The sequence below is a fragment of the Trichomycterus rosablanca genome, chromosome 25 (assembly GCF_030014385.1).
Source record: "Trichomycterus rosablanca isolate fTriRos1 chromosome 25, fTriRos1.hap1, whole genome shotgun sequence".
Lineage (NCBI taxonomy): Eukaryota > Metazoa > Chordata > Actinopteri > Siluriformes > Trichomycteridae > Trichomycterus > Trichomycterus rosablanca.
Window position 1 is genome coordinate 14,630,227 of NC_086012.1, and position 143,578 is coordinate 14,773,804.

The following is a 143,578-nucleotide window of genomic DNA, read 5'->3' on the forward strand; positions in this document are numbered from 1 at the left end:
TCAAAAAAATAAAGGGAACACTAAAATAACACATTCTAGATCTCAATTAATGAAATATTCCAGTTGAAAATCTTTATTCATCACATAGTGGAATGCGTTGAGAACAAAACAACATAAAAATGATCAATGTAAATCAAAATTATTATCCCATGGAGGTCTGGATTTGGAATCATACTCAAAATCAAAGTGGAAAATCCAATTACAGGCTGATCCAACTTCAGTGGAAATTCCTTAAGACAAGTTAAAATGAGGCTCAGTAGTGTGTGTGGCCTCCACGTACTTTTATGACCTCCCTACAACGCCTGGGCATGCTCCTGATGAGGCAGCGGATGTTCTTCTGAGGGATCTCCTCCCAGACCTGGATTAAAGCATCAGTCAACTCCTGGACAGTCTGTGGTGCAACGTGGCATTGGTGGATGATGTCCCAGATGATGTGCTCAATTGGATTCAGGTCTGGGGAACGGGCAGGCCAGTACATAGCATCAATGCCTTCATCATGCAGGAACTGCTGACACACTTTAGCCACATGAGGCCTAGCATTGTCATGCATCAGAATAAACCCAGGGCCCACTGCACCAGCATATGGTCTCACAGTGGGTCTGAGGATCTTATCCTGGTACCTAATAGCAGTTAGGGTACCCCTGGTTAGTCCATGGTGGGCTGTGCGGCCCTCCAATGAAATGCCTCCCCACACCATTACTGACCCACTGCCAAACCGGTCATGCTGGAGGATGTTGCAGGCAGCAGAACGTTCTCCACGGCGTCTCCAGACTCTGTCAAGTCTGTCACATGCTCACTGTGAACCTGCTCTCATCCGTCAAAAGCACAGGGCGCCAATGGCGAATCTGCCAATCTTGGTGTTCTCTGCCAAATGCCAATCGCCCTGCACGGTGTTGGGCTGTAAGCACAAGCCCCACTTGTGGACGTCGGGCCCTCATACCACCCTCATGGAGTCTGTTTCTGACAGTCTGAGCAGAAACATGGATATTAGTGGCCTGCTGGAGGTCATTTTGCAGGGCTCTGACACTGCTCCTCCTGTTCCTCCTGGCACAAAGGAGGAGGTAGCGGTCCTGCTGCTGGTTTGTTGCCCTCCTACGGCCCCCTCCATGTCTCCTGGTGTATTGCCTGTCTCCTGGTATCTGCTTCATGCTCTGGACACTGTGCTGACAGACACAGCAAACCTTCTTTGCCACAGCTCGCATTGATGTGCCATCCTGGAGGAGCTGCACTACCTGAGCAACTTCTGTGGGATGTAGACACCGTCTCATGCTACCTCTAGCATGTGAAGGCCACACAAACTACTGAGCCTCATTTTAACTTGTCTTGAGGAATTTCCACTGAAGTTGGATCAGCCTGTAATTGGATTTTCCACTTTGATTTTGAGTATGATTCCAAATCCAGACCTCCATGGGATAATAATTTTGATTTACATTGATCAATTTTATGTTATTTTGTTCTTAATGCATTCCACTATGTGATGAATAAAGATTTTCAACTGGAATATTTCATTAATTGAGATCAAGGATGTGTTATTTTAGTGTTCCCTTTATTTTTTTGAGCAGTGTACATAGCTTATGTTTACTTTAAGTTATTATAAGGAAGTGGTACAAAGAGGTATTTACGCGAATGTTACTGTGGTGGTTAAGCTAAAGGAAGCAACATACCAGACTACAGCTTGCAGACCAAGCCCCATATTAGGCGAAGCCTCGTGATGGGTGGAAGTGTGTGGGAGGTAGGTAAGCAGGTGTGTGGGAAGATATTTTAAATAAGAAGAACTGTCAACTGCATCTAAATGTATACAGCAATGCAATTCAAATTGAACACACACATACAGCAAAAAATATCAATGCAAATATCAAAAAAATTTCAATGCAAGATTACAAATTATTTAAGTATTTTACCATCTACCATGTATAATATGGTGAAAAGATTTTAAAACCATAACCATAAAATCCCATCAATCTTAGTTCTAGAGGGTTGTGAGCCATAAAAAATGGTTGCAGAGAAAAAAAAATGTACATGAACCTTGAGGAGGCTTCATGTTACATCTTGTAAACCACAGTGGGACCAGATTGTACAGAGTGAGTAAGATGCATTGTTTGTGTTGCCTGGGTCATGTAAAAAAATCATGGCCAGAAACTACTGATTGAAAGCGTTGCACGAGAAACATAGTAGTCTTGGTCTCGGAATGAATTTTTGTCTTGGTAGGTATTAATCTTAGTCTAGTCCTGATCGCTCTCTCTCTCTGTTTCACTGGGTCATGGTCTTGTCTGGGTCTTGGTTATTAGGGTTCTTGGTCTTATCTTTGTTGGTGTGGATTCTTGTCTTGTCTTGATTTTGGTTTGTATTGACCTTGGTTGGTGTGGGTTTTTAGGGGTGTGATTCTTGGTCTCAGTTTGTGTGGATCTTTGTCTTGGTAGCTCAGTTGAGTTTGGCCTTGGTTTTTGTAGGTCTTACTCCTGAGGGGTGTGTGGATCTTGGTCGTTTCTTGGTCTCAGTAATGACTAAGACAATTCTAACAACAATGCAGTCAACAATGTAGTTAAAGTGTACGTTTGTGTGTAACACCTACACACACCTACAGAAAATGACATGTCACCTGTTTGCATGTCACCTCCTTGACTTATTTTTAGCTATCAACCCATCGGGACTCCCAGCTATAAACCTGTCTGTTCTGCTTCTTGAAGAAACCCTTTGTCCATAAAACACAAAGTCTTTATTGTCGGCACACCTGAAGGACGAGATGCAGTTGTGTTATGCGAGTTTTCATTGCCACAATTCACTGAGGATGCCAATCTGTAAATAATTACATGCTGCACGTTGATATGTTCTATTTAATATTGCTTATATGACTCATAATGCCATGGCAATGTTGAAATGTATAAATTATGTCCTTGAATGTGTGGCAAGAACAAAGTCACGACACGTGTTATAAGCATTGAAGGATGATATGCCAGAAATATCACAATACACAATGTAAACTAGTTCAAAAAAGAGAAAAAATTTTGCCCTCAGAGAACTGACACACGTTGCGTTGGTGTGTTCCTGCAGTTAATAAATGTATAAGTAAATTAAATTATTTACATCATAATCGAAAATGCATATAATATGTTTTAATACAATTATTTATAGCATTTATTAACAAAAAACATGTAGTAAATTGCATCAAGGTCTAATAGAGTAACTGAGTAGGTAAAAAGGTGAAGTTTTGTGATGGACTGTCACCCTGCTCAGGTTGTATTGTTTGCCCCCAGCGTTTCCATGACCAGTATACGTTGGGACATTAAAATGAATCAGTGGATTAATAGCTATATTGTCCAGCTGTATTTATTTTAATGCTAAGCTGTTACGAGGGTTCTTCAAAAAGTTTCCGCACTTTTTAAAAAGAATTTCAAACACAATTCCATCACTTTTCTACACAGTCACCTTCCGATTCATTTTTCCAGTGTTGTACCAACTCTTTAATGCCATCAGCAAAAAATGGTTTTGGTTGAGCGAGTCTGATGCAGCACTGCTTTCACATCATCATCACATGAAAATCTTCTTCCCCTTAAAGCTTCTTTGAGCGTCCAAAAAGGTTGAAATCAGATGGGGCTAAATCCGGACTATAAGCATCTCTCAGTCTCTTAGACACGACCAATTACTACTCCTCCCACCCTCACCGCTTCCAACCAAAATATAAAAGTGCGGAAACTTTTTTAAGATCCCACGTATTAAATACAGTAAATAAAATGAGAGCGAGAGAGAGAGAGAGAGAAAATGCAGGAGGTGGGAAGGAAGAACATTGACATATTAATTGTTTCAATCATGATTAGTTTGCATTTTTTTAGATTCACTACCCCTCTCACTTCCTTTTGGTTATTTCATGAATGAAAGGCTGAACAGGTGCAAATACTTGTGTTACTCAGAACACGCTTCCACTGAAATACAAACATCCAGAATTTGCATTTCACATTTGCATTTTTATTCAGAACAGTCAACATTTTAATGTTTTACACTCACAGGAAACTGCAAATTAGAAGGTTTATGGAAAACTGCTAATTAGAAAAAGCAAACAGTCTAATAAAGGCGTGGGTTTAAATTAATGGCTTTAAAAGTGTTACAGTCTGAATGGTGATTTTTCACTTTATTTGACCAGTAAAAAGAGATTTGTGGAACATCACGTTTCTTTAGTTGGAGTTCTGATGATGTTGGTGGTGGACACTGCTGTCTAACATATCAATAATTCATTTGCCATAGATGTTTGCATTATATACTTACGACAATAAAGTAAAACCAACGTTCAGTACTGGGTTGTGCATTTGTTTTAGGGACTTATGTTTATGTTTATTTGTGCACACACCTGCACCTGTTTCAAAACCTGTTCCATTGCCTTCACCTTTGTCAATACGTGCCGTTCTGATGACACATTTAACGCCTAAACAAATACCATATACTTAAGCACACATGCCTCTAAGCCTATAAGCACATATACTAGAAAAACAGAACAGAAGAACAAAACAGAAAACCACCAATCAGAATAACAAAAAAACTGAAACACTTTTACAGCAGTCATTAGGAATTTCTTGGCCTTTCGGTTCTGACCTTTAACTCGTGGTACAGTCCTTGAAGTTAAGGCGGCGCCTCGTTTTAGCAACCACCAGACTGTGCTAAAATCCAAACCATGTGAAGATAAAAGGTAAACGTTGAGATCATCATAAATCACGTCACAGGCTCAGAGAAAGACCTTGTTGTTTTCTCTCTATTCTGACCTTCGGCAGTAATTTTTTGGAAATGCTGAGTAGAAGCAGATGATAGTTTGTGTCTGCCACATTCCATTTACTCTAGCCGAGGACAAGCTGAGGATTTAGATGTTTTGTTTATTGTATTTTCTTTTCTAGAAGTAATGACCATGGTTATTTATATTAATACGGTTTACAACATTAACATTTTAATCATTTTACAATGACTAATACATATGTGTTATTTCCAATACTTGTCTTTTTCTGTAACTGACTTTAAATTATTAGCAGTCATGCATTGGAGAATTTTCTTGCTTGCAAAGACTAAGGGATCCTCTTTTATACCCAATCATGAAACCCTCTCTCATTACCATTTCATCTGCTTATTATAAAGTTTTCAGGTAAAATTTAAAGATCTATAAACTTTTCACTCCTATTTTGAGTGTGTTGCATGCATCAAATGTTCAAAAGTGTGTTAATATTTACAAACTGAAATCAAGTTGGTTAGCTAATTCATTTCTTTGCACTTTTGTCAGTTAGGTTACAGATAATTAATAAATTACAGATTCTTGTTTTTATCATTTTACAAACTTTCCCATTAAAAAATGTGCTACTTTAAGCGTGTGTGTGTGTGTGTGTGTGTGTGTGTGTGTGTGTCAAAGAGAGAGAGAGAGAGAGAGATAGAGAGAGAGAGAGAGAGATTAACTGAGCTGTGTGGGAGGTGTGATGCCCTTTGACTGATGGGTGGGGGACCTCTGCTGGTCAAAAACTGTCATTGCATGAGTCTACGCATGTCAAAATGTTCCAGCCCCCTAAACTATTGTATAAAAATTTTCTTATTCAAAAAAACATTAAGACCTTTTACTGTGGCATTTTAAATTATAGTCAGATGCATCCTGTTTGCTGTAATTATTCTTGAGATGTAAAGAACGTAACTGGCATCCACCCGTCACAATTTGTAGTTTAGATAGTTTGAAAAGACTCACTATGGGCCCACAGTTTATACTGCAATGTCAGAACAAAAATCAAGTCATCAAATCTAAGGAAGTATTGGTGGATCTCTGTGATCAAACTGAACTTCGGCAGAACATTAAATACTATGTCAATTTGTGACTGCTCATCACCTGGTTAATATCACCCCTACTGTGAAACCTGGTGAAGACAGCATCATTCTTGGTGGTGCTTCTGAGCGACAGGGACAGTGAGACTGGTAAGAACTGAAGGAAGGATAAATGCATGTCGAATACAAGAACATCCTTTAAAAAAACTTTCTTCCACCTACAAGTACATCTGTGAAGAGACCTAATGTTCAACCATTTGACAGAGCTTCAAGAATCTGCTATAAAGAAAAGGATAAACTGCCCCAATCCTGGTGTGCTAAGCTTTTAAGACATTTAAAAACTCCACCTTTAACTGCTGCCAAAAGAGGCTTTTACAAAGTATTGAAAAAAGGGTCTGAACACTTTTGAGAATATGAGATTTCAGGTTTTTTAATACATATTTGAAAAACTCCTGCAGTGTCCCATAGATATAATGCTTGCTTGACTGTAGACAGTGATCTCCTAATTCGTGGTTGACCTGTTTTTGTTGATTCCTGAAGGAAATATGTTGGATATTATCATCTAAATTCAAATAATTAATTATTTAATTAATTCATTAATTATTTAATCTCTTAATCCTGGTCCATAAACCTCCTTATTAAACAGTTCAGTGTGGAACATGGAATGTATGGCTTATTTTTGTAATGACATATTGTCAGATATAATAATTTATGAATAAATATTGATCTTATTGTTCCATTTACTAATACTATTGTAGACAGTGTCAGACATGTCTTTTGACAGTTCCAGAACAGGAAACGCACTATTCTACACTAACAGGTTGAGGATTAAGATTTGCTCGCTAATAATGCACTTTGCATGTTCCATGGGAAAAGCAGTTAATCCATCTGACCTCTGTTAAACAGTACTGTGGTGGGACTCGCATCAGCCACGTTAGGAGGAAGTGGTGGGTGGCCCAGCTGAATACATTTCCTCTTCCCGGCAGTTTTCTTTCCCCATTAGTGTCAAAATATAACTACAGTTGACGAAGCTCTCACGCAGCTAAAAATAAATGCAAGTACTATACTGTACATCCTCATCCTCTTTTATGCAACATGTGGATACATGCACACCAAAGCAAATGATTTACATGCATACAGAATTGACAGGGGTTATTCATAAGTTTGTTTGGTCCTCCAGATCCTTGGTTTTGTCGACAGGCTCTTAAATAAACGTTAATTCATTTTTACGTACCAATTAATTTTGGATTACGATGGATCAAGCTCTACCCAGAAACACTCGACACAAGAAAGAAACACACAATAAAGGGCAGTGTACCAAAATATCACAAGACAATACACACTAATACATTTACTCACCCACAAATATCTGGACCAGTTTAAAGCAGACAACCAACCAACCTTTACATGTTATTGGGAGGAAGGGAAAAACTGGAGAACACAAAGGCAGCCCATGTGAACTGGACTGGAATAGAGTATCAAACCAAAGACTCTTGTACTGTAGCTGTGTGGCATCTACTTTACTATCCATACCACATTTATATTTTTGGCATTTAGCAGACACTTTTATCCACAGCAACTTACAGTTGTGACAGTATACAATCTTAGCAGTTGGTTAGGGGCCTTGCTCAGGGGCCCAACAGTGGCAACCAGTGGCAACCTGGGGCTTGAACCGGCAACCTTCAGATTACTGGTCCAGTACCATAACCACTAGGCTATCGCTGCCACACTGATCGAGGTGTTTTAAACTATTAATACACTGAGGGCAGAGTGGCACAGCTAACAAAGTGGGTGACACAGCAGTGTTTGGTAAATCCTTGTCTCCATTCCAGACCCACTCAGTGGATTTTCTCTTAATACTCTGATTTCCTTTCATCTTCCAAAACCTGCGGGAGGTGCACTGGCTGCTCTAAATGAACTTTAAGTCTAAATAAGTGAATGAATGTGTGAGTACATACACCCAGTGTTTCCTGGTGGTGCCAGACCCACTTTGACCCTGAATGTATAAAGTGGTTAATTAAAGTATAAATTAAAGAATAATATTTACCTGACCTGAACACACTTCTTTTATTATAGTGAACATAACCAAAGCTGCACACTTACACACACAGATCAAAATGAAAGGTTCATTTCTCATGTAACTGTGGCCTGTCTGTGCCCACTCATCTGCGCTTGCGGTTTTTAATCACAGAAACTGTAAAGCACCCACCTCTCACCCTACTACTCTCACTACCCTTTCACATGGGACTCTCACACCCCGCCACACAACCAGGCCAGCAGAGAGCAAGGCACAGACTGGCATTAATTACAGTGAGTCACCAGCATGCCCATTGTAGCTAACACATTTAGCTAGGTGTGGAATGTAATCGCATTTAACCACACGGCTATTTTTTACAACCCTTAGTGGCCCTGGTGTCAATCAGCACTGCTTAATCATCCTCACATGTAGAGAAACTGGAGATTAACAAAATGTTCAGTTCAGTTAGGTTGACTATAAGTTGTTTTTGGTCTAAAATGTAAAATGAGTTAAAATCTAAGCGTTTATACACTCTGATTTGTTGGGAGATGCTAACTGCATTTCATTGCCTTGTACCTGTACTGCAATGCCAATAAAGTTGAATCTATCTAAAGTTACTTGTGCAGTGTAGTCATAAATGCACAGTGAATTATGCAAACAGTAGTGTGACAGCAGCAATAGGTGTCATGTAAATGTGTGTGTATAGTAATGTGTGTGTGTGTGTGTGTGTGTGTGTGTGTGTGTGTGTGTGTGTGTGTGTGTGTTTGTGTGTGTTTGTGTGTGTTTGTGTGTGTTTGTTTGTGTGTGTGTGTGTGTGTGTGTGTGTGTGTCGGTTAGAGTTCAACCAGTTAGAGGACGGGAAGGACCAGTGTGCTGTCTGTCTGATGGCAGAAGTGTGAAAAGGCTGTGTTGGGGGTGTGAATTGTCCCTGACGATGTTGAGTGTCCTCCTAATGGCCCTGGTGTGGTAGACGTCCTGTAGTGAGGGGAAGGCTACTCCTGAGATGGACTGTGCAGTTTTAATCACTCGCAGGACAGCCTGTCCTGAGCAGTGCAGTTTTCATTCAATATTTATTTTTGGCTTTGCTTTGCTTTATGTAAAAAATTCTCCTGGACTGTGAATGGTAAACCGTTTGTAATGGGGCAGATCTTGACTCATCCTTGCTCATAAATATTTGTGTTTTTTTACCCAATCATGAGAGCATAACCTGTAGAAAGGTGCAAAACATGATTTTATTAATTCAATTTTTTATTGTCATTTTTGGACTGTGTTGCAGGCATCCAATTTGCATCAACAATTTTAATCACCATTAAATATCTCTCATTTTCTCAGACACAAACCAGTGCTTCCTGTTTTTCATAATATTGTATTTATTGTTTATTTATTTTATTTCTACCAAGGTGCCATTAGTTTTGTAGCTGACTGTATTACTGGCTTTAAAATAATCTGCTTCAATACACTGCCATCAATACATAACGCTATGTTATATTTTAGTTATGATTTCTGCTGGCTGAGCTGTTTGCCAGCTCTGTTTGTATTGTTTTCTGACAAAAGCCAGCTCTAAAATGGGCAGTGAGTTGGCAGTGATATAAAAATAGTGTCACTGGGTGGGTGAGTGTGAGAGACGACTGTGTTTGTGTGTGTTGGTATTGATGTGTTGGTGTGCTAGAACAGTGTGCCGCCAAATATAAGTCATGCACCAGGACATCTGTGCTGTAGAAAATGTTCAGCATGAGTGAAATGCTGTGTAAGGAGAACATACAGTCAGAAGAGAAGAGTTGTTTTGGGTGGCTTGAGACAAAATGAACAACAACAGGGTGAAATGGGGATTTGGTTTTGTCTTTAGTCACCCAACCCTATACAGTCTTACTTTGTCTTACAGAAACGTTGGTCCTTCTGATGTTGAATCCAGATGTTATTTGTGCATGGATATGAAATAGTGGTGTGTGTTTTTTTTCTGGAATAAACATATGAGGTGCAGCAGTATTATTGGGATGTTTAAAAACCTTACTGTCAGTGCTGAGGAAAAAAGAGTGCTCTACATCTGGGCACAGTGGTCTGATGCTGAGACTCGAGAAAAGTGCTCAGAAAAGTGTCTGCTGCTAATCTAGATAAAGATTAACAAACAGACCTGATAAGAGAATAACTTTAAAATAACTTTAACTAATCTTCACTTAAAAAGGTCAGTGCATTTCAAAGTTTTGAAATAGTGTGTGGAACAACTCACACTACAATGCCATTACCATGTCAGTGCTATGCTGAAATAGGTCCACCATTTAAACATGCAATCCAGTCAGTGGGGGTCCTATGGGGGTCCCTTTCATTTGATAATTGGGTTACAGGGAGGTGACAAAGTGCAACACATGGGCTGCAAATATGGGAGGTGCATCTTCTAAAATAATTAATTCATGTTTATACCAGATTTGTGTTCCTAACAAAGTGCTCAACAGGAGTATATGCTGTGTGTATGTGTGCATGTCTCCGGTTAGGTTTCCTCCAGGTACTACCAGGTTCCGACCACCCCATAAATATGCAGAAGGTGGCTTGTCTGTTCTACTTTGCTAAATTGTGTGTGTTGCCCTGTAGTGTATTGGTGCCCTGTTCAATGTGCATTCCTGCTTTACAAATGCTCTTTTTTTTATTTCCCCCCTAATGCAATTTTAATATCTGCCTCATTCATGCCATTCATGCTGGTCGAGGAGAACCACAGACAGGCACACACTGCCTCCAACATATTTAAAGTCATTAGGCTCTTCTTTAGTCAGTGTTGGACTCCTACATAGAGCGGTAACAGGCTTGGAGAAACATGCTATACTCAAAGTACTTCTCCTGTGATCATTTTTGATCACCAAATGTTGGACTATGTTTTTCCTTACTTTTTTCTGCCTGATGCCTCCCTCCAAATCCCTTGATCTTATCTCTGATTCTTCATCTCTCTCTTTCCTCATCCATCGCCACTATTTATCTCCCTATGCCGGCTCTAGCGTCGAGAGTGTGTTGCCATGGTTACGCTGGGGTTATTTTTGCCTGGCAGTGGTACAGGAGTGGGTGCTGTCGGTGTTATTAGACTCTGAGACAGGCTGGTGGGCCGAATTGGACAGGCGGGGGTGGATCTGATCCTACTCTCTTTGTCTGGAACAAAATGTCTTCTACACTCACTGCACAGTCCTCTCAACATCTATTTCCATTATTTTTCTGCTCTATTTCTCTCGCTCCCTCACTTTCTCTTTAGTCTTTAGTGTTGGCGGTCATGCGACACCACTATAAGGTTTTGGGGATGATGGAGAATGGGAGATACAAATTTGACACAGAGGGGACAGTCACAGTTAAAATAAAATGAACGAATAGTGCAAGGAATTTAAAGACTTTACCGTCTACAGTCTATAACATTACAGAAATGTCTAGAAAATGTAAGAAGTTTCTGTTCATAATAGACAAAGCCAAAAACAATACTGATTGTCTGTGACTTTGGTCTTTCTCAAACATTAACAACACTACAGACACAAAGTTGAGGCCATGTATCAACAGCATTAAGAAACTTTAGAATCAAACTCATATCATATCTGAAAAATTCGCATTTCATTGTTTTTGGCAATAAATGATGTGCTATTCTCCAAGCTAAACAGGAAAAGTTCACTCCAATTATTACTCAAACTGAGTTTCAGAAGCCAGTGTCTGGCATGCACATGTACAGGCACCATTAATCCTTGGGGGTCTACATGTATTTTTGAGTAAATTATGTTTTTATTTAGATGTTATTTAAATGCCTCATTAAGAGCTACTGTGCCATTTATACACTGGTTTCAATCTCAGTCAAACTGTCAGTTATGCTGCTGAGCATTGTTCTTAAATATAAAATACTTGGATTAAATACTGCTACAACTGTAAATTGCTATAAAACCCCAAATTAATACATGTAATTTGCCGGTTTTATAGTGTTACATTTGAAGCAGTGTTTAAAGAAAAGAAAGAAATATTCAGTCCCTTAAATGTGCAAAAATATATTGTACCTTATTTGTAAATTTATTTTTAAAACCTTAATTAATATTACTTAGAAACTTACTTACTGCCACTTTGTCTACTGAGCCACTTGTAAACAAAATGGCATGCAGGTCGTCGCATTAAAAAGAAGAGAAACACTGACCTCTAGAGGCCAGGGAATAATACTGTTAAAAAAAAAAAAAAAAAAAATCTAATGTGAGTTTTTAGCTCGATTGGTGATAGAGCACTGGAGTACATAAGACAGAAAACCTTTTGGATGAACTGGAATGATGACTGCAAGTCAAATCTTCTTGTCAAACATCAATGCCTGGCAATGACAGTGCTACATAGCGGTGTGTATATAATCCAACACTGGAATACCACGGTTACTTGGATGACCAATTTTACTTACACACAGTCAGGCTTGATTTCAGTCAGCACTGTAAAATATATATTTCACTCATCTTATATCTTATCATAAAAGCCAAGTCAAATGCAAATTACCTTAGTTTGACCTGGTATTTGAGATTGGTGAAATATATCGCTCTAGACAGCCTCACAAGCCACTAAGCGAGAGCCCTTGTCTACAAATAGTGGCCACTTAAAATCATGACTGGCCTGGTCAGTAAAATGACTCAGCAACAATGTATGCAGCAAAACAAAAAGATAAAGCATTCATAAAACTGCAAATCTCTGATGTTCTTCCAGACATAATGCTTCTATTTATCCGGGCTTGGGACCCACACTAAGGGTGCACTGATATGGATGGATGGATGGATGGATGGATGGATGGATGGATAGATGGATGGATAGATAGATAGATAGATAGATAGATAGATAGATAGATAGATAGATAGATAGATAGATAGATAGATAGATAGATAGATAGATAGATAGATAGATAGATAGATAGATAGATAGATAACTTTATTAATTCCATAGGGAAAGTCAGTTATTACAGCAGCTCCAGGTACATTAAAGCAAAAATAATTAAAGTACACAAGTAATGTAGTACACACTATGTAATTGAATAAATAGAATAAAAAATTTAGTATGTCATATAAAAAACTTAAGAAGTATCCTAGCCTTAAATATTTTAGATGAGATATGTAATATGTGATATACTAAGCTGTTGTAGTGTTAAATAATAACAGATATGTAGTACAGAGTTTTAGAACATGCTCCATGAGTCTGTCCTGGGTTCACTTCCTGCCACACACTTCCTGTATTTGTGAACACAGGTCTGGATTGAAACCCCCGAAACTCAGGACCATTACACCACAAGGAAAATATGTATTATTGTATCTTACAATGGGTCTTTTGCTGCTGTACCACTTTCACTGGAAATTACTGAAAATCTCTTTCTTAAACAACCCACTAGATGGACCCAGAGAGATTTTGAAGTACAGTACTGTATTTGCAAAATGGAAGCTATATGAACAGTCCCACAACAGTGGTAAACCTAGTGAAAAACTTACAACATATTTCATGTGTAAGCAAAAGAGAAAAAAATCTGAATGTCCCAAAATGTTGGGAGGTAACACAATAAAATAGACAGAAAAACATACATACTTAGAAAAATACCCCAGCAAACAGATACCATACTCATTCTTTAATGACTCCTGGAATACTGGTGGGTTCGATTTGAATGAATGTGTCTGTAGCAATAGGATTAGAAAATCCCAGGGTGAGGAACTAAACAAATGTAAAACTTGAACTGTATTATAATGAACAGACCAGAAGAAAGCTCTTTGGTGTGTAAATCTAAGGTGTTTCTGGGGAGGAGCAAGATGGCTATCCACTTTGAATAAGTTTCATGAATGTTAATGTCACTGTCGTTCACACATTTGCTTCTGATTGCAACTTAGAAGCCACCAGACAGACATGAATACACAAATAAATCTGCACTTGACTGGTAGAACATTGGGAGGAGACTTTGTGGGATCAAGATAAACTGGGAATGATGGTATATGAAATGAGCTATTGAATTTTTTTTAACAAATACCTTTATAAAAACTATTTTAACTGCATTTCCAAAATTATTATGAAATACTTGGGAAAACTCCTACTAAAGCTAAAACTTACACTGTAAGTTCCATAAATGAGCAATAAAGCTAATAAAATAAATTGAAATTAAATATTTTAATTATTCTTTGTTTGTTTGTTTTTTAGTTCAAACTGTTATCATTTTAAATACAAAATATAACAATGCACCAATTATTTAAATAAGGAAAACTGTATGATAAGGTTGTAAAATTAGTGTAAATACATAAGTGCCTCATGTTCTATCTCAATACACCATTGTTTAATTTAGTTTTAGTATTAAATTTACCCATGTAAGGGGTTCACAATGCACCACACACCTACTGATTGATTCACTTACTCAAACCCAGGGACACGTTTTATATAGATATTTATATACAGTAGATAAGCATTTCTGAAAGAGTCTATATGGACATCACCGAATGATTGGCCAGTGATAGCTTAGTGGTTAAGGTACTGGACTAGTAAACAGAAGGTTGCCGGTTCAAGCCCCACCACCACCAAGTTGCCACTGTTGGGTCCCTGAGCAAGGCCCTTAACCCTCAATTGCTCATCGTGTTCCGCTCATTGTGTAAGTCGCTTTGGATAAAAGCGTCTGATAAAATGCTGAAAATGTAAATGTAATGTAAATGATTGTTTGATATTCTTTTGTTAAAACTACAGCACACCTTCTTGGTTAAAAAGCAGTATATGTGGTACTCACTGTGGCTCTGTCAGTCACTCCTGACTCCTGGAAAACCTGAAATAATAACTTAGTCAGTCTATGCACTAATGGACTGATTACACAACTTATAGCACAAAAATACATAATACTACTTAAATTAGTCATAACTTGCCACTTGTAGCTATTAAATGAAATCTTGTGCAGAAATGTGAGAGTTCTATGCCTTACATACAACACTTAAAAATATGGAATGTCCAAATGATAATGCCCACAGATTAATTAACAATATAAGTTTATATCTGAACTCCTTTGTATGTTATAATGTTTCATACATTTGAATTACTTTTAAATTGTTGAAGAAAAACTGTTAAAAGAAAAAAAAACACTGGGTAATAACAAAGTATATGAGGGACAGTAAAACAAAAGTCTTGATAAAACCAATTCTTATGAAAAACATTTTATAGACTCTGGATTTAAATGGGTAAAACCACAATTTTACCACTTATCATAAAATTTTAATGAAAAACAACAAAAAAAGAATAGCTTAAATCCATTCTAGGAATTTGTTTTGATATTAAGAAAGTTAGGTTGAATTTTCAGGGGCTGAGTACATGAAATGTAAAGAACTGTATTTAAAAGTGTTTGTGCTTCTTACATTGTGGGTTTAAGTATGTAAGGCACTGGGTACAATATTTCATTTACAGCATAAACAGACTGCAATTTTAGTGTACAAATCTTAGACTTTAAGTAGAGTTTTATACATCATCATTTTTAAATCTTTTTTAATGAAATAATTACAGTGAAAGATAATAAATACATTCTAGGAATTTGTTGATAATCTGTTGAATTTTCAAGGGTTGACTAAATGAAATGTAAAGGACTGTATTTAAAAGTGTTTGTGCTTTTTACATTGTGGGATTAAGTATGTAAGGCACTGGCATTGTATGTCACTAATTTACAATATAAACAGACTTTACAAAAACTTAGACTTTAAGTAGAGTTTGATACATCATTTTTTTAATCTTTTTTTTTATAAAATGATTACAGTGAGAGAGATAATAATAAATACATTCTAGGAATTTGTTGAAAATCTGTTTTTATATTAAGAAAGTTAGGTTGAATTTTCAGGGGCTGAGTACATGAAATCTAAAGAACTGTATTTAAAAGTGTTTGTGCTTTTTTGCATTGTGTGTTTAAGTATGTAAGGCACTGGGTACAATATTTCATTTACAGCATAAACAGACTATAATTTTAATGTACAAAACTTAGACTTTAAGTAGAGTTTTATACATCATCATTTTTAATCTTTTTTTTAATAAAATAATCACAGTGAGAGATATAATAATTGTGTGTTTAAGTATGTGAGGCACTGGCATCTTATTTCAGTCATTTACAATATAAACAAACTATAATTTTAGTGTACAAACCCTTATTTTTTAAGTAGGGTTTGATATATCATACTTATTTAAGACCTTTTTATAAAATAATCAGTGAGAGAGTTAATAATAAATATAATGATTTTCGTGACATATTAAGGACCTAATACTGTTTCAGAGGCTGATGTTCGGTTTAATTGTAAAAGATTATTTGTTGATTATTTTAGTATATTGTTTTATTTGAGCTTTTAGTGGATATTTTAGAGTATATTTGTAATTTAAGTCGCGTCATTGTTCATGCTGACTGAATTATTCATGATGTGCTGCTGAGGTAACTTGTTCCCGCCTCTCGCTGCACTAAACCCGCCGCTCTTCCCATCCCGCCATATTCTTCTCCACCCAGAAGGTCCGTCTGCCACAGCACAGCTTTTTTACTTATTATCTACACTTTTAAACAGGTACGTTTGAACTTTATACTTCTTAATCCTGCCTTTCTTTATATGTAATGTTTATTAGGTAGAATATAGAGAGTTTTGTGTTTTTTGTGTCTTTCTTCTCGTCGTGAGAAGCTCGGCTTCATGCTGCGCAAAATGGTGCGGTTAGCAAGCCGTTAACCACACAGGCCTGGCGTTTTTAAATTCATGCTGCGTATTCATAAAACGTCTACAATTCGGATTTTCTTTTAAAAAATATAACATATTTTCGGATCTTTTGTTTCTTCCCGCTACATTATTCGAACTAAAATGGTGGTGGTTCGACAACCGAGCACGTTTCTAAGAAAATGGGGGATGGTGGAACTTCCTTTCCCACCTCTTTTCCGACAACACGCCTGATGTAGTTTGTATGGCGGATATTCTACTATCATGCCGTAAAAGCGGTGTAGAAAAAAAACTGTTGATGCATTGTCTGACCTACATTTGAGGCCTACACGTGTAATGGCGCAGACAACGAGGCCTACCATTTAATAATTATTACTCGTGTTTTAACTATAATCGCAGTATTTACTTAACATAAACATATTATACTATATTTTTACTTTTACTTTTTTTTATTAGCTATGTAAATATTCTCTTTATCTTATTTTAATCCTACTTACAATGAAATTTTTTCCTAAACTAAACGTACTAAATTTTAAAAGGAACTTTAGTGCATTATTGATAGTAATAGATAATATTAAATGTTTTGGATTAAATGGATTTTTTTTTTTTTTTTTTGTTCCCAAATCGATTAACAAAGTTTGTCTCCCCCTCACAGATTTCACCATGTCTGATGAAGGAAAGCTTTTTGTTGGCGGTCTCAGCTTTGACACAACCGAACAGTCCTTGGAAGATGCCTTTTCCAAATACGGAGTCATCAGCAACGGTGAGAGTTTAAGCCTTTATGATTGATTACAAATAACTATATAAATAATCATGCACAACTATAGGTGACATATTATCTTACACGACTCTTTATATTCCTCGCAGTCCATGTTGCTAGAAACAGGGAAACCAACAGATCCAGGGGTTTTGGCTTCGTCACCTTTGAGAATCCCGATGATGCAAAGGATGCCATGGAGGGAATGAATGGAAAGGTATGTAATATCCCTCAAATTTAGGTGAACTGACCTGAACCAGTGTTCAGAGAGAGAGATCATACATGCTTGTATGTGAATTTGAGAGTAATCATACATTACTTCTCTCCCCCCCCTCCCCCGACGTAGTCCGTGGATGGAAGGGCGATCCGTGTGGACGAGGCAGGAAAGGGAGGCAGCGGACGTTCTGGAGGTGGAGGCAGCGGTGGATTCAGAGGAAGTGGAAGAGGAGGTGGATATTTTAGAGGAGGGCGAGGTGGACCCAGAGGTAATGCTAATTGTCTCTGGGTTGCCCACGTTTGCTAGGTTTTTTTATAAATATTGTTGTTGTTTGTTCTGTTATTACAACAATCTTGTGTTTTTGTAGGTGGTGGTGGATATGGCGGTGGAGATAGAGGATACGGCGGTGGAGACCGAGGATACGGCGGTGGAGACAGAGGATACGGCGGTGGTGACCGTAGTTATGGTGGAGACAGGAGCTATAGTGGTGGTGGAGGCTACAAGAGTGGTGGCTACTCCTCAGGAGGTGGTGGAGGATACAACCGGGACAGGTAGGAGGTATTTATAGCTAAAAGTACTTATTATTTTTGTTCTAAGAGTCTCATAGCACCAACAAATGCTCAGTGTTCCTATTTTAATGGTTTTCTTTCTTTCAGAAGTTCTGGCTATGGAGGTCGTGGGGGCTCTTACAGAGACAACTATGATGGCTATGGTATGTATTGCATGTAATGCATTGTGGCAGGCCTTAAAAAAATTAATGCACCAACTTTTCTTATATTACTAGATCTGTGCCTCTGATAATGATTGTGGGAGAACAAACCCCAAGCCTTTAAGTTATGCTAGGTAATTGAACTTGTGCTTGTATGACTGGTTAAAATCAGTCACATGACTTCATATAATAAGTTAAAAGACCAAAGTGAGGGTCTCATGTTACCTTAATCACTTCAAGTGTGGTGAATGGTGCCTGCATATAAAGAAACCTTTTAGTCAAGTCACTTGGCCTCAGAATCAGACACAGCCGATAACATGTGCCTTTCCTCTGGCCCAGTCAGTCGAGTAGCCACAAGCATTTTGCTTCGTCTTTCCCGGACTGATCGCTGTGAGGGTTAACTTGTGTTAAACTGTGTTCAAATGCTTCAATATCTTACATGTGCCTGCTTCTTCCTCAGCTGCACATGAATAAGGCCCAAGACCAACTCATCACTGGCTGTGTTTTCTAAAGACGTGCTCCTCAAGGATCTGTTTATTCATGTAGTTTCTTTTTTTTTTATGTCAATGGGATTGAATGCGGGGGTAGGGAGCTTTTGTATTAGCTGTGAATTGTTTCACGGCTGCCCCAACAGTTGCTTTTTGTTGAATAATTAGTTTTGAACCTTCTTGGTCACATAGTCTGCCCTGACCAGCTGTCACAGAATGGCTATTTTTTACTGCTTCAGCTACCTTATTTCAGTTGTATGGTTCTGCATTCCCATACTTTGGGTTGCCCTATATTTTAGTTAGTGGACATCTACCTCTAAGGGGCATTTAAGCAGCTGTGATATCTTAGTGGAGAGAGAATAGATACAATGGCAACTGTAAGTCGATGTAAAATGGACCAACTGTTTAATAAATGATAGAAAAACGCCTCTGTCAAGTATACAAAAGGTAAATTCCTTTCAGACTGGTGAACGCTGCTTAAGTCAGGTGGCCAGCAATGGCGCTGTCGAAGTGCAGCTTGACATGTTCAACCTTGCTCTTCCAGAGGTATATCTGCTCTGCTCGACATTTTGCATTTTTAAACTTGTGCTGCAAAGATGGACCGACACTCAATATATTTAGTAATGTGGACAAATTACCTGCTCTAAAACCTGTTACTACTATTACTCCCCCCAAACTGGGAAGAATGTGCTGTTCTTTGTACTTATCCATGAACCAAGAATTTTTTTTTTTTTTTGTTGGCTTCACGGAGCCTATTAAATGAAACCATTTGAAAATCTGATCTTGTTTGTGCTTTTAAAATAATGTTGACTGATTCAGTAAAGGTTTGAATTAAAATGTACCTAAATAGAACATTAACAACTACAGTTCTGCAGTCTAGTACAGAGATTTGGTGATTGTTTTTTTAATACTAAATTTAAATTTAGTAATTGAAGTTATATCAGACATGTTTAAGCAAAATAAAGGAGAAAAAAAATCAAACGGTGCCAAGCATTTCTGAATTTCTAAAATGAATCCCTCACTAGTAGCAAACTAAATGTAGGTCATTTTTTTTATACTAAAATGCTGCATGTATGAAGTTATGCAACAACTAACTAGAACAATTGTATGGCTGTTGCTTACTGGTAACTTTTTAGTACACCCCTCATGCTATCTTGAAAAACAAAGCAAGAAATAATTGGCAACCAGGTCAACTTTGAAAAAAATGTGAAATGTAGATTTAAAATAAAAATGCCAAAGAGGCTACTGTTTTAATAACCTGCTTTTACACAATTACTTTCTCATTTTCTGTTTACTGTTCAAATGCACTGGAGGAATCGGAACGAGGACTGGAGGTCTGGACACCCGTGTGCTCCTGTTAAAAACCTTGCATGTCCAGATTGGCTCAAATTTATGGCTCTGCTTCTCAATGCATGGTGATGACCAGGCAAAACAATAAACCTAACTTTAACTAAACCCTCAAGGTTTAGGACCTCCAGTACAAGATTTGGATTGGCTAATTAGATTTGAGGACTAGTTGTGCTCTTGGGGTTTGGTAAACTAATGTGCCAAATACCCAACTCTGGAAGTCCAGTCCATAAAATGCTGTCTCAATATACATTAGGTACTAATGACAAGTTTATTGGCATTCCTACTTTGAGATTAACTTTATTTAAATGCAATTTGGTTTAAAATTAAGTTAAACAAAACCAAAATTATTTTTAAACATTATTATATTATTCTCAGAACATTATTATCCAGCTAACTGCACAAAACAATTCTCACATGCCTGGCACAATGTCATTGATAGAAAGCTGTACTGGTCGATATCTGTCCTTTGAGCTCTAATTAAAAAAAACTAAATGCATTGCAAAATGTGATTGCATCCACAAGCTGTACCTTTGTAAAGAAATTCCTGTCTTGCCTTTGGAGAACGAAGTGTTGCATCTACCGAAGCGATTGCCTCCTGTCATTGGAACAAGAGAAAGCTGCTACTCATGAGCTATTTGATCTATGGAGAAAGAGTAGGCCTGTGTACCTGAGGTAACCTTCCTTTGCTCTGTTCACAAACTTCAAAACATAGTTCATATTATTGTGCCTTAAAGAATGCAAGAGTGTTTTTATCATGTCTACCTGTCACACCATTGAGGTCAAACGTTCCTAAAGTCTCTCTTTAAGATGCATCTGCATGGTGTCCTGAGGCTTTGCTACCTGTTGCTTTTATCAAAATGTAACAGTTTGGCTTCAGATTAACAAGATGCTTTAGAATGTGACTTGAAGCCAGTCCACTTTACTCCCATACCTGTCAGTATGTCCCGAGTGATGAGGTATCATGTGGATTTTGCTTGCTATGTACCACCTGCGAGTTAAAAACCAATTTGTGACCTATAGAATCAGAACGAACACTTTGTGAATTTCCCTTGCACATAATACTTATTTACTTTGAGTTTTAAACAAGACTGTGTTCATGGTTAACGTTTGCCCGTTTGTTTATTGTTTAGATTGAAGATATCTTCTGAAACCGGTTGCACAGACCATCATCAGTACACCCCCGTGTAGCAGTGTTGATTCAAATCCAAGTGTGGAGATTATAATCCAGGTTAGTGTTGATTTCTCTTGTCGGTGCTATACCTTTTATTTTGTAATTCTTTACTAAAACAGTTAACTGTACTTAATCATTACAGGAGTTGTTTTAATTGTGAATATGGTGCAGCAGATGCACAGCCTGGTATAACTAAACGTTTTATTTCTTCTGTTAGCAGGGGCGGTGTTTAGAGGACTGCTGGGAAAGCAGAAGTGTAAGCTACCAGCATAGCAGTTTTCATCCTATGAGTTGGCCAAGATGACATACTGGACTTTCATGCCCCTTCAAAGTACGATTTGTTTCACAGTGCCACTTAGCAACTACCCATTAAGCGGATACTTCAATAAAACGTTTCCTTTTTAGTAATGCGAAAGTTTTTAAGACTTTATGTGATATGGCACATTGTTTGTAGCTTTTCTCCAGTGAACAAGTTATGAATAAAAATCACTGAACACACAGAACTGTTTTCTTTTATTTATCAGGATCTTCTAAAGCTTACAAGCTAGCCGCAGTACCTAAAACTGCAATTTCTAAAATTGACAATTCATTCCTAATAATGAACAGGTTCAGAAGTGGAGCTCTGTAATGCAGTCTGTACTGGGAAACTTTGGCAGGTTAAGATCATATTTTTTCTGAATATCATAGGGCAGAAAACGTCCAGCAAGGAAATGTGTTCCAGAGAAACTAAGTGCACATGTTTTTGGTGCCATGAGAGAGATAAGAACAACAGGACTGATTCCATCTGTGTTTGATTCATCAGGATCCCAACCTGCAATGATAAAAGGTGTCCTTTACACAGTCGGATTTAGAATGTTGAGTTAATAGCTGATATAAAGGGTTTGTGTGGCTGGAAAATCTTTCATGTGTATGTTCCTCTCTATATGTAAACATGTTTTCATCTTGGCTAATTTGTCAAACTAAAAACAACTGATTCTTTGCTCCCAATAATGAACAATTATGTAACCTGGTGCTATTAAACACATTTTTCTTTCATTTTAATGTTTCACTGCTTTATCCTGGTCATTTTATCCAAATTTACACTTTAGACTTTTATTTAACTGAAATATCTACTTCTGTAGTTGTGGTTTATCATATCTGTAATATAGAGCTGTGATAGGAACTGTTATTACTAATGGCCTAGTAAACTGAGGCAAATTACTTTATAATTTATAAATAATAAATTATCTCCCTATAAGAAAAAAAAACTTATACTTTGAAATATATGCTGGACTTTCTTACCTGAGGGGATGTCCAGGCTGGTGATTGGGATTTTGACCCCCTGGAGAGTGAGCAGGATGCTGGGAAAGAGCTCTTTTGCTGCTTCCAGCCCTGTCTCTGGACCCAACAATGCATCCACCACCAAGTTATATGCATCATTAATAAGCTGCACCTGGACATGAGAATAATAGTAGGTCAATAAACAGAAAATGAAAGTCGAATCGCAAATATTTGCACAGTAAGTCAAAATTTCACTTGCCTCTGTGGGCAGGTAGGACAGGAAAGGGATGTCCATTTTCTCACACTGTACAGCAAAGTCCAGGTAAGGGCTGTTAGGGGTGCGTTTTGGGTAGAACACGGTGGGTATGTACTCCTGCCATCATACAGAGGAACGGGAGAGGAGATTTATGTACCGCCAGTGTATTTTGTAAATATTTAACGAAACAGATAAAGTTGGAGGACCAGAAAAATGGGGAAAGTGCGTAAAAAGTTCTCACAATACAAACACCACATTTAAACAGTTACTTATGTAAAAATGGTTGGGGCTGTAAATGTTTGTCATTTACTGTTGTATCTACAGGGAGTTGTGAATGTTGGAACAGTGAGATTATGGTTTGCATCATACTTACAAACACTCTCAAATATCGTGCACACACCAGGCCGACACAACCGTTCCAGTCTGGCCCACAAACCACCAGTATAGTGGGCTGCTTCTTACTCAGGGTGCTGAGTGGAAATGCCTGTGGGAACAGGAAGGATAAACTGAGCTGAGATCAATCAGGACTCAAATTTACAAAAGCCCTTAATGTAGCCGTTTTATCTCTATCAACAAGCAATCAAATTTACCTCTCTGTACTTCTCAAAATGTTCCCAACACAACATCAAACAGCTTACACAATATCATCTTGTGCTAATTATTATTTTAATATGTCTGCCATTTGATTATTTTTACTTTTAAAGGATATATTTCTGAATATACTATGATTATACATATCCAAAAAATGACTGGACAATATTTAAAAAGTTATATTTTATTATATTCTCTGTAATCTATGGAGTATTATAGATGAACTGGAAAATCTGACCTTAGTAATAGCAACAGCACAAGCTTGCCCCAAAATTTCCATTAGTTGTTGCTGCCCAAATCGATAGTCCCCCAGCAACTCAGTTTCCATGGATACAGCCTCCTCTTTACTGCAGAATTGTACAGTAAAAGAGATGATTAATTACATTAAAAAAACATGTTAGTCTGTCAAGCAGACCCAGATCACTGCCTTTTAGCCATGTTTACCCAGTTTTCTCTGAGTCTGAGTAGTCTGGATTCATCCCAACTTCCAAAAACATGCAGAAGGTGGACTGACTCTGCTAGACTGTCCCTAGGAGTGGGTAACTCAATGGGTTACTTAGTCCTATGAGTAATGTGATGGATTGGTGCTCTATCCGGTCGTATATTTCTGTTTAGCACTCAGTGTTCAATTTTGAAACTATACATTGCTGGTTTCCACAAATTATTAAGATCATATAAGTGTATTGCAGAGAACATTCCAAACTCACGGTGCATTTAAGGAGCAACATCTCTGTTCCATCCGCATCAGGATGTAATAACCAGATTTGTTGACTTTGCCTTTCATGTTCCACTGTGAATGAGCATTTTAACCAGTTATCGTGAGATGTCTAACCATAAACAAATCAGCCCATCTAAATAGCATCTTAGTGTTGACCTTATGTGATCTGTTGGTCGATGTGAGCTGAGCTCTTAGGTTCCTGACCTCAAACTGGGTATTGATCAGGGTGCAGATGGCCCCACATGACGACACATCTGCACCCCAGCTTAAACTTTAGAAACAGATGTCAGCACCTCAACATCATTCAGCTGCCACGTCAAAAGCCACAGGTTTAACACTATACAGAATTCATCTCATTTTAGTTTTTATTATTATTATTATCAAAATCTGACCATTTTCCAAACATTAAAGAAACAAGTAAATCATTATTTTAACAGGGCAAAAAAAAATCCCTACTTTTTTCAGCAGCTCCCATATAACTGGCAATATGCAACACATGCAGTGATAGAGATCAGGTATGTATTTGTTTAATACAGTGTTGTACTGTAGGACACTAATAATTCACAACTTTAGTATTTTCAAAGATCCTAGAAGATTAGCTGGTGCCTGCTGAAGTTGGGACACCCCCGCTGAAGAACTACTGGTGCTTAACCTTTAGCACACACTGCTTAGGCTTACTGTGGCCCTTTTTGCTCTTCCTAACCCACTGGGAAGGTGAAGAAGACGTGGGGTTAAGTAAGAAGACAGTACAGCAGGCAGTCACATCCAAGGAAAGTTCAATTTGATGTAGGTTTCTGGGATATAGAACCACTTGAAGTCAACAGTCATGGGGCCAGCTTCATGCAAAAATCTAAGTTAAAAGGGTAAAAATAGCTTGACGTATCTGAATGACAAACTGACACAAATTTAAGCTATAAATAATGCTAGAAACATGTTCTTTACTGAATAAAAACAGATTGATTCATTACCCTATCCTGTCACACTACTAACAGCAGTAATAATGGTTTTCAGGCAGCAGTCACAACTGATTATTAATTTCTTTGGGTGTTAAATGATATAAAAAGTTATAATATTGCTTTAAAACAATAATAATGTATTACTATTTAAGTATTTATAATACTCCATACTGTGTGAGCATTAACATGTTCACAAAATAGAAACAAATCCACCAAGAAATGCCAAATCCTAATTTTGATAATAACCTTTATTAAGACAATAAACAAACCTGAGTGGATTTTAATCTTCATGTATTTATCATCTCACAAACATTACTAACAATGTCTCGTAGTTGTAGAGAATAGAGTTTACCTGAGGTAGCGCAGCATCTGTGTGGACTCACAGTCCAAACCTGCATCGCTGTGGTTCATCTTCACTGCAGCCTGGCAGCCAGCACACACTCGTCTGGGTCAGCTTGTCTCTCTGATTAGCTTAAATGTTTATCTTTAGAGAACATGGATGACTAATTGTTCTGTGATAAAATCAGGCAGAGTTTTGTGTTCATGTTGACCCCCACTAACAACTATGAACCAATTAGAGAGGAGGAAAACAGAAAGCATGTTGATTGGATGAGCAGAAACAGGGGACTGAACCTAAACCAAGTGACACCAGGAGACATGTATTCTGGATGGATTGTTCGAGGAACAGCCTATATTAAATACATGATGAGTCTGATTACACACGTTTATGTATATGATGAGTCTGATTACATGTATATTTAAATGCTAAACACCAACAAGCATGGCTACAGATTGGCATACACACAAGCTTTACAGTATTTGGTATCTTATCGTCCATACCAAACAATGCACTGCATATTTACGCACAAACAATTTAGATCATTTATTTTTTGCTATTTTATTAATGCATTTTTTCCCAATTTAGTGTAGCTAATATGTCTTTCAAAATATTGGCAATAATTTTTCTACCCTGTCCAGAGTATTCCCGCCTTAAGTCTGGTGTTTCTAACATAATGACACTGAAATAAAAAAAATAACCTATTAACAATGGGCTTTTATGAAAAACTATTGTCTTTAAGTAATTACATGTTCATGTATAGTAATGTTTAGCAACTGGCCAGATAATTTAGAGACGACACACAACATGTATAAAGATTTTTGCTTTTTTTACTGTGCAAATTTCTCCAGATAAAACACAACTAGGAAATTAGTTCACCTTTATGTCTATTACTCTTCTCTGAACAGGGTGAGAGGTGTTGCCTGGGCAGTTTTAAACACATGTATGTTTCTAAGGTGAAAAACATCTATACCCAACACAAACGTAGACGTAGACGTGTAGACGCCTGGCTGGCCGACAAGCAGTTACGATCAGTTGATTTTACAGGGCTGTGCACATGTTGCTCTTAATTCACTCATCTTTACTGAACACAGAAATAACTGCACATATGTAAAATGACTCAACAGCACAAAAATTGCACGTTTAGAGAATCAAAGAAAGTATTTAATATTTTAAACATTTACAGTCTGAACATAAACAGAGTGCCTGGTATTGCCGAGCAGTGTCGATAGGGGCTGATGGAACGATAATCCGAAGGCGAGATGGATCCTACACATACCACAGAAACCCAAACTTTTTGTGCAGCAGCTCCTCGCGTGGTCGAAGGTTGAAGAGCTCCTCTGTTAGTGGAGTCACCCAGCGGTCTGTGTGGAACACATTCTTACCCACCTACACACACAGACAGAATGTGAAAATATTAGAATTGTTTGTGTTAAGCAGCCTTAACAGCTAAGAAATAAACATACTTAAGATGTCTGCAGGCTATTACAAGATATTAGTTTGACTAAAAGTTTAGCTTGATGCATTGTCTTGTTGATGTTATTCAATTTTTGAAATATTTCTGATGGATTTTGAAAACATTTAAAGTCATGTTAGATGCGAGTGTATTAAATGGGCCGACATAAATCTCGAGCTTCTTTGGAAAAAGCCGAGTCAATATGGGTGAACGTAATATAAATATAGCTGCATGTGGTGTCATGCCAACTCATAAAAGGGCTCAGCTTATATTATCTAAGAATATTAGTAAAAATGTCAAACAAAAATGTACTTTATTATTTAAAATAAAATACCTTCCAGCCAGGGACATCCTTCATGATGGTGGCTTCCTCCTCCAGATTCTCACGCAGCATTCGCAGCGTCCTACAAAAGTAAAAGTGATTTAACATAGTGTCTTTCTTCTGTTATCTGGTCCTATCACAAAATGACAAAATAAAAATAAGCACCACACCTGCGGTCATGTTCAGCCTGCAGCAAAGGCAACAGAGCTATCCGGGCCTCCAGTTCCTCAATGTGTAACCGCCTGAAAAAGAGATTTATTAAATTATGCACCATTGTGTGATTATTATTGTGCTGCTGTAAAGATACAGAACAATTCTGAATAGGAAGTTAGCATGTTACCTCCTCTCTCTGTTCCATTTAAAAAGCCTCCAGTAGCCAAACACCATTACTCCAATACCGATGCCAAACAAACTGTATCCTATAAATAACAGGAGAACAGAGACCTAATGATGTAGAAATTGTGAACTCCAAAAATAACTGGAACAAAAAAAAAGACAAACACAAAAACAGGCAATTTTTCCAATCCAATCTTCAGAATCCTTCTAATAATTAATCCTGATAAGAAATTTGATTATCTCAAAAAGTGCAGCAAAGCAATATCTAAAACAAATATTTTAAATATTTCAAGCTGTCCTTCTTCGTATTTTAAAACATGTTTACTATTACAGTGATGTGTTTTTGTGACTGGTGACATTCACAGGTCTGTCATTAGAGAATCTGATAAAGACAGTATTACATTAAATCAGACAGGGAGGGCGTAGATGAAGAGTATGTTTGCATGTATATGACTGAACCCCCTGTGTTACTGCTTTGCACCAAGTGATTCCAGAGAATCTGAGTCCGCCACGGTGGTAGCTTAGTGGGTAGAGCTTTGGACTATCAATTGAAAAATTGCAAGTGCAAATCCCAGCTCTACCATGCAGCCTCTGTTGGACCCCTGAGCAAGGCCCTTGACACTCTTGGCACCAGGGGTGGTGTACAATGGCTGACCCTGCGCTCTGTCCCCAGCTTGTATGCAAAGAAAGAATTCCATTGTACTGTATCAGAATCAGAATACTTTATTGATCCCCGAGGGGAAATTTCAGATGTTACAGTTGCTCAGATTGTATATATGTATTAAGAATATATTAAAAGGTAAGAATATATTAAAAAGTAAAGTAAAGTAAAAACGCTCTTAAAATAAAGTGGCAAAACGCTCTTAAAATACACTTAAAACGCTCTTAAAATAAAGTGGCAGATGCAGTGGTGACATATATTGCACTATTTATGATACAACTATCATATTGCACGTATTGTAAGGTCTATTACTTAAGTGAGGAGTTGTAAAGTTTGATGGCCACAGGTAGGAATGACCTCCTGTGGCGCTCCGTGGTGCTTTTGGGTGGAATGAGTCTTTGACTGAACGTGCTTCTGTGTCTTTCCAGTGTGTTGTACAGCGGGTGAGAGGTATTGTCCATAATGGACTTCAGCTTAGACAGCATCCTCCTCTCTGACACTGTCGTCAGCGAGTCCAGCTCCACACCCACCACATCACTGGCCTTACGGATCAGTTTGTTCAGTCTGTTGGCATCTGCCACCTTCAGCCTGCTGCCCCAGCATGCAACTGCATAAAGGATAGCACTCGCCACCACAGACTCATAAAAGATCTTTAGCATAGTCCTGCAGATGTTGAAAGACCTTAGCCGTCTCAAAAAGTAGAGACGACTTTATATGTATATGTATATATGACAATTCTATTCTTCACAAGGAAAATTAAAACCACTGTGTAATTTTATGTTGTATTCACAGGTCTGACATTAGACAATCTAATAGTGTAATGTAATTAAAACAGAGTGTCACATAAAATCAGACATGGAGGGTGTGTACGAAGTGTATGTCTTTATCCAGGTCAGGGTCGTGGCGGGCACTATAATCACACAGTGTAAACCTGGCTTAAGGAAGGTGTAACATCTACAGAAAACTAATGTACATAATGTATTTTGTAAAACATGTTGCACCACTGATCCCAGCAATCACTATAACTAAACAAAAAGGATTAAGTTATGGTGATTACTGGTATCAGTGGTGTAACATGTTTCACATAATACATTGTGCTTAATGTACAAAATAGATAGAGTAAAAACTAGAAAATGGCATTTTAAAAGCATCATTTATTAGCCTTTCTAAGGTGTTCTATTTCTGGTTTTTGCTAATATGTAATGGAGTGTAATGTATCAGAGACGAACAGCTTGCTATTGCAATGAAAGGTCCGTTACATCCAAAATTGACAAGCCTTTAATAAAATGATTATCTAAACTCATAAATGTCAAATGTTTAGTCATTTTGAATGTAAATAAAAAGCAGACGGACTCTGTGTAGACTGCATGTACTGTCAATAACAAAAGTATCAGGCGAATAAGTGCAGACCAAGCTAAGCTAACAGGCTAACACATCTCACTCAGGATAAATAAATAATAAATAGGTACACATTGTCCTCGACATTGTGTATAACGTGTATACTAACCAGAAAGTCCTCTTTTAGGCAGATTGCGTTTATAATCTATGGGACCATAACCTCCCGGAGGAGGCATGTCCTGCTTCACCTTGGACGCCGCCATCTTTCTCCCACCAGCGACGTCGCTGTGTTGTTTTTCCACCCGTATTCCGACTACCAACACCACCAGGTCTCGGATTGGCTGGAAGGTTAAAGATGTGATCCAATCAGCGAGCTGGGTTCAAACGCGAGCAGGCAGTGGTCCACTCATGAGGCAGGAGGCGGGACCAACAGCTTTAGTTTTATCGCTCTCTGGCGGCGCAATCCATTCATTCATTTACCGTCAGTTTTAACACCATAATTTAATACTGGTCAGGGCCGCGGTGGGTCAAATTCAAAGGTTTTCATTTCCCCCATTTCCACTTTTCCTTCCAATCTAATTGTTTTCAATTCCCGATGGCAATTCCTCTGCTGCTTGTGAACGAGGAGAGCCTCAGACTAGCATGTGCCCTCTTTTAACTTGTCAGTGGCAGCTTCTTTCTAAGAGACATATTACATACAGAGTGTCACGCTGTGCCCTCTGTGAATCATCCACCACTAATACAGGCACCTTAACCAAACCGCAGATGTTGCATTGAGCCCAGTGGAGCTGTTGAGAGAGGTTGTGCCTGTTGGATGCATAGCCAGGTCGATAGCACAGCTGAGAGTCAATGGTGAGAGCAGTGGTGAGCTATGCATGCTTTTCTAATCAAGTGTTAGGTGTTGGAAGTGAATTTAGATGTCATTTTTACGAACAGCATTAATCACTTAATGACTTCTTTGTTAATTATCATTAAATCCTTAACATTCTACTCTATTTTATTTACTCTGTGCTGGAACTGCTGTAACCCTCGAATTTCCTCAATAGGGATCAGTAAAATAATCTTTATCTTTATACATGTGTGAAAACACTCACCTATCTAAACAACTGACTTAATAATGTAATATTTCCTTTTGTCACCTCACTATTTATCTCACGCTGTACCATATTCATTATTGTTCACACCTTTGTAAATACCAGGGAATGGTAATAGGCCTTAACCTGGGGAATTGTTCTACCAGTTTACTTAGCACTCTACCCAGTTCATACCCTTTTGTTGCTGAACTGGGTCCAACAAAGATTGGTCAACAGTTTTATTTAACTGCAATTTGCTCTGCAGCCAGCAGGGGGTCCTGATAATTACAAACTCATTTAAAAAGCATTCAGACACAAGACACTTCATCAAGGGTAAAATTATTATTATTTATTATTATTTTTAAACTGGAAAACAAAATTAAACCTGACCAATAGCAACTGACTGTACAGTGTGGTAGAACCAGAGGCAGAAAGCTATCAAGCCAACGAAATGGAACAGCACGACATGGGCTGATGAGGAGACAATAGCACCGTCCTCTCCTCTTTGTTACAGGTAGTAAAGGTGCTGTGAAATTAATCGAATCTGGTGTCAGACATGGTGGGACAATTCTCTTAACCATATAAAGAGAAACTGGATTGGTGGTGCACAGTTACGTAAAATAAGGGGCATATAAAAACAAATAATAAATTAACCTAGTCTCAACAAATGGAAATGGAACAAAGGGAATTACTTTCAACAGATAAGATGGTTTAAACTTTTGTCTTTGAGTCATCTTTGTTTGAATCACACATTTAAGAGGATATAATTATTAGTTGTTTTGAATGAATTTAAACTTTTTGCTTAGGTGAACATATCCTAAACATATCCTAAACTGTTTTTAACTGGAATCAAATTTCAATGCACAAACAAGTAGCCGATCTATCAGGCAAATAATTTTTTACTGGTCAAATTTTCTCTTTGGGTCTTTTAACATACCACTGTTGGGGTAACTGTTGTAACTAAAATTGTGACAGTCGTACTGTATCACATAAATAAATGTACTAAAATAATAAGAAATAAAAACAGCCTTAGCCCTGTTTGGGGGCAAGGGTTCCCTGCATAACCTTGCAATGACCCAGTCAATATAAAGCATTGCATTAGGGTCAGTTGTGTTCTGTCTATACAAATTAGGGCTATTGTACACCACGGTATGATCAAACTCAAAACTAAAGCGAAGGCAAAAAAAATAGTGCTGGTACAAGGGATGAACAATTTCTAACATACAATATCAAACATAATTCAACATCAGTCCAGTTCAACTATGACTCAAAATAGCAGAAAAAAGTAGCCAAAATGGCTCTTCATTTAGCACTGCTGGCTTTCATTATGCATTTAAAGGTGTATTTATTTATTTATTTTTTTGTACTTTTGTTATTTTTTTGAAAGGAAAACGTTTTGTCCAGAAGAACTGAACCTATACAGTCTCAAGTAACCTATTATTTCTTTCATACATAGATACACAGTCTTTTTCTATGTGTCGGTGCTCAAACTGCAGCACATGGAAGCCCTTTAACCTTTGTTTAATTTTTAACGTCACACTCGCAGCACAATAATTAAACTTGTTTTTTTGAAGGAACTAAAGAAAGGTAAAAATCGTAAGCAAAGCAATTAAGAAAAATAACTGTAATCAGAAAAATGTGAGCTTATTTAGATTTCTTGAAAAAAAGCAAGACTCCCAGACTAGGCCTCAAAATCCGGCATTAATGTTCTCTAGATCTGTTCCTGAATGTGTTGTGTTTGCCAGAACTGTTTGTCACCAGGGGTCCAGGTGAGGTTCTAGAGGAGGACTGAAGTTTGTGATGGTGATGAAAGCTCAGATGCAGGTTGTGTGATTTATTTCCATGTGTTTGCAGTCTGGGAGATGGATCTGGAGGGGATCATGTCTAAGAGATACTCTCTCTGACGCTCTACTGCTGAGGTGGAACTCTTATGAACAGGCAGACTGGGGTTCACGTAAGCCATCGTCACACCTGCAAACGCAAACAAGAAAAAAAACACTCTGTGACTAAAGCACACTCACATACACTTACTCACTTTATTAATACATGTAGTAGTAAGACGCTTTCGATTTTTCCATGCACAGCTTGTGTGAATCCACATCTGATCCGTTATCGGTGTCAGTTTGGGGTGCTTAATTTAGGGTACTTAATCCATGACCCACCTCCATGCTTGTCCGGGGCTGAATAATTGTGACTTGGCAGTATTAACAAAACATCCTTGTTTATTTTTAAATTAATAAACATTATATTTATGTATTTATTAGGATTTTAACGCTTCGGTTACATTCATGACTGGACAGGTAGTTACTGGTTACACAAGATTCATCAGTTCAAGTTTAATGTCAAACACAGTCACGGACAATTTTGTATCTCCAATTCACCTCATTTGCATGTCTTTGTACTGTGGGAGGAAACCGGAGCTCCCGGAGGAAACCCACACAGACACGGGGAGAACATGCAAACTCCACACAGAAAGCACCTGGGAATATGGATATAAGAAAAATCCCAACATTTAACCACCAGACCCATCACCAAAAGAATGAGAAAATATAATAAGAATTTTAACTGCATTATTATAGCAGCAATTAGTCCTTTTTCCTCCCTCAGGCACAGCACCGCCTCTCAGAGGACCAGTGCATTAGACAGTTGCGCCACCCAACAATCATATAAAAGTGATTTTGTGGTATTTGAAAGTTCTGTTTGTTTTATGGCAATGCTCATGCCCAAAAAGAGAAAAAGAAGCAAAAAGAGAAAAGCTGCTGCAAATGCAAGTGTTTCAGTGTCAACAGTCCCAAATAGGCTTTAATATGCTGGTGGAATTTACTTAATAAAGCATCTTTTACTTTTAAAAATGATTTTGATGCCCAAATACATAAAACTGCCTCAAACCTTTAACTCACAGTGGGTGAAAAAACACAAGAATTGAACATAGACCAAGAGAGGAGGTCGAAGAAGGGGCACTTGTCTCAGTCAGACCCGTGCGAGGGCTCAGAATCTACCTGGTGTTGCGCTGTTCTGCTTCCTCCAGGTGGAGGAGGTCACTTTCTTAGAGTTCCTGTTGCCGGCACTGCTGCTGCCTCTGCTGTTGTTGCTGACCTTTGACCCGTGTAGCACAGCATGCTTACCTGGCCTGCTGACCAGCGCTGCAGCGGCTACGGCGTTCTGGAGCTGAGAGGATGAAGAGAAGGAGTGAGAGACACCACGCAGGGCCACCGCTGACTGCTGAATGCTACGCGACAACTGAGCAGAACTCTGCAGGAAACAAAACACACAAACAGACCAGATCTGTATCATATACATTTCTAGATTCTTTCTTTAAATTCTATTTTCTTTTTGTAGTATCTCGATGGTTTAGTAGTAATTGGTTGTGTCTGAGAGACGCTTATAGTCCGGATTTAGCTCCATCTAATTTCCACCTTTTTGGACCGTGCAAAAAGCTTTAGAGGGAAGATGATTTTCATGTGATGATGATGTGAAAGCAGTGCTGCATCAGTGGCTGCAACCAAAAACTGATGGCTGAGGGCATTAAATAGTTACGGTACGATGCTGGGAAAAATGCATCAGAAGGTGATTATGTACAAAAGTGATGTCATTTGTTTTTAAAATTCTTAATAAATAGAGTTTTAAAAAGTGCGGAAACTTTTTGAAGAACCCTCGTACATTAACATTGGTGTTGTTACTATTTTACACAGTATTTAGTCTGAAGTACGGGGTCAAGAACGGGCTCGTAAACGCAGCCTTAGCGCTCTTCTCTAGGGATGGAAGGCTCACCTGTGCAATGGTAGAATGATGACGACTGATTGGCTGGCTGGATCGACTGTGCTGGAGCGAAGAGGACAAGCGCTGCTTGATCTGCTGAGACACGATCATCTGCTGCTCAGCTTTCACACCGTGGGCTGATGAAGACGATGAGTGGGAGACAGGAGACGAGGCCTGCTGAAGGATCCTCTGCTCGATCTCCTGTTCCTGCTGCAGGGCCTTAACGAACGCCGCTTTCAGCCGAGTGGTGTGTTCGGCCTTCAGCACCTTCTTCTGATTGGTGGACATGCACTGCTCACACATGATGCTGCCGCTCTTCTCCTTACGCCAGCGGCAGGTGAAATCGGTCTTGCACTGAGAGCAGGTGAACGGTTCAGTGGGAGGTGAGGACGCAGAGCTGCCCTGTTTACCTGAGGAATTGGTTTGGGAAGAGGGACAACAGGACATGAAAGAGAAGAACGTTTAGGAAAACAATTAAGTGTGTCAACCTGTCATCTACCCAGCTATCCCATAATACACACGTATGACATGTAACATATTTAACAGACCAGACAGCACAAAGACAGTTAACTGTATTTAACCAAGGGAACAACTGTGGTTAAGAAGTGCTACAGCTCTGGGGAAAAAAGCTGTTAGCATGTCTGTTTGTGTTTGTTTTGATTGCCCTGAATCTTCTGCCAGAGTAAAGTGTTTCAAAAATGAGATGTCCAGGATGAGAGGGATCTGCTGTCATTTTGCCGGACTATTAAATGTATTTACGGAGCCCAAGTTCTGGCCTAGATCAGACCTGGGCACATAATTGGAATGATGGAATGAAATTTCCTACAAATCAGTTGACATACCTCGTCCCAGGGCATCCAGCAGACACTGTACAACCTCCTCCAGCCCCACCAGGTAGATGAACTCATTATTTGCAGCCGAGGGCAGGAAGTTGAATTCGGGAGCAGGTGGTTTGGGAGGTGGGATTTCCAGCAGTGTTTTCTCCAGCTGCTTTCGCAGTGCCAGCTTAGCCGCCGCCTGCCGACTGGCAGGAGACTCGTTGGCACTGCTTTGAGAGCTCCCTGATAACATCTTCAGATTGGTATTAGACTAATAAAGTAAAGAAAAGACAAAAGTCAGTACAAGGGAAAACGGTTTGAATAGATTTGCAAAAGTTCAAAAGGTCAGATTATGTACTGATACAATTCAAAGCTCTAAGGACGCTCGGGTGGCTCAGCGCTCTAATACGCTGGCCCAAAATGATGAGATCTGATTTTGAATCTCAGCAGCGCTATCGACCAGCCAGGCGCCTACACAGACACGATTGGCTGTGTGTCTGTAACAGATTGAAAAAATTAATTGCTGCAGTAAAATTGCTGTCTCTGCCAACTGGTTAAGGCGTCTGCACTAGGAATGGATGGTCTGAAGAGCTTAGCATATTTCTCTGATCACAACACAGCTCTCTCTGAGCAAGCAAGGATGAGCATTTAATGGGTCAGAGGGAACATGTGATAGTCTCAGCCCTCCTCGACCTGCATGGCATGAGTCCAACAGGAGGGAGTTAGAGACGACTAGATCGGGGCAAAGAAGCAAAGCACTAATGGTCCATTTGTTTTGGAAAATGACCAGAAGTTCAATCTCTAATAGTTACTACTACATTTTTACATTTTAAAGAAAAATGACAGAATGCATCAGAGGTTCACACACACACATGTTCAGCATTCATACAAAACACAAGCACATAAAAACACACCGGGATAACGTTGACAAGCATGTTGGCATTGGACATGTTGGCGACACGAATGAGGCCTGGTTGGATGATTTTCTGGCCATGCACAGTGGAAACAGAGTTTCTAGGGGCCAGCAGCAGTGGTGGGGGGCCGGAGACGGAGTACTGCTGCTGCTGTCGCAGGTTCACTATTTGCTGCGGGGTCACCGAGATTGACTGCACAGGAAATAGAAAGAAAGGAAATAAGAATTTACCACTTAATAAACTTTCACTGCTAATAATGATGGGAATAGGTTGGGGGAGGGCGGGGCTACATTTTATGACAGATGTGCAGCTCACCTGAGCTCCTCTGACCAGAGGTGGCATGATGATGTGAGAGTTCTGAGAGCCGTGTTTAGACACCTGGCCCCCGCGCACCAATGGAGGAGGGATGACCACAGACGAGCTTCGGCTGGACAGAACCTGCTGAGGATCAAAACAAACACATGTAACAGTTTGCATGCCGGTCACTTAAAACTAGGGTCCTACTAAATTCACGAGAATGCGTCTACAGAATTGGTTGGGAGTTTTCCAAACTCAGTTACCCGAGTCGTGTTTTTAGCCATAGGATCACTAGTACCCCCTCATAGTGCAAATTAGCCAGTAAATGTGATGTCTATTTCATTCATTCATTCAGTCATGGTTTACCACCCCTTTATTCTGGTCAGTGTGGTGGCATGTCCAGCTTCCCTGGATTCACTGGGCGCAATGCATTAACGCACCCCGGACAGGATGCCAAACCATCACAGGACCTCAGCCAAGCCACAGCCAATCATATCTGTATGTAGTAGTGGTGACTCAAACCCTGGATCCTAGCTGTAGTGGGCAAGCGCAGTTTACAGCTGTGCCACCTGAGCGCCCTAGTATCTGTTTATTTAATCTTATTGTAATTTATCCAAATATCCTCTAGGCCACCCAAAGAGGATGGATGTCCCTGTTAAGTCTGTTTCCTCTCAGGGTTTCTTTCTTATAATATTTAGGGACTTTTTCCTGGCCCTCGAATGTCTCATTAGGGTTTTTTGGTCCTGGAATCTGTCAAGTTGCTTTAAGACACTGCCCGTTGTAAAAAAGTGCTACACAAATAAACGTGACTTGACTCGCCGTGGAAATTCTTACGATGAGCGTAAAGCAAGACGTTATGATGAAGGTGAAAAAGCTCTCAGTTTAAATGTGTGAGGTGACGAGCACCAGTTCTGACACTTACAGGTTGAGTTCCTTTGGTTGCTGAGCCTCTCACCAGAGGAGGAGGTGTAGCCGTGGCACTCGAACCCAGCGGCTGAGGAGAAACACAGAAGGAAAAAAAACTGTTTAAAAAGTTACAAGAAAACATTTTTCTTCTAATTTATTTTAATTTCATTAGATGCTTTGTCCTATTCTGGATTGCAGAGGGTCTGGTTTCACTGGGCACAAGGCAGGCCCCCCCCCCCCCCATACAGCCAGTCTTCTGTTTAATGACGCTCTTCTGTTCAGCAGCCATCCCTAAATGCGATCCCTAAATAGCACTGTAACATGCAGATGGACATGTTAGACTAAAGTACTCTTCCATCACCTGGGAAAGTGCCTTGACCAGACAGAGAGTGTCGCTGTTGCAGCAGCAATACCGCAATACCCCATTCAGCCTTCCCTCCCTCAGACATAGCTAATTTTGTCTTTAGAGCTTTGAATGCTGTTCTCAGCAGTGATGTACTAACATAATAGACTGCTGTGCCACACGGGCACCTGATACATGCCTCATCCAACAAATGCCACTCAGTAAAAAACAAAAGCTTGAATTTGTAGAGGATATAATGAGAGTTTCATTAGAAGAACATGTAGCTGGGTGCTCAGGTGGCACATCGGTAAAACATGCCAGCACACCAGAGCTGACATCTTGAACTCGTCTGACCGAATCTCAGCTCTGCTACCGGAAGTGGGCACCTACACGAACAATGATTTGTTGTTCAGGATGGGTGCTGGAGGAGATTCCTCAAAACTGATGCAATTACGACCTCTGTTGGCTGATTGATGGCGCCTGCACAGAGTCGAGGGATAATGTGGACAGGGTGTGGCTCTCAGTACACAAAGCTGATCCACATATGAACTCGCCTCGTACAGGTAAAAAGATGCAGTCGGTTACTGCACACGTGTCGAAGGGGGTGTGTTTTGGTCACGGCTCTCCTTGGTCAGGAGTGGAGTTCAACATCAGTAGAGAGGAAGTATAATACAATCGGGTACTTGGATATGACTAGATTGAAAGGAAAATCAGGGAGAAAATGCAATAAAAAGAAGAACATGTTGAAGATAAGATGGCGTGTGCCTTACCTTTTGTATGTTGGTTTCTTTCTGGATTTGGCTTTGTCTGAGTTTCTTTAACAGGACCAGTTTGGCCTCCTCTAACCTCAGCTCCTCTTTCAGTTGCTTTATAATGCGTTCCCTCTCTTCAGGACTGCTCTTCTACACACACACACACACACACACATTTATTCTAAATCATTGTAAGGATTTGTCTTATTAGGACATACAGTGATTAAACTCAGTATTTACTTAATAAGCCAAAGAAAAAGCAATATAAGTATTTTTTAAAAATGAATATCGGCTGTGTCCTAAACCTCAACCTAATATTCTGAATAATATGCCTACTTAGTGCACTACGACCTGTACATGTTGGCCCGGCAGGACAAGCAGTAAAATAAAGTGTAAAAGTAATAAGTAAATTGGTTCTGACCATGAGCAGATCAGTGTCGAGCTCTTTGTAGTGGCTCCCACCGTTCATCTGTGGACTGGACGGCTCATTATCGGACAAAACAATGACATCATCCGGTGATGAGAGCTGCTTCTCTTTCTTAATGTCACTGCAACAAAACAGAAAGTGTAAGAAGCAGAAAAAGCACAATATAGCATCGTCTAAACATGTACTCAAACCACTGTTAGTCTGTATCAACTGTACTAAAGTACGTCATGCTGAACCCCTAAAACTGCAGAGTACAGAGCACAATTATTATAGATGATACTTGATATGCTCCATGTGTCATGCTTCACAAATAACCCAAAGGCTGCAGGTTAAGAAACCGTTCTCTAACTATTATTTTTATAATGACTTTGGACTATGGAAGCAAATCAGAACTCTTTGAGGAAATCCACACAGACAAAGGGAGAACATACAAACTCAACACAGACAAGATCTGGACCGCTCCACCTAGGAATCGAACCCAGGAACCACCCTGCAACCCAGATAGGTCAATACATCGCTAAGTATTTAGTTATGAAGTGGGGTTAAGTGGAGTACTCCTCTTATTCACATGTTGGTGTGTGTGTCATTCTGAATGAATGTTACTTAGACTAGCATTGATGCTACTTGTCTCGTGTTAGAACAGGTAAGCGTCATGTAGTGCCTCTTGGGTAATGCAGTTTAAATACATTTAGATTTATATAAAGCAGAAAAGAGGACCGGCAGCTTGCATGAAGTGCAGTTATGCAAGAAAGTGTAGCCCCCCACCCCAGAGGAGGCGTGGCAGCCCTTTTCTGGAGTGGGCTCCATGTTTGGACCCAAGCTGAGTGTTGAATGAGCCACTACCCGAAAAAACCAATGAAGTCTTATGTCTTTACTTATATTTGAAGTTGTATGTGTTTGTTGTTTTTCTTTAATGGAGGCTATAATAAAGTACCTGGTGCTAATCACTTTGATATTATTCCTATCAATCCCATGCAGAAAGCAAATCCCCTTTATACTATTGATCAATAGGTGCTAATGCCACCCATGCCATGAAGTACAGTTACATTTTTAGCATTTAGCAGATGCTTTTATCCAAAGTCTCAGCTATTGAGGGTCCTTGCTCAAGGGCCCAACAGTGGCATCCTGGCAGTGGTGGGGTTTGAAACAGCGGCCTTCTGCTTACTAGTCCAGTACTTCACTGCTAGGCTACCACTGTCCTAGAGACAGGGACGGAAGCCAAAAAAACCTAAAGTTTATAAACTTCATGAAAAAAAATATAAAGGTACTGAACGTCATATTAGAGTGGGACGATTAAGGCCACCATTTCTGGTCCTAAAATGCTACCCGTGATATGGTATAAACATGCTGTAGAACAAGGCTACACTGGTATTGGCTCATTTCAGTAAACCACCCACATGAAGAATGTAGGCAGTGCCAACACACAACCATGTTCACTCCACACTGGATTCCAGTTCAGGACTGTTGAGACGACTAACAAAAAGGGCCAGTGTTCATGTTGTGGTCACGTTTCCTGTGCAGACCATACTGCCGAGGTGGAATGAGCCATTTATGACCTGTTTGATTCCACGCACCCGGCCAAACTTGATCAAAACACGATCAAACGACCGGACAAAGTTATTAATGAACACTAAGAGTCCGGTCACGTTTGGAAAGGTACGGCGCCGACGCCACAGCGTCACAGAGCATCGTTCTTGCTCCTTGCCTTCGAGATGCTTCTCTTCCTACAGACACCACTTCCTGTACATTAATCACTCTACTAAACAAGTCATGTGACCCACGGCAGTTTGCCTTTGCGTCATGTGACCCCCCCCTCCCTTCCTGCTCCTTCCAAAGTGGAAACCATGGCAACCAGCCGGCTGGAACTGGTTTGTGACACATGGCCTTCATTTTGTGAAGTGCAGTAGGGTTCAGGTGCTGGAGAAAATGGAGCTACCACCACCGCCACGCTAACTTCTGCAAGAGGGAGCACGACAGGGCGGACGCGCGCACACACACACACGCACACACACACTTCCTGTGTCAGACTACCAATCTGCTCACTCTTTGTAGGTATTAATAGACCAAAACAAACACTGATTATAGATAACAAGATACGTGTTATGGCTACAGTGACTATTCAGTCTCACCTCTTCATTAATCACAAAACTAAAAGTACCTGGCTAATACACTCAGCTTCCCATCAATATCCAAACTGTCTATGTTTTAAGGCATAACAAATTAAAGTTAAGATTATTTAGAAATAAACATCTACATTTTAATTTTATGGAATAACACTAAGAGACCCACCAACATCACCATAGTTTAGTATGTAAAAAATTTACCCCTAACAACCTGTTGTCCCTCAGCACCCCATTGTTAAAGACTAAATTAGTCTCAATCCTTTGATTGGTTGCAGTACTTGGAGTTACAAACTGTAAGTGTGAATGCACCAACAGAAAAAAAAAGCATTTCTTTGTGACCAGATGAGCTTCCGACTTTAGGAAGGTCTCACGTTCGAGGGTGAGCTGGGAACTGGGAGAGGCCTTTAAAGGGAAATGCAAATTCAGGCAACATTTCATACACAACACAAAGACAATGAGACAAAGACACAAAGGCTTTACATTTCAGGCTCACTTCAGATCACAAGGTTCTACTCCACAATTGAACATGTCTGCTCCCTTCAGATGATACGACAAGACACAACATGAAAGAAAAAAATTAACATAAAAGTTCTAACTACTACAATATTGTACCCCTTTGTTTATTACTCTATTATTGTCTGCGTTATACAGCACCTTTACAAAGTTATCAGAATTATTAACAATTATCAAATCACAATTTCAGATCAAAATTACAAGAGCTTTCTGTAAGCAGAGTTTTAATTTGAACTATTTTACAAACTTTATATGAGTTTACAACTTGTTAGTAATCTTTACACTTGATTCTGACTAGTCAGTGAGCATTACACAACATTTACATTTTCAGCATTTAGCAGACGCTTTTATCCAAAGTGACTTACACAATGAGCTGAACACAATGAGCAATTGACGGTTAAGGGCCTTGCTCAGGGACCCAACAGTGGCAACTTGGTGGTGGCAGGGCTTGAACCGGCAACCTTCTGTTTACTAGTCCAGTACCTTAACCACTGAGCTATCACTGCCCAGTGACACAAGCGTTACAGTGTTACTAACCTTTCCACTTGTAAAAGACATGTTATGATTGTTTACTCTTGGATATGTAGGTGACAAGTTGTCAACAAGTGTAAAAATTTGTAACTAGTCAGTAACTCTTGTAAAATTGTAAAGGATAGTAACTAGTTGTTACGTAAGCGTTAGTAATATGTTGTTAACAAGAGTAAAGATTAGTAACAAGTCATTAACAACTGTAAAGGATAGTAACTAGTTGTTACGTAAGGGCTAGTAATTCGCCGTAAACAAGTGTGAAGGACAGTAACAAGTTGTTAACAAGCGTAAAGGTTAGTAATAAGCTGCTAATGTGTAAAGGTTAGTAATAAGCCTTTAATAAATGCAAAGGTTAGTAAAAAACTACTAACGTGTAATAGTTAGTTACAAGACATTAACAAGTCCAAAGTACAGTAACAAGTTGTTAACCTATGTACAGATTAGTAAGAAGCTATGGTAAGGTTTAGTAACAAGTCGTTAATAAGCGTAAAGGTTAGTAAAAAGTTGCTAATGTGAAGGTTAGTAACAAGTCGTTAATAAGTGTAAAGGTTAGTAAAAAGTTTCTAATGTCTAAGGGTTAGTAACAAGCTGTTAAGCAGTATAAACTGCAAGAGGTTAATAACAAGTTTCTAACATCTAAGGGTTAGTGACTAGACAGCAAGTGTTAAGGACAGTAAACAAGTTGTTAACATATGTAAGGATTAGTAACAAGTCATGAAAAGTGTAAAGGTTAGTAACGAGTCATTAACTGGTTACTGTGTTGGTAATAACCTTCACATGAACACTTTGTTACCTACGCTTACACTTGTTTATGATTGGTCACTGACCTTATTGCAACCTCTTTACAGTGTGGAGCATCTCTCACCTTTTGGTGGTGCTCATGTCTACAGGCTCGTCTTTGGTCTGCAGTTCCACTTTAATTGTGGCCTTCACCTCGCCGGTGCTCAAAATACTGGAGCCACGCACCGAGGGGTCTAGCCTGGGACGCAGCACTGGCCGCTCATCTTTTTCTCCTTCACCCTCTAGCTTTATCTTCTTCACATCCAAGTCTACAGGCAGCGTGTCCCGCTCCTGAGCTCGCTTCTGACTCCGGGTCTGCCGCACCGCCTCGTCACACATGGCCACACCTGGAGCTGGAAAAAAACAAGAGACAAAGAAAGAGGAAGCAAGAAAGAGAGAAGGAATCAATAATCCAGTCTATTAGAGAGAACCGTATAAACATAATGACATCACTGTAACCCCTGACCCACTGCAGATTTAAAAAGGGGGATAATGTGCACTAATGGTCTGAGTAAAGTGGACATCTACATCATAAGGTACGTTGAAGAGGCCAGGACTGTTGGCGTGTCTAAAAGGAAACATGGCATCAACACCTCTTCAGCTGGAGTTGAGAGATAACAGACATAAAGCCTACATGTTTACTTCATGTTCACTACTTGAAACTCACTACAATCACTGGATATTAATATTACAATACTGTACATCAGATAATAAAACCTAATAAACATAAATAGATACACAGGGATGATGGCAGCTCAGTGAGTAGAGCTCTGGCCAACTGAAACGCTGCAAGTTCAAATCCCAGCTCTGCCAATCAGCCATTGTTGGACCATGAGCAAGGCTTTTAACCCTCTCGGCTCCATGGGCACCACACAATGCCTATCAGTGATAAAAAATACAATGGATAACCTAACCCTATTACACTAAATTATATGTAAAAACAGTAATGATGCCACTGGTGTTACATTCATTTGACATGTAGCATTAAAAACCAGCGTGTCTTATAACCGCTTGGGCGGCACTGTCGCCTTACAGCAAGAGGGTCCTGGGTTCAATTCCCTGGGTGGAGCGGTCCGGCTCCTTTCTGTGTTGAGTTTGCATGTTCTCCCCGTGTCTGTGTAGGTTTCCTACGGGTGCTCCGGTTTCCTCCCACAGTCCAAAGACATTCAAGTGAGGTGAATTGGAGATACAAAAGTGTCCATGACTGTGTTTGACTGTAAAGACTTGAACTGATGGATCTTGTGTAACCAAATAAATGTACGTATTACTGTTTTGGTCGAATTGTTGCTTGTAAATGTAACATTTGTAGCTTATATTGCTAACAAGAGTGTGTGTGTTATTATTATTGTCATTCATTCAATTCCGAATCCTAATGACCATACGGCTAGTGTTTCTCCAGAAAATAATGTCTTCTGTTTTGCTTCAGGCTTTTTAATGGCTTGTTCATTGTGTCTATAATTGTCTCCATCCATCACGTCGCTGGCTGTCATTTCCCTCTTTTACCTTCAACTCTTTGAAGTATAATTGTCTTATCCAATGAACTGCTTCTTCTCATAATGTGTCCATAATAAGAGCTTCAGCTTGGTTCATCTGGGCTTCAAGTGAGAGGTGCGAGAATCCATTTGTTTGCTTCTTTGATGTCCAATGGAAGTCTTTGACAGCAACAAGATACAAAAGCATCAACATTCATATTGTCTAGCATTTACATTCATAAAGAACCACAGAGTAGGTCATAGTCCTGATCATAGCCTGGACCATTCTGATCTTTGTTTGAAGAGACAGATCTTTACATTTGAAGATCTTTTTCAGTTCCTTCATTCTTGTTCTCTTTAATGCCAGTCTGTGTCTGTGTCGTATTTCCTGACTGCTGAAGCCTTTTGTTAATAATGAATGTAGGCACAACATGTCCACCAGTCTGACATCTCCATCAATTATGAGTTTATCAGTCTTTCCTGTTGTCATGACTTTTGTCTTTTTTAATCTGAGCCAATTTCCCATCTTTTTACTGGTCTTTAGCTTTTCTCATAAGGGCCTTGAGGTGCCTTTCAGATCTACTGCAATGAGTGTTACGTCATCCACATATTGAAGGTCACTAATGTTTCTTTCACCAATCTTGAATCCCTGATCATTTTTCTCTAAAATGCAGGTGTGTGAAACTACTTTGCAGATTTCTGATTGTTATGGACAGTCAGAGGTTTCATACAGAGGGACATGGGGCTGTTTAGTTTGGGATGAAACGTCTGGCTTGAGAGAGGCTTAAAGATGTAATGTTGAACAGCGGTAGCGCGAAATTTCCTGTTACTACTGTGTTCACGCTGCGCCGTTTTAAAACAAAACAAATGTAGGAGGTAAAAATAAATGTTTTATCTTCTGAGTCGCAGCGCAGCTTTGAGATTGACCACATTATTGTTTTAACACACACATTGGTTACATATATCCAATTCATCATCAACCATCAGTTTGTTATGTGTATGTGTGTTGCATGTATTTCTTGTCTCTTTCAAGTGACCACAGGCTGAAAGAAAAAGCCTAACATGACTTAATGTGGTAAAACTGCATATAAATAACTGCACATTTTTCCATTCTAAACCTATTATAAAGAAAACAGAGTATTAAATTAGCGCCGTTTGACAATAGTTATATCAAAGTTTGAGTAAAACAGTAACCATGTATTGCGTTTTTTTGTTTGTTTTTCCAAAGAAAGTGTTTTAGAATGTCTTTAATAGGTGAACTTTAACCTATTACTTCTGCAAGGTGATGGGTGCACCTCTCTGTGTAAATGACGGGTGAAGTTTATCACTTTCGCTGCTGATCAGACAAACTAATGGATACACGGAAATATAAAATGTAAAAACTACAGCAGTTAATACAGCAAAACATAATCAATCAGTGATGCAAATCCCTTACATAGTACAAAAAATGACCCACTTTACCAAAAAAAACTACAATTCTAGGGTTCACTTCAGCAGAGAAGCATAAGTCATATTGTTTCTATAGGAGCTGGGGATGTATAGAACCTTCAGCGACCATTAGCAATGCAAATTAAGGCGACTTTGTGCAAATTAAAAGTGAAACCTCAACCAATCAGAATTCAGCACAACCCCCTTTTGTTCCTAGTAGTTATTTGCTTTAGTAGAGACAAACGATTCACTGAATCTTTGTAATATATTAGGGTGTTAATTCAAAATTGCTTGGACAACAATCAGTAAGAGATACAGTACTACCACACATATAAGATTAAAATAATTTGTGGCGCGAATGTATTGTAAGTATTAAACAGTAAGTGAATTTTTATGGTTCGTAAAGGCACCCACACCTGACAGGAATCACAATACAACACACAAAAAGAACTGGTGTCTCCTTTTAAGTGGGGGTTATAGGTGCTCGGTAATGAAGTCAGGAAAAAAGAACGTTCTAGAGCCTCATTTGCACGCTGAGCTTCAGCTTAGAAAAAATGGCTAAATATAATATTAACCCTTTCACAGTGCACACACACACACACACACACAATCAATCAATTGATAAAGAGCTGACTCAAGTTCTTTCTCTCTTTCACTCTGTGACATCACTGCCACACATGACCCCTTCCAGAATTCAGTGAGCCATACAAAGCACTTTCCTAAGAACTGGTTTGAACTGGTATGTGTGTGTGTGAAGGAGAGAGGTTTTAACCCTTTATGCGCCGTGCCATAAAGCGTCATAGTAAGTGAGATGAGGACACACACACAAACGGACGGCTTTGTCCATGAGAGACGCCACACGGCATTCCTAAACACGAGTCCTCAGAAGAAATGAGTGTGTGTGCTGTATAAGGATGAGCAGAAGACTAAAGCAGCACTGTTAATGTTGGTTCAACAGTTGAGCCCCGTAAAGCACCAGCCTATATTACAGTTATCTTTATTTAAGGGTTCCGAGTTGAAAGAAATGAATTTAGCTCGGTGAAACCAGACACCGTGTCGTCTCATTACGACACAGGTTGAATGAGGTCAGGGAAGAAGTAGGTGAAGGTGATGTAGCTCTCTAGAGACATAGCACAAACACACTGATGGAGTAAATAGATGCTGTAAGCCTTGCGGTCCACATTACGAAGACACAACCTCATTGCTTGGGATTGTTTTTTGGGACTATAGGGGACTGCAGGGCACACAGTCAGTCCTTTATCAGAGATATATATACGATCTATTAATCAGTGACATTTACATGTACATTTTCAGCATTTAGCAGGCCTTTAAACAAAGCGATTTACAGTTCTATGACAGTATACAATCTGAGCAATTGAAATTTAAGGGCCTTGCTCAAGGGCCCAACAGCAGCAGCCTGGCAGTGGTGGGGCTTAAACCATCAACCTTTTGATTACAAGTCGAGTATTTTAACCACTGTGCTACCACCGCCAGCACAAAACCGGACAGTACTTACAAATTTAGGCTGTTCCTTAAAAATACTGTATATAAAAGAACTGCAGGGTAAACACACACACACACACACACACACACACACACACACACACACATTCACATACACTCAAACTAGAGACAATTTTGTATCTCCAATTAAACCGGAGGAAACCTGAGCATCTGGGGGAAACCCACACAGACACAGTAAAAACATGCAAGCTCCACCAGGGAGTCGAACTCAGGACCTTCTTGCTGTGAGCCGATAGTGCTACCCACCGAGCCCCTGGGTTGCCCTGGATAAAATATCAGACTGAGGAAATGATATTGGTTTTAACTGTTTTTTCCTCTATGATAGCTTCCTGTTCATTCTCAAAGTAAATAAAAACTATAAGTGGAGATCAGCTGAAATGAAAATGAAACTTGACTTGAGGTTTGGTTGAGTTAAAGCACCAGTACAGTCAGGCCAAACTATCATTGAGAAGAGAAAGTGTGGAACAGGTCTGAGATCAGTACAGGGTGGTCAGTGCTTTCACCACCGCATTCTATCAAGTGACTTACAATGGACGTGTTGTTTCTGGCCAGGATTTGCTTATATAGGGTGCAGCTTAGGTCAGCGCTCTGGGTTCCCAGCGGAAGCGAACAATCAGCTCATATGGAACATGTCAGGGTAAAACTGCACCAACTGCCCCTTTATTACAGAAACGTAATAAACGCTGGGCTGTGAAGGAAGGCCAACCAACTCAATTCCACCTATTCTAAATTTAAACTTATACAGTCTGGTCTACAGTACAACGGTGAATAAATAAAGCAGTGAACTCATATAACTTTTAGGCCAGATAGTTCCAGCATTCCACAAAAACTTTAAACACCACACCACAACAAAGGGTAAAAGAACCAAATAATCATTTAATTTTTTAATTTATTGTTTTAATGAATTTTTCCTCCTTTTTCTCCCAAGTAATCGTTGCCAATCCGCTACTAGGGACCCTAATGCCGTTCAAGAAGGGTGTATATTCGCCTGACACACTCTCCATCTTTTGTGTGTACAGTCCACCAATCCCTTCTTATTCAAGCATACATCAGTGAATTTGCACGTGAGGTTGGCTTTGTGTACAAAGAGCCATGCCCTGATCTCTGCGCTCCTCCACTTTTTGTACAGGCGCCCTGGCCGACTAGGGTCCTTACACAGTGTTGATAACCCCACCTCCACCCCTTAGTTTTCTTTACCACCCAGCAGACTGGAGGCCAATGTTGTCTGCTGCAGGCATTAGGCAATTTTACCCGCTAGAGGGCGCCCAGCCGACCGGTAGCAGAGCTGAGATTCGAACCCAAGAGCTCAAAATCGCGGCACTGATGTGCTAGCGGATTATCCCCCACAAAACCATTTATGACATCACAACACAGAAGTGTTTGTGCTTGTGCATAAAAGCTATGAACATGATTTCATTAGGGATTTTAACGAATAAGTGTTGGAAAAGCACAGTTTTTCGGATGCAGTCACAGGGCGCTTCTTATCCCCTGCCAGTGATGAGTTTCCACTCAGAGCCATATTACATACAGAGACACTCAATGCTCCATGTGACTTCCAGTGCCCAGACCAGAACCAGGGATCACATATGGCAGCTATAGCGAGGAGAAACCACATCCTCCCTTTCTTACTTAAACGGACGACTGCGTGATGGAAGCCCGGCCGAGTCAGTAGCACTGCTGACCTGAGTTTGTTTTGCATTTTTCCCCCAATTTTCCTCCCAATCTAGTCATCTACGCTCCCTCTCTACTGATGCTGACCTCCACTCTGACTGAGGAGAGCCGTGACTAACACACGCCCCCTCCAACAAGTGTTTAGTACCCGACTGAATCTTTTCACCTGCACAGGCGAGTTCATACCCGGAGAGCCACACCCTGATCACGTTATCTCTGTGCAGGCGCCATCAATTAGCCAGCAGAGGTCGTAATTGCATCAGTTATGAGGAATCCCCTCCGGCGCCCTCGCTTTGAACGAGCTTCGAACCAACGAGTTCGAGATGTCAGCTCTGGTGTGCTAGCATATTAGACCACTGTGCCACCAGAGCGGCCGGTAATACTAGTTTTTAACATGGTGAAAAATTCATAATTTTATGGGTCACTATGAGCTTGACGGTTATTGGTCAGTTATGATTCAAAATTGATTTTACAAAGCTTTTGTTTATGTAAACAACCACTGAAGTGTCTTTGTATCAGGATATAAACAGACTCTGTGATGGAAACACCTCTCGGCTTTTGGTTTATTATTCAGGACAATATGACCTTAAAAATTCTTGACATTGAACTTGAAATGTGACTTCGGTCCAGTCGTTATGAAAGAAACAGGAGGCAAGGTGCTTCACGTACGCACATATACACTTTGCTTATTAACAGCAGGCAATCGATGACTTAAATGTAGACCGATCGGATATGTGGAGCAGTCAATGATAACCGCGTTGAGTCTCTGCAGGCTTCAGTTCCTTCACAGAACTCGCCTTGACTTTCCATTCTGGGGACGAGAAAAAACGGTAAACAAGTGAGTCATCCCGAACAAAGCCATACCGGACAGCTGAACGAATCTGACTGATCTCTGATCTGATTGTTCGACCACAGCTCTGACCTGCACGATTCAGTTTAGATTAGATGGACTGACCCCCGCCCAGCGGTTATGGGCAGTTTTCTAAATTGCCCAGGGCGTCGATTCAGATGGTGGAGAGAGAGAGAGAGAGAGAACAAGTCCACATGTTGCAGTGTATGTGCGGAGTGTCAGTTAGGGCTAAAATGGCAGCGAGGGATCAGGTTTCACGTCCCCCCGGGGCAGAGTTCATATATGTGGATCCCAAACAAGGCGCAGTTTCTTACACACACAGCCAGGTTGGTGGATTGAGATAGAACTGGCAACATCAAGTATAACGTCTATACAAAAAAAATGCAAAGAAATAGGGTGGGTAATATAAGTCATATTTTTACAATGCTAATACTAATGGGACGTCACAATGATTGATAACGAAACGATTATCAAACATAAGACAGTATTGCATAAGATTTTCCAAATTTTTAAAAATACAGTATTTAGGTGACACCCTGATATTTTTAACACTAATTACATATTTATTATCTATTACATTTTAATATTATACACATTACAGTCTCACCTACAGTTATATAGAAGCTAATGACTGGACTTTCTGGTAATTATTTGATATATTCAGGTCACTGATTATATATTGAAAGCTAATGTGTTTCCAATAGTTTCCTTAGAATTGTATTTACATTCATTGCCATGTTTTAACACCGCTTTATCCTGGTCAGAATCCCTGGTATAACTGTCCACTATGTAGTACTACACCCTGAACAGGGCACCAAAACCTGTTAGAAACATCCAATCATCGCTGTATGTTTACGTCCTTCCTGTCGATAACACAGCTGGGGATTCCCACTGGTACTGGATCCCAGCCGTAGTGAATCCCAGCGGTAGTGGATCCCAGCAGTAGTGAATCCCAGTGGTAGTGGGCTAGCACAGTTTATCAAAGCTCAATGTACAATAAACACTGCAGTGATGTAAACCAATAAGACCAACATAAACTCTGTAGACCAGTTTAACATTCAGAATGTACATATAAACTGTATCCAGTAACAAACAGTTCTTTACATTTTGCTAGCTAAACATGGCATGCTAATCATAATATAAATATGAAGTCTGTGTATTAAAGCTCATCCTGACAACATCAAAGTGTCGTTATTATGAAACAATAAACAGAACAGTTTACCTTCATACTGAAACATGATGCAAAATATCCACATCATTTTTGTACAAAAAAAAAAAAAAAAAAAATGTTACATATACATAATAATTCTGCAAAGGTCACAGTATGAGCACAATGCGCTAATAACATACTCATTTATTCAAATAAAAAAAAGCACTGTTCTTCAAAACCAAAGCAAAATCCCACCTGTGAAGCTTGGTGGAGGACGCAACATGATTTATAAATTGTTGTCAACCAATAAAACACAGAACTTAAATGTCTGTGTGTTAAATAGCCACAATTCATGCTATAGAATTGCACTACAGTATTAAAAAACTGACAAACATTCCAGCAAGTTACATGATTTAAAAAAATAACTAGAACATCTTTGGCTGCCCGTCGTCCTCTAGCATAGCAGCTAACGAGAGTTCAGTGGATCTCATGAAGTCATCTACGACGGTCTCCATGCAGTGCTAATTTCATCATGAGGAACATGCAGGAGCAGATTTCAGTAGAGCTCTCTTCAGCCAATTATGTCAGCAGCACTTGATTATGCAGCGGCGTAAAACATTCATGATCATTAGCAAATCCAGGCTAATTGCATTGCAAAGACGCAGGCAGACGTAACCCTGATGCAAAGGAAGAGCTGATTTTACACCCACACGGCTGTTCGTCCATCTGTAAAGCTCAGAAGCTGCAGCCTCACATTAGTAAGGAATTAAGACATCATCATATTCAGGATACTCACTCTGTGCGCTAATGCTAATGCTGCTAGCCTGCTACCAAAGAGAAAAGCACTCCAGGATTGGAAATTTTATTTTACCACAACTTCATCCTTGTCAGGGTCAAAGAGGGTCTGATTTCCCCACAATCACGGGTGCAATGTAGTAACACACTCCAGACAGAACACCAATCCAATGCAGTGCCCTCAGCCATGTTCATGCCTGACCGGCCGATAGCACAGCTGGAATTTTTGAACCCTAGATCCCAGCAGTAATGGGCTAGTGTAATTCACTTATTATTCAACAGCATCAAGCATTGGGCAAACCAGGAGTGCACAGTTACTGACAAAACGATCAGGATTTAAACCAGAATTGCAGCAGCGCCAACAGCGCCAACCTGTCCGAGACACACATGAAGCACGGTACAGGCGGTGGAGGAGGAATACAGAGAGCAAAGTGTGACCGTTCGTAAGTGTTACTGCTCTGTTAGATTCCGATTTGGCCTGTGAAAAGAAGCACCATGTTTGGATGTATCCAAATTGGTACAATAAATACAGACTGTGGGAGGAAACCGGAGCTCCCGGAGGAAACCCACGCAGACACAGGGAGAACGTGCAAACTCCACACAGAATGAACAGGGACCGCTCCACCTGGGAATCGAACCCAGGACCTTGTGGCTGTGAGGTGACAGTGCTACCTACTGAGCAACCGTGCCACCCTCATGCTACATCACTGTGGAGTTCTTCTCTGTATCAAAACTGTCTCGCTCCGGAGACCACCGTCACTGCTGTAGGTGGCAACGAGGCGTGTTCACAATAGATATTATATTTAATGGCTATATTTTTATATATATTTATATGTTTTTGCCAGTGGGCCCCGTTAACCTCACCCAATGCCCGAAGATTTTCCACATATCCTGCCAGTGTCTTGCTACCTCACTGCCTATAAAAATCCAAACCTTCCTTTTTTTCTCTTCTGGAGTAGATGCCCCTACCAGGTCAGACGAAGGCTTTTCCACACGGGTTATTTTAAGCTTCTGATGTAACAGCTTCCCTCCTGCAGGGTTTTAACTAGGGTGTGTGTACATATATCGGTTTAGATGCTGGTGGAGCTTGAGGAAGAGAATAAAACTCCAACTCCCTTATCATTATCCATCTGAATATGCACATGTGTACACACACACACACACACACACACACACACACACACACACTTCTGCTTCCACTTTAGGAAGAGATTTTAAAAGAGATTATTTAGAAACTAAAGTTCTGTCACTGGTTGGATCAGATGCTAGACAAAGCCAGGAAAATCAAGGACAGGGCGCCAATCCATCCCAAAGCTTTGGCCACCCCGCCACACCTGGAGGGACGATAGCACAGCTGAGATTTGAACTCGAAACGCTGGGCTGGTGGGCTAGTGTAATAGACCGCTGTGTAACCTGAGCACTTGGGTATAAAAGTAAAATAATGACAGGCCTTCAAGGCCAAGAACATGCCTGACCACACAAATGTTCTTTTGACTCAAAAGGAACAAATTCTCAGAAGGACTCCAAAACCTTGTGAGAGGTGTTATAGAGGAGTGGAAGCTGTTATAGCCGTAAACTCCATATTAACACCCATGATTTTAGAACAGGATATCTACCATCTAACCTGTATCTTTCAGATGCCGTTTTATTATGTGTTCTTTGTTTAAGGAGCTGACCGATTGCAGAATTTGGACAGAAATCTGATCTATTGCCAGTCCAATGCCCTATCATGTCAGGATAAAATATGATATATTTATGTGCAATCTTTTAAAAATCTTTGTTGGCGTTGCCCATTTTGCTAAACCTCCCACTGAGTTTATTTGTGTTTTTATAGTAAGATATGAATCTGGTACTGGCCTTAAATTTAAAATCTGTTTGGCATTAAGGTCAAATCATAAATCGAAACCCTTGCCCACCAGACAGTTCAACAGCTTTGCATTGTTGAATTGTTGAAGAGCTGACAGATGCAATTCAGTGGTGTACAAGTCTATTATGCTAGATCTGGGATTGAATCTCAGTGCTGCTATTCGTGGTCTTGGCATCTACACAGACATGACTGGCTGTGTCTGAGGGGAGGGATGGCCGAAGCCCTGCGATGGATTGGCGCTCTGTCTAGAGTTTTCCTGCCTTGTGCCCAGTGTTTCCCTGTGGAACCGGACCCCGCTGTGACCCCGGCCAAAATAAGGGGAAATGAAAATGAAACAAGGTGTTTTGGGTTCTGAAACTGGGACCTCTGATACAAGACTGGTGACCGATACAGAAAGGACAGTTGTAATGTTTAGTTGTAAATAGCTTATTACTACATATTTGACCATAAAAGACCAAGAGACCTGAAGAATCACAGTGTATACTGTTGTGCAGAAATGTCCCTGAATGTCATGATAAGTGGAAGTGAATTACGCTTCAACATTTTATGATCTTTCTTTCTGCCCCAGCATTTTTTGGGAAACAGCCCTGTTAAAACAGATCCCATCAATATTAGCTGAAAGTTGCTCTGCCACAAAGGTTTTGATCCACCTTAACGACAGATGGAAGATGAAGACGCTGGAAGATCTGTGTCTGACACACTGTTATCCAGGGCTGCTTGGCAACATCCAAGCATCCTGACTCCTTAACTACAGATGACAAATAAGCTTCACTTTATTAAACCTGGTTCTCATTAGAACTCGTCTCAGATACCTGGAACCTCAGGTTCTCAAAAATGTGACATCTGCATTCTGGATCCATCAAGTTTCAACTGATTCTTGAGGAATATATGGATTACAAATGTAAATAAATGAACGAAAGACTGCTGAATTCAGGAGGGAATACTTTTCTAGGAACATACAGGCACAGTGGACCAGTACTCTTTGGAGAATTGTAAGACAGCACAGTGTTTATGCTGTTGTTTCCCAAATCCTCAACAGTAAATAGCTGTTTGTCTCTAATCCAATAAGTTTAGATAAATCTTACCAAGCTGGGTTAGGTTGGGGTTCTTTGTCGTGATGGCACAGCCGCTAATTGATGATGGGCTATAAACTTCAATCCGAGGGACAAAGCAGCAGCACTGTCTGAAAAGACCCGCTGCTGGGGTTTTTTTCCACAGGCATTTTTCAGACACCTATGAGGTCCCAACAGATGGACTCCCTGTGGTTGATATTTCATTGAAGCAACCATGTGACACAATGGCTCACACAAGGGGTCCAAATATGAAGATAATAAGCGTAATCTGGGATAATCTAGGGCAGACGAAATGCCCTTATTTGTCAAATATATTTTTTGGAAGCTGGGAACAGAGTGCAGTTATGACCCAATATTAATCAATATCATTGTTTAAGTGTGTGAAGATCAGTTCAGAAATACAATGTGTTTATTAGATTATAATATCTGTCTTCAACAGACTGTATAATTTAGATTCTATTCTATTCATAATATCACATCTGGCCACCAGCAGAACACACATTACAGCCGGTCTGTTTTACCTGAGGCCTATCAAACACATCAGGTTTATGACTAACTGAGCGTCTTATTAACGTATCACCCTGAGGTCAATCAGTCAAGTTATTTGTGCTGGGAAGGTCCAACACAGCTCATGTGTTGAATAAAACTTCTGATAACAAAATCATGTGACCCATGACAGGGCAACTTTCTGATTCTGCTCAGGTGACCAGCCGCGAGACTCTTGGACAAACGGGGTGTGTTTAAATGCACACTAATAATAAAACCGAGCTCAGGTTCTGGAAGTAGTCTGACAATTCTAAAAGTTGTCATGCAGAAAGCACATTTTGGTCACTGTCTGTAAGGACTTTGGCATGATCCCTCTGTGCTCACACGGGTTCTCCTTGCAGGTACTCCACTTTACTCCCATCTTCCTATGTAGAAGGTGGATTGTAAAAAATTAAGTATGTGTTGCCCTGGACTGGACGAATGTACATATTGTCCATGGTTACTATCTGCTTCAGGTTAGGGTTTGGTTTCCTAAAAATACAAGACGGACATATACAGTGGACAAGGAGCCAATCCATTGCATGGAAACACACATTCACCCACTCACAACTAGGAGTGGTTATGCAGAGCTCATCCTCCTTTTCCGTGTTTTTGACAAATAAAAGGAAATTACCCAAGGAAAGTACCCAAATAAAAGCCCTGTAGATTCTGGAAAACATGTAAACACATCAACGGTCCTGTGCAGCAACCAGGTTCCCAGCTGTGACCCTCGCAAAGCAGCTGTGACCCTGATACAACGCAATATAAATAAATAAAGAAAAACAATGACAAACTATGTATGTCTTAGCTAATCAACCTGGCACTCGGGTGGCACAGTGGCTCAGCGTCTTATGCATTGTCAGTACAGTTTGGGAAAGTCTCTTTGCTGTTTCAGCATGACTGTGGCTTTAACCCCATGTAACACCATTGGGACAAACTAGAGCAATAGTAGATTAGTGCTCAAGGTGGAAGATCACTGGTTCAGGTTCAACCTCCACCACCTCCAAGTTTCTGCTCTTGGACCCATAAGCGAGACCCTTTACCTTCAATTGCTTGCACTGCACAAGCATTGGTCACAACTGTAAGTCGCTTTTAATAAAAGCAGCTGCTAAATTCCCAAAATGTAAACTAGACTGACATTTGCGAGCCAGGCCTTCTTGTCCAACATCAGTGCCCGGGCTCATAAACACTTTTTCGATGTAATGGGTGTATTTCCCACAGACACACTCCAAAGACTCTTAAGACTTGTGGGCCGCCTTTCCAGACTAAGGGAGTCTGTTATAGTTGAATACGGTTGTAGTTGGGGGAAACCCAATAATAATTTATATGGTTTTGGAATAGGATGCACAACCAGCTCATGGTCGTTTGCAGGGGCGGCTCGTTCCTTAGGGCGATCGGGCGACGCGCCACCTAAGGACAAAAGGGAAGAAATTTTTCTATTACAGCTGTGACTGTTCTGGACAGTCTGTCTTGCCTCAGAATATCGTAGTCCAATCAGCGTCGAATTGTGTCCCGTACAGTACCGCCCCTTTTGGGGCGACTTGACTCTAACTGAAAATCGCCCCGGATCACTCTCATAGACTCTCATGTAAAGGTTCTTTTTTTCGAACTGCAGGCACTGCAATACATTCTGAATGGGTTCCGGGAGGGCTCGCACTTACGTGCTTGCGTCACACGTAACCTGGTGTCGCGATCTCGTCACCATGACTACCATCACCTCAGTTCGGAGCAACTCCATCGTGCAATCAGGATAAATTAGCAACTTAAGAATTAGGGCCACCCAGACCAAATTTAAACATGAAGTATCTACAAAGGGGGGGAAATTATATAAGTTACAAGTAAATCACAAGTAAGTAATATCATTTTTAAATTGTGAATTGTTTAATTGTACTTCTTTATTCATTGCACATCAGCCCCGATGTCCCCGATCTTTATTCTGGATCTGCTGCACCTAAAATAAAATGCTATCTGATGAAGACTGAATTAAATTGTTAGTGTGAGGGCTTTACTTAATTTTATGATTAATGGAAAAGCTGCTCTCTCTCCATGTTCAAGTTATTTGTGAGGGCAAACTGACATATGACTTAGGATGTTAATTATTTAAGCTTTAATTTACCCATTGAACGGGTCACCTTGGCCATCATTGCAACAATTGCCCCCCCTGAGAGATTTGGCAGGAGCCGCCACTGGTCGTTTGACCACATACTTTTGGCGATATATTGTATGTTGACAGTTTAGTTATCGTTTTACGGACCCATGCTCATACACACACACACACACACACACACACACACACACTATTGCAGTGCAGTAAGTGGAGTTTGGCGCGTTGGCCACTCTAATCTGCACGTGTAGCTTTAAGAGGATGAAGAGGAGGCCAGTGCGCTGAGGAGGAAGAGTACAGCCTGAGACTTTTATTGTGATAACGCCACTAAAACTGCCTGTCAGCCTGCCCGGGTCAAGCGCCAAGATTGGGGGCTTACAACGAGACAAAACAGTCACCTTTATCAATATTATCATCATTATCGCCATCAGGTCCTCACTGCCAATGAACTACGAGCGTAGTTCTGTTTTGAGAATACACAAACATGGAGCTGTCGAGCGATAAACGTTCAGCTCATAGCATAGCATAATTACTACGAGCTAAAACAAACATTTTTGAATACAGTACATAATTCGACTGTGAATTATGGTTAATACTTAAAAAGACACCATTTTATACCTAAAAGTTACAGGTATATAAACTTTTTAGAAAAAAAAAAGCGACTGAGGTGTTGTCACGGTATTCCGTACACTCACAGTACTCCGTGCAGGAAACCTTTATCGTTTAATTAGTCATACAGGCCATTAAAACAAAGAAAACTTTCTTTTCTGTCATAAATGTATGTACTTCTGGTCGTGTCCTGTGAATCAAATTTCGCTTAGGATTTTATAAAGAAATGTTGACATGAGAGATTAGCCGGTACTGTACGTAATACTGTTATCACTAACAGTATTCCGCACAGCGTGTTAAGTCATGGATATTTGTCTCAATTTGGGATTTGACTGGCCGTTATTTAAAAAAGTAATGGCTTGGAATGCAAGAAAGCCCCTTTGACAGGATTTTTGACCCTTGGTCGGGTTGACATCCAGTTGCGAAGAAGTGTAAAGGAATAAAAAAAAAAATGTACGGAATACCGTGAGCTGACATTTGCTCAGTTATTAACATAATTAGCAAAAACATAGCGTTGGACACACGTTAAGTACACGACTATGCAGAGCAATTGGGTAATAATGGAACATAAAACATATAAAACTTATAATATATGTAATACATTCGACTTTTCGTATAATAGTGCAGTGCCATGAGAGATTAACCGGTGTTTGTATTGTATGTAATACTGTTACCACTAACAGTATTCCGCACAGTGTATCAAGTCATGGATATTTGTTTACATGTGTGATCTGACTGCTCGTTATTAATAAAAAGTAATGGCTTGGAATGCAATAAACCCTCTTTTGGTCGGGTTGACATCCAGTTGCGAAGAAGTGTAAAGGAATAAAAAATAATAATGTACGGAATACCGTGAGCTGACATTTGCTCAGTTATGAACATAATTAGCAAAAACATAGCGTTGGACACACGTTCAGTACACGACCATGTAGAGAAAGTAAGCAATATGAAACATAAAACATATAAAACTTATAATATATGCAATATATTTGACTTTTCATATAATAAAAACAAAAGTAGACACCATGGCAGTTCAAGCCAATCAAGGACCGCGACGTTTGCAGGCTAAACTTGCCCGAAGCGCAAAATTTAAACTTTGAAAAGCAGAAAGAATGAAATAGAAACCATGTTTTGGATTCATTATATGCAAAAGCGAGTTCTAAAGGTGGTGAATTAGGAAGTGAGTCATTGTAGTGTAGCAGAACACAAGTCGGACAGACAGCCGCTTTCACACAGCGGCTCAGATCAGCGAGATTATTGAGAAGCCAAAGATCAAACTGCCACTAAGACCTGATCCAGAGTCAACCTGGAGTCTAAAGAATAACCACAAACTCTTCTTCCACTTCTTTATGGAGATATTAAGCTCGCTGCAGAAGGTAAATAGTGCCAGGCTACTTTGTAACAATGTGTGTGTGTGTGTGTGTGTGTGTCGCAGAGAGAAAGGTGGAGGGAAGACGAGCTCTCGATAAGTCCGAATGAAACCAATTCTTACCGATTACCCCTCCTCTACCTCCCCCAAAACTTGCCCCAACGCTTTTCCAGCACTCACCGGCTCCGTGTGATGTTCGTCCGCGTCTCACCGGCTCTTCCTCCAGCTCCTGGGTGCAAATTAACTCCGTGAATTCAGCGTAAAAAACAGAGGAACCGCGGGGATACCCAACACTCACTCAGCCCTGACTGAGCTCAACCCTCCTCCTCCTCCCGTTCCTCCACCGTCTCACTGCCAAATAATGCGCCTCACACACACACACACTCACACACACACACACACACACACACACACACACACACACACACACACACCGCGGCGTCATCGCAATGGGCATGCGCGCACGTCCACGTCAAGGGGACCAAGAACACGCAACGTGAACATGACCAGTCACATAACCAGTAATGAGAACTGGTAAGGTAGGGTAGGAGGTTGAGGTCCTCACAGATACCAAGCATCTCCTGGCATTCACAGGTAAACACTAAGAAATCCACAAGTCATCCACACAGACAGGATTGGGCTATGTCTAAAAGGGGACTGGCAGAAGCCCTGCAACGGGTTGGCACCAGTGTTTCCCAGTGAACGCGGACCTGGTCCGACCCTGACCAGGATAAAGCGGTTGATGAAAATGAATTGTTGTATAGAACTTTAGGCTACATTTAAACGTCTCATGAGCTGTGGTCTGCTCACTGGCCGATTATAAAGTATTGGTGTTTCCAACATACCCAACTGGTCCACTGGACTTTTATCAGGATAAAGTAGTTACTGGAAAATAACTGGACTGCTGCTGTACTTCAAACCAGGAGATCTCTAGTTCAGTCCTGGCAATCCAATGTACAGTACATGTAAGGTACATACTAAAGGTACTAGTGATGTATACCTGAGGGCATCACTTCAAGCCAAGATACACTGTACATTTTGCCATAAAGTAATGGATTAAGAAGAATTTTAAGTAAAATTTAGGGCAGTTTAAAGTGGCACAGTGAAGGAATGATTTTTAGTTCTTTTAGGAACTTTATAATGGATTTAGGGCACCACTGTAGGTTGGTAAACCGTTTTTACAGCAAAAAGAAAAAAATCTTTATAGATTTCTTACGGATTGACTTTATTCACTTGTAGACTATAAGAACTGATGATTGCCCTGTGATTGTCGTTGGGTTGGGTCCTTCCTCTCGGTTGGCGATTATAAATAGTAATTTGAGTCACAAAGGCTTGAAATTTACCTAGATATAATAGTTACTGCAGCATTAACAATACAGCAAACTACAGTTTAAGTCAAACGTTTACATCATCTTGGGATGAAAACATGATTAGAAAACAAGCTTACTACGGGTCTTCTGGGAAAAAATGCCAGTACAGAAATATACATAGAGCAAATTAGATTATAAATGTAGAGGTGTAAAATGTTCTATAATTCCATTTAACTTTGAGATGTGATCGACTACAGCTTGTAACTTCTTTATGCCAATATATATAGGGATAATCTGATTCACTCATTAAAGAGTTACATGGAACTTGGTCACTTTGCAAAGGTTGGAAGAAAAACCAAAACTGTAACTTTACGCTAAGAGGAAATTTGTCCAGATGATCAGATGTAATCCAAAAACAAATCAGTCCACCAATTCTCACCAATCAGTCCACCAGTTTTCATCCATCCAGGAAAAATCAGTTCTGCTATAAATTCAAGCTGATTTTTTATCTTTTATATTGCACAACAGTATGTTTCTCATGGTGATGTAAAGGCTGAACACCAGATTAATAATCTTAGTTGCTGTGTGTGGAATATGTGTTCTTTTCAGTCACAAAAAGAAACACTGAAATTATTAAAATGTTCAACATTGACGTGTTTTTTTATTAATGTCCAACACTGACATACGTTTTTCTTACTAATGTATAAATAATGGAGTACTAATTTTGTCAGATTTAAATACAGATCTACATATAAAGGTCTGTATGAATGTGGTACTCTGTAAAATCTGGAGGATTTGTGTGTGTATGTGTACTAGTGTCAGGGGTTAACAGGGGTGTCAGTGTGGGTGGGCTAAAAATGATTTGATCCTTGATGCATAATCTTATAAAGCAAATAAACTAGATTTTAATGCCTGGAGATAAACCATAACCTAAAGAATGAAAAAAAAAACATCCTCTGTCCTCACGCGGAAGACAAAGTGCAATAGATTTATTGATTAACGTAGACAGAATGGCAACATCATTTAGAACAACACACTGTGACCTATTCTGCTTATACAGTATAATGCTTAATACAGCGGTACTCTCTTTACACATCTCAGGAGCTTATCCCCTTACTGGTTTTTAGAAGATGGAAGAAAACCCAGGTGAACATGGCAAGTTAATGCCAAACTCACAGTGATCCAAGACGAGGCCCAAACCAAAGTTCCCAGGTCGCTGAAACTGTGCAACAACTACACTACTTGCTATGCCACTAATACAAACATCTATAAACAGATCAATTTTAAGTGCTCGGGTGCTGGTGCAGGGGGTCTTACATGCTACACCTCCACTGTGGCCAGTTTAAGCTTCTAAGGATGACCCAGGAGGTCTACAGACACAACTGGTGTTTGAGAAACAAAACATGGGGCAGTTTATACATTTCTGCCGGAGCACAAAGTGAAACTTGGTGGTGCAGATCTGTAGTTATTTAAAAACTAATAATTTAGTTAAGAGTAATGTTCGCAGGACTGCATGAGACATCTACAGTATAACCGATTTGTTACAACTGTTATAAATATACAAAGACCTTTTAATACCAGTTACACAGTGACAGATTTCATTCTTATTGCCAAGTCCCCGTGCTGGATTGGTATCCGGTCTGGGTGTTACTGCACTGCGCAGTGGTGATTCTGTGGAAACCGGACACACTGTGACCCTGACCAGAATAAAGCAGTGGGAAAACATGAAAATGATACAGGTATTGGATACATTTGCCCCATAAATAAATAAAATTATGTTTTACAATTTCTTTTGTGTTTTTAGGAGAATTTACCAGGAATATTATGATACTATGAACAAAGAGGCAATCAGAAAGATGATCATACATATGTTAAAAGACAAAAAAACAAAAAGACAAATCATATCACAAAGACAAAAGACAAATCATTAAAATGTATTTGATTCCAAATGTGATTCCAAAAACAGAAATTAAAACAACAAGTCTCTTGCCGAGGCCTAGACAGAACAACCCACACTCACTGTCTCAGCTCGACAGGAAACAGTAATGGCTGCCACAAATAACATGACAGTCATGACTTAATCCTTATTTAAGTACAGAAACAATGCAGGAAGCGGCCCTCCCAGGCCCCATCAGCCTGGCTCACTATTTGGCAGGAAGTCTCGACTCTCTGCTCTGCTCAGTACCTTCCACCCAACAAGCATCACCTCGTTAGTTTCTGTTTTCTTCCCTGACACCCTCCACACCCCTCACCGATGCCCTCGCGGGATTAGAGCTGAACAATGAGGTTTAGGATGTTTCTACTGGACTTCACGTCTTATCACTGGAATGTCACAGCCACTGCTTAGCAGATTAGAAAATAAAGCCAGTCATGTGACCAGGCCTGAAAGCTGACCTCAGAGCTGGCACGGTGCCCTGCGGGACGCACATGCACACGCACACGCAAACAGAACTCCACCATTACTGGAGATCAGGAATCAGGACTTTTAAGCATTCCTCAAGGGCAGGACACACACACACACACACACACACACACAAACACACACACACATGCACACACACAGAAATATGTGGTCACACCCTGCTATTTGTTTTACCTCAACATATCTGCAGATAATGCAAATGTAGATCCATATTTGTGTACTATGGGAAACAATCATCATGTGCCAAAAGTTTGTAGACACCCAGCACTTGATTACATTTAGATTAACATAAGTGTAAAAGGGCATTAGTGATTTTTAGGCCAAACGTTTCATATTTATATCCATTTAAAGGAAAATATAATAAATAAAATATACATATTCATCCAGAACATTAGAGACTCACCCTTTACTTAAAACTAGAGACAATTTTTATTTATTTATTTTATTTTATTAGGAATGTCATGTTTTACACACTTTGGTTACATTCATGGCAGGACAGGTAGGCAGTCATGAACAATTTTGCATCTCCAATTCACGTCACTTGAATGTCTTTGGACTGTGGGAGGAAACCCTACGCTGACACAGAGAGAACATGCAAACTTCACAGAGAAAGGACCCGGACTGCTCCACCTGGGAATAGAACCCAGGACCGACAGTGCTATCCACCAAGCCATCGTGCTGCCCTTGGGGCAATTAAAGAGGTGCCAAACAACCTTTTGCATGTTTTTAGGAGGTGGGGGTAAACCAAAGCACCTAGAGAAAAGCCACTCAGACAAGAAAAGAACTCACCACACCCATTCATGATGATCTAATCCAGGTTTACAGGACCCATGTTGATGTTCAGCACTTACAGCTGAGTCACTGTGCCACCCTTTCCATATTTACTCTGCATAACATAGAATACATGATTATCACTGAATTAAATTTAGCCAAATACAAACCTTGTGACACCCAGAATTTATTTAATTTGATGGTTACTAGTCATACAACTATGATGCTATGATATTTATGTAATTGCAATAGGATTATTTTCAAATTTGTTAATCTGTACGAGAGAATTTGATTAACGAACATTCTTAAGAAAAAAGAATAATAATAATAAAAAACCATTCAGCTCCCATTTAACTTTTATCATGTTTACTGGTATGACCAGTGGTATACAGGCATTACCAAACAGGAATCCCTCAACTATGGCACCATGCACAACCATGTCATCAAGACGCAATGTGCAAGAAGCCCCTTCTTTAACGTTTACACTTTTAAGTTTGTTGTTGATCACATGGACAAACAAAGGCTTCAAGTGGGCTAATATAATCATATGAAACTAATGTATGAAATATACAAATTTTATTATAATATATTAAATTAATTTATTGGACCACAACGCCCAGAAATGTGTTTGAAGGGGAAAAATTGTTGGTAATTAAACCTAAGAACACTGTACCTACTGTCAAAGGTGGTGTTTGTGATGTCCACATTTAAAGATTATCAGACATTGTGCATTAAAACACTCTACTGCTACACGCTACTGTTAAGACCATTGCAGTGGTGGGAAACATGATTAGAAGGGTACCTATTGGATATTGAGTATTGTGTACCCACAAATAGCATGTATATGGTAGGTGCAGCTCATAAAATGACCAATATATGTAAATACAAGAAGGGTTTAACCTAATTGAATGGCAGGTAAATGCATCATCTTGTTTGTTTGTTTATTAGGATTTTAACGTCATGTTTTACACTTTGGTTACATTCATGACAGGAAAGGTAGTTACTCATTACACAAGGTTATATCAAACACAGTTCTGGACAATTTAGCATCTCCAATTTACCTCACTTGCATGTCTTTGGACTGTGGGAGGAAACCGGAGCACTCGGAGGAAACCCACACAGACACGGGGAGAACATGCAAACTCCACACAGAAAGGACCCGGACCGCCCCACCTGGGGATCGAACCCAGGACCTTCTTGCTGTGAGGCGATAGTGCTACCCACCATGCCGCCCCAAATGCATTATCTAACTTAGATGTCAAAGCATGAGACACGAACACACATAACAACTGTTTTTTTGGTAACGTTTATGCAAATGAGTTTTTAAGTCTGATGACTCATTAACAAAGATTATAAAATGAATAAATGTGGTACATAAATATTCAAACTTTACAAAATGTAATAAACGAATTTATTTGTTAAAACTACAGAAAAAAAGGGTGAATACTTAAGTGGGAAAGGGGTCAACAGGATTTGTACAGAGGGTAAAAGAAAGAGAACCAGTGACAAACCAGTAAACCAGTACAAAAATGTCTTGCATTGGAAGAAAGATTTGGGTTCATATTAAGAAGATTTAACAGAATATTACAAAAGAATCTGGAAAAGGAAAAACACAGAATCGTAACCATTAATGTAGATTGCATTAGAAGTCTATGATCCTTAACATTCAAGTTCAACTCTGGATGCGTAGTGAATACGGTGCTTGGATAATTGTGGCTAAATAACTGGTAGCCTCTTCAATTGCGCCCCCTGTTGGTTATAAATTATACACGTTTAACAAAAAACAACTATTTCTCTGTTCAACAGCATTAACAACTAATTTGTCATGTTACAACGCAATTTTAAAGCTGCAATAGGTAACTTTTTTGTTGAACACAAATTAAGTGCCATTCTTCTTTCTTAGAAATGTGCTGCAACGACTTCCCTCAGAAAAGCAAGAATGCTAACCTAAAGCTACATCTGTCTGGACCAAATTAGTATCAATTTTTTCTGGTTGGTGGTTGTGGGGTTTGCTTATGGCACCAAATAATTTCAGCCAAAAGTTACATACTGCTGTTTTTAAAAAAAGGCTACCAGCTAATGAATAACCAGTGAGGATAAAAATGCTGCTGGTGCTTGTAGGTGAGATGTAATATGAAACATGAAAAAATACAAAAACAAATCAGAGGTCTGTCTTGAAACCATGTCGGCAAAAAGTTGTCCGTCACTGGTAATAAAATTAAATACTGCTAAAACATTTGCAGTGTTCAAAATAAAGACATTCTATACATAAACCCAAGACACAAGACATGAAGTGTAAAAGATTACTATGTATTTAGTTACATGTTTTAGATACAAATAAAAAAATAAGCAACTAAATAGGACAAAAAAAAAAAAAATATAAGAAATCCAGAAACAATACCTAGATGTGGTTTAGAAAGCATTAAAGACTCATCCTGATCGACCACGTTCTCCTATCATCTCTGACTTAGCTGCCTATACAAGCTGTTTTTGTTAGACACAAACTATATTAGGTTGCCTCTGTACTGCTGACAATGCTGTCAGCTTTCACACTAATCCCTGAACACGGCTAAGTGTTTTACTAAGGATTTTTTGTATAAACAAAGCTGATTTGGTTTGAGCTCTGCTGTGCACTACTTTACTATAGATCTAACTAAATAACTAGCTGGCTACACAAAGACATCCTGCCCAGCACAGTATGACAGCCCTCTTTTGCCACTGAGTCACCCCATAGTTTTAATGCAAATCCAACACACCAGTCAGTATTGCTGCTTTTCCACCAGACAGTATGATACAGCAAGTGTGTTCATTTCTGGTCGTGTAAATCCTTGGAGGTTGAGCGGTGGTAAATAATGGGCATTATTACACTATAAATGACATACTTAAGTCCAAACTCAAAAATACTAGTATTAACTCAAAAATTACATTACTTTCAAAAAGGCTTATTTTAAATGAAATTGTAAAATAATACACTGCAATGGTCAACTCAAAGGGCTCCAACTGACCCTAATAAAGTATTTTCATTTATTTTCATTAATTGATGCTCTGGCATGCGGTGGATGCAAATTGAGATTACACCCTGGAGAAAACCCACACAGACATGAGAAAATGCCGAACTCCTTACAGATAATGGTTGGGGCAGGGTTAAATCCCTGGTTCCCAGGACACTGTGCCTGCCAGCAATGCAAGCATGTAAATATGTGCCTGTATCTGCAATGGCGTATGAACCTACACAGTGTAATTACAGAACTTACATAGTGCAAAGGTGCAGTGAACTGGCTGCCATTTGGGATTCTTGTAATTGGAAAGGCTGACTTCTGTGTTTCCGCAAGGTAAAAATAGATCAAAACATAAAAAAATGTGGGTACATTACACATAAATTTCTATATTGTATTTTTATTGTTAATAAGACTAAATGTCCAATACATCCCCATTTCTACTTTTGATCCCTGACAAAAAGTTTATCACACCATTCTGCACCACACTGTCTAGTGGAAAAGAGGCGTATGTTTTATTTTAATGACATGGATGCTGTATTGAAATTAAATTAATGTAAAAGGTTAATAATCATGACATGTTAAAGAAAACACACCCCAAACTGTATTTTCCAGTCAGGTTTGTACATGGAGCATACACACTTGGCAGAACTGGACTAAATTAAAATTCCTACCAATATAAAGGAATAGCTTTACTAGTAGCTTCAACAGGTAATAACCAACAAAAGCCTTAAATTCTTCTGCCTGGTAGTCAAATAACCAATAAAAATATTTTCTACATAGACATGGCATGTGATCTACGCAGCTTCCGAAGTCTTAATCGAAGTCCAGTAAAGCCTCTCCTCAAGAGCAAGTACTAAATCGGACGTACAGTGCCCATAGTGACTTGTGTCCCAACTTATTCCCCAAGTCTTAATGAAATCTCACTTCCCCAACATCATACAAGTTCAATAAGAATAAGTTAAAATCTGAACAATACAAGATAAAATCTGCATGACAAAGGCAGGGCAGTCCTCTTTCCTTTTAAGTGTGTGTGTATGTGTGTAAAACTGTGTTTTATTTGGGCTCAGAGGAGGCTGACCTGTATGTACAATGCATGTGCTCACAGTGAGTGAGAAAGTGTGTGTGTATCTATCAGTGAGTTAAGTGTGTTGTATATTTAAAGCAGGCTGGCCAAACTAGTTGTGGGTCCATTCTGAGCTTGGATTTGCACTGGAGGAGGTCCATCTGTCCACTAAAACAAAAAAAGAGTACAAGACAAGAGTCGATGAGGAAGTGCATTCAAGCATCAGGGTCAAATTTTCATTTATGGCATTTAGAAGATGAATCAATCCAAAACAACGTAAAATATATGAACCAAGTACAAAGCGACCAATTGAGGGCTATGGGTCTTGCTCAGAGGCTAGACAGTAGCAACTTGGTGGTGTTTTAAAGCTTGAACCAGCAACCTACTGGATACTGAGTACACTGAGGCACCGTGTACACCACAGGGAAGCTGTTTTGCCTCAGTATAGAACCTGACTGCATGGTAAACTCTGCACATGCAAATCTTCTGATGATTTTTTTTGTTAACCAACACAGAGTGAATATTTAGTGAATATCATGTCCAGTACGAACACAGAAATCTGCTTAAAGTATCATGACACGTGATCAATTACATTATTAATGCCGAGCATTGAGATAAACTGTCATTTATAAACGCGCTTCATGACCTCACCATGCCAAAACTGAGGTCCATGTTTAATTTTGACTTACACTGATGAGGTTGTGTTCAGGCAGGCTGCAGGCAGCTATGTGGTCCTGTAGAAGCTGCTGGGAGAAGTTCTGGTGCATCTGCGCTGCTTCATGTGCGTCCATCGTGTTCCCACAGGCCTTGTTTAAATCTGAGCACATGGAAATGGTTTCCAGGTTAATCCTAATTTATTTTAAAAACAGTTTTGAATGTGGCTCATAAGGTTTAGTGTGAAGCTGATTTGTTTATTTGGTTATTCTAAACAGTATTTAGAAAGCTACTGTGTGGATACATGTGAACAGATTTTATAATCTTTAAAAAGAAAATAAACAAAAAAATTTGCATAATAAAGTTGGCTGCCTGTATAGAATGTATTTTTTTCTTTTTCTTTGAAGAATCAACAGAACACGTTGAATTTGAACTTTTAGATAAAACTGTATATTGATTTATTGTTGAACGGCTCCCCAGACACCTGAAACTGGATTTCTAAACTGAACTTAAACTCATTACAGACTTGTTAGTCTATACTAGGCTTGTTGGACTGGACTGGATTTTGTCAGTGTGCATACATGTGCAGTTTCAACTGATGGTTGAATAACTACTGGTCCCAATATCAATGTGATATCCATACAATACTAGTCATTAGCTAGTAAGCTTAATCAGGTGTGCTAAATTAAACATAATGCACAGTGGCTGCAGAACCCAAAAGTTTAATACCCTGCTAAACATGACGTTTGATGACATTTAATAAAGTGGAAGAAAAGTTATATGTAAAAGCAAAAAAAACTCAATGTGGGTCTTAAAGTGATACAGGTTTGTGAAAGACCACAGAACTTGACACTGAAGTGATGGATGGTTTAAAATATTTACCTTTGAGCAGTGCAGAGGACCAGAGCTGAACAGACATGTCAGGAATCTTGCTAGCCAACTGCATTGCTGGTACCACCATGTTGTTGCTTTCCTAAAGAAAACCAACATGGGTAAAGTTAATCTATCAGTATACACTGATGCCCAAGCCAGACTTTATCCCGTTTTACTTAATGCTTCTTGTTATAAATACAAGTTCACAACAGGTTACAAAATAATACATCATTGAAATAATGTAACTATATAGCTGAGAAGAACACACAAGCACAATTTACCCTGTGGTTTCCAAGAACATAGAATATGTGTCCAAGAAGAACAAGTGAACAGGCAGTCAGGCGATTCAGATCCTCAGCATTTGACATCTTCAATGTCTCACGCAAAAAGCGCCTTTTCACACAGAAAAAGTAAACACATATAAATTATTTCTACAGAAATACTGCTGCAGTCCAAAATAAGTTTGGAAAGGAACTTACTTGGCCTCGTTGTAGCGTCCCTGGAAGAAGGAAAGAAGTCCACGAATATAAAAGGCTGCAGCTCGCAGACAGTGAGAACTGCAAAAATGGAAAAATGGGAATGTTTAAAATGACAAATTTCACTAAATTTAATTAATTATTAGACATCTTACAGTTTTAATTTCATATCTGGTATGTTTAGATTTGGATGTTACTATTTTATGATTAAAAGAAATGTTATAATAATAATTGATAATAATTGATAATAATCACACATTTCAAGTCATTATTTACAGCGCTATGCAAAAACAATGTGACACCCCCAGTCACATTCTTTGTTTTGCTGATTTCCAAAATCAAAATATATGGTACATTTAATATGTTGATGCATTTTAAACTTAAGTGTGGATGAAAGGCCAAAATATGTAAAAGACATTTCTAAGTTAACCCATGTTAGTGTGGATTCTTGCACCATGGACCAAAAGGTCAGGAAAGCAAAACAGATTTTGACACTACAAATCAGACACACGTATATGTATTACTCACCTCACAGGGAAGTTGTGGTCTGGGTTTATCCTCTCTAGCAAACTATAAAGCTGTAAACAGCAATAAAAATGTCAGTACGAATAAAACTCCAGTTTTGCATCAAGAAATTGATGATGCATTCACTAACCTCTTGGTGCCGGTTGCCCTCTCTGATGTAGACGCTGGCCAGGTTAGTTACGATGAAGGTCCACAGCTCCTGGTGTGTAGTAAGCTGGGGGAGAAAAGCAATTTATCAAAACAGAAACTGCACTTATTATGTGTGCAAAATATTTAAAGAAACGCAAACGATTACAGTCATATTAAGCTTTTAAAATGTGCTCCTGCGTGCTCTTTTAGGAAGTTAACAATAATAATAACTTCATACATTTATAAAAAAATTCATTATGATTGGTGCAGCTTTGAACTGAATACTGGTTAAAGAGAATTTACGTGTGCTAGACAGTGATTGATGGCTTACCCGCAATGCCGTAGTGAACTGTGCCTCTGCATTGTCCATACAGTTTACTGAAATACAGTACAACCCCTGACAAGACAAACATTCAATTACATTTAGCAAACTGTCAGAAACACTTTATAAGAATATCTGAGCAGGTTATTTTTACTTAGTGCAGCAACATGCTGGTTATATTAGTACAACAATATTTAAAATGTTTCCTGTGAGTAGAGCATGTACTTACTAATAAAGTATGGAGCTGAGCAGCATGGTTAGAGAACAGGCGAGGTGATTGCTGGCACAACTGGCACACCTGAGAGATCTGTTCAAATCATATGTTAAATCAAGTTTAGTAGCTTACAGAGGAAGTTGACTAAAAAGCAAGAGAGTGTATAGATGTGAGCAGACCTCCTGCAACGCTGTCGCCTTGTGGCCTGTAACCAGGCGGCACATGATGATGTGCTCTAGCAGGATGACTTGGAATGAGGACAGGATGGGACTGCAGTCCAACACTGAAATAACAAAGTAAGGCAAATTTTAAACATCTGCTAAAACATCACAGACAAACAGGTTAATAGAAATACACAGATGAGCCAAAATATTAGGACCACATGCACAACAAACTGTCAAAAAAGCTCTGTAACAGTGCTGTTACAGAGATACTTCAACCAGACGGCTGGCAATAACTATTTGGCCATTATTAAAGTCACTTAGGTGTTTATGCTGACCAGATCAGCTGGGGTGGTCCTGTTTTGGCTGATCAATGTATAAAGATATCTAGTAAAAAACATGGCCCTCTAAATGAACTTGTTTCTACAACAAAACATTGAATAAATATAAGAAATGAATTATCATTTCCATTCTATATTGTATAATATATTGTGTTGTTACTACTCACTCTTTAATTTCTCTAGTTGCATAAGAGCTTTGTCTGTGTACTTCTGTGCCTTCTCCAGATAACCAGCCTGCATGGAGTGCATGACAGTCACCTGCACATTATAGAAAGAATGTTAAGTTCATTCACACCAGGATGAACGTAAAATAATGAGGTGTGTGTAAAATAATGGGATTAATTCATGTGGAAAGCCATTAATGTGGATGGAAGGAAAGAGAAGAAAAGAAACTAACCAAGTAGACAAGCACACACATATGCTCCTTAGGCAGCCAGTGAAAGAGGTCAGCAGGGTTGCTGGGCAGAATCTCGTCGTCGTGAAGTGTTGAGATTGTCTGGATACACTGCTGCAGCTGCTTCAAGCATGGCTTTACACTCTTCACCTGTGCACACACACAGACGTAAGGTTTTGCCCAGAAACCTTTGACACTATTACAAATTTAGGACACGGAAACACAGACACACACACAAACACACTGGAAGAGACTGCAGATTGCTTAAGGGCATATGCAAAGTCAGAACTCGTAATCATTAACTGGTGTGGTGGAAAGCACCTCATTTGGACTCAACGTCATCTACCACATTCAACAGACATAAACTGATCAACATGGTTAATAAGACACTGACCTGTCCTGCATCCAGATAGTGTGTGACCTGCAGCACCAGGAAAAAGACTCGAAGAGATTCCTTCTGAATGGGGTTTCCCTGCCAGTTCTCCACAATCTGCCCACACAACGTGAGCAAAGGATGCACTTCCTGCAGCTTACGCTCCATTAGAAGCAACTGTGCAAACACACACAAACTATAACCAACACACTGTTTAAATGTACCCGCTGTACAACTGCAACCTCTGCTTTTTGGTGAAGGCGATTATCGCACAGTTTACTACTCACTGGCTGGCAGTTAGGTGTTTTATTTAAAAGTTAGATGATACTGCATACAATACTATGAAAGTTTACTAAGTCTGAAGTAGAAACTACTTACCATTCCTTTACTCAAAAGAAACAGGGCTCTGTAAAACAAAAAAATAAATAGTTTTTAAGGTATTTAAACAATACAACCATGTCATTTGTAATTTATAAAGATCTTTATTCCTTTAATATACCTGGTATATTCTGATCCAACAACTCTGGCATATTCTGCTCCTACACCCAACAGGTCACATGCAGACACCAAGTCCTTTTCTAGTGTGTGCAGTTGCTACAAGCCAAGCAATAAATACACAAAGCCTTAAAACGACTGAACAGCAAAGTTTTTATTTACTAATCCCATTTATGATGTGGGACAGAGTGCTATTAGTTGCTACTTACTGCTAGCTGAAACAACAATCTGCAGTGCCAGTAAGGAGTCTGCTGGGAGATCTGAATGGCTTTGCGTAAAAGTGGCTTAGCAGAGTCGACCAAGTTCTTAAAAAGAAAAGAAATATAAGACTTCCTCACACATTTAACAATAAGCTGATAAACAAATAAGTGAATGTTAAAGATAATCTAATTTTCATTGCAATAGTTCCGGAACAGTACATTTTCTTGGGGTATAATTCACATAGTACCTGTTGGCAGTAGAGCTCTGAGAGAAGACTGGCAGCCTCAAATTTAACATCTTCAAACTGGGGGATCTAAAAAGTCTGGTTAAGACAAATTCCATGCAAATATCAACCTTACCATAAACAAGTATGCTTTATAGTTATTATTATTCATTAGTTTGTTTAATATCATTCACTGGTCTTAAATCTCATGTCCATGAGACATCACATTCATAACAATGATCCACAGTTTTATATTATGCTAATTAATTTCATTTTCATCATCGCTTTATCCTGGTCAGGTTCACAGCAGGTCCAGTAGGATTGTTGCTAAGCACATAAAGGCAGTGAAATGGTTGTTTAAAAATAGCTTTTAAGACTGTTTCTACAAACTACAAATCTGTGATTTCCCTTAACACTCACATGCAAAGTTTGGCTATTTAACAGACCAAAGCATTTTTCATTGCAGATGTAAAAAGGATACTTGTTGGGAGATGCACCACTAAGAACAAAAAAAAAAAAGAATATTAATTAGTTAAGCATAGTAGCAAAGCATTAACATACATGTCAAGAACATAACATACATTTTTTCTGGCCAACTGCATGACTTTCATTTAAAATTATTCAAATATAAGACAAACTACAACATATTTTCCATGTACAAACAAATTTTTTTGGTATATTATATAGTTTTGTGTATGAAACTGGTATTAAAGCAATTCTTTCTTGTCCTTTATTAATTTAAGTAACATTATTCACTGCTGTGAAGAACTTTAGACTGTGAAGGTATGTAAAAAGTGCAATATAAAAAGAATTATGATTTTTTTTTAAGAGACCGTGAAGACAGTAGCATATTATGGTACTAGTTAGCATGTTACTGACAGATTTACACTGATAGATTTATTACATACTGTGTAGTAGGCTAGTATGCGATGTAGAACGCATCCCATGACTGACTCACACTAAATGACTTGTCTGTTCCAATAGAGTAATACACAAGCGAGCTTGTACTTGTACATTTTTATAGATGTCAAAGAAAAGAAACCCCAAATACAACGTAAACGAGCTAAAGTTAATACATCTACAACGGCGCCCCCATTCGTGAGGCCTTGGGGCTTCTGCTCATCCCCGGTGTTTCCTGCTCAGTCTTACCGCTTTCTCCAGATGGCTGCGGGCGAGCTCGCTGTTCTTGGTGTGGTGATAGAGCACCGAGCCGAGCTGAAGGTGAGTCCGGGCCTCCACTCTTTGCGGTGGCTTGAACTGAAACACAGCCTGGAGACAGTGCACACATAGCCGGATTTTAGGAGGACTCGAAGTGCGGAAATGTTCAGCGAACCCGAGCAGAGCCAGATACCAGGAGTCCGGGGCCTCTCCACCAGCCGCCATTTTCACCACAATAACAACAACAACAACCGCGGCCTAAACCTTACAGCCAAAGACTCGCGAGATTTCCGTACGAGAACATCGCAGTGCAGTTGGCTCATGGGAAATGTAGTCTTTCGGATTCGGACTCCACCAGAGGTTACACTAAGGCAGTGGTTTCCAGAGTAAATTGGATTAAACTAATAATTTACAACATAAATGCATCAATTAAGTGCTTTTAATTAGCTTCTACAAACTGCTTAAACATTTAAAAAAGTGTTTTTACCAGGATATAGTAAAAAAATTAATGATCCAATATTCCTTCACAAACCATTCAAGTCTTATATAACAGCATTCCAAGAATTAAATATTTTCTAAAAGCAAAGACTACTTTTACAGGTCTACGTTATTTTGGTCATTCAGTGTTCGGCAGAAACAAAACGCAAATTATATATTCTGAATAAAGAGTGATTTTTTTTGTATTCAATCTACCTGTAAATATTTTTTCATATGTTGTGTCTCTTATGAAAGTTACCAATGCATAAATCAAAACATTTACTCTTTAAATTAACAGAAGTAAAAACATGAATGATTCCTTTCGGCTGCTCCAGCAGTTAAAGGTCACCACACTGGATCATTCAGCCACTTATTTTGATTTGGCACAGTTTTTATGCCGGATGCCCTTCCTGATGCAAAGAGGTGCACTGATGTAAGTCCATCAGTAACTAGGTTCACTTTCTGCAATGCACTTTCTGTATTTGTAAGTCTAGCCCAGGATTCGAACCCATGGAACTCAAGCTCAGCGTGGCTTTTATCATTACGTCACACAAATAAACATACATACATTAATATTTAAGGACCTTTAATGAGATGTCTTCAGATCAAATTTCATTTGACAATTAGAGCACAAACAAAACAGAAAACATTTGAATTGTTCTACTGGATTTAGATACTATTTCTAAATTCTATTAAAAAAACATTCATTAAGGCCCAAATGGGAAAATTTATTCCAGAACCGTACGAGTAAGACCAACAAAGCAACGAAATACTGACATTTCAAGTTTTGACAAATTGTTCAATGTTCCACTCCTAACAGGAAATTTAATAAACTCTGCACACATGAAGAAACATCAGAAGAAGAAAAACAATGTAGTACAGCCATTGCCTCCTTCAGTAATACGGCCTCCTCGGATTATTCTGGTGTGGAAAAAAAGAAAAACAAATGAACAAATGTTGTAAATCAGTACAGTTTAAAATTCAGAACTCATTTTGACACAGAATGCAATATGTGATCATATGATTAATTTAGACCAGTAAAGCTGTGTTACACACCAGAGGGTTTGGTCTGAAGCGGTAGGCCAGCATCATTCTTTTGCGGAAAGCATCATACTCATCGTCATTTTTGGAGAGATCGGCAGGTCGGTCGACACCAAAACCTGCACCATTAACTGCAGTGGTGCCTCTGGAATACACAATAATAAAGAACATAATGCATAAGTGTTTGCAAATTGGGTTTTGTTTGGTGAGTATTTTTAAAAGCAGATTTTATTAAAGGAATAATTGATTTTATAGAACCCATCACACTTACTACCTCAGAGGTTCCCCATTATTTATACAGTTGTTAACACAGGACGTTTCGTTCACACATGCCAGACTACTTAGGAACTTTAGTATTTACTTGTTAACAGGGTTCTTGATGCCCTGTCCCTCTGAGCCCAAACCCTCTCCCTCCTTCCAGCCCATCTTCATTAGCATTTTGAAACCGATGTTCTCCACAGTCAGCTTGAACTCTTTATACTCTGAGTAATCAGGATCTCTGCCTTCCTGTGGAACACAGAGCAACAAATCGCTGAAAAAACTCTGACCCGGACACTTCCACATATTTATATACACATAATTTTCAGAAATATTAGGACATTTTGTATTATGCAACAACAGCAAAAATGTGTGATTTGTTAATTCTCCTTTATGCAAATGACCATTGATGACTCATACCAATGATACCACTTATAAGGAGGCATATATTATAACTTTAGAGAGACATATGCTGGCATCACGTGTACGTCTTTTTGCATGACTGACCTGTCCGCAGTTCAGATCGGTCTCCTTTAAAAATTTATTTTGGTTCAAGGTCATTCAACCATCTTAAATCTCTAATCAGCTCTGCTCTCTGTTATTAGTACAGACGTGTGAATAGATGTGAATAGAATCATTCCTCAGATTCTGAGCTAACAATATTAACAATGCAATACTATTTATATCAGTCAACAAACAACAATTAAAATGAATATTACACCCCAAATCTTTTTTGTTGGCCTCCCAAGGTAGTTATCAGGCTTGAGAGGATGTGGTTTAATCTCCACCCATCAACCATATGGATTTCATACATCTCTCTCACCTTGAGAGCTTTGAACGTTTCCATAAACTTCTCCAACTCATCCGGTGGCAAAAAGTCACCAATAAAATGTTTCCCTTTTCCCATCTCAGTCAGCTGCTCTGCCCACTCTGTGCAGAAAGACATAACAAAAACTCTTGTAATACAAATGACAAAGTTTGCTTATAATTCATCAGATTAAAATACTTTTCATTTTAATTATTAGTGACCTCTGGTTTTCTCCATTTCCATTTTTCGGAGGTTGTGTTCCCAGGTGCCGGACTGGGAGTCGATCTCCTCATCACTGTCGTACTCGTGCTGGTGCTCACGCACAGCTTTCTCCCACATCAGCTGCATGTCCTGCATGGCCCGCTTGTGTTTCATGATCATATCGAACATCTCCTGCATCTAATACAGCAGTGCACACACAATCAGTTAATAAAGCAGTAAGCCACGAGAGGCCGTGCGTTACTAAAGCAATAAGCCACGAGAGGCCGTGCATTACTGTGATTTTAGCACGGGGATGAAGTTTTTGGCACGACGCGAAGCGTCATACATGTAAGTTTATACATGTATTTATCATGTATAAACTTACAGTAAAGCATTCTTCCGCGACGCAAAATAGTTCGATTAACAGTGTTGCTAGGCAACATGAGGGCGAAAATAACATTAACTTTTTCGATTCAGTGGCGTATTAATATGGAATGATGTGAGGTGGTGCTAGGTGTGCGTTTATCGGGGATTTTACAACGGCTTCGAACGCGGCTCAGCCAATCAGATTTTAGGACCGGAACTATCCGTTTTATAATGTGATTTTAGCACGGGGATGACGTTTTTGGCACGACGTGAAGCGGAGTGCCTAAAACTTCTTTCCCCGTGCTAAAATCATAGCAGTAATGCACGGTCTCGAGTGGCTTATTGCTTTTATAAACGGCGGTCAACATAAAATACAATAAATACAACAATGTTTAATTCATAAATGTATTTATTGTGTATAAACTTACAATAAAGCATTCTTCCGCGACGACAGGTAGTTCGATTAACGGTGTTGCTAGGCAACATGAGGGCGAAAATAACATTAACTTTTACTTTTCAGTGGCGTATTAATATGGAATGATGTGAGGTGGTCCTAGGTGTGCGTTTATCGGGGATTTTACAACGGCTTCGAACGCGGCTCAGCCAATCAGATTTTAGGACCGGAACTATCCGTTTTATAATGATGAATTTAGAACGGTCAACACTGATGCCATCTCCTTTTGAAATTCACAACTGCTGTTGGTCCTATGGGCACAAAGCATTATCTACCATTATCAGAATTTTAAAAATAAGTTTAAGTTTAAGGACTCCAAGCTCTTTCTGACAATAACATGAATTAATATATGATGCTCAGCAGTGTTATTAATGATAAATGATAAAATATTTATATTTTTTGTTCAGAAATAAAGTTACACACATGCACATGCACATCCATAGTTCAAATACCCTGGACAGGGCACCAATCCAACACAGTGCTTCAGCCTTTCCTTCTTCACACATTGCTAATAATGTTTGTGTAGACGCCAAACAGGCCAGTAACACCGCTGATATTCATTTGAACACGGATCTCTGTGGTGGGCTACTTTAATAGACTGTTGCACCACACCCATGTACCTTATATTACATTTTTATTAAGTTAAAATGGACAATAAATCTTGTCATTGACACAGTTAATAATTAGACAGTAAATACAATCACTGACAAAATTAGCTACATAAAATAGTTTATTTAAAAATCAGTTTAGTGTAGTGCATTTCTTACTTCCTGTTGTTCCTTGAGCTGTTTCTTTTGCTCCTCAGACAGTTCTGTGACTCCCACCAGACCAACCGGCTTTCCTTTCTTATAACCCAGACTACTCAGCTCCTGTTCTGTAATTTAGCAAAATCCAGGAACACATGCACACACATTTAGTCAAGAATGGTAAGAAAAATAGGAATAACAGTGGAACGGCAAAAATAATAGTAATAATTCAATTCTCTTTAGTAATGATGAAAATATAATCAGATTATTATGTACTGAATTAACACCTTGTACTGCATTATTGAAAACCAACCAAAAAAAGACAATATAAATTATTTAAAGAACACTAAACATGGTAGAGTACCAGACAGTGATGGAGTATCTGGTTCCTGTTTGATCACTGTAGGCATGACGATTGGAGGAACAGGCAGTGATATTTTGTCTTCCTCAGAGCCCCAGCGACTCTTCTTCCTGCGTTTTGCACTTGTCGATGTGGGGTCCTGATTCTGTGGTTCTGATTGAGCTGGACTGGGGGAGCTGAAAGATGGTGCAGCAGCTTGTGAGGTTTGTACTGGGCGCTTGGTGGCTGAGAAGGATTCGGCACTGGGGGAGGCTGCAGAACCGTTTTTGGCCTGGCGGTACTCCTCCACTTTGGCCTTGTAGAAGCGGTGAGCCGGACTTTGGTGATTATAGAGGAAGCTAGTGAAGAGAGTAGGTGAGTTAGCATTTAATCAAACATTAAACTGGCACGTTTCCATGCAACATTAAGATAGAGCTAGTGAGACCTGTTTTAAAACTGAATGTGCTACAAGTCAATTTCTTCACTGTCTGATAAACACATACCCTTAAAGCATTTTCTCCAACAAAAAAAAATTTTAAATAGCATTTAAACAAATAAACCTCCCAAATATACCCCTGCTCCAGCGAAATGCCAAGTGTATAACAGACAGATGTTTAATGCATGTTAAGATCATGTTTTTGACACCTCTAAAGGCACAAATAAATTGACATTCAGATGCTAGGGGAAGAATAAGCCTCACCTGAATGTGGGATTGTCGTGGTTGTGCTTGATAGCGACGGCCTCCACCTCAGGCCCTCCGTCAGCAACAAAGCGAGCCAGCTTCTCCACCACCTTCTTTGTTTCCTCGTCCACTGAGGAGGAGACTTTAAGCAGCCTATCAGTACTGGGACTCAATTCAAACTACTAACCTGCCCCTTATCAGTCTACTGTAGGTGGAGGAATAAAAGAGGGAAGGGGCAGCAAGTAGGTAATTTTTTTGCAGTCTGTAACTTCTTTTTTATATTAAGTTGGGCCATAAGAATTAAGAATCAAATATTGCCCCTTTAGGACCACTAAATCCTTCTGGTGCCAATTTTAAGCAGGTACCATTAACTATATAGTGGAGTCAGAAAGTATTAAGACCTCTTAACTTTTGTACTTTATTTTGTCCTGGATTTTTGTCCATACATCAACTCTATACAGAAACGCTAGTAAATTATTTGGTCATTGTTAGATGGACCAAAAGAGAATTGAAACGTGTGCTGTGGTCAGATGAGTCCTTGTTTCAGCTGTTTTTTTCGGAAAAACGCATGTCAAGTTCTCTATGCCATCTAGTTGAGAAAGACCATCCAGAATGTTATCAGTGAAAGATGATAGCCTGTTTGGAGTTTGCTAAACGTCAAGTCAAACTCCACTGCAAAACAGCACTGCTCATCACCTGGCTAGAAATGGCAAGTTTATTCAATCCACTATACAATAAAGTGTGCAAAAACTCAAGGGGCTTGAATAGTTTCAGAATCCACTGTACTATGAAGCCATAAGTACAGATGCCAAAGGTACCAGTATAATGTGCAATGGAAAAACAAATGCCCTTTGGTACAAATAATAATTAAAAAAAAATCATAGAATCTTACCATTTGCTTGTGTAGAGGGGCCTCGCTTCTTTTGTCTGAGTTGAGCTACTACCTTTCGGAAGTACAGATACTGCATGCTCTCCTTCTCAAACATGAATCTTTATGAGACAAGAGATGGGACGCATTTAGTTTTTACTTTTTTTTCATTTAATAAAAGCATGTAACATATGAATATCTTTCCTTTACAGAAAATGCTGGCATATAAAAACAAAATAAAACAATAAAAAGCAATAAAAAGGTGTAAATTCCAGTGACTTACGAAAAGATGGGATTGTCCTTGTAGTCTTCCATTGCTTTCCTTTCAAGCTCTGATCCCCCTTCTGCAATGAATCCAGCTATCCGTTTGATGATGTTAACCAGATCTGCATCCTCTGGGGGGGAAACTTTAAGCAGGCTATGAGTACTCCACCATAACTCACATACTCACAACTGCATACTAGTAACACAGGACATGTAGAGAATTGTACTGCGAAACATACTGATCACAGGAGGAGCATGTTTCAACAGCAGACTCAACAGTAGTGACAATACCTAACATGATGCTTCACCCACAACCCTCTTCTGTATTTTATTTTTTTGGAGCAATGTAGACACATAAATATAAAATAAAATCCAGAAGTACACACAGTACCCAGTAACCTGTATAGTTCATGACACCCACAAGCAAGAATGAATCAGGCAGAATTTTCCACAGTTTCTATCTGAACTACACTCCCAAAGAAGACAAAAAACATTAAAGTAGAAAGTAATTTGCTGAGCTACCTTTGAGATTCAGATAGTGTTCATCATTTACGTCCTCATCGTCTTCCTCTGGGGAACTGAAGACACTCGGTCTAGGGATTTCTGAAGGAGTCTTTTTGACTTGTGAGTAGTTTTTGAGCATACTGCCAACACCCAAGCCGGGACGTTTCCCAACTAAAATGCTCTTCTTCTGAGTCTGTGAGGAGCCTGGGCTCTGGGAGGATGCGGAGCCTTTGGAGATAGATTAAAACTCTAGTTAGTTTTATAACTTCTGTTTTAGTAGATGGCGTATAATAATATTAAAATTGCATCATACTTGTGCTTTTTACTAGTAAATCATCTTGATTACGTTCTAAACCTGAGCCTGAGCTGGGTTTCTCCTTCTGCATCTTCAGAAACTGTTGAAGGAAGCTTCCATCATTCACAAACTTGTTAGAAGTATCTGCCTGAGAAACTGGAGTGCTGAAAGACAAAATCCCCAAACTGACATTAAGCATGGCTCAGGATAATTCATACAAAGATAAGGAAAATGAGAAATCAGAGTTAGGTTACCTTTCTGAAGACGGTTTGCTAGGAACTGACAGGTTCTTTTTGGCTTGCTCTGCTATCTTTGCTTCTATTTCACGCTTCTTCTGGGCTATCAACTCTTCCTGTCGCATAATACCAGTAAATTTGTTGTTCTGTTGACCAGATTGATTCCTCCAGCCTGCTTTGGTTCAAAATAAAGAACGTAACATTTACATTAATATTTGCAATTGTCACTGTTTACCTTTTTTAGTTAAACATTTTCACTTTGCTATGTAACACTTCCCCACCCAAAATCAACAAACTGCCACGTTTGCATTTTAATTTCTAAAATTAAAGGACATTCCTGAAGCATCCTTAACTACATTTATCATTGTAAAAGTACACGGTGGTAAAACTAAAACATAAACGTGAATTATGTTTAGCTAGATTTAAGATTTACAAACAGGGTTTCTAATGAAATAATACAACTACAAAACAGAGCAATTAACTGTTTGAGTGTGAATTATGAACAAAATATTAATAAGCACAGTAAAAATAACAATATAAAGTTTATGACAGTACTCAGTGTTAATTCAAATGTGTGGAACTAAAATGTAGCCATATGAAAAGCATTGCTTCTAATACATTGGTCAAAATTATTATTAATCATGTTTGTTATAGAAGGCGTCAGTAATTGTTTATATTCTCCTTAGTGGCGCTATTTTTCCCACCCGTATTCCTACACTTGCGTCCACAACCAATAGCACAAACGAAACTGATTCAGCCAACCAATCAGAATCCAGGACGCGGGACATAACGTAAAACGGGTAGAGTTTGAAATGAACGTTTGGCTAGCTGGATAGCTAGAGGTACTGGTAGCTAATGGCTAACTAGCAAAACAAACCCAACATGGTTAATGCTATCGACGAACAAACAATATAAACTGTCAAATGAAAAACGTGAATGCTTAATTTAATAAAGACTTTATGTATGTAAGTATCAATTACCTGCATCATTTGACTCCATTTTCAGGGACGATAAACCCAACAGTAGCTCAGCTCGACCAGCGACACCGCTCTAAAGCACCGGGGAAAAGAAAATGGAGAGTAAAACGGCATCTACCGGTCTGATGGACCAACTCCACTCAACTCAGTGTGTGTTTATTAGTACAGTCCAGCTATTACAATGTGGCAGCAAAACTAAAAACTACATGCTGAAACGATTTAAGTGTTTAAGGCAGTGGTTTTAAACCTTTTAAACCCAAGGATGCCTTTGTGCAAAAATAATCCACAAACCCTGAAAGTTTATTTTATTTATTTATTAGGATTTTAACGTCATGTTTTACACACTTTGGTTACATTCATGACAAAACAGGTCATTACTGGTTACACAAGATTCATCAGTTCAAGTTTTTAAACGCAGTCATGGACCATTTTGTATCTTCAGTTCACCTCACTTGCATGTTTTTGGACTGTGGGAGGAAACCGGAGCTCCCTGAGGAAACCCACACAGACACGGGGAGAACATGCAAACTCCACACAGAAAGGACCCAGACCGCTCCGCTTGGAAATCTAATTCAAAACCTTATTGCTGTGAGGCGACAGTACTACCCACCGAGCTGCCGTGCCGCCCAAACCCTGACAGATTTGTTGTATGAAAACAATTGTTCAGATGTTTGTTTTTTATGTATTTTATAACTTAAGCAGTCCGTTTTATTATGTGAAGCACCTGGCTTGTAAATCCATTAGTTGCTCATGTTTATGTAATGTACTTGGCATCATTGACAGTGTGCTTCATTTAGAGCATTTTGAATTTTAATGTGCGTTAATGTTAAATCCATCTCATTCAAGTGACCAGTCAAGCAGAAACACTATTATAATAACTTTAACAATTGAGACATATTTATATTTAGTCTTTCAGTCCTTAGTTTGGATAGTTCTCTAGGTTTGCTAATCTATTTTTCCTCAAACTTTCATTCGGCTTTGCAGACCCTCCAAACCACAACCACTGGTTTTAGGAATATAGTTGTGTTTTCCCCCAGCTTGGCTTATACACAGTGATGTTATTTGTCTTTTTATAAGTACAGAAAGTAATTCAAAGATCTGGCATTGCACATCCATCTGGTATACAAATGTAAATAAAATTATATATAATATTGATCAAACATTAGTTTTGTAAGTGTTATTATTTTGAAGGGCACACCTGGTAGTTTTCTTGGCATGGGTAAACACGCATTAATTCACAATGGCAAAGGAAAATGTGAATTCATGTATATTTAATGATCAATTAAGGCATAATTGTGGTTGCATCAACATGATACAGATAAAGTCTTCTTCACTAGCAATTAGTTCACAGTTCACAGCCGACAATAACATGTGGCTAATAAAATGATCTACACACATATATGTATGCATATCTTTCAGGTTTAGCTTCCTGAACCCACTCTGTGTTATGAGCCTCAGGTAAACAGGTGTAATGTGACCCTTGGCTGAGGCTTCACCCCCTATTCACAGCAGGGGCTTGGTGCCATTGGCACTTCTGCTGACCGACAGTCAGCTTCACATCTAAAAAGAGCCTGCCATTCAGGGCAATGAAAACGATGAAATGCTGCCATTATAATAGGGAGTCAAAGGGACATTTGATCCACCTCTATCTCCACGAGTCCCTGTTGTACCATACATTTCATATCGGAAATATCTGCTTAAGCCTTCACTCTATGACAGACCAAACACTCACAATTACATTGCATTTTATATCAAACTGGACTGCAGACTAACATTAAATTAGATACAGACGAACTATTACAGACTAACACTTTCTAACAGTCTGACAGTGACTCTGGGGCTGCTTCTGAAATGGGGAACAAGCAGACCATTTTCACTCCTCAGCAACTGGATGCATATCAGGTCGGTCCAATTTCTGTTAACTATGAAAAGTCGGTACTAATTTATTTGATTATTTGCTGTTATTGCAATCTGTATTTAAATTATTTAAACACAAATGGTCACATTTGACTATTTTCAGAATAGACACAAATAGGCTATAGTCACATGTAATGACAAGATTTAGCAAAATGTGATTGTGTTTGTATCAAGCAGGACAAAAATTCAGATACATTCTAATAATTACTGATAAATTATGCACATGTAAACATATTAATAAAGACCTATTGCTAATTATATATGCTAGTAGTGGTTAGGATTTATAAAGCTTTTATTACAATGTTTGTGCAGATTAGCACTGGGTTATTTTAATGTTTCAAATTGCCTAAAATGTCAAAAGTTTAACAGACATGAAATAACAGTTTTGAACAACTATTTAGGCAAATCTGTTATTAAATTATTTATGACACCTACTGTTGTTATAACTGCTATTATAATGTTAATAATTAAACATTGTTTTGTGATACAATGACATGTATGTGTCTTAATTTTGATTGTGGAACTTTCTGTTGATGTATAGAGGCACCAAATACCTTTATACAATTACCTATCATGTTACTGTAGGATATGTAAAGTTTATGATATGTTAACATTACATGTTAAATACACACTTTTGTTCAACTTTGATGTAAAGAGTTCAGTCTAGACACAGGTCACTGGTGTTACAAAAGTTCTGATGACAGTTTTGTTTGTTAGACAAGCAATATTTTTAATTCTGAATACATTTACAGCTGCAGTTTAATAACAAAATTATATATGTACACATTAATTTACAAAATAATAAATATATAAATGCAGTAATACAATATAAAAAGCAGAAGACTATGTGTCAGGTGATTTTATATGTTAACATGTTAATTTGTTAACATTCTAATGTAAAATATCGAATCTGTAAAGTCTAAAAGTCAAACTGCATATTTACAGCATCATTTTCTTTCACATTTATATTTACAGGACTGTACATACTTCACCAGAAAAGAAATATTAAGGTAATTGTTGATCTACACAACTGTAGAGATTTGGTCTGACAAAAACTGTTCATGTTTTTTATAATGTATAAGTTATTTTCACGTTATCAAGTCGAGTCAGATTATTCTGGTCTTTATTAATCATCATCTACAAATGTAATAATGTGAATACTTAATGGAATGCTTAATCATGTTCAATTTACTGTATAAGAAATATGAGGAGAGTCTGAAATGTCACATTTCAAATAAATAGAAACGTTATTCTAGCAAATTAAATAACTTAAACTCCTCACACTGCATTTAAAGCCTATCACTGTCTACCATAACGTTTTTGAAGTCGTTGTTTTAATGTCCTTCATTGTGCTGTGAAAAAGTAACATAATTTGCTGGAAAATTCAGATTCAGTGTTATGGACTTTTATTATACAATAGATTGAGTAAATAAAGTGAATTGTTTATTTTTGTTCATTTCCAGACTCTTTCATAGGTATCGCGATTTGGCCCCACAGCTTGTCCCGCTCGACTATACTACCCAGCCAGATGTGCGTCTGCCCTATGAGCTGATTGGCAGCATGCCGGAGCTGAAGGTACAGTATACGGGCCTCCTGCTGCACCACAACTCACCGTGCCACTCGCTCCATGTTCCTAATGAATTATGGATCCACTACTAATTGATCGCAGCCTTGGAGAGTCTGTGTGTCATCAAATCCCTCTGAAATTGAGAAAGCATCGACTTATAGACTGTATCAAGTGTGAATCCATTACACGCCACCTACACACAGCAATAATCTGTCAGCTACCTGTCACAACATCAACAGTCACTCATAATGGATATTTCATATGTTTTTTTTTATAGTTTACCAGTAATTATGTGGATTTGTAATAAATATGTAGACACGCTTTCTATTTTCTGAGTGCAGGTGTTGATAACCGAATACTCAACAGCTGGCTCCAATTATAATGGCTTTAACTTGCAAACTGTTTTGCTGTTCATTCTGAATTAAAAGCTTCTTCTTTTGTCTCAGTACTCTAATACTGTCACCCATATTTGAATGTCTTGTTCAGGATAACCCTTTCAGACAGAGGATTGCAGAGGTCTTTTCAGAAGACGGAGAAGGCAACATGACCTTAGATGACTTTTTGGATATGTTCTCAGTACTGAGCGAAATGGCACCACGGGATCTAAAAGCTTACTACGCTTTTAAAATCTACGGTCAGTATTAGCCACATTAAAGCTGTCGTATGTAATATTGAGCTTTAAATAAAACATGGTATTCTTGTTCTGCTACAAGTGATCTTTATATGTGGTTACGGGTAGGTAAGCAACACTGATATTTTAATATTACTCAATTTGCATGCAGCTCTTCCTCTTTAAAAAAAAAACAATAGCTCACAGGTTTACTTGTCTTTCCAACTTTCCAAGTGCGTTCTTGTTTTTTCTTCTCAACAAAACTATCTAGAAAAGCTAGCCCTTTAGCATTTGAGTCATATCCATAAAACCAATAGCAGTGAGAATACCAAGAAGCTGCTTATATTAGACATTTCCAGTTCCTTAGTGCTCCTGTGATCCCTGCAGCCTGCATAAAATTCATGCTGACCGAGGAGGACCTGCTCTGACTTGTCTGTAGCCACCTCTCTCAGACATGACAACTGTGTCTGAAAAGCGCTCATCCATGCCTGTAGCATCACTGAGACTTGAACTTAGTAGTGGTAAGCTAGCGGAATAGACTCTTGTATACAATGTCCAATACACTAAAAGGTATACAGTATGTTTTCACACAGTAACCTATCTGTCGTTATAAGTGGTAAGGACGTTTAAGATGAGTAAAGGTCTGATACGGGGTCGGGAGCATGTAAAGAACCAGAGATCATCAGATTCTATTGTGTTGATCTGGTACAGGGCAGCTGGCAGCTCTTTAGTCGGGTGTAAATAATGTACGAGTTCATTAGAACGCACACTGTCGCTGAACAGGACTCTCTAATTAAACATGCTTGCAGATCAGATTAAGAAGTTTTAGTGGCACATGCTCCACGGCCACCGGGGGTCGAGAGAAAGTGCCATTTATTATTTACAATCTGTAAACAAAGGGAGCTCTGCAAGTGGGATGACTGACCAAAATAGGAATCTAAAGCCAGTTATGCATTTTGTTTAAAGATGTGTGGGCTTGAATTTTGGCTCTTGTGTTTACTGGATGATTTTGATTACACATATACACAACCAAAACATGGCCAAAAGTATATAGACACCTGCTGAGCTTGTCCAATCCATTCCAAAACCACTGCCATTAATATAGAATTGCCACAATGTGCAGCTATTACAGTCTTCATTCTTCTGGGAAGATTTTCCACAACATTTGTCCAAAGAATATGATTTATTGTGATGCATTATTTTAACTCGGGTTCATTTTGTGTCATAACATGTTCAGTTTTATCATTTGGGATGATTTTGTGTAACAAAAGTGCAATAACAAAGGCAATCAAAAAGGGGGCAATTACTTATTCACAGCAGCATATAACAAAACCAACATAAACATCCGTTTCTAATAAAGTGGACACTGAGTTCAATGCAGTCTTAGCTAGTAAAGTAAAACTGAGTGCAAATCCTTTCTCGTTCTTAGACTTTAACAACGATGACTTCATTTGCAAATCGGACCTGGAGAAGACGCTGAACAAGCTGACGAGGAACGAGCTGACCGAGGACGAGGTGAGGATGGTGTGCGAGAAGGTGCTTGACGAGGCCGACATGGACAACGATGGCCGTCTGTCACTGGAGGATTTCCAGCACATGATAGTGCGAGCGCCCGACTTCCTCAGGTTAGAGCCACAAAGCAAGTGAGCCTGAACGGTCTTCTAGAAGTTGCTAACATGTACTCATGACATGGTCATTCATGAGGGCTAGGGTTGGGCGGTATTGCCGATTTTCATACCGTCATACCGTAAACGGTATTACCGCTATATAAACGCTTTGCCATTGTGTTGGACCTTCCTGTTAGATATCATTAGCTGGACTTTGGGTTTCTATACTAATTCTCATATCAGCAGAGAATCTTTCTTTTATATTTGCTCCCTCGAGAACAAAACCTCGTGACCTTCAAGACGGTTCAGTCACCGCTGATTGAAACCCACTGTGCTCATGTTTGTTTTGGCTTTCTCTCTGAATATGGTAATGAGTTTACAGAGTTGAAACCCAGCATGCTGACACTCTTTCCTGACTTGAAGGACATAAGATGGTCCACGCTGTTCGTCTCAGTGTCTTTAAAGAGGCCTCTTGCTAGGCGTGCATTCTTTAAAAGCGGTTTGGAGCTACCGAGCTAGCTCAATACACAGGCTGTTGGCAGAAAAGCAACACTCAGCGAATGATTTTTTTTCTCTCTACGTTCTTGGAAAGCAAACGATCCGATGATTTGTTTTGAATCTAATAGGCCTGCCTTGTATTACTGACGACTTTTTGCTTTTGAATTGTTTTGATTCGTAGGTTTTAACACGGTTATGTAGCTAGTGATGAGCGAGCTCGCAGCAACAATGGGAGGCTTTGTTGCCTAGTGAGCAAACCCAGTTGGCTGAGAGGGACACGAGCTTGTATTTCATCATATTCTTTTTGAATGCGTAATCTAGCTCATTTTTTTTTTTTTTTTAACCATTTAAAGCTACGTAGACTTCAGTGTTCATTTTTCTACAAAATGTATCTCCATCCAAGTCATAATAATGGATGAATACTTTCTGCTTTAACTAATCACACACACATTATTAAATGCATTGCATGGACTTTTTCAGCAGTGATACAGTAGTAATGATCAACTGATAACCAACAAAGAAGTCATTGTTCGATTAACACAGTCTAGTTAAATGCTATTTAAATTGCGTTGAGGAAACGTTGAGGGGGAACATTGAGGTAACGTGAGGGGGGAACGTTGGGGGAACGTTTGGGGGGGAACGTTGAGGGAACATGAGGGGGGAATGTTGAAGGAACGTTTGGGTAGATTGTTGGGAATGGTTGGGTGAATTTTTGAGAAAACGTTTGGGTTGTCAACAATTCACCCAACCATTCCCTTAACAATCCACCCAAATGTTCCCTCAACAATTCACCCAAACGTTCCCTCAACAATCTACCCAAACGTTTTCTCAACAATCCACCCAAACGTTTTCTCAACAATTCACCCAAACGTTCCCTTAACAATCCACCCAAACGTTTTCTCAACAATCCACCCAAACGTTTTCTCAACAGTCCACGCAAACGTTCCCTCAACAATCCACCCAAACGTTTTCTCAACAATCCACCCAAACGTTTTCTCAACAATTCACCCAAACGTTCCCTCAACAATCCACCCAAACGTTTTCTCAACAATCCACCCAAACGTTTTCTCAACAGTCCACGCAAACGTTCCCTCAACAATCCACCCAAACGTTTTCTCAACAATCCACCCAAACGTTTTCTCAACAATCCACCCAAACGTTCCCTCAACAATCTACCCAAACGTTTTCTCAACAATCCACCCAAACGTTTTCTCAACAATTCACCCAAACATTCCCTCAACAATTCACCCAAACGTTCCCTCAACAATCTACCCAAACGTTTTCTCAACAATCCACCCAAACGTTTTCTCAACAATCCACCCAAACGTTCCCTCAACAATCTACCCAAACGTTTTCTCAACAATCCACCCAAACGTTCCCTCAACAATCCACCCAAACGTTTTCTCAACAATCCACCCAAACGTTTTTTTTAACAATTCACCCAAATGTTCCCTCAACAATCCACCCAAACGTTTTCTCAACAATCCACCCAAACGTTTTCTCAACAATCCACCCAAACGTTCCCTCAACAATCCACTCAAACGTTTTCTCAACAATCTACCCAAACGTTTTCTCAACAATCCACCCAAACGTTCCCTCAACAATCTACCCAAACGTTTTCTCAACAATCCACCCAAACGTTCCCTCAACAATCCACTCAAACGTTTTCTCAACAATCTACCCAAACGTTTTCTCAACAATCCACCCAAACGTTCCCTCAACAATCTACCCAAACGTTTTCTCAACAATCCACCCAAACGTTTTCTCAACAGTCCACGCAAACGTTTTCTCAACAATCTACCCAAACGTTCCCTCAACAATCCACCCAAACGTTTTCTCAACAATCCACCCAAATGTTCCTTCAACAATCCACCCAAACGTTTTCTCAACAATCCACCCAAACGTTCCCTCAACAATCCACCCAAACGTTTTCTCAACAATCCACCCAAATGTTCCTTCAACAATCCACCCAAACGTTTTCTCAACAATCCACCCAAATGTTCCTTCAACAATCCACCCAAACGTTTTCTCAACAATCCACCCAAACGTTCCCTCAACAATCCACCCAAACGTTTTCTCAACAATCCACCCAAATGTTCCTTCAACAATCCACCCAAACGTTTTCTCAACAATCCACCCAAATGTTCCTTCAACAATCCACCCAAACGTTCCCTCAACAATCTACCCAAACGTTTTCTCAACAATCCACCCAAACGTTTTCTCAACAGTCCACGCAAACGTTTTCTCAACAATCTACCCAAACGTTCCCTCAACAATCCACCCAAACGTTTTCTCAACAATCCACCCAAATGTTCCTTCAACAATCCACCCAAACGTTTTCTCAACAATCTACCCAAACGTTCCCTCAACAATCCACCCAAACGTTTTCTCAACAATCCACCCAAATGTTCCTTCAACAATCCACCCAAACGTTTTCTCAACAATCCACCCAAATGTTTTCTCAACAATTCACCCAAACGTTCCGTCAACAATCCACCCAAACGTTTTCTCAACGATCTACCCAAATGTTTTATCAACAATCTACCCAAACGTTTTATCAACAATCCACCCAAACGTTTTCTCAACAATTCACCCAAACGTTCCCTCAACAATTCACCCAAACATTCCCTCAACAATCCACCCAAACGTTTTCTCAACAATCTACCCAAACGTTTTCTCAACAATCCACCCAAATGTTTTCTCAACAATCCACCCAAACGTTTTCTCAACAGTCCACCCAAACATTCCCTCAACAATCCACCCAAACATTTTCTCAACAATCTACCCAAACGTTTTCTCAACAATCCACCCAAATGTTTTCTCAACAATCCACCCAAACGTTTTCTCAACAGTCCACCCAAACATTCCCTCAACAATCCACCCAAACGTTTTCTCAACAATCTACCCAAATGTTTTCTCAACAATCCACCCAAACATTCCCTCAACAATCTACCCAAACATTCCCTCAACAATCCACCCAAACGTTTTCTCAACAATCTACCCAAATGTTTTCTCAACAATCCACCCAAAAGTTTTCTTAACAATCCACCCAAACGTTTTCTCAACAATCCACGCAAACGTTGGGGGAACATTCGTGTGGAAACGATTGGGGGAACGTTTGTGGGGAAACGTTGAGGGACTGTTCGTGGGGGAATGTTCGGAGGGGGGCGTTGGAAAAACGTTCGTAGGGAAACGTTGGGGAAACATTCGTGTGGAAACGTTAAGGGAACGTTCTTGGGGGAACGTTTGGGGGGGAACGTTGGAAGAACGTTCATGGGGAAACGTTGAGGGAACGTTCTTGGGGGAACGTTGAGGGAACGTTCGTGAAGGAACGTTGAGGGAACGTTCTTGGGGGAACGTTGAGAGAATGTTCATGGGGAAACGTTGGAGGGATGTTCAGGGGGAACATTGGGGGAACGTTTAGGGGGGAACGTTGAGGGAACGTTTGGGTGGATTGTTGAGGGAATGGTTGGGTGGATTGTTGAGAAAACGTTTGGGTTTTCAACAATTCATCCAACTATTCCCTCAACAATCCACCCAAATGTTCCCTCAACAATCTACCCAAACATTCCCAACAATCCACCCAAACGTTCCCTCAACAATCCACCCAAACGTTTTCTCAACAATCCACCCAAACGTTCCCTCAACAATCCACCCAAACGTTTTCTCAACAATCTACCCAAATGTTTTCTCAACAATCCACCCAAACATTCCCTCAACAATCTACCCAAACATTCCCTCAACAATCCACCCAAACGTTTTCTCAACAATCTACCCAAATGTTTTCTCAACAATCCACCCAAACGTTTTCTTAACAATCCACCCAAACGTTTTCTCAACAATCCACGCAAACGTTGGGGGAACATTCGTGTGGAAACGATTGGGGGAACGTTTGTGGGGAAACGTTGAGGGACTGTTCGTGGGGGAATGTTCGGAGGGGGGCGTTGGAAAAACGTTCGTAGGGAAACGTTGGGGAAACATTCGTGTGGAAACGTTAAGGGAACGTTCTTGGGGGAACGTTTGGGGGGGAACGTTGGAAGAACGTTCATGGGGAAACGTTGAGGGAACGTTCTTGGGGGAACGTTGAGGGAACGTTCGTGAAGGAACGTTGAGGGAACGTTCTTGGGGGAACGTTGAGAGAATGTTCATGGGGAAACGTTGGAGGGATGTTCAGGGGGAACATTGGGGGAACGTTTAGGGGGGAACGTTGAGGGAACGTTTGGGTGGATTGTTGAGGGAATGGTTGGGTGGATTGTTGAGAAAACGTTTGGGTTTTCAACAATTCATCCAACTATTCCCTCAACAATCCACCCAAATGTTCCCTCAACAATCTACCCAAACATTCCCAACAATCCACCCAAACGTTCCCTCAACAATCCACCCAAACGTTTTCTCAACAATCCACCCAAACGTTCCCTCAACAATCCACCCAAACGTTTTCTCAACAATTCACCCAAATGTTTTCTCAACAATCCACCCAAAAGTTTTCTCAACAATCCACCCAAATGTTTTCTCAACAATCCACCCAAACGTTTTCTCAACAATTCACCCAAACGTTCCTTCAACAATCCACCCAAACGTTTTCTCAACAATCCACCCAAACGTTCCCTCAACAATCCACCCAAACGTTTTCTCAACAATTCACCCAAATGTTTTCTCAACAATCCACCCAAACGTTTTCTCAACAATCCACCCAAACGTTTTCTCAACAATTCACCCAAACGTTCCTTCAACAATTCACCCAAACGTTTTCTCAACAATTCACCCAAACGTTCCTTCAACAATTCACCCAAACGTTTTCTCAACAATCCACCCAAACGTTTTCTCAACAATCCACCCAAACGTTTTCTCAACAATCCACCCAAACGTTCCTTCAACAATCCACCCAAACGTTCCCTCAACAATCCACCCAAACGTTTTCTCAACAATCCACCCAAACGTTCCCTCAACAATCCACCCAAACGTTTTCTCAACAATCCACCCAAATGTTTTCTCAACAATCCACCCAAACGTTTTCTCAACAATCCACCCAAACGTTTTCTCAACAATTCACCCAAACGTTCCTTCAACAATTCACCCAAACGTTTTCTCAACAATTCACCCAAACGTTCCTTCAACAATTCACCCAAACGTTTTCTCAACAATCCACCCAAACGTTTTCTCAACAATCCACCCAAACGTTTTCTCAACAATCCACCCAAACGTTTTCTCAACAATCCACCCAAACGTTTTCTCAACAATCCACCCAAACGTTTTCTCAACAATCCACCCAAATGTTTTCTCAACAATCCACCCAAATGTTTTCTCAACAATCCACTCAAACGTTTTCTCAACAATCCACTCAAACATTCCCTCAACAATTCCCCCAATTATTCCCTCAACAATTCACCCCAATTATTCCCTCAAACATTCCCAACAATCTACCCAAAAATTCCCTCAACAATTTATCTAACCAATGACCTAATTAACAATAACCAACCCAGCAATCACATCAATGCTGATTAACCAATAACACTACTAGAAATAGACAACCAACCAGTCGTCACTCAAAACCTTTTAAAATAGTTACAGCATTAATAATTTAATAATTGCATCACAACCAACCAAGCACATCACTTAACAACACCTATTCAACTAATCAGAGCAATCTGATATCACTCAACAATAATCCACCATCACATCCCTAAAAATGTTAAACTAATCACTGTACCCAGCAATATCTCCTTTCCAGTAACACTAAATCACCTTACACATCCTATCACATCACATTAACAGCTATTACAAATATAAACAATTTGTTCTTACAACAGGATCGAGTTCTTCAAGCTCATCCTCTAATCTCCTTAGTTCTTCCTCACTGAGTTTCTGCAGAAGCTCATCCTCATCCACGTCCCGATACTTTTTCATCTCCTTACGGAAAGACATGATGAACAAGAGGTGGTGGAGGCAGGAACAGAAAAAAACAAGAGAGAAAGAAAAGAATGCCCCCCCCCAAAACCCTTGACACCTGGAGAAAAAGAAAAACATGATGTTATTAATATCAAAAAGATCTTACAAAAAGCCTTAGTACACACATAGGAACATGATATTTTCTCCATATTCCTCACTGTTGCAGCAGTAAAGAGGTGAATTCCAATCCAGCACGTTAGACCCAAGCACCTGAACATTATGCTTTTAAGGCTTTTATAAATCATATTTACATATTTACGCTTTTATCCAAAACGACTTACACAATGATCTGAACACATCATAAATCATATGATGTGCCATTACAAACCAAGTGAGCTGCACGGGTTTATTCTGAATGTAGGTCTACAATCCACTAGAAGGACCACAGTTGTTTACATCCACCCGCCCAGTGATTGAGAACCCCTGCAGTACTGGACTGATAATGATGATTCATTGTTTTAAAAATATTTTTGACACAAAGGCTTTGTGTCTCCAGTCTGTTTCTCATAACCTACAAGCACCCCCCCTCCACACACACACACACACACACACACACACACAGACACAGCTGTTGAATTGCAGTAGCAAGCAATAACAGGTGTGAGGGGTCACTGTCAAACACACACACACACATACAAACACACTTGATCAGAGTATTTATATCCATGTACATCCCTCCAACTATAACTATAGTTCAAACTAGGGCTGAGCGATATATCGAGATTTTATAAAATATCGATATATTTTCATACGCGATATAAGATAAGACAATATCGCTTATATAATAATGTATTCTGTAGCGAATGCCGAAAACAAGTCCAGACAAAAGGTTCCAGCTCCGTGTACCTTTGGTCATTCGTTGAAAAACAAGAAAACGAGTCGTTATTCGTTTCAAAAACCAATATAAATATACAAGCGCATGCACGCGCTGACATGCATGTATTTACTTCATATACAGTGTAAATCATGCAAGTGTTGAGAAAGTAATAATAACGTAACGGTGCGTCTCCTGTTGTTCTGACTTGTGTGTTTGTATATGTGATGTGCATATATCTGTAAAAAACAAACATTATGGGGAGTGATTTCTGTACTGGATGTTTCTGTTCTGTACGTGGTCATGTTTAAATGTTGTAATAGTTACACAGTAACGATTAGTTATACCTGTATTACAGAACTGAGTTCTATACAGTAAAAGAAAATATGAATGTATGTAATGTAATGTATTAATGTTGTGGTGACGGTGATGTAAAATAATTCAAAGTCCAAACATGTGAGGGGGGTTTAACATTTCAGCATTTAGCAGACACTTTTATCCAAAGCGACTTACAGTTATGCCTGAACACAATTTTTTGAGCAATTGAGGGTTAAGGGCCTTGCTCAGGGGCCCAACAGTGGCAACTTGGCGGTGGTGGGGCTTGAACCGGCAACCTCTGGATTACAAGTCCAGTACCTTAACCACTGAGCTACCACTGCCCTATATAAAAATATAAAAATAATTAAATTTTTTATTAAATGCCTGCAGTCCAGATCTGTCATCTGTTGAACATTGAAAAACAAGAGAATCAGACAAGGACGACCAGTAGGCAGTTAGGCAGCTCACTAGGTTTTTAGACAGACCCATAGGGTATAGCGTGACCCTCTGTATGTGATAGAGCTCTCTGTAATAGACAACTAGAAATGACTACATTGAGAGACAATAATTCCACAGACTAAGAGAATAATTCCACTTGTAAAACCAATAAAAGGTCCCAAACCAATAAAGATGTCATTTATAGGAAACAATCAACATCCCTGTCTGAACGCACATCAATAAGCAAGTCCTTGCAGCAATGAATTTCATACATTTACTAACATAAAATATAACTGTTCTGTATCTTTCTTTTGAATTTCTAAGGTAGTTCTCTTGAGTCATCTACAGCTGCCTGTTATTTTTAGTGGTACATAAAAGTTGGCCCGCTGTTCCCGCTGAATTTATGACTCACCTTCAGGCACGTGCACAGATAGACCCCTAGAGGTGCTCAAGCACCTGCCCTTTTGCCCTGGATGAGAAAAGTGCCCTTTCTGCTGGAGCCCATTTTTTTCTACATTCATCAACATTTAAAAATAAATATTACCCTCTCTGTCATAAATTTCCCATAAAGTGTTTCACTAGTTTTGTTTTATTTAAAATCTTACTTATTTTGATGTGAAAGCCTGAAAAAAAAAACATTAGCACAAACATTTTGCAGGAGAATGTCTAGTAGCTCTCACAGTAAAGTGTTGAAAATAGATACAAACATACATTATTTTATAATTACAGCATCCTGGCCAAAACGCCGTGTAGGAAAAGTCACCTTTAGTCAAGGAGTTATTTTCATGCAAGCATTTATACTTCAACAGTTTACAAATGAGGAATAATTTTGCTAGGTAATTAACATTACAAACTAATATATGTAGAAGGGTAAATATAATGCTCTATGATATAGAACAGCATACAAAAAATGATGAATAAATAGGAAAATGTTATTTAACTGTTTATTTTATTTTATTGGCATAATAAAAGGCCCATTGTTAACATTAATTACCCAAAGTGGGTTTCTGATTTGAAATCAAAGGTAGGTCTTAAGTTGAGCTATTTTTTGATGATTATTTAATGTATTGTTTGGTTATTAAAAAGCGTGCACAATATGGCCTTGTTTTTGCCTGTTTTTTATTTATTTATTCAATTTGATAATTTGAGTTATTTGATTAGATGTGTATTGATTGTGTTAACAAATATGAACATATAAGTTAAATATCCTACTGTTTTTTATTTTTTTATTTTTTATTAATAATTTTGGCGATGGGTGCCTTTTTTTTGGCTTGAGCACCTGCCCCCAAAAATGTCTGTGCACGTGCCTGCTCACCTTAATGTATTACGGAATGTACAAGCCAAACTGTCAGGCAGTGATGTGCAGTTACATTCCTTTTAATTAACACATGTCAGATTAAGCACCACTGCCATTAACACATTCATTATGTTTCCCTTATAATTAAACCTAATTTATGGTTATATAATCTTTTATTTAGATTTAGTAGTTGGGGTAAATGTTGAGGCAAAACTGACAGTATTGTCAGTTAAATTGTCTTGAGTGCCCAAGCCAATATTTATCTGTCCATTACATAAAGTCCAAACAGTTAGAAACAGTGTATAACAGAACTGTAATTCCTATGCCCACATCTGGAAATTACCTTAGATAGGAATCTATAATTAAACAAACTAATTTATTTATTAGCCCAAGTTATCCCATGTATTTGGGCAACATGCTTTTCTAAATGACATTAACACCCTCATGCCTGGGCTAGACATCTCATCAGTAAGAGAGATATATCATTGCAAACTAGGGTTGGGCGGTATTGACGATTTTCAAATCGTCACCGTCTTCAGAAAATATCGCAGTAAACGGTATTACCGCGGGGGGGGGGGGGGGTTAAACTTTACAGTGTACAAACTTTACAGTATAATCACAGTATTCAAATGTTTTATTTAAAAAAATTAAACAATCAGAACGTCAAACATTGCTTATCCTATCTGATCTATAATAAATATTTCATGCATAAGTGTAAATGCGTCTCTTTATATATTTTTTTATTTTCTGCGCAGTTCTTCTCGGCTGTAATCCACCCATTCAGCTTGGCATCAGTAGAAGGAATCAGTCAGTCATAATAAGAGCTGTTTATTGTCAAAATTTAAATCCGAAAACACTTTTAATATCGCGGAGAGCGAGTGAGACGCGCGCGCGCACACACAGAGAGAGAGAGAGAGCGAACTTGTTTAATGATGTTAAATCTCATTATTTCATGGTGCGTATGTTTTAAAGCAGAAATAAACACAGGCACATCTCTGCACAAAAGAGGATTGTTCTGAAACTTAATGCGATGCAACCACAGTTTGTCTCTTCTCTGTAGTTTTTTCTCTTCTTTTAAAATAAATCTTTTTTTCTCATTTAAGTGTTGTTTGAATTAGGCCTACATTTAAGGCAAGGTAGCAAAATGTTCATGATTGTTCATCATTGATATTAATATCGGGGCTGTCTTATAGTTTACCCAGTAGCGCTTCCCGAGGAACGAAGAGTCATTTTTTTTGAACGGCTCTTTAAAAGGAACCGAGCCAAAAGATCCGGCTCCCTTCAAGGAGCCATAATTCCCATCACTACAACCAATCAGTGAGCTCCAACCGCCTACCCCCCCCCCCAACCCCCCTTACTGTGGCTGCGCGAATGTCTTAAAGTCTCAGTTTTCAGAAATTGAAGCAGAAATTTGGCGCTTCACATTTTTATAATACCGTCAACATTTTTAAATACCGCGGTATACCGTAATACCGTCATACCGCCCAACCCTAATGAGGGCACATTGAAAGTTCACCATATGTCCAAAAGTATATGGACATCACAACTACTTTATCTTGGTCAGGGTTGCGGCAGGTCCGGTTCCAGAGGTCGCCAATCTGTAGGAGGGCTTCGGCCATCCCCACCTCTGCCAGTGGATAGCACAACAAACTCTAACCCAGATCTCAGCGGTGGTGGGCTAGTGTAGTAGTGTAGAAGACTGCTGCACCAACTGAGCTACTAGCATAAGACTCTGTGTGTGAATTTGGATATCAGCACTGAAAGTAACTAAAATAAATAAATAATAAAAATGAAAGTGCTTGAACACTTGTTTTCTCTCTGTATATAAAACAATGTGCAAACTGTCAGTTTAGTAAATTTCAGGTACAAACAAACCGATTTTAATTGTTCGTCTGATTTCTTCCCAGCACATTTCACATCAGGATATGAGTTCATCAGCTTCTAGCGGTGAAATGAATGATGAACACAACATGATGGACACAACAAGCTGAAGTAAAGGAAATGCTTCACCTGTACGACATCAAAGAGGAAAAAAGAAACGCTTACATCCTCACTTTAAGAAAAATTTTTTTACAGCACTTTTTTAAAAGCACTTAAATACTTAAGATCATGTTGCACTACTTTAAAACGTTGCACTATCCTAATCTATGTGACATATACTGATTTCACTACAGCCATTGTGAAAATAAAGAATGATTTCTTGTAATCTTGTTTGTTTTTTGTACCGGCAGCACAATTAGCTGGTAGTTTAAAAAGCAAGAAGATTCACACCTACAGCCAAGATTGAAATAAACACACAACTCCAGTCCTTAAAAGAATCTTATTTTAATAAATCTACAAAATTGTAGACTTTTTTCAATATGATTTTTAGAAAGTACAGTACAATTTAAGTAGATCTGTTTAGAGTGTTATTTACAATTGTTCCTTTTTTCTTTAGTTTTTTTTTTCTTTTTTCAAAATGTAACAACCTTCTTCTACCTAATCACCTCGCAAATGACAATTACATGAACGTGGGAATAAAAAGAACTGGAAATGATATCCATGACAGCAATTTCAACACAAGATCAGGACTGATCTGCTGCTTGGAGCAACATTAAGGGAATAAATGCAGCTTGCAAAACTGATGGAACTTAAGGAAGCACTGACAGCCTCTATCACATCCTACTTTTAAAAATGTTTTCCAATCCACATAATTCTGACTCGAGAGAAGGCACTCAACTTTCAGTAAAGAATCAAGGTGCCCTCCGGAGTGTGAAAATACAGAGTGGAAAACCAACACTGGATTGAATTATTAGACGAGTCGTCTGTACGCAAGGCCAGATCATCTACTGCATTACAGGTTAACAAAGCAAATGCACTCAGGACTGGTGAAATTTCTCACCCAATACAGTCTTTACACGTCTCTTATTAAAGAGCCCAGATTGCACAAAAGAAAACAGGAAAGCAATACAGGGGAGAGGCAGGACAAATTATGGGAATGTTTTTTAGAAATATATATATATAAAAAAACGACAAAAAAACACACTACTGCAGTCGTCGAGAAAAATATGCAGAAATACGTATAGAGGTCAAAAATGTCAACTTCATGATGCATAGATCTAAAATGACAGATCAAGTATTAGTAATTAAGACAAATGGTTGAAGATCAAAGGGCAGAGGGAACAGGGTGTCATGGACGTGGGCTGGAGGTTGGACTGGCATGATATGGAGACACAGACAAGCTCAGGATTCTTTGGGTAAAAGCAAGTGTTTTTTTCCGCAAAATGACAAAAAAGCTGCTTGTAGAGCCCCAACACAGAATAATTTTCCAACCATTCCTTTACATTAAACCCCTTCAAATGCACTCACACCCAAGGGAAACATAGAGCAGCCAACCCACCTTCTACATATTTTAGGATGTGGGTGGAAACCAGAGTACCTCAACCATCTCACAGCAACTGGAGGTAAGGCTTAAACCCAGATCACCAGGACCAATGTTGCTATGCAGCACCAACTCATGGACTCATATAGTATACCTTGATTACATGACTTGATCAAGCCAATGGAAGAACAATAATGGTTCTGAGCACCGCGCAGTGGATCAGTTCTCTCATCAGATTACAGATCCATTCATGTGAATCTAATCTATTCGCACCCGAGTGAGCGCAGCAGCACTGACAGATCTTGTTGCGTACATAATGCCACCTACAGTCCAAACCAGGAAAAGACTATATGAAGATAACGTTTAGACTTCATTTATTCCTGGGTTGGACGGCCTGGAGCATTTTACCTTCTTTCTTTTTTAAATTTCTAGTAGTTTTCAGCTTAGAGCCGGCAAGAAATAGGCGGTAGGAAATGCAGGACAATCCCGGTTTTTAAAACCAGACATGACGCTGGATAAATGTAAGTCTGGTTAATTTTTTTTTAGAAATGCCTCTAACAGCCAGCTAAATTAATGGTTATAAACAGGGGTGGGAGTTTGTGGGAGCAGTAAACACTAAAGAGGTGTTCAGTGTTACATTGACTGTTTACAAAAAAAAACCATGGAGATAAAGTTAGAAAAACCATGATCCATTAAACACTAACTTGTTAGAAACACTTCACTTTCGTTTTTTTAAAGGGACTGAAAAATATATATAATATGGATTACTTAAAAAGTTTATGTTAGGAAAATATGTATCTATCAGTTTTTATCAGTGTTGTCCTGATACTCATACGATAAAAATCTCCTTATTACTTATTTATTTAAAATGGAATGACATTACCACCTCACTACTGAAAAATGCACATACGATTTGGTAGCATTTCACTAATCGGACAGCTTTCTATGCAAACAGAGGCAGCAACCTTAAGTACATACTGTAAACTATGTATACTTATTTATTGTTACTAACTGTTTAGGCACAGTCAGGGTTGCAGTGGGTCCAGTTCCCAGTTCAGTATGGAATTTGTCAGAGTACAGACCTGTCAAAGCTCCACCACACACTTTCCACACTTTTCCTTTTTGTCTTGCCCCCTCTGCACATCCACCAGATCATCCGAAAGCTTTGTAAATGAATAAACCAGACACAAGTGGCTGTGACTCAGGATTGGTCAATCGAGAGAAAAGCTAGGGTCCACTCTGTCAACATGACGATATTAAAATGCCGTCCAGAAAATAAATCAAAACATGAACTTATTCATTGGTCAGGGTCACAGTAAATGTGAAACCCTTTCTAGTAAGCAATGGGGCAGGAACTGGACCAGGTGCCAGTGCTTTAAAGAATCACACACTTACTTATATCCCGAGGGCAATTTAGAGTAGCCAATCCAACTAGTGGCATGTTCTCTTGGAAATGGAAGAAAAATAAAATGCCCACAGGTCACAGGGTAAACATGCCAAACTCCACAGACAGTAACCAAAGACTATCGACACGACAAGGGCGAGTTGTGAGGAGAGCAAAAAAGAAAAAACCCCAAAACAAACAAAGCAGCAAAGCGATGAACAAAATAAAATATTTGATATTTGTCCGTGAAATGAGAGAATACAAAAGGAATGATTGTGAATAACTGGCTCAACATGTCAGATCAAATGGATTTTGGCAGCGGTGCACTTATCAAAACCCTTTAAGAGGTGCAAGTAATTATTGCTGCAACTCGGACACGTTTCCCACTTTGCTCTTGAACCTTAAGTGGAAAAACAACGAGCATGGCTTCATCAGGAAAAAAAACTGGAAGAGACGGTGTCGCCAGTGATTCAGTGGAAGCAGATTAGAGGAGCAGAGCTGATCCCAACTGTGTCAGGGCTGGATGAAGATTAATGCAGAAAAAAGCAAGAGTAAAGAGAAAGTAAAAGAGAGAGAGAGAGAGAGATCCAGGGAGGAAGGGTAGAGAGAAATAGAAGTGCTAAAATCAGGAGCACAGTCCAGTTGAGTCCAGCCCCAGGAATGGTGGACGGTAAGGCCTTTGTCTTCACAGTAGAACACAGCGGAAGAAACTGCTCTTTTTCTGTTGCTCAGTGGTGATCTTCACTCCGTGACTGCTGCCCTGTGGATTGTTGCCCTCCTGCAAGAAAAAACACAAAGGGTTTAAATTTAAGAATAAAAGCAATTGTCTAAGTAACTGTGTAAACTGTGCATTTAAATTCTAATTTTATAACAGCTAATGAGTAAAATGAATCATACCAGTTTCGTATCCATCTTTGCTTTGATGTCTCTGGCGAGTGTTAAGAATGCCTGAAAGCAGAAAACGGGACAGTACATACAGTAACGGTTTATGTTCAACATTTTTGTTCTCACCCTGACAGACGTACATTGATATTTACCATATTTTCTGGACTATAAAAGCAGTTTCTAATTTATCAGATTTGTTGCTATGCATGATGCCTGTCTGCTGGTGCTTGTGGGCATTTCTAGGATGCTTTTGTGTGTTTGGTAACGGGGAACCAGTTGTTTTGGAAATCAAAGATAGCAGCAAAGATAGTGGTGGGAATAGTCCAACAAACAAATGTTCATGTGTCTTGATTCTCTATGTCTGGGGGAAACAAGGTATTTATTATTTATTTAGTATTTATTATTACAACTGATAAAGACTAAATGACATCTTTAACAACTTTAACATTTTAAAGTCTAATTCATTTGTTTACGGACCTGCATGTTTCATGCAAGGCATCAAGGGTGAATGAACATCATGAGTGATGAATATTTCTTATTATATAAAAAAAAAAAAAAAAAAGTTTTTTTAATGTATTCACTGCAGATTCTAAGTGTAAGCTGATTAATGACCTTTTTTCTAAGGGAATTAATAAATTAATAATTTTATTTTCTCAGTGCAGACAGAATTTAGTGATATACTACACTAGTAACTTATAGTCCAGAAAACACAGCAAGCAAGTTACATCCGTGCACATCCACAATTAACTGCGCTAAATGTTACTCACGTTCTCCACGTTGATGTTCGCCTTCGCACTCGTCTCCATGAACTTGATGCCATACTCTAACGCCAACTGAAAAAAGAATGAACCACTTTCATGAATAATCGTGTTGGGTAAAACAAATTACTTTTATTCATAAAACCAATTTTCTTTCTGGGAGGTTAGGTCACATTTAACCAATTCTTGACTTTAAATGGACTTAATGAGGTAGCTACATTTAATTTGTCAATTACAGGACTATTGAAGTCACAAGCACATTAGTAATTTGATTGCAGGGAAATTCTTTAAATGATTAGGAAAGAATTAATCTAGTCATATCCAGTTGGCACCCCCTAAGACATGGATGACAATGTCTAGTGAGCCCTGCATAAATGAAAAATTGAAGGTCATGTTTTGCTCAGAATGAAAAAAACAAAAACAGAATGATAATTATTTAAACAGGAAACGAGGAGCTCATCAGATATCTCACCTTTTCCCCTCTCTCTTTGGATACTTGTCGCTTGTCATTGATGTCACATTTGTTCCCCAAAATCATCTTCTCAACATCTGCTGATGCATGCTGGGTAAAATCCCAAAAAAGGCACACAGTGTTAGGGTGTGTTCAGTCATAATGTATAATGCACAATGATCTATCCAGTCAGTATTTCTCACCTCTTCTATGTTTCTGATCCAGTTCTTGATGTTGTCAAAGGATTTCTCATTGGTGATGTCATATACCAGCATAATGCCCTGTGTGTGGATCACAATATCAGCTCATGACTCGACGCATACATGAGTGTGTTTCAGTGTTATTTATATAGGTTATGTTTAAAAGATTGTGTTTGAGTGTTTTTGAGAGCTAACTCACCATAGCTCCTCTGTAATATGCCGTCGTGATTGTTCGGAACCTCTCCTGTCCTGCTGTGTCCCTAAACAAATGCAAATTAAAATTAGGCAGGCAGTGACCAAAAATGCAAATTGGCATGTACAGTTAGGTTTAAAAGGAACCTGAAAGTTCAAGTATTGCCTTTGATAAGGTTGGAAGAACAGGAACATACCATATCTGTAACTTGATCTTCTTTCCATCTAACTCTATTGTCCTAATCTTGAAATCAATACCTGCAGGACAAGCACATCAATCAGGAGTGAAGGATAAACATTCAGCAAGTGGATTTAACAATAACACTTCTTTCTAAAGTTGTAAAAAATAAAAAAAAGTCAAGTGGCTGGTATTCACGTCATCTAAAATTAATGATCTGTTTGGCTGATTATGCGTAATAAAACAAATGCTAAGCTTTAAATAAGACTAAACAGATGGATGGAGACTATGTTTATACATAATGGCGACCTCCAATTATTCTGCATACTTCACATTTGCAGTTAAAGTTTACATACACAAGTAAGGGGCACGTATAATGTGGCTATTTCAATGATTGTGGCTAATGTTATTTTTAGGTGCTGTATGATTTCAACACATCTGTTCTGTCCATCCAAACAATGGTTTGAATTCTTTCGTAAGTTTGTGGGCTTTCCAGGCATAAAAAGGGTCAAACATATACATGCACAAACTTACATTATTAATTTGGTGAAGTATAACGTTTCAATAATTACAATTATTTAGTGTGTTTAGGAATTATATGCACCCACTCAAAGAAATGGAATAGTGATTTCATGCCAAGGTGAGAGTGAAAACCCAAACTGAAAAGGACAATGCCTGGATGGTTAGATGTAATCCAATTACCGAACATAAAAATAATATTAATAACAGGACTGTCATGAATGAGAAGCTGCTGGAATATGTGCAAGACCCTCCACAGTCAAGAAAGTGTTACATTGCCATGTGATTTGATAGCTGCTTAACATGGGAAAAAATGTTCATAAGAAAAAAAAACTATTATGTTTAAACAGAAAAACAACAATATTTAGAGCAAGACCACTGGAAAATGTTAATATAAATCTATTATAAACCATAGTTATCATCATGATGATTTGAAAATGTGATTGAACATTTCATTGGATTTCCTTTAGAGCTGTCCTGTTACAAAGAATCAACAAATCCCTGCCATGCAGAAAACAGGATTTTCTTAGCTTAAGGGTACAACAATGTGTTAGAATATATTTCTTTTATTGTATCTTTAGTTAACTTTATAGCCATGAGTTATATTACAACCGTGTGTATGTGTTCGCACCCTGGAACTTGTGCCATCAACTTCTCCCGAACTCAGCAACGAACCGGGCTCAGTAAAGAAACCTTTATCAACTGGTGGAGAATATTCCATAAAAGCCTAAATCTATTACAATGTACTAATGGTACAAAATGTGTACTCTTAAAGATACTATCCAGCAACTTAACCTTTTCAACATCTCAGGCAAGGCTTCAAAATTGCTGTGCACCACTGTATCCTCAAAACCTTGTTTGTTTATTAGGATTTTAACGTCATGTTTTACACTTTGGTTACATTCATGACAGGAACGGTAGCTACTCATCACACAAGGTTATATCGAACACAGTCTTGGACAGTTTAGTATCTCCAATTCACCTCACTTGCACGTCTTTGGACTGTGGGAGGAAACCAGAGCACCCGGAGGAAACCCACGCGGACACTGGGAGAACATGCAAACTCCACACAGAAAAGGACCCACAAAAAGAAATGTTTGTACGTTGTGCTAAATTTACTGAGACCCACAAAAGACCTGATGTCTGTAATAGCTGTCAGTGTTAACTCAGCTGGGAATTAATCAAGGTGGTGAATATACAGAGAGTCGGGATGAATACTTAATAAAAAAATAAAAAAATAAATAAAACTAGACACATTATATCGTCTTAAGCTTGAATCGAAATACTAGTGTACTACATAGTATGGCAACACATCATTGTAGATGTAATAATTTGGCGTACTAGTGAGTACGCTAGTATGCGGTTTGGGAGTTACAGTTACGCTAACAGGTTAGCAAGCTAGCCGGTAGTCTAAATTACGACCTACGTATAAAAATACTGTTTTTTGCAATTTTGACAGTTTAAATACATTTTACTTGACTATAATAAACTATTTAATTGGTACTTTGTGTTTAAACACGAAATAAATTTACAAACTTAAGTGAGTGCTTCCTTACTTACTAGCCAGTTAGCTAGTGTGCTATAACTTCCGAAATATTGAACGGCCATTGGGGCAGCGTCGCATGCTACATACTTTCATACTGCGTAGTATGTCAGAGCAGAGTTAGACACAAACTGTCGCTGGGATTGTGACATACTACTTAGTATGGAAGTATGATAGTATGCACATTCAGAGGCAGGATGAGAATTTAGCTAAGAAGCTAACGATGAGTCGAACAATGAGAATACAAATAGTGATGTTGTAAACGAATTTGAAATCTTGACTGTGATAACACTGAAACGGAGTTAGGGTAAATAAGAAATAACGATTTGAACTTGTAAGCACATACTGGTTTTAAAGATAGGAAGTTACAGGCTAGCGCTAGCTATAAATCGAAATTAACTGTCTGACACACAGCTAGAGCTGCGTCCTAACACGCATACAACCCGCACTAAATATTAAGTCAAAAATAACAACATCGCATTGATTTCCTGACTGAATTGGTAGTATGCGCTTTAGGACGCAGCTCTAGCTATGTGTCAGACAACTAACAAACGCAGATGATACTGATGACACAATTAAGGATAAAAACCCACCTATTGTTGATATAAAAGTGGAGTTAAAGGCATCTTCTGAGAATCTGAACAACACACAGGTCTTCCCGACTCCCGAATCTCCAATCAACAGCAGTTTAAACAAATAATCGTACGTTTTCGCCATACTTGTTAATTTGCGGAAATCCCGCCCGGCAAATGTGCTCACAACGCCGCGTAGACACAGAGCAAAGAGCGCTCCCCGGGCTGACTCACGGGCCGCGTCCAGTATCACCTACTGGCTCTCTGCATAGGGTTCCTAAATAGTGCGCATTCTGTGCATAATAGTGACCTTTCTAGCACACTCCTAAGCACACTATTATACGAATTGGGACGTAACAAGAACCTGATTATTGAGTGACATCTTGCTAGAGACCAAGCCCCAGGTCTGGCAAAGCTTCATGTAGGACAGGAGAAGCGTGAGGTTAGGCGGAACTGGACTCACAAAAAGCTAGTTTATGTTTATACACAGGAAGCTGAGGGGAAGTACAACGTTTATAGTCAGTGTGCGTTGTATTAATGTCAACTTATGTAAAAGCTTGTAATGGTACACCATGAAGCATGTGATATTCTGTACCACCACCCAAACTCCCTCTACTAATCAAACTTTACTGACCAAAGTAAAGTTTTTTTTTCCCAACAAAAAGAACAGTATCTTATGTGATCTGTCTTTACAGTTTTAGCTTAATTATTGCCTTAATAAAGGTACTAATAATGAATGACAAAGTGTTTATCACTAAAATGTTTTCCCTATACCTTAAAATGACTTAATTCAGATATCTACATAAACATTGTACCTACGTTTTATTTAACGTTTATGTTCTGTCAGTCTATCTTCCAATTAAGCCCGTTATTCACAAGAAACTTGAAACAAGCTTGAAACATCTGATAGTAAGAACTATTGTAAACACTGAATTAATCCATGTATTATCAGTCCTGATTAAGCTTCTATTCGTTCTGAAAATGTAAAAGCAGACTTTGCATTAGTATAAAACAAGTTTAAAATAATGTAAATTAGTAAGATGTTTCCTTGAGTGGAAAAAACACATTTTTATGTGAATACTGTTGACAACTTTTAATGTCAATTCTTGTCAATTTTTGCAGATTCAAGCCGACCCTCGTGTTTCCGGAACACAGAGTAAAGAAAAGGAAAAGAAAAGGAACAGGAATTCATTAATACAGAAAACGCTCATGGATGTAGGTGGTAACGTCATTATAATATCTATGTTTGATAATCTATCGACATGTAATGTGTCAATGTGATGATAGAATGTGTGGGTGTGTATTGTAAAAAATAGAAAACATGACTCAGACAACAGCACATGACAAAAAATTACCCACAAACACACCCAAGTCTCTCTCTCTTTTCTCTCTTTCTTTCTAATAATAATAAAGCTACTAGAATGAGTGGCAAACTTTTACAAGATTCGCTAAACTATTTAAACCGAAGTTTAAATAGAAAAGAAAGGAAAGGAAAAGAAACAGTAATTGTGAAAAACTTTATTTTTTAAATGACATTTATTAATCATTTAAGTGTTCACTTTGGAAATAAGGCCAGACTGTAGTTAAGACAGAAATTCCAGGTGCAGTTACAGAAATGAAAACAAAAGAGAAAAGAAGCCAATGAGAAGCCAAGTGTCGAATAGCTAAGACATTAGTTTATGCAGCATGTTATTAAGTTAGGAGCAATGCCTGAGTTATTACTGTCACTTCTGAATGACTCAGCAGCACCTGAATTACGTGACATGCATATTTCATAATGAAAGATTCAGATAAGCAGTTAAAGGTAGTTTTCTTTATCATATCTGGCACTGGTGACATGAGAGATACGGACAGTTTCGTCTATAAGGAGGTCATGTCATTCAGAGCATGATCCAGCTCCTCAGTAATTGCCTTGAATCTCATCTTCTGAGAATATACTTCATCTGTAGGTCAGAGGTCAAGGGCACAGACGAGAGGAGTTTCAGCAACAGGAGAAAAAGGACATGTGAAGAAAAGAATAAGTGGAGACTTTAGGACATGGAAAAAGGAGGTGTGACAGTAAAACTTATGCAAGAAGGCAAATAGAAACTGAAACAAAAAATGATTGCAGTGTCTGATTCAAGTATGGGGGTGGGTGATGTGTCCAACTGTCTGGGCCAGATTAATGCTCATGTTTTTTTTCTTTTCATTTTTCATTGCTATGTCTTCATTTTCACTTGGTTAGCTGGGAGTCTTGTGTGTATGAAATCTCACTTTCTTTTTAGGTTTATTGATGAAGCAGTGGTTTACAGCAAACTACAATAAATAACCAGCTCACCACTGTATATCATCATACCTTCCAGCCCTGATTATGAATATCAGTAAAAAGCTGATCCTCATAGTGCTAAATGTTTAGCAAACACCACAAATCTAGTGAACAGCCACTTCAGTGTCTTTCTTTTTGGTATTTGCACTATTCCAACTTTGTGCTTCAACGAGTCTTTCTGAGCGCCTAATCTCAGAACTTTTATCAAGATAAAATGTCACTGTGATGAGGTACAAGCAATCAAAGGTTAAATTCCAACAATTTCCTGCCCTGTGTCTGCTGACATCACTGATTAGGATTGTTAAAGCAAGTCAATTAATTTCACATTAAGTTTGAGCAAAATTGTCTGTGAAGTGCTGAGAAAAACAGTAAATTCACTTTATAAAAAGGAAAAGGTTTAAACTGTTTTAAATATCTAGTATGAAGGTGCCTAAAACTGAAAATCTAACAAATTATATTGTAATATTCAGTCAAATACTGACTGTGAGTACTTGTGAATTTGTGTATCACAGTAGTAAATACCGTGTAATAAGAACATGGTGGACGCATCACCTAGCCCTTCTGTTACTAATGATTTTACTGTGTAAATGTGATCAGATCTGAAGGGAAAAGAGTCCGTGAGTGAATCATGAGTGGACAGGTTCTTACCCTCAATTTCATCAGTGGTCTTTTCCAGTTTAGCCACGGTTTTCTCTGCAAACTCACAACGCGTCTCTGCCTGCAGTCAAAAAAATGATGAAGTCATTAGCACAAGTGACTTCAAGTGACATTAAGCTCATAAAAAACCCCAAATCATTTTCAGATCATAGCCACTCACCTCTTTGAGTTTCTCGTCAAGCACCCTGATTTCTTCTTCGTACTTGTCTTCTTTGTCTGAGTACTGCAAGGAGACAAATAATCGAGAGATCAGGTAATACAACTCATACAGCAAATGTTGAACATAATAATAAGATACATTATACATTCAGAAACATAAAAAAAAAACAATTTACCTTTTCTGCTTGAGCCTCGAGTGACTTCAGGGTGTTGGTTACATTTTTTAGTTCTTCCTCCAGGTCACCACTTTTACTGTAGAGTGGACATAAAAAGAAATTTTTAATTATCTGAAAACAAAGCTCTCAAGTCTCACATATTGGGATTGGATCCCATGGTCACACAATACATCTCTCAGTAACATTTAGTGACAGTATTATGTTGCCATAATCAGTCATTTAAAAAAAAACATATAGTAAAACTATTAACATACAATGTTTACCGGAAAAATTACTGTAACTTACCCAGCTATGCAAAAGTGGTAAGGCAAAGTCAATGAACGTACCTTACTAAATGAAAACAATGCAGCAAATATACATATACATATGTTCCTGTGCCTAAATGGATGTCAATATATGTTCCAAAATCTAGTGGAAAGCATTTCCAAAAAGGAAATGAGAACAATCATTTACTTTTTAATCCCTTGATTTTAAATGTAATCAGTGTTCAGATTTCCAGACACTTTTACCATGTCATTTGTGAATGCTGGGAGAGAAATTTATACGTACAGTTCAGCGATTTCTGCTCTCTCCTCTGCTCTCTCCAGGTCACCCTCAATAATCACCAGCTTACGAGCCACCTGCAGTAACACAAGTGCGCAAGGCACAAGTATTTAACTATATAACTATGTATATGTGCATATTTATTTATAAAGGTAAAATCAGTCAAGTTTTATATGTTAATTCTATTAATAACAACATAAAAAATTATTTTGCACCTCATCGTATTTGCGGTCAGAGTCTTCAGCGATGTGTTTGGCCTCCTTAAGCTGAACCTCCTGAAGCTGCATCTTCTCCTCGTCCTTAGAGGCACGATTCTCTATGACCTTCATACATCTACAGACACACACACACAAACAGAGATTTTACCCCCACTGTACACAATATACCTCATTACACCAAAAACCTTATGCCATCACACCAAAAACACTAGAAAGGCGAAGAAAAACCTCATATGACAGCAAAGGACCTGATGGAAAAATTAACTCACCAGTGCGCCATTGTACTCTGCAGTACTGCAGGTACAAATATGGCCAGTTTTATAATATGTATTTTGACCAGGTTTCCCAAAACTTTGGATAAAACTGTTTTTGACAAGATTGGCGGTGACATTAATGTGTGATTGGTAACCTTTCGCTTTCATCAGCTGCTTTCTCGGCTTCCTCCAGTTTCTGGAGTGCGGTGGCAAGTCTTTCTTGAGCTCGGTCCAACTCCTCCTCAATTAGCTGAATCCTGCGGTTCAGAGCAGCCACTTCGTTCTCAGCCTACACACACACACACACACACAAACACAGTGTTTTTTTAATTGAAGGTACAGTCATTAATTTTAGCTGAAGTAAATGGTTTTGGAATGCCACTTTAAACAAACCCTGAACCTCAGTTTTTCCATAAATGCTGTAACTACAAAATAGATGCACAAAGATTAAAGCCTCAATAAAAAGCAACATTGTGGCAACCAGAAATTGCCAGTAAATAGAGAGTATCCCTTTTGTACTTGGCTGGATGCTGCTCTTATACTTAGAGCCTAGAATATCAAACACACACTTGAAAGTGCCTCGTTCTGATTGTCTCTTTATTACATATTTTTTGTGCTAAATGATTTCAGATCATTAAACAAAAGATATTACACTAACACATTTTTCCTTTTCTGGAAAATAAAGAAAGTATGTGGTCTTTCCATGTTTTTTCTGTTGATGTAGTAGTTTTCGCTAGTTACTTTGGTTTCCACCTGCCTTCTAAAACATGCTGAAGGTGGATTGGCCATCTATGTGTAAGTGAATGGGTAAATGAATAGGTGTGTGTCACCCAGCTATGATATAGCATAATATTCACATTATTACATAAATAAATGAAGCTAAAAGGTATACTTATTTAGTTATTCATAATTAACAGTCCAAAAAGGCCTAATTTACTAAATAATAGTACAAAATAATATTACTAAATCATTCTTGGTAAATATAATTTACCAGTTATTTAAATACTAACTTTTGCTATTAATTGTTGTTATTCTAATAACAACCACTTTAGAAAGTCTGAATAAATACACATTAAATATTGTCTGTATTTTAAAATTGTAATTGAATAACAGAGTAAGTATCACAGCCAGCAAAACACGTACAGTCCTTCTGTGTCAGAACCCACAACAATGACAGTCTCTGTTTGCTCTTCCCTAAAGGCTGGGCGTGTTAATTAAACAGAATACTGACACCGTTGTTTTAAACTAACCACAAATACAATTCATTCCTTTTTTAGCAAACGTACAATATGAATGACCCACTTACTGCACATCTGTGTGCAAAGGTGGCAATAAACATTGAACTTGTCAGACATAACCATGACAGTTTGAGTAAAAGTTAGGTAAGAACTCAAAATATTGTAACAAAGGACGGAATTATTCAGGATTAATTTTTTATCATAAATTTCTTGATGAATTTTCTAAAGTTTTGGAAAACTCTAGGTTTTCCTAATAGTGTGTTAATATTAATGACTTAGTAGGGTGTCTAAACCTTTGCAGATGCCACAATTACTATTTGTTTGATAAAGTAAATGTGCATTCATGTTTAAAAAAAATAAACCTACACTGCTTAACATAATGACAGAAAAGAATAATTGTGGATTTAGGACTGGTTTAGCTTGGTGACATCGTCGTCACGCTGTGTGTGATTGTGAAGAGAGGCAGAGTTGAACCACAGCACATGCAGCAGTTCAAATGACAGGAAGTGAAAAAGGTAAAGAGTGTAGCCGGCTTCATACTTCCCGTGGACACCGTTTCCAGGAAGAGGACAACATTAGTGGTCTGAAAAGCATCATTTCCGTGTTTAAAAGCCAGGCCTGCGCTCCTATCTTCTCACACAGGCTTATTTTAGCTGAACCTGCTGGTATGACTCAAATTCATTTGAATGTTTTATTACACAGATCACAGATTTTAACTTCATCTGTTCTCAAAAGGTTTTAGGCCTGGTGCAGTCATTCAAATTTAAGAATTATTAGCTCCAGAAATAGAAATGAATAATCTGTAACTTAAATTAAGAAACTTTGGTCCTCAAACAGGCTACGATAAATGATTGAACATAGTTTTATGTGAACTATAAATTTTGTAACTTTTTTTTTGTATTTGTAATACTGTATAAAATAAACAGGTTTGAGTCTCAGCAGTGCCTGTCTGTCTGGTGGCACAGAGAACTTAATATGTTAGCCACCTGGCATGGAATTAGTGGCATGCCAACAGGTGGCATGAAGATGCAGTTGACTGACAGTATTTCCCAGTTTGTCTCTGCACCCTACAGAGGAATTTACGTTGAATGCAACCACAGTCAATTGGTGGAGTGGCTATATATATATATATATATATATATATATATATATATATTTGTACATGGCTAGTATTTGGCTATCTGAACACATCTGTATGTGTTCTGTCATCTGTTCTTGAGCTGAAGCTGCAGCAAAATTGATTTTTGGAGCTGGCCAAGGGTTCATTCCCAGTGTCTGATTTAAAGCAGCACTTTAAAGCAGGGAAGAATGTCCATCCAAACAAAGTCATAATAATAAGAAATAAATGTACTTTTTATAGCAGCAGTGATTTTTGGCTGAAGTGCACCGATGTTCTGGTACTTACATCAGTGGCCTTCTTCTCGGACAGTTCCAGTTTCTCCTCGGCATCTTTGACAGACTCTGAGTACTTGTCCAGTTCATCCTCTGTTCCCTTCAGCTTCTTCTGCTGTGCCAGCAGTTCATCCTCTAACTAATACACACACAATAGAAGTACAATAAAATTTCATACTACATTCACTTTATATTGGATGACAAGAGTTGACCTCTGTTTATTTGAAATACTAAGTGGAAAAAAACAGGACTGGCTTCACAAAAACTGGTCACCGTTTGCTCTATCCAAGTACTCCAAGTACTTGGAGTACTTTTTTTACCTCATTTAAAAAAAGAAAACTGGCACTTTACTTTTGTTGTCAGTGCGAGCAGTCATGTAAATTTAATGTTTTATACTAAACTCAGGACACTCAGGTTCCCAACTTCCCTAGTATAAATATTCAGCTGTAAAAGGTGTTTTCTTTGTTTTTTTTCTAATCTAAAGTTGACAATTATGAGCTTTGAGCTTTAGTTATAGGCACTCAATTACTGTGTATAGTTATCACAAGTAAATGATGGTAAAATTTTTGGATGGTAACATAGTTTTTTGGATGCAAGCCATTTACCAAGGGGGTCTTCTTTTTTTAATTGTGAGTAGTCTAGCAGAAATATTTAAAAAAAGGCCCACATTTCTTTTCCAGATGCTGTTTTCTTATGATATTTAAACTGTTTTACAAATTCAGATTATCATGCATTTAAAATTGTGCAACTCTTTGCGATAGTAGGAACACTTTTTCACTAGTGCTGCTTTAACATGTATAATCTTTATGTATATTTAAAATGCTTTCTTGCTATCCCTGCAGGTCAATGCGCTGAGATCTGACTTAATGACTAAATGTTTACACGTTGATCTTTCCAGAGAGTTCGACTACAAAGTGAATGACGGCCAAGCGTATTTATAGTATCCAGTCATAAAAGGGCTGTATTAAAACTCCAGATATTTTAAGCCAGAACCATCAACACCCAGATGATTAGCAAGCCGTAATACAGTAACTTCTCTCAGTTGAACTATAGCTGTCTCAGCTGTAGTTTAGATGCTGATACTTCTGGCAGTACCAGACCAGCAATCACTGGCATGTACAAGTGTAATTAAAGCCAATGCAGTTTTTTCAACGGAGCTGAGTCTGACGTAAAGCTGCATCTGCTTCATCGGATGAAATTTTAGATACAGAGTTCTTATTCATTTGGAATCTGAATTTGATCATTAGGTTTTAAAACATTTTAAAGAAAATTGCTCAGTCCAGTCAACTTCCCTCCTTCAAGCCCAGCCAACTGTGCCTGTCCGGTCTCCCGGCCAGGTCGATAGCACCACCTGGGAGTCAGACTTAAGAACTTAAGGTCTCAGTGGTGGTGGGCTTGTGCATTAGACTGCTGCATCACCTGAGTGCCCACAAATTATTTTAACGTAATTTAATAGGCAAAAGCGCCTCCAATTAAAAAATGATCACCCAATCATCTATACATTCAATTATCAATCGATCAATCAATGAATCAATCATGCATCCTTCTGACCTTTTACCTAACCAACCATCCATCCGTCTGTCCATCCATCCATCCAACCATTGAGTCTCCATATCTTACCAGTTTGCACTTGTCCTCTGCTACCTTCTTGTCGGTCTCAGCCTGCTCAGCACGATCAAAGGCATTCTCCTTATCCAACTTTAGCATTTGCATTTTCTTCTTGATGGCCTCCATCTTGTTGTTTTTGGTTCGACTGTCTTAGAAAGAAACTGTAAGAATGCTAAATGTTCAGAGTCAGGACCACTGGTTCCTTCAGAGGTTGATGGAGAGTCTCACAAGGAGGTCAAGACCACCCGTTAAGACAGAGAGGATGGACAGCAAAGAGAGAGAGAGGGAGGGAACTGGAACGGGAGTGGACTGAGCGAAATGAAACACAGCTCTCTGGTTGAAGGTTTAAACCTGAGGTATTGAAAATGAACCCCACTCACTGGTGACACCCCTCCCTGTTTATTCTCCTCAGATATGCATAGCTTCTTCTTAAACCACCCCTCACACATGGAAACACCCTCCCTACACATGAAACATTTATCCGAAGCCTTTCTTCAAGCCACCTTCCAAATTTGGATGCTACAGTCCTTTTAAACAGAGTGTATTTTAAGGGAAGGTTGTAGAGAGAATAATTAACTGACTCAGTTCTCCATCTGCTGCCTCTTCAACTAGCTGCATCTATTATCAGGTATTATTCTGTTAAGACAGAAATAGAAGCACTTATTCTTCATAATTAACTTTTAAATAATAACAATTGTTTTGAATGTTTCGTGTTGACTACTGCAATGCCAGATTTGTTTGTAGATTAGAAGAGCAGAAGAGAGTCAACAGGACCGGACAGGCACAGTTGGCTGTGTTTGAAGGAGGGAGGTTGACTGGACTACTCTTTTACCTTAATGCCATATTTGTTTGTAGATTAGGGGTGCAGGGGTGCAGAAGGGAGTCAATTATGGACAATAACAGCCTCACCTTCAGTGCTGTGCAATAAAAAGGCACAGTGGTGTACAGACTTGAAAAAACTTACTAAAATCTTCATGTTAAGTATTAAAGGGCTTTAGAAGTTATGGATAAAAATGTTTCAGTTTAACCTCCGACAGTTTAAGCATTCAGTGGTGTGAGTCCTGTGTGTTCTTTAGGGGAAGGAAGGCAAGTAAAGGATTGACTTAGGGTAAGGTTACTCCAGCCTTACACATTCCTAAGGGGTGCACTGATCTCCATGAAAAGCTCTGACTCAGAAACAAGAAAACTGGAGGTCAGGTTACATTAAACCGAGTATCCATTAAAAGGAACCCTCACAGGGAAACGCTGACATATAAATCGACAGATCTCTCGCTATCACCACATTACTAATGTTACATGCAATAACAGCAGTAAATGCACGACAGCAATGAAACACAGTAAAGGGAAACAAGTATATTAAAGATAGCTAAATATAGTTCCAGTGCACAAATCCTTTTTAACTTTACATACAAAATGGTTTTAAAGTAAGGTTTAAAAAACAGAATTAATAAGGAAAGGGTATTCATACAGTATATTAAAATACTAATAGTATAATAAGTAGCAATTATGGTGAAGGACAAAGAATTAAACCACACTCCAATGGAAAGATATGAATAGACACAATGGCAAATCAAACACCTTTTGCATCCCTGTCAGTACAAAGTTCATGCAACATTTAAACAGACAACAATTAGTGATGCCACAGTGGGTAGCCCTGTCGCCTCACAGCAAGAAGGTCTTGGGTTCTACTTCCAGGTGGAGTTTACATGTTCTCCCTGTGTCTGTGTGGGTTTCCTCTGGGAGCTCCGGTTTCCTCCCACAGTCCAAAGACGTGCAAGTGAGGTGAATTGAGGATACAAAATTGTCCATGACTGTGTTTGAATTCCTTGGTTCAAAACTCGGTGTTGTCACCAGTTGGCTGGGCGCCATCTAGCGGGCATAATTGGCGGTGCCTGCAGGGCGGTATGACCCGACTAGGGTAGGGTCTTTAAACGCTGTGTAAGGACCCTGATTAGCAGAGGCGCCTGTGCAGAATGCTTGGGTGAATAAGGGTTCCGCTAAGGGCTGTGCGTGGGTCGGAGGAGGCGTGAGCAGCAATATACACTCCTCAACTGCAATCGGGGATCCCCCAGCAGCAGAAGACAAAATGACTACGATGAATTGGGAGAAAATGCATAAAATATAATAGAAAAAAAAACTTGAATTGATGAATCTTGTGTAAGCAGTAACTACCTGTCCTGTCATAAATGTAACCAAAAGTGTCTAAAACATTATGTTAAAATCCTAAATAAATATATATTTGATAAATAAATAAATGTTAAGCAATAATTTGGTGATAAAGTCTGGCTCAGATTTTTAATAACATTATAATTTATCCTAAAAGGGTTGCAGTCATAGTACATAAACATTTCCCAAACTTGTTAAAGGGGTGGCTTTCTAAGAAACTGCCTGTAAACCACAAAGATCTTAAGTACAAAATAATCTAGCAGTGATAGTCTATGGAGGTTTCATGACTGTATGTTTGATTTTATAACACACTTTATTAATAGCTCAGCCGCTAATTAGAAAAGGTGTTCTCACTACTCGTTTGGCAGCGTGGTTTACTCTATCTTACTTAGATTATTTTAAACCTCTTCAACAAATTTAATGTGTTGAAAGATAAATAACGAAATTAAAAATAGAAATCAGTTAATGTTAGTACAGTATTTCTCAGTTTCATTTAGTTGGACTGTTTAGGTAACAATACTCAATGAGCTAATGCTAACGCTATGAGTATCAGTCTCATCTACATATTTTTAGTCTATAATGTGTTATACCAACATACCAATTCTATTCCTCCTTATCCTTGATTTCCTTATTAATACACATCTATTACTGTTCTTAAGTTCAAGGTTCAGGAAAAAAATATCTCGAAGACGTGATCCTAGGGATTAGCGGTTAGCCTGCATCAGCTGATCTAGATCCCAGAGCGAGAGTGTAAATGTCAAAGGCAAGACTTAAGAATAATGTGTAACCTAATAGGAAGCCAGTCTTCAAAGATGTGGAGTGTGAAGAACCCTGTCCGTAAAGCAAGCAGCCAGTAACACTGCAGTGGTCAAATCTATTAGATATGGCTGAATGTATAACCAAGCGTATGTGTTATTTTCATAGTATTTAATGCAGCCAATATTCTGTTTAATGAAAAAAAATATATTAAACACATTTCTTTATTCATATAAACATTCAGACCCTTAATTTAACACTTTGTAGAAACTCCTTTCTCATCAATTACAGCTGCAGATCTTCTTGTATACCTCTCTGCAGGCTTTGCAGAGCTAGATTTGGGTAGTTTTTCCCATTTTCCATAACAGATCCTCTCAAGCTTGGTAAGACTGGATGGTGTATTTAAACTGTCATCTTTAAATCTCTCCACAAATGTTTAAATGGGATTAAGTATGGGTTTTGTCTGGGCCACTTGAGGACGTTCATAGACTTGCGCTGAGGTTATTTTGGCTGTATGATTTGAGTCATTGCCGTTGTCCCAGTCTGAGTTTGCATGTAATTTGAAAGTGGTTAGGGGTTTTCCTTAAAAGTGTTTCTGTATTTAGATGCATTTATCTATCCCTAAGTTCTTATCTAGTTGTCCTGACCCTGCAGCTGAAAGCAACCCCATAGCATGATGCTGCCACCATGGTAGGGATGGTATCAGCTAGGTCATCTGTAGTGGCTTTTTTCCAGACATTATGCAAGTATGATTTTCTAAGTTGCTAGTTTATGACTAAAGTTGGTATAAGTATATATACAGTGTATCACAAAAGTGAGTACACCCCTCACATTTCTGCAAATATTTTATTATATCTTTTCATGGGACAACACTATAGAAATAAAACTTGGATATAACTTAGAGTAGTCAGTGTACAACTTGTATAGCAGTGTAGATTTACTGTCTTCTGAAAATAACTCAACACACAGCCATTAATGTCTAAATGGCTGGCAACATAAGTGAGTACACCCCACAGTGAACATGTCCAAATTGTGCCCAAAGTGTCAATATTTTGTGTGACCACCATTATTATCCAGTACTGCCTTAACCCTCCTGGGCATGGAATTCACCAGAGCTGCACAGGTTGCTACTGGAATCCTCTTCCACTCCTCCATGATAACATCACGGAGCTGGTGGATGTTAGACACCTTGAACTCCTCCACCTTCCACTTGAGGATGCGCCACAGGTGCTCAATTGGGTTTAGTCCATCACCTTTACCTTCAGCTTCCTCAGCAAGGCAGTTGTCATCTTGGAGGTTGTGTTTGGGGTCGTTATCCTGTTGGAAAACTGCCATGAGGCCCAGTTTTCGAAGGGAGGGGATCATGCTCTGTTTCAGAATGTCACAGTACATGTTGGAATTCATGTTTCCCTCAATGAACTGCAGCTCCCCAGTGCCAGCAACACTCATGCAGCCCAAGACCATGATGCTACCACCACCATGCTTGACTGTAGGCAAGATACAGTTGTCTTGGTACTTCTCACCAGGGCGCCGCCACACATGCTGGACACCATCTGAGCCAAACAAGTTTATCTTGGTCTCGTCAGACCACAGGGCATTCCAGTAATCCATGTTCTTGGACTGCTTGTCTTCAGCAAACTGTTTGCGGGCTTTCTTGTGCGTCAGCTTCCTTCTGGGATGACGACCATGCAGACCGAGTTGATGCAGTGTGCGGCGTATGGTCTGAGCACTGACAGGCTGACCTCCCACGTCTTCAACCTCTGCAGCAATGCTGGCAGCACTCATGTGTCTATTTTTTAAAGCCAACCTCTGGATATGACGCCGAACACGTGGACTCAACTTCTTTGGTCGACCCTGGCGAAGCCTGTTCCGAGTGGAACTGTCCTGGAAAACCGCTGTATGACCTTGGCCACCATGCTGTAGCTCAGTTTCAGGGTGTTAGCAATCTTCTTATAGCCCAGGCCATCTTTGTGGAGAGCAACAATTCTATTTCTCACATCCTCAGAGAGTTCTTTGCCATGAGGTGCCATGTTGAATATCCAGTGGCCAGTATGAGAGAATTGTACCCAAAACACCAAATTTAACAGCCCTGCTCCCCATTTACACCTGGGACCTTGACACATGACACCAGGGAGGGACAACGACACATTTGGGCACAATTTGGACATGTTCACTGTGGGGTGTACTCACTTATGTTGCCAGCTATTTAGACATTAATGGCTGTGTGTTGAGTTATTTTCAGAAGACAGTAAATCTACACTGCTATACAAGCTGTACACTGACTACTCTAAGTTATATCCAAGTTTCATGTCTATAGTGTTGTCCCATGAAAAGATATAATGAAATATTTGCAGAAATGTGAGGGGTGTACTCACTTTTGTGATACACTGTATATATTATTTCTTGTTGTATACGTTAATCTTGCATATAGTGGTACAATCAATTTGTGTGTCAACATGACATAAAACTCAACAGCCACACTAACCTCAAGCAAACCCACATCAATCTATTTTGCCGTAAATCTTGATCCATGCTCCTCTCTCATCAGTTCTATTTCAGGGTGGACAGGTTGGACACTGAGAAGACCATTCTGGTGAAATCATCGTTCCATCATATCATCAGCCTGGAAAATAAATTCCTCTGGCTAGCTGATACAGGAACGTCTTACCAACAACTGGCAAGACTAATCCACCAAGGAGGAACTTAAGAGGCGACAGCTGACGTCTCAGAATACATCGGAGTCTAAGCGGAGTGTCTTGGGGTGCAGTTAGACTGAAGCCCATCTGACTCAGACACTTATAAACATTCACTTACTTACACAATAGCTTTTTATTATTAATAATTAATAATGATAATAACAGTCAGTATGAAAACATGCACAACTATTCACAAACACTAGAGGTAAGGATTAAAGCCAGGTCCCAGAATACTGGTGCTGTTTTGCACTCACTCTACCTGCTGCAACATAATTATGACATTTAGCAGCTACTAGTGGTGTGCAGTACTGCAAAATTTGGTATCGATTGATACCAAGTAAATACAGGGCTAGTATCACCGATACAGATACTTTTTAATAATTAAGGTAGATTCATCATCAAATTGCTAAATCTGAATGAATTTTCATGACCTTTAAGTGTATTATTGTAATACATAAATTTTTGTAAGTATCTGCTCTCAGTAGGGTTGTAGATAAATTCAGTTGTTTAAAGCGGTCAGATTTCTTGTTTCTGGTGCTTTACTTTCTCACAATGTTACCATCATGGCGTATCACCACAAAGTGGCTAACTCATACCACATAGTTGTGTTTGCTGGGTGAATAAATTTGTACATTTTTAATAGTGACCGAATATATGTTTCCTTGTTTTTTTTAAATTAAAAAATCGATGCTATTCTGTTTACATTTATAAGCACAAGGTCAAAAGAGAAGAGCACTTATTCACCAAAACACAAACACGCGGGGTAAGAGCCTCACTACGCATGCTCCGATTCATTTGCGTACAATGCGTAGGGTGCGCAAAGTGCGTAAGGTGCGTCTGTACTTTACGTACTGATCGTTTACACTATTATTTCCATAAAATTGACCCTATTTCTGTATGTGCAAAGCAAAGTATTCAAAAACTTACAATCTTCCAATGCCTACCAACGTACTGATGTCTGTTAGGATTTTAACAACATAACAGCGTGATGGTACCACAACAAAACACAGAAGAGCAGGAGGGGAGGAGCGAGGTGAGCATGTAAGATGTGAGAGGAGCGGAGTCTGTACAGACATTTTTTGTCATCTTTAAATGAGGATACTGTATTTTACTAATGTATTGCTCAATGCACACATACTCAGCAAAAGAAATCTGTGCCACAGTACCACATGACTCCCTGCGTTCGTGAACTTCTGTCATTCAACTTCATGGCCAGCAGAGGGCGCCACTGGACCAAGATTGGTTTTTCACAGCAGCGCTTTGGAAAAATAAAAAGAATCATGATATGATTAAGAAGTCTGACAGGTAGACTGTGTATGTGGGGGGTCCTTTACTTTATTTCACCTAATTATTTCCCCAAGCAACAGGCCACTTCATGCAGCACATCTTAATGAAGATGGTTGACAGTATTTTTTTTTACAGAAAAAGCTGTGAAAAGACAGCTTTAAAGACTTGCCATTCATAATCAATCAGAAAAATTGGACCAAGTACACAATTGTTGTAAATGCAGGAACAGAATTCAGCTTTATTATGCTGAAAGGCTTTTACTTTATTTTACTAATAAATTAAGCATAACATGCATTTTGTAAGTGCAGGTAGTGGTGGCAGGTTGCACCTCATCAGCATCCTACAAGCCCTGTGCCTTAATTAAGCACAACTCATGTCTTTCCAAGGTCAACTGAAAGATATTACATTTCTTCAGGACCATTGAGCTGTATTTTCTGACATGCTGGGAGTAAAATAGAAAAATGTTGTACTGTTCTGTCATGCTATACTTCATGACACACCAAAAGCGTGATGTGAGTAATAATTTCTATAAATATTAAAGATATTCCAATGCTTTAAAAATAAAAAGGAAGTGAAAACTGCCATTGAATCACTTATTATCAGTTGTAAGGTCATGAATCAGAAAATGAAACTGCATTTTACAATCCTGTTTTTAAATAGCACAGTGGTGTCATTCATTCATTCATTCATACAATTTTCTATTTATTTATTTACCTTTCTTTAACCAGACAAGACATTAAGAACAAGTTCTTATTTACAATGACAGCCTGTCAAGTGCACTTGTGGAAAGAAGAAAGAAGGAACATTTACATTTACATTTTCAGCATTTAGCAGACGCTTTTATCCAATGAGCGGAACACGATGAGCAATTAAGGGTTAAGGGCCTTGCTCAGGGACCCAACAGTGGCAACTTGGTGGTGGCGGGGCTTGAACCTTCTGTTTACTAGTCCAGTACCTTAACCACTGCTATCACTGGCCATCACACAACATATCACATAAAACAGTTACAAATATCATTAATATGCCTTTGATTAAATCCTTAAAAGCAGCAACATAAATGAATTTGTCTAGTTTTGAAGTTCTTTGTAACACATTCCAGTCATTTGAAGCAGCATATTAAACTGATTGAACTGACTAAAGAGTGTATTGGATTTAGGGGCTTTTACTTTGATATATTGTGAGGACCTTGTATTATATCTTTAGCTCTTTAGTTTCATTAGGCATGTGCCCACTGTAATCTTGTTCTTGCCTGACAAGAGTAGAACCAAGTCACTTACATCACATTGTTTCTCATTCTGATGTTTCATGTGAGCATTAACTGAAACACGTGTTCCTAATAAAGTGACCAGTTAATACAGATATGTATAAAATATATTAAAAAACAGTGAATACAGATTGTGGTTGTACATCAGCCACATTTGTTCCTTTGTTTGGATGTGTTGGAGCAGGAGGTATATCATTATAACCCCCATATTTTATACCACTCATTAAGGAACGCCAGTGCCCCTCCCTGTTCATACAGGTCACACAGTTCTCACACGGTCTTGAGAAATCATTTAAAGACTCTCAGCATTCATCTCAGTCTATATCAGGCCAGTTACAGTTCAGCACAGAGCTGATGTAGTTTTAGGAACAACAGGGGTCTTTCACAGACCATTTTTCCTTCTTGTGTGGGTAATAATGTGAGGGAGGCTGGGCAGTAGGTGGGGGGGCTCTTCTTTAACCTGATTGGCTGAGAGAATCTAGACTGATAGGTTTGCACTTCTAAATACTTTAGCTTGATGTTTTTTAAATGTGCTTTATTTCACAATTATTCCATGAACTTCAGGAAAACACTTACAGGAACGTGAAGAACATTCTGGAAACATTAATACAAACACACACTCACACGCAAATGTAAAAAGGTTTTTAGGAAGGACTGAACAGCCAGCTGGTGAACCTGGGTTAATATGAGACAGAAACACTGCTTAGTGTTATTTTTCCACTATATAAGAAGAAATTCATTTAAAATGGTTCAGATTATTGATGTTGGATTGACCGTGGGCAACACAGTCAAGCAAGCTTAACATCAATGGGCTTAGAGACTTTTGAGTATAAACGAAGCCTTTATTAAGCACTTCATGTCTTGACTAAAGATTGCAGCAGATCACATAAACAGCCTCTGAGCTTTTGTCGATGTAAAACTTGCTTGACAATGGACACTGTCACTCATGCTTCCCATGCTGGATCTGTCTTGCCAATCTATTCCATGTAAGTGGAACAGTCAAACCAGTGATGTTTATACTGCTCACAAACAAGATATAATTTGAGGTAAATCACAATAACCATCAAGGTATTAGGAGGCCATGACACAAAGTTAAGTGACATGACAAAACCTGTACACCGTCAAATTAATAATCCAAGATGGTGTTTGTTTTTTACTTTTGGCTATTAATAAAATAACTCACATTTGTGAAAGTTGGCAGTCCCTAGTCAATAAAGGAAGCACACACACACACACACACACATAGAGAAAGCGCATGAATAAGCAATATAACATACCAGCCTACACAATGTTCCCCAGAATTAAAACACTATTTATAAAGTGTTACTTCTGCATTATGCTGCTTGTAAGCCTGGATATGAGTTGGTCAGTATTGGTTGTGTAATCTTGATTCATCTTGTCCTCATATGATCCCTGTTAGATTTTCTCCAGTGACGTACAACTTTGTTTAGGTCAATACAACGCAGATAGCAATGTTCAAATAACAACAGACAAGATGCCAATGCTACACCAAAAAATGTAAAGATTTAAAAATGTGCTTAGTCATTAATCACATTAGAGTTGTTAAACTGAAGTGTGTTTTTTTTCCATAAACCTGAAAATGTGCAAGGTAGATTGGCTGCTGCTTACTGTTAGAGTGAGTGAATGTGTGACTGTGTTGACCTGTGATGGACTGCTCCCCTGTCCAGGTGTATTTTTTGTAAAGTGGTTAGCAAAATGCATGATTGAACTAATAAATGACTTTAATAAATTAATAAATGAATTTCCAACAGGACACTGTTATTTGTGGTTTTACAGTATAAGTACTTAAAAAAATTATTATTCTTTATGGTAATTGTTTACACACTTCTCATAGGGTAGATAAACTCTGGGTTTTAAGCATGTGAACAAGCATTGTTTGATCAGAGAGCAGGTACAGCCAGTGACAGCTATAGTGTCAAGGACAATTCTTGGAAAAACATCAAAAAGAGAAAGAAATACAAACTTAATGAACCTGTCAGGAAGGTCAGAATATGGCTGAGAAGTTTAAATCAGTATTTTTCACCACATTACAAACCCTATTTCGGGACAAATTAAGACATTTTGTACAATAATATCAACAAGACAAACAAGAATCTGTAAAGTTAATTTTCTTGAACCTTAAATCAGTTCTAAAAACGTTTAATGCAAAAGATGAAAGGACCAGCCAGCCTGTTCATCAGTGTCCACATATTTCAGACATATTATTTTAGAGAGACATATGCCATATACAAGGTGGCATGTATTTGTTTACAGCCCATAGTTATTTCAGCAAGACAATGCCAGAATTCATTCTGCACTCGCTACAACATTGTGACTTTGTAGACAGAGAGTTTGTGTGCTTGACTGGCCTGTCTGCAGTCCAGATGTTCATGTCCCAACTTTTTCTGAGTGTGTTGCAGGCATCAAATGCTAATGTTTATATTTCTAAAAAAAAAATAACACAATTATGTGGGTCAGTGAAAACATTGTAAATCTTTTCTTTGTACTTTTGTCAGTTAAGTAAAGGCTCAAGAGAATTAACAAATCACACACTCTTGTTTTAACTGCATTTTTCAAAATGCTGTTAAATATTTTTTATGAAATGGGGGTTGTTCAGACAGTGACCAAAATGATTAATTTGTTGATGTGTTTGATGACATTATAGAAGTTCTACTATGTAATTTACATGTGTGGCTTGGTCATTATTTCCTTGTTAGTGATTGTTTGTGAAGACTTCTCTCTGCCATTACCACTCTGCCAAGATTAGTTGAGGTTAGGTGACTGCCCTCAATGAAAAGTACATAAAAGAATATAATAGAAAGCCCTTATTTGTCATGTATACATATACAGTACAATAAAATTATTTTGCTGTGTATCCCAGCTTGTTTGGAAGCCAATGTACAGTGTACATGAATCAGAGAGGGTTAAGGGCCTTGTTCTAGGACCCAACAGTGGCTGCATGGCAGAGCTGGGGTTTGAACTCAAAACCTTCTAATTGATAGCACAATGCTCTCCCTACTAGGCTATCTCTTCCCCGTGCAACAGCGGACTCATGCCAAGGTCGAAAAGGAAACACAAACTGTAACCTTATGCTTGAAGCAAATGTAATCCGACAACCACCAAAACAGGCCTGCCAGTAATTTAAAGCTCCTGGAATGTGTTTAACTCTGTCCATAGTCAAGTGAGCTTTACATCAGAATGGTCAGAAAGAACGTATTTTGTACAAAGACGGGCTTTTTATACGTATATAACTGTGTGTACACTTTTGATTTAAACTTTACATAGAATAGGAGAATAAATAAAGAAATTACTTTTACTGCTTGTTTATTTATTTTATTCACCTCAGGTCCAATCTGAATGAACCTGAGAATCACGTGACCCCGGTTTCTCTGCTTGAGTGACAGTTGGCTCAGGTTCTTCTTTGACTCGTTAATCCACGCCCACATGTTCAGGTTCAGCCAATCACAACAGAGGATGAGGGTATAAAAGTCTCAGAGCAGCCGCCGGTTAATAAACTTGTTCTTGCTTTAAGTTATTTGAGTGTATTTTTTATATTAAATAAGTAGACTTAATAGTTTTGTACACTGTACTATGGGAAAAGAAAGTATATGGCTCCTGCTTATCGGATTTTCTTTTATTTCGTGTGAACATCTCTATAATTCCACTGAGGCATCTCCTGCAAGTAAGTTTCGTGCTAAAACGTAGCATCATATAACCGTCTAAAACTTTATAACACCAAGCACACTAAATAAGCTCTTTAAAACTAGACGTAGTTTTGAATTAACTTAAAACTAATGCATTTAATTGTCTACAAACATTTGTTTTGGGTCATGTTCCATGTAACCTGCAGTTATGAGAGTTGTAATGTCAGGTGCAGTAAACAAATCCATAGTTAAAGTTAATAGTTCAATTTAACTAATAGTTCAATATAAAACCTAATACAGTTAATAATTTCCATTATAATATCTAAAGTTAAATTTAACTAACTACAAATAGTGTATAAATGTTTGTAAAACCAAATATAGCATCTTTTCCAGTTTAATATTTACATTAAACATAACAACAGGTTGTGAAGTTTACAGTGTAAACAAATGTCCAAAAATATCTAAAATAAAAGCAAACTAAAGAATAATATCTAAAGCAAATGAAATCAGACATATGAATAATACAGAATAAATGTTTTAAACTATTGCATTCTAATCTGTTTAATTCAATAGCTTGCTTTATTCATTTATAATTTGTTGCACACATTGATTTGATTCTTTTTGACTACCTTGCAAACATATCCGAATTAAAGACAAAATAAGCATCCTTCTTGACATGCTTAAATAATGCATTTCATACAGCACAGTAATAGTGTCTCGATTGTGAATGGTGGTATTATTTGTTTTGCAATTGTCAAATGTTTTATGGTGCACACTGGCTTTTTAAATTAAACTGACTTGCAATTATTTTAAAGCTAAATATTTCCAAACAGGTGTTTTTCTCCTAACTGTAACAGCAGTGCTCAGACTCACTGATACTTACCGGCTTGCATTTTGTAAGTCAAAATCTTGCAGCATAGATTAGGCAAAATGTCAATGTAATGTTGGCACAAGGAGCATAAAAACTACACCCACAGTGCTTCAATTGTAGTGTTACACCTGTGTGCATGTTGCCCAATTTAAATAAACACTACGACCATGTTATAACACTGATGTGTTGAGAGCCCTAAATGTTGTAAATACTAGAATTTCTTTAGACAGGTTTTGTTGGCTGAACATGATACCAGAACGGTTGTATAATTAACTATGAGGCTTTGTTGTTGTCATGTACTGATACTTTATTGTTCCATCTACCATAGAGGTCCACTATTATTAGATCAACTGTTAGGCTCTTTTCATCTCTAATGTTAAGGTCATGTTATCTGTTGTGGTTAAATCAGCTTGTTTCATTATGACCAGATGAGACTAAGAAACTCTTATTTACAGGTAACACCACAGACTTTATTGAAGACTACAGGGACATTAAATCCAAGTTCTCATTTAGAAACGCAGAGTTCCCGGACGAGGACCTGTGCTACCTCGTTCCGGGAATAAAAGGCACGTTTAAAGACTGCAGATTCAAAAATGAGTCCCAGACCTTTCTGATTATCCATGGGTGGTCGGTAGGTTCACCATAAACAACAGTTCATTTTACATAAAAATAAAAATCTGATTTTGACCCATGAAAAACAAGTCTGATTCTTGCAGGTTGCTGGACTGTTTGAGAGTTGGATCTCCAAGCTGGTATCTGCTCTTTTTGAGCGTGAACCCAATTCCAATGTCGTTGTGGTGGATTGGCTAGACCGTGCCAGCAATCACTACCCCACATCAGCTGAGAACACCAAGCTTGTGGGCAAAGATGTGGCGAAGTTTATCAACTGGCTTGAGGTACCAATTAGAAGAGTTTTAATTACTAATCAGTAGCAACTTTATTATCATGCTAATTTTTCATTCCTTAAACATTCTACTTTTCTGGATTTTTGTTGTGCTGACTGATTGTGATTGTGGTTGATGTGCAGAGTCTAGAGTATCCGATTGAGAAGCTGCACGTGTTGGGTTATAGCCTTGGTGCACATGTGGCGGGCATTGCGGGAAACCTCACCAACAACAAAGTCAACAGAATCACAGGTTGGAGCAATCAGAACTCCACACACTGTTTTGACCCATTACCTGTTATACACCTAATTTGCATACGTAATTTGGAAATAAAAAATATTTAAAAGAAAGTATTAATTCACTTATCTTTTATGATTATTTCAGTCATATAAGGTTAAGCCTTAAGCACATATTGGGTGCAGATGTTGTTTTTGTTGCAAGTGTATTCCCAATCAAAAGGTTGCTGGTTCATAGCAATGTCATGTAGCCACTTTTGGTCTCCTAAGCAGGGCCCTTAATTGCTTAGATTTTATTCAGTCACAATTGTAAGCTTTTTAAGATAAAAGCATCTGCAAAATACTGTAATTGTACACAAATGTCTGTAATACACTTACAGTTTACATTATTTTGCCCTCATTAATGAAATATTTCAACATTTATTAGGTCTCGACCCGGCTGGTCCAACCTTTGAGCATGCTGACAGGCCAAAGCGTCTCTCTCCAGATGATGCCAACTTTGTGGATGTACTTCACACAAACACCAGAGGAAGCCCAGACCTGAGCATTGGCATCCAGAGACCTGTAGGCCATGTGGACATCTACCCCAACGGAGGCACCTTTCAGCCTGGCTGCAGCCTGCAGAACGCTATGAGAATGATCGCCACCCACGGCTTGTACAGTATGTAGTAGTTTCCAGACTAGATCCTTCAACAGATCCGTCAAATCTGTTAAATATCTAAAAATACTAGAGACAAAAATCTAAACTTTTAAGTGCAGTTGAAAAAATTACAAAACAATTTTTAAAACTGACTTGTAATGAAGTCCAAGGCCAAGACATGTCAAATGTCCTGATATAATGCAGACTTAAACTGAGAGAATGTCTTATGGTAGCTGTAATGTAGTTTTCATTTTATTTTTATGTTTTTACTACTGCTTTATCCTGGTTAGGGTCACAATGTGTCAAATTTCCCACATCCATTGGGCGGAATTCAGTAATGCAAAAAGGACAGGGTGTCAACCCATCATGGGGCCTTGGTATAGCCAGTGTAGATAAATAGATTAAGCTGCTTGAGGGGTAAAGATAATTTGGGGGTTTGGGGGTTTTCTGGTGCAACCAGTCCAAAACGAAAGCTTCTGTCTTATGTCTCTTGTAAAAGTAAATGTTTATTGACAGCCCTGCTAGCTGCAAGTTGCTCTTCTGTGTTTTTCCTATCACTGAAAAACCTGTTTACAATTTTAAAGTGTTCTTGTAAATGGACAGAAATTCGTGAACCTAAGACTGACGTACATCTGGTGACCCCTGTTTTCTACCTGCTTTCTGTTAACAGACATGGACCAGCTGGTAAAATGCTCTCACGAGCGCTCGGTGCACCTGTTCATTGACTCGCTGGTAAATCAGAATCAGCAAAGCATGGCTTACCGCTGCAGCTCCAAAGAAGCGTTTTACAAAGGTCTGTGCCTCAGCTGCCGCAAGAACCGCTGCAACAAAGTGGGCTACAATGTCAGCAAGGTCCGAACCGCCAGAAGCACAAGGATGTTTCTTAAGACTCGTGAAATGATGCCTTTCAAAGGTGTGTCATCGTTACATCCAGTATTTTAGCGACAAGTAAAAACGTGTTCACTAGTTAAAATAAAAACTGTAATCATTGAATGTTCATACTGTTAATGATATGTGTTAAACATGTCATTACTGGTTCTAATTGCATCTTTATCTTTGCAGTTTTTCATTATCAGGTAAAAGCACATCTCTTCAGCCATCAGGATCTGAAACTGGAGAACCAGCCTGTTAAAATATCTCTATATGGAACACATGATGAAAAAGATGATATCGCTGTAGTTGTGTAAGTACCCATGATCCCACACTTAAAATACTTCACCATGTAAATCAAGAACGATTATTTACACTCATACATGACATTGTTTTAATGTACTTCTACATTAAAATTTATATATAATAACCATTAGCGTAGTTGGGATTTTGCCATAGAAATGAAACACAGCCCAGATGAACAAATCTGAAATGCATTTTGTTGTTATAGACTTCAGAAATGATCATTTATTTATTTACCTCCAAGTTCTTTATCTGAATCAGGATGGTTCTGAGACTTGAGCTGAATTGTAGGGTACAAACTAGAGTACTTATAAATGTGTTTTCCTGGTCAGGGTCAGTCTGGTGTTACCCACAAACTGGGTGGAAATCTGAAATACACCCTGGACAGGGCAGTAAACATTCTTGCACTCACGTACCTTTGGAGACAGATTTATCTGCATGTTTTGGGAGGTGGTAGAAAAACAGAGTACAGTAAGAAACATGCAAAACGTTAAACAAATTGCCATAAATACCAAAACCAAGTCCTGGACAGTGGTAGCCTTAGTACCATAAATCACTAACCTTGCTACTAACCCTTGCTGTGAGACAAGTACAACCTTTAGTTGCTATTGGACGACGCGTTTCTTTTTTTTTTTCACAATGTCAAAACTGTTTTTACAGGCCGACTATGATTACCAACTCCACCATCTCTTTTCTGGTGACGTCTGATGTGGATGTGGGTGAACTGCTAATGATGAAGATCCAGTGGGAAAAGGATTCATACTTGCCAAGTTTCTTCAGTTCCAACCAGTTCTTGATTCGCAAAATGAGGATTAAAGCTGGCGAGACTCAAGCCAAGTACGTACACAGATCAGTCACACGTGTTCTAAAAACTCTTTAATGAAGTCTTTCTACACTTCAGAAACTGAATTAAGACTTTTACAGTATTAAAAAAATAAAATATTTAATGCCAACTGGACAATAACTGCCAATAACTTTCATATGTACTTTCATATGTTTAGTTACTGCTTAATACTTATCAGGGGTTGTGGTGAGTCCATGGCCCCCTAAATACTCTGCCCTGTTGAAGTTAAACAGTTTATTATTTAAGGTTGAATAAATGTTATTAACATTTGCAGCATAAATGATATAAATATGGATGAATAAAATAATAATGGCACTTAATGATCAGAGGATGGCATTTAAAGTCATTAGCTGTTTTTTCATAATTTTATAATTTAATGTGATCTGTTTCCATAATGTTATGTTAAATAAATACAATAATTAATAAATCAACTCGACAGAGAGCAAGACAAACATACTTAATGTGAATAAATAAACTTTCCCTTTTTTACTTTTATTTTATACTCACTTTAAAAATTTGCATTAAAGATGATTTGAACCCTCTTTCACCTCATTAAAACATGCATTCTATATTGTACTCCATATTGTACCACTGTGTTTACGATTGTGTTTTGTCCTCTAGAGTTATTTTCAGACCCAGAGAGGTGGAGTTCGGTGACCTCATTCAGGGTGGTGATGGGCTGATCTTTGTAAAATCCAACGACAATCCACACAGCAAGCAGCATGAGAGGTACAGACCCTGGGATTAAACCCAAACCATTCTGTTTGGTTTTGGAACCAAAGCATTCAGTTTGACTCCTGAAAAGCTTCCTTTCTAATTGTTCTCATTCTTTTCAGATTACACAGGCTTAAGATGCATGGCAGCTTCTTTAAGCAAGGCATGAATGAATCTGGGGGAGATGGAAAAAAGCCAATAACACGGTCCAGCGTGGAGGCATCAACAGAGAAAACTGAGACTGTGACCACAAAGATGACCACACAGAGTTCATGAGACTGTAAGGCCTGGTTAGTGCCTTAAAATAACTGAATTTTTTTTTTAAATTAAAGATTGGAGGTACAATCTAAAATTGTACATGCTTCATCATGGTCTGGGTCCCAGTAGGTTATTACTGGGTGCAATGCAGTAACACATCCTGGACAGGACTCCAATCTACCACGCAGCCTCAGATACCCCCTCCCCCCTCCCATTCCAGACAAAGCCATCATTTCTGTATGTAGTTAACGTAGTTGGTATATATATGGTATATTTTTATAAAATTAAGTTTGTCCTGTGTTTTAATTTTAAAGTTATAAAAATGTGTAATCATTTCCATGCTAACGATGACAAGTATAGTAAAAAACATGCCATTAGTAGAAATATTTTTCAGCTGAATCAAATGGACTGGCGGTTATTACCTGTAATATTTACTTATCTATACACTGACATTAGCAATGTGGATACTACTGTTCATATTAGCACCAGTTTCAGTTGGTTTAATGCCTGACTGCTCTGATTATTATACATAATAACTACATGAAGTTGTAATCTGTAAAATACTTCTATTCTGAACATATTTATTTACTGAATAGATTAAACAATACAACATACAAGCACATACATGTTAATTGTTTTTTACAATGTTCAATATTCTGTTATTCACCCACATGCATTTATATTATGTTGTGTGTTTGTATTTAACAATGTGCTGTTTTAGTGTATACATTATATTTTGTGTGAATGACATTCTTATTATCTATATTGTAAGTTATAAGTTGTCACTAATTACCATTAGTAGACCTACCTCTGCTCAAGTTCCCACAAAGGTCACTAGAATTTTACATTCCAATAGGAATTAAAAATTGCATTGCATTTAGATTTGTGTTCACATAAATTCGAATATCAATTTCTTCAGAATGCTGTATCTTCCTTATCTTAAATGTATAAAATGCCTGTGTGTAATATAGCTGTAATATATTTGTACTTCAAGTGAATGTTGTATATTTTCTGTATGTATGAACTAGGAGTTCCTTGAATGTAGAGATAGCACCTTTCACATGGTTCCTGGTCCAGAGAGCTTTTTCAGGACCCAAACAAAGTGTACTCGTACACAATGCTTGTACTGTTTCTAGATTTTAGCACTGGTCGCCTTTGTGAAGTTTCTGAACTAAGTAACCAGATATGAGGTTTTTCTTGGGTATTTATTTAACATGCACTTGAATCCATATACATCAAAATGTACATAATGCTTTATAAACTGTATTCTTTAGAGGAGTGTATTTACATTTATATTTCAATAAATGAATTGTTAAGTATCCATTGTCTGAATTTATTTTTTACTTTTAAACGCACAAGAATTGCAGACTAGTAGTAGACTATTGTACTATAGATTGTGGAGTTGTGGTAAAGCAGCTAAAACCAGTAAGTCAGAGTAAAAACGACTGGCACTGATGGTTGGAAACACTTTTGTGTTTCTGAAGGAATAAATGGATGAATGTGTCCTCTGTTTGGCACGGAGGTTGCTTGAGAATTTCACATGCCATGTGATTCTATTTACCATGTGTGCCATCACCTTAAAAGAGGTGTGTGTGTGGTTTTGTTAACTAATCTGAGCTAATGCTGCAGTGCTTGTTTAAAAACAAAGGGTAAGTAATAGGCAGAAATATAAATATTACAAATAAACATGGCAGTTATAAATATGGTTTGTTAGGGGTTCCCAGTATGTGACTCCATGAGATGTGGCCTACACTCCTGAGCCAAATATTCTTTCTTTACAGATTTTGCACAGGACTTTATTTTCCACAGTATAACCACTGTTTTGTTAATATTTCTCACTCTTGTTAAGTGCAATATAAATATGTATAAATTGCACTTAATTTGATGCAAATCCCATTTACTGAACAGAAGAACCAAGTGAAATGTAACACCAGAAAGTTTTTCAGCAAGCGCACTCTATAATGACAAGTTCTGACTGTAGGTTGGTTTTATGTGTGCACTTAACATACACTATATGGATAAAGAAATTTGGACACCTGACCATGAGCTCATTGGACATCCCATTACAAAATCAAATGGTATTAAAATAAGAGAAGAGAAGCTATAAGAGAAGGCTTCTCTCAATTTGTGCCCATTCATTTCAAAGCTGTTCAGTGGGGCTGAGGTGGAGTTTTTGGAGTTTGTTTATCTAATAATCACACATTGGGAGTAAAATGGTGCATACTGGAGACCTTAGTGACTGAACATACATGCAAGCCAGACCAACAGTGTGTACTAACAAAACATTTCTTGTGGGTATCAATATGGGAGAAAGTTCACTGGGCAAGCTGCCATCTGTGTCTATAGACGTGTGTAACAGGTGTTCTCTCTACTGTAGGAACAGTGTGGTACGGACGCCAGCAACTGACTTTAAATCAGAGTCACACAAATATAGATGCACTACAATATCTCAAAAATCAGGAATCTAAATGACCATGCAGTGTGTTTATAACATGTAGAGTTAAAGTAAAAAGTGTTCATATGCTTATGTCCCATTATACTGTATTATATGATCAAAAGTATGAGGTCCTTAAGTTTGTTGGGCACAAAACATTGGGCATTAATATGCAGTTGGACCTCTTATTGCATCTGTAACAGTTTCTACTCACTCACACACACAGCCCACACAAAATGTTGGAGCGTATCTGAATTTGTGTTTATTCAATCAGCAGCTCACTGTAATTGCTGCACACCAAACTTGTCAAATTGTTACATTTGATGAAAAATCTTTGGACAATAAATAATATGTTTCAGTTATTCAGGTACTGAAGAGTACAGCTGCAAACATCATTCAAATCCAAAGACTGCCATAACATGTCCCATACAACTGTGTGTACACTTTTGATCTCAAATGTATACATGGTGGTGCATGGGTGGTGGTAGGGTTGGTCCTGTTCCCTGTCTTTGCATCAGCTCTCTTTAGGCATTCCCAACTCCAAAAACCAGCTAAATGGAGTTCGGCTGCTTTAAATCCCCCTAGGTGTAAGTAAGTGAATGGAATGAGTGTGTGGTGACCTGCAGTATATTGGTGCCCTGTTCTGGATGTATTTAATTTAGGGCACCATTGTGACCCAAATCAGGATGAAATATTTGCTAGGGATCAATGAATGAATTCATTCTGATTTGTCAAACAGCTAAAATGTATTTGTCTAACTATAGGAGACTCCAAATTAATACAAAGCGCATTCAAAATAATAACACATTTTGGTTTAGGACTCCTGGTTAAAGACTTCTGGACCCTGATGAATGCATTTTAACCACCGTAACTGATCAGGTGTTGGAAAAAATCTCTAGAGGCTTGTTGACGTCCAGGATCACGCTCTGTGGAAACGTTCCAGTGTGTGTTGTGTGAGCTCCGTTATACAATCTCATGCGGAGGTTTTTCCTCTCAGTCGTGGTAGGAACGTGAGTATAACAAAGGGTGCGATCTGTTTATTTTTGGCACCTGTTAGAGAGTTACCTGTTAAGGAGCTGTCGCATGATTTAAATACACACACTGAAACACACAGCATGACTTAACTATGTTACACTTGTCTGGTCTCATTGTGTATGTGTAATTCCACCAGTGATTACTGACTGGAAAAATGTCATATATTATAAATGATGATAATAATAAAACACTTCTGACAGGTTGGCTGACATTGGCTGGGGTGTGTCCTTGCAGGCAAAGCAGTGTTTGATGTGTGTGGCCATGGCAAGGGAGATTCCTCCTGGTGCATTGGGAGACCAGGACAGAGACCAGAGGGCAGATGTAATGGGGAAAGAGGGTCCAGTGGCAGACCCCCTTGTGCTACTGATGCCCCTGTCTGACTTTCCCCAGGAGCAGTTGAATGTTAGCTATTTGAACCAGAGTGAGAACTGGGGGGATAAACGCTTTACTGAGTACAATATAAAGCAATTCTCCATGTCTCTCTGAATAAGAGGATCCGCTGAACATTTAAATTAAAATTCTAAAATGTAAAAATTATAGCAGCAGTTACAGCAACATAATGACTGTATTGGTGAGCTAATTGTCTAGCCTGTGCATTATATGTCTCATATTGCTGCTATCCGGTTTGTTCCTGTCTGTCTCTTTCTCCCTCTTATCTTTAACTTTACCCATTAGTTTCTTATGAAATATAGCAGAAGACAGAAACAAATCAAAGTCTTGGTGTCCTCAGACTGAAGTTCACGTTGCACCAGACACTGCTGCAAATGAATCAAACTGATTCATGCGCATATTGACAAGTTCCACCAACGCAATCTTGCTGTCCCACATGGCGTCTCTTCAGTTAAGTTCAGTTAAGATGGCTAGTGTCAGTTTTTTGTGAGGGTTGTGAGTCAAAAGTTACTAGAATCTGCAATCTGCAAAAAAGCCAAAAGTCTGGACCAACTGCTGAAAGCCATCACCAGTGTTGAAAAATGAATCCACACTCAGTCATGTATTGTGTTTTTGGGAGGTGGGAAAAATCCTGGAGAAACTTACGCAGGCATTGGAGGTACATGAGAAATGATAGTGACCGTAGAATTGAGAGCCTGTGACACCCACCTTGCCAGCTGTGCCAGTGTTCTGCCTTGAGAAATACATTCATGTACTTATTATCGTTAACTTCTATGTCTGGCTCAGAAACACTAGACAGGAATGAACCCCGGACAGGGGACTAGACTCTTGCAGGCCAACACACACTCATCCATTTCCTCACTTACTCATATACCAAGGGGCAATTAAGAGCTGCCACTTTCTTAATTAATGTATTTAAAAGCTGAAAGTATGTGGACACCAGGGCATAAATTCATGAATGAGACATTCTATTCCAAAACCATGGCCATTAATATGGAGTTGCCCCCCTCTTGACAAGTTGTGGAAACTTGTGCCCATTTCTTCAATGAGACAGTGTAGCCTACTGGGTAAAGCTTTGGGCTATCCACTGAAAGGCTGAGAGTTCGAATCTCAGCTCTGCATGCAGCCACTGTTGGGCCTTAAACAAGGCCCTTAACCCTGTCTGCTCCGGGGGTGCCGTACGATGGCTGACCCCACGCTCTGACTCCAAGTTCCAAACAAGCTGGGATATGCGAAGAAAGAATTTCGTTGTACTGTACATCTGTATATGTACTATATATACACGTTTTTTTAGACTGAAGCTTCATTAAAACAGCTGTTCCCTAAACAGCTGCTTAATTTAGAAATAAATGTTACCATCCCACACAAACAATATGAATAAATGAATGAACATAATGAAATAATGCATGTCATGTGCCTGACATTTCCTGAACCACAAATGACTCAAATAAGTAGAAGTGCACCATGATGCATACCCATGATACCCATTCTCCTCAGAACAGAGAGGTTCTGCAAATACAATCTCATCGGAAACCTAAATTAACAGAGAATTATTCCATCTAAAACACTCTCTTGATCATGTAATTACTAAATTTTCTCAGGAGCCAACATTCTTCCTCTCTGACCTCTCGCCCTGTTATTGAGGCCCATGGCATGACTGCTGTGAGTGTGACTTCGTTTTCCAGCATGCACGTTGGTTATTAAGCCACAACTCAACATCTCAGCTAAAGTTCTATGCATGCAATTTACACCAAAATTTTAATACACAGGCGGATTAAAAAATGACATGAAAAAACGAACAACCCAAAACAAAGGTGAAACTTCCAGGCATTTGGACTGTATGACTCAGAGTAAGTAGTGCTGCACCCTTTGTCCTGTACTGACTTAAAGTTGGCAACCCTAAATAAGTCTCGGGTACAAGGTGTGGCTGAACTGATGATAGTGTTAGCAAAACACAATTTGAAACAAGTGGGTAATTATTGAGGAATGTTTTTTGGAAATGGTTGTCTTGCAGTGCCAGGCATTAAAGAAGATTTTGGCATCTGGGGAAAGTCGTTTGAGTTGGCAATGAACAGTGGGTCCACAGGTTTTTTAAACCCACACCAACACTAGAGGAGTTAAATCCTCAACAAAGGCAGGTCTCAAACCTAGGTAAACAAATCAAACAAGTCTTTAATATTAGGAATGAACTTGTTTAATTTTCGTGAAGGTGTTTTAATGCACTCTTTAATGCAATATTTTCAAACTAGGCACGGTGTTTAGCTCCAGTGCACCATTATTCACATTTACCTCATTTTACTAACTAAACACACTTTCACACAAACCGACATGTTATCTGGCGATTTTTAGCCACGCAGACATTGTTTTAATTATGATTTCTTGGTTGTGTCATGAAATGCATCCTGTCTGCTACATAGTGGGTGACTATCATTTGCAGTGCACTTGTTCAACACAATATTAAGCTTGATTTGGGAGCTGTTTAACTGTAGTAATTACTTTGAGCATCCTTTTCATGATGTGTGATTAACTAGACTTTCAATTACATTTATTACTGCCCTAAAGACATTATTCTCATTAATATCTAATATTTCTCATCAGATATACATTAAGCCTTGCTGTACCATATTCATGAACATGTGAATTGATGAACAACTGGGGTGGATTAAAATATTCTGGGTGATCAAGGATTGTTGAATAGGTTTGTGGAGGGAGAATATTCCAGAATGTCCTTTGCAGAAGTCTTTCACGGGTAAACATGCTTGTGGCACCCAAAACTGTTCTAAAATATTCATTCATTCATTTGTTGTCTGTTTTACAAAAGCTTTAACTTTGAACACACACATATAAATACATTTAACTGTAATTGGCCTAGCTGCATGTCTTTGGATGTGTAAGAGGTAACTAAACCACCTGGAGAAAACCCACACAGACACTAGGAGAACATGCAAACACCACTTAGAAAGAACACTGGGCGTCCTTTATGCTGTAAGTTTGCAGATTAAATGAGTTAGTGTGTTTCGCCCCCAGCGATTCATTGGTGCCCTGTCCAGGATGTGTTTCTGCATGGTGTTGGGCCCACTTTGACCCTGGCCAGAAAAAAGTATTAGTAAAAATACATAAATGAACGAATGAATGAGAAATCAGAATTTCTGGTCGTCTGAAAGGTTTTCAAGCATTCAGATGCATTGTGGGAAAGGCTGTGGCTGACACTTGGTCCTTTTTGTTTCATAATGCCAGAAATAAATTAGCTGATTGTTGCAGTAAAGTAACGATTGAGAAACTGGAACAACCTAAAACTATTTTACTCAGGCCTGATTACGCCAGCAGCTGCCCACACTGGCATTCCAGTGCATGACTGTCTATCTGTGATTCAAGAAATGATTTCCACACAAGACGTGGCTTGGTGTTTTTCCAGGCCAGGCAGTGATTGAACTTTTAGGAGTGTTTCAGTTAACCACATTAGGACTCGAGGTTAAAATGTGGCTATAAATCCCCAGGACCATAAATACATTTGTGACATCAGAGGACGCATAACTCAGACTGAAGAGTGGCAGGTAGAACATACAGATGCCCGAAAGCATGTGATCAGATCAGGCTGATCACATGGTTTCTGTTTAGAGGTTGAGGGAGATCCAGTGGACAATGTGTCAGTATGTCCATTCTTATAATGATCCATTGCTGTAGAACACATTAGAATAATGACGCATTTTAGCCATCTGCTAGTTACAATAACGCAGATTGGCAGACACTAATTTAGATGTCACAGTGGAGCAGCTGTTGTCGTGGGACCCTGGGTTTGTTTTGAGGTTGTTTACATGATGGGGGTCCCTCCAGGTACTCCAGTCTCCTCCCAAAAACATTTAGAATGTAGATTTGCTTCCCCCCCCCCCTAATCTAGTCATGTCCAATTACCCTGATTGCGTCCTCTATACTGATTTGACCCTTCACCGCTGACTAAGGACGCCTCTCAATTGACATCCGCCCCCTCCGGCATTTTTCACCTGCACGAGTGGAGTTCATACACTTGACGGGCCCTGTGTATGGAGGGCCACACCCCCATCAGCATTATTCCTCAGCCCTGTGCAGGCGCCATCAGTCAGCCAGTAGGGGCCGCAGCTGCACCAGTTATGAGGACCTATGATCCGACTTTCTTACCCTCTAACCCTGAACAACAGCCAATCCTTGTTCATGCTGCTGCCCAGCCCAGTCGAAAAGGCAGAGCTGAGATTCGATACGATGTATTCGAAACCGCAATTCTGGTGCGCTAGCGTACTTTACCGCTGCGCCACCTGAGCGGCTAGTGTAGATTTGCTTCTTTTAATTTCTTCAAGGTGTAGGCAACTCAATTGCTCAGCGATGAATTGGCACTCTGTCTATAGTGAATTCCTGCCATGTGGCAATCAGGGTGGGTGCAATGTGGCAATGCAATACAAAAGGGGCACAGATTGCAAGTTTCTGTCATGAATGTAACCAAAGTGTGTAAAACATGAGGTTAAAATCCTAATAAATTAATAAATACACCTATGGGCATTTTCGAGCTGTCAGTACACTCTTAGTCATTTTTTGAACATGTTAAAACAGTGTAACTGGAGGAAACCTTTGTAGATGCAGAGAGGACATACAAACAACCCACAGACAGCTACCGGAGGCAAAGATCGAACCCAGGTCTCCGGGACTGAAGCTGTGAGGCACTCACAACCTGTTGTCCCACTGTGACATCTAGTGGGGAGACTGAACACAACAGATCTGAATATAGCACCAATAACAACAGCTAATGAGAGTAGACAAGCCAGAGCCCGTCATTCATTCATCCATTTTCACAACTCACCCAACTGCTTCATCCTGGTCAGGATATCGGTGGGTCCTCAACAACACCGGTACATGTTAGCTTAATCGCTAGTGTTAGCTTCTAAGCTCATTTCAGTAATTTCAGTTTCTAAATTATTTTCTGTATTTTTAACTCTTCATCATATTAATATTGTAATGCAGTTTTTGTAAGTAACTGCTGTCAGTAGGGTTGTAGATGAATTCAGATGTTTAAAGCGGTCAGATTTCTTGTTTCTCGTGCTTTACTTTCTCACAACGTTACTATCATAGCATATCACCACCACATCTGCTTGTGTTTGCTGCGTGAATAAATATGTAAATTTTTAACAGTGCCCGAATATGTGTCCTTGTTAATGTAAAATAAAAATAGATGCTTATCTGTTAACATTTATAAGCACAAAGTCAGAAGAAAAGAGCACTTGTTCATCACAACACAAACACACGGAGAGCCTCACTGCGCATGCTCCGATTTACGAAACTGACCTACGTTAAGGCTTAGTGAGTTTGCGTAGGTTGCGCAAAGGGCGTAAGGTGCGTTCGTACTTTACGTACTTATAATTTACACTATTATTTCCATATATTCGCCCCTATTTCTGTATGTGCAAAGCAAAGTATTCAGAAATTTACACTCTTCTGTCAGTAATTAAAGAAGAACGAAAAAATATTAGTAAGATTCAAGAGAAAGTTTCAGCAGGTAGATTGATTTGTGCTTCTGCTAGCTTTAAAAGTGGCATCAAGGACACAAAACAAAACCACGGATTAACATTAAATGTGGTTTTTATTATTTTTTTTTTCTAATGATAATTAGATCTACATTTCATAACGCACAGAAGCCTTTAAGCATGTAAATAATCCATCGTCTCGACTAAAGAACCATTGTTTATAAGTGTGTGTGCAATTCAGGACAGTAATCAAGTACAGTTATGTAAAAATTCAATATATGTACTTTATTTGTACTTATAAGTAGATACAGACAAAAAAACTAAACACTCTTTGTGCAAAATAAGCAGCATGAACATAAACAATACAAACATTTACCACTACAAGAGCAACATGGTCGCTGTTCCACCCGCTCACAACCAACTTAGCTCATCAATGCTGTTAACAAATGATCATTTATCCAAATAACGATTCCTGGCATCCTTGCTGAGTTTGTCTCGGTTTGGTTTCCTCTCA

At 38.8% G+C, this 143,578-nt stretch overlaps 10 protein-coding genes and 1 long non-coding RNA gene across 20 annotated transcripts; 4 read left to right on the forward strand and 7 right to left on the reverse strand.

Annotated features, from left to right (window-relative positions):
- Nucleotides 1–16,231: 16,231 nt before the first annotated feature.
- Nucleotides 16,232–21,656, forward strand: cirbpa (cold inducible RNA binding protein a). Of its 7 annotated transcripts, none has more exons than XR_010007598.1 (8): nt 16,232–16,320; nt 17,117–17,224; nt 17,329–17,435; nt 17,565–17,703; nt 17,803–17,986; nt 18,092–18,147; nt 21,113–21,210; nt 21,374–21,656. XR_010007598.1 is itself a non-coding variant. In XM_062988165.1 (7 exons), exons 2-7 carry the CDS (start codon nt 17,125–17,127, stop codon nt 18,616–18,618), a joined length of 600 nt encoding a protein of 199 aa, XP_062844235.1. In that variant the 5' UTR covers nt 16,232–16,320; nt 17,117–17,124; the 3' UTR covers nt 18,619–19,413. The 7 variants fall into 7 exon arrangements, 4 of the variants coding, with proteins under 4 accessions (XP_062844235.1, XP_062844236.1, XP_062844237.1 ...); XR_010007599.1 differs by having other exon boundaries at nt 18,095–18,147; XR_010007600.1 differs by lacking the exons at nt 21,113–21,210; nt 21,374–21,656 and adding an exon at nt 18,605–18,638 and having other exon boundaries at nt 17,803–17,993.
- A 33-nt stretch (nt 21,657–21,689) lies between these two features.
- Nucleotides 21,690–25,345, reverse strand: LOC134302913 (yjeF N-terminal domain-containing 3-like). Its single transcript, XM_062988164.1, has 6 exons — nt 25,287–25,345; nt 23,499–23,607; nt 23,043–23,153; nt 22,673–22,786; nt 22,435–22,585; nt 21,690–21,964 (listed from the first exon to the last, which is right to left on the reverse strand). The coding sequence occupies exons 1-6, from the start codon at nt 25,343–25,345 to the stop codon at nt 21,762–21,764; spliced, it is 747 nt and encodes a 248-aa protein (XP_062844234.1). The 3' UTR covers nt 21,690–21,761.
- Nucleotides 25,346–26,406: 1,061 nt separating this feature from the next.
- Nucleotides 26,407–29,678, reverse strand: ndufa13 (NADH:ubiquinone oxidoreductase subunit A13). Its single transcript, XM_062987559.1, has 5 exons — nt 29,554–29,678; nt 27,390–27,468; nt 27,220–27,291; nt 27,062–27,131; nt 26,407–26,660 (listed from the first exon to the last, which is right to left on the reverse strand). Exons 1-5 carry the CDS (start codon nt 29,645–29,647, stop codon nt 26,541–26,543), a joined length of 435 nt encoding a protein of 144 aa, XP_062843629.1. The 5' UTR covers nt 29,648–29,678; the 3' UTR covers nt 26,407–26,540.
- Nucleotides 29,679–30,784: 1,106 nt separating this feature from the next.
- LOC134302755 (transcriptional repressor p66-alpha-like) lies at nt 30,785–59,382 on the reverse strand. Of its 2 annotated transcripts, none has more exons than XM_062987951.1 (11): nt 59,235–59,382; nt 42,703–42,970; nt 38,668–38,794; nt 38,265–38,396; nt 37,168–37,239; nt 36,264–36,389; nt 35,949–36,140; nt 35,059–35,305; nt 34,229–34,626; nt 33,583–33,709; nt 30,785–32,428 (listed from the first exon to the last, which is right to left on the reverse strand). In XM_062987951.1, exons 2-11 carry the CDS (start codon nt 42,954–42,956, stop codon nt 32,292–32,294), a joined length of 1,812 nt encoding a protein of 603 aa, XP_062844021.1. In that variant the 5' UTR covers nt 42,957–42,970; nt 59,235–59,382; the 3' UTR covers nt 30,785–32,291. The 2 variants fall into 2 exon arrangements, with proteins under 2 accessions (XP_062844021.1, XP_062844020.1); XM_062987950.1 differs by having other exon boundaries at nt 33,457–33,709.
- A 5,563-nt stretch (nt 59,383–64,945) lies between these two features.
- On the reverse strand, nt 64,946–74,383 carry mau2 (MAU2 sister chromatid cohesion factor). The gene is made up of 19 exons (XM_062987673.1): nt 74,150–74,383; nt 73,482–73,499; nt 73,025–73,090; nt 72,786–72,881; nt 72,581–72,675; nt 72,460–72,487; nt 72,103–72,258; nt 71,712–71,858; nt 71,482–71,572; nt 70,992–71,095; nt 70,828–70,905; nt 70,608–70,673; nt 70,278–70,361; nt 70,151–70,200; nt 69,626–69,703; nt 69,428–69,539; nt 69,156–69,246; nt 68,309–68,436; nt 64,946–67,787 (listed from the first exon to the last, which is right to left on the reverse strand). Exons 1-19 carry the CDS (start codon nt 74,381–74,383, stop codon nt 67,713–67,715), a joined length of 1,797 nt encoding a protein of 598 aa, XP_062843743.1. The 3' UTR covers nt 64,946–67,712.
- An 821-nt stretch (nt 74,384–75,204) lies between these two features.
- sugp1 (SURP and G patch domain containing 1) lies at nt 75,205–82,743 on the reverse strand. Of its 3 annotated transcripts, none has more exons than XM_062987887.1 (14): nt 82,679–82,743; nt 81,717–81,873; nt 81,523–81,626; nt 81,186–81,395; nt 80,683–80,806; nt 80,424–80,521; nt 79,550–79,673; nt 78,874–79,208; nt 78,531–78,637; nt 76,964–77,141; nt 76,758–76,864; nt 76,038–76,183; nt 75,692–75,821; nt 75,205–75,556 (listed from the first exon to the last, which is right to left on the reverse strand). In XM_062987887.1, the coding sequence occupies exons 1-14, from the start codon at nt 82,695–82,697 to the stop codon at nt 75,530–75,532; spliced, it is 1,866 nt and encodes a 621-aa protein (XP_062843957.1). In that variant the 5' UTR covers nt 82,698–82,743; the 3' UTR covers nt 75,205–75,529. The 3 variants fall into 3 exon arrangements, with proteins under 3 accessions (XP_062843957.1, XP_062843956.1, XP_062843955.1); XM_062987886.1 differs by having other exon boundaries at nt 81,514–81,626; XM_062987885.1 differs by having other exon boundaries at nt 81,481–81,626.
- Nucleotides 82,744–84,526: 1,783 nt separating this feature from the next.
- Nucleotides 84,527–99,742, forward strand: cib3 (calcium and integrin binding family member 3). The gene is made up of 6 exons (XM_062987938.1): nt 84,527–84,577; nt 85,568–85,602; nt 86,056–86,167; nt 86,646–86,793; nt 88,199–88,394; nt 99,598–99,742. Exons 1-6 carry the CDS (start codon nt 84,527–84,529, stop codon nt 99,617–99,619), a joined length of 564 nt encoding a protein of 187 aa, XP_062844008.1. The 3' UTR covers nt 99,620–99,742.
- Nucleotides 99,743–99,999: 257 nt separating this feature from the next.
- On the reverse strand, nt 100,000–107,909 carry rab8a (RAB8A, member RAS oncogene family). Its single transcript, XM_062987501.1, has 8 exons — nt 107,755–107,909; nt 105,119–105,179; nt 104,929–104,989; nt 104,733–104,810; nt 104,551–104,640; nt 104,088–104,153; nt 103,333–103,383; nt 100,000–103,213 (listed from the first exon to the last, which is right to left on the reverse strand). The coding sequence occupies exons 1-8, from the start codon at nt 107,876–107,878 to the stop codon at nt 103,121–103,123; spliced, it is 624 nt and encodes a 207-aa protein (XP_062843571.1). The 5' UTR covers nt 107,879–107,909; the 3' UTR covers nt 100,000–103,120.
- On the forward strand, nt 107,398–109,958 carry LOC134302410 (uncharacterized). Its single transcript, XR_010007530.1, has 3 exons — nt 107,398–107,468; nt 108,856–108,948; nt 109,683–109,958. It is a non-coding gene; the product is annotated as an uncharacterized LOC134302410 (long non-coding RNA).
- tpm4b (tropomyosin 4b) lies at nt 109,237–116,645 on the reverse strand. The gene is made up of 9 exons (XM_062987500.1): nt 116,296–116,645; nt 114,689–114,814; nt 112,201–112,334; nt 111,789–111,906; nt 111,580–111,650; nt 111,031–111,106; nt 110,856–110,918; nt 110,687–110,756; nt 109,237–109,676 (listed from the first exon to the last, which is right to left on the reverse strand). The coding sequence occupies exons 1-9, from the start codon at nt 116,407–116,409 to the stop codon at nt 109,594–109,596; spliced, it is 855 nt and encodes a 284-aa protein (XP_062843570.1). The 5' UTR covers nt 116,410–116,645; the 3' UTR covers nt 109,237–109,593.
- Nucleotides 116,646–127,988: 11,343 nt separating this feature from the next.
- LOC134302901 (lipoprotein lipase) lies at nt 127,989–135,037 on the forward strand. Its single transcript, XM_062988153.1, has 10 exons — nt 127,989–128,134; nt 129,423–129,598; nt 129,684–129,863; nt 129,995–130,103; nt 130,515–130,748; nt 131,398–131,640; nt 131,790–131,910; nt 132,561–132,737; nt 133,366–133,473; nt 133,581–135,037. Exons 1-10 carry the CDS (start codon nt 128,044–128,046, stop codon nt 133,732–133,734), a joined length of 1,593 nt encoding a protein of 530 aa, XP_062844223.1. The 5' UTR covers nt 127,989–128,043; the 3' UTR covers nt 133,735–135,037.
- The last annotated feature ends 8,541 nt before the right edge of the window (nt 135,038–143,578 follow it).

Bases quoted from the DNA above. Each gene is read 5' to 3' on its own strand.
- cirbpa (XM_062988165.1), top strand. From the start codon at position 17,125: ATGTCTGATGAAGGAAAGCTTTTTGTTGGCGGTCTCAGCTTTGACACA. The intron at 17,225-17,328 runs GTGAGAGTTTAA...TATTCCTCGCAG, and splicing joins ATACGGAGTCATCAGCAACG to TCCATGTTGCTAGAAACAGG. The intron at 17,436-17,564 runs GTATGTAATATC...CCCCCGACGTAG, and splicing joins TGGAGGGAATGAATGGAAAG to TCCGTGGATGGAAGGGCGAT.
- LOC134302913 (XM_062988164.1), bottom strand. From the start codon at position 25,345: ATGAACCACAGCGATGCAGGTTTGGACTGTGAGTCCACACAGATGCTG. The intron at 23,154-23,498 runs GTCAGATTTTCC...CTGTTCCCACAG, and splicing joins GTGCTGTTGCTATTACTAAG to GCATTTCCACTCAGCACCCT. The intron at 21,965-22,434 runs GTAAGAAAGTCC...TTATCATTGCAG, and splicing joins CAGCCTGGACATCCCCTCAG to GTTGGGATCCTGATGAATCA.
- ndufa13 (XM_062987559.1), bottom strand. From the start codon at position 29,647: ATGGCGGCGTCCAAGGTGAAGCAGGACATGCCTCCTCCGGGAGGTTAT. The intron at 27,469-29,553 runs GTTAGTATACAC...TGTTATTTATAG, and splicing joins GCCTAAAAGAGGACTTTCTG to GATACAGTTTGTTTGGCATC. The intron at 27,292-27,389 runs GTAACATGCTAA...TCTCTTTTTCAG, and splicing joins AAATGGAACAGAGAGAGGAG to GCGGTTACACATTGAGGAAC.
- LOC134302755 (XM_062987950.1), bottom strand. From the start codon at position 42,956: ATGTGTGACGAGGCGGTGCGGCAGACCCGGAGTCAGAAGCGAGCTCAG. The intron at 38,795-42,702 runs GTGAGAGATGCT...GTTTTGTTGCAG, and splicing joins GACATGAGCACCACCAAAAG to TGACATTAAGAAAGAGAAGC. The intron at 36,390-37,167 runs GTAAGTGTCAGA...TTTGATCCTCAG, and splicing joins CAACCAAAGGAACTCAACCT to CAGGTTCTGTCCAGCCGAAG.
- mau2 (XM_062987673.1), bottom strand. From the start codon at position 74,383: ATGGCGGCTGGTGGAGAGGCCCCGGACTCCTGGTATCTGGCTCTGCTC. The intron at 72,488-72,580 runs GTATATTAAAGG...TTTGTTTTACAG, and splicing joins GTTGGATCAGAATATACCAG to AGCCCTGTTTCTTTTGAGTA. The intron at 70,201-70,277 runs GTTAGTGAATGC...TGCTGTTTACAG, and splicing joins AGGGCAACCGGCACCAAGAG to CTTTATAGTTTGCTAGAGAG.
- sugp1 (XM_062987885.1), bottom strand. The intron at 80,807-81,185 runs GTAGCTCAGCAA...GCCTGCTTAAAG, and splicing joins ACACTATCTGAATCTCAAAG to TTTCCCCCCCAGAGGATGCA. The intron at 76,184-76,757 runs GTGAGAGAGATG...TGTGTTCCACAG, and splicing joins AAACGTTCAAAGCTCTCAAG to GAAGGCAGAGATCCTGATTA.
- cib3 (XM_062987938.1), top strand. From the start codon at position 84,527: ATGGGGAACAAGCAGACCATTTTCACTCCTCAGCAACTGGATGCATAT. The intron at 84,578-85,567 runs GTCGGTCCAATT...TTATATTTACAG, and splicing joins AGCAACTGGATGCATATCAG to GACTGTACATACTTCACCAG. The intron at 86,794-88,198 runs GTCAGTATTAGC...TCTCGTTCTTAG, and splicing joins CTACGCTTTTAAAATCTACG to ACTTTAACAACGATGACTTC.
- rab8a (XM_062987501.1), bottom strand. From the start codon at position 107,878: ATGGCGAAAACGTACGATTATTTGTTTAAACTGCTGTTGATTGGAGAT. The intron at 104,811-104,928 runs GTGAGTTAGCTC...ATCCACACACAG, and splicing joins CATATTACAGAGGAGCTATG to GGCATTATGCTGGTATATGA. The intron at 103,214-103,332 runs GTATGATTCATT...TTTTTCTTGCAG, and splicing joins CAAAGATGGATACGAAACTG to GAGGGCAACAATCCACAGGG.
- tpm4b (XM_062987500.1), bottom strand. From the start codon at position 116,409: ATGGAGGCCATCAAGAAGAAAATGCAAATGCTAAAGTTGGATAAGGAG. The intron at 112,335-114,688 runs GTAAGTACCAGA...GTGTGTGTGTAG, and splicing joins CCGAGAAGAAGGCCACTGAT to GCTGAGAACGAAGTGGCTGC. The intron at 111,107-111,579 runs GTACGTATAAAT...TCCACTCTACAG, and splicing joins AGAGCAGAAATCGCTGAACT to TAAAAGTGGTGACCTGGAGG.
- LOC134302901 (XM_062988153.1), top strand. From the start codon at position 128,044: ATGGGAAAAGAAAGTATATGGCTCCTGCTTATCGGATTTTCTTTTATT. The intron at 128,135-129,422 runs GTAAGTTTCGTG...TCTTATTTACAG, and splicing joins CACTGAGGCATCTCCTGCAA to GTAACACCACAGACTTTATT. The intron at 129,599-129,683 runs GTAGGTTCACCA...TGATTCTTGCAG, and splicing joins TGATTATCCATGGGTGGTCG to GTTGCTGGACTGTTTGAGAG.